General features: G+C 38.5%; 1 protein-coding gene across 11 annotated transcripts; it reads left to right on the top strand.

Annotated features, from left to right (window-relative positions):
* Nucleotides 1-4611: 4611 nt before the first annotated feature.
* On the top strand, nucleotides 4612-110804 carry KTN1 (kinectin 1). 11 transcript variants are annotated; one of them, XM_056133190.1, is made up of 44 exons: nucleotides 4612-4743; nucleotides 28259-28811; nucleotides 31757-31894; nucleotides 33662-33832; nucleotides 35692-35822; nucleotides 39173-39289; nucleotides 40290-40430; nucleotides 42282-42388; nucleotides 43963-44095; nucleotides 46150-46237; nucleotides 51107-51273; nucleotides 53072-53140; nucleotides 55260-55297; nucleotides 55927-56017; nucleotides 56544-56612; nucleotides 57989-58026; nucleotides 58164-58245; nucleotides 58908-58976; nucleotides 65898-65932; nucleotides 66330-66420; nucleotides 67754-67822; nucleotides 68690-68727; nucleotides 69529-69619; nucleotides 69770-69838; nucleotides 70939-70976; nucleotides 72729-72819; nucleotides 72898-72966; nucleotides 73525-73562; nucleotides 76192-76282; nucleotides 78998-79060; nucleotides 80974-81011; nucleotides 83471-83561; nucleotides 85960-86046; nucleotides 90593-90682; nucleotides 93030-93110; nucleotides 93907-93996; nucleotides 94099-94191; nucleotides 95274-95345; nucleotides 95744-95827; nucleotides 95997-96080; nucleotides 98990-99073; nucleotides 104995-105087; nucleotides 106830-106950; nucleotides 110349-110804. In XM_056133190.1, exons 2-43 carry the CDS (start codon nucleotides 28289-28291, stop codon nucleotides 106932-106934), a joined length of 4047 nt encoding a protein of 1348 aa, XP_055989165.1. In that variant the 5' UTR covers nucleotides 4612-4743; nucleotides 28259-28288; the 3' UTR covers nucleotides 106935-106950; nucleotides 110349-110804. The 11 variants fall into 11 exon arrangements, with proteins under 11 accessions (XP_055989165.1, XP_055989171.1, XP_055989167.1 ...); XM_056133196.1 differs by lacking the exon at nucleotides 31757-31894; XM_056133192.1 differs by lacking the exon at nucleotides 69770-69838.
* The last annotated feature ends 14696 nt before the right edge of the window (nucleotides 110805-125500 follow it).

The raw sequence follows: 125500 nt of genomic DNA, 5'->3' as shown, positions 1-125500 counted from the left end.
TGTGGGTCATACCCTACTGTGCTCAGGACTTACTTCTGGTTCTGTGCTCTGGGATCACTTCTGGTGGGACTTGGAGAACCATGTGTGGTGTTGGGGATCAAACCTGGATCAGCCAAATGCAAGGCAAACCCTCTACCCACTGTATTGTTGCTCTGGCCCCAGTATTTTAAATTTATACAGAAAATGTACAATTAAAAATATGCCCAAGAGCCCAGTTGATGGTTCAGTGAAAAAAGCGCTGCCTGCCAAGCTGAAGCTCTACTCAGATCCCCAGTGCCCCTTGCATGTGAGTGGTCCTGAAAGCTCAGAAATGTTTGGACTTCATTGTGCTGCAGCCAAGTGTGGGCAAACATGGCAAAGAAAGTGTGCAGCTCCTGACAAGCACTGTTAACTAAATATTGGACAAACACTGTGGTCAGGAGGGAAATCCCCAGGGAACATGTGTGCCCATACCCTGAGTAAAAGTGTGTGTACATTACATACTCTCACTGTACTTAAGCACAATGAATGCTATTCCTCATTTTCCCATTTAATGTATAGTCATTGGATAGTCGTGTTTGTTTTGGGGGAATTTAATAGGCTAAGTGGAAACATTTTTCTGCTTAAGAGTAAGAGTCACAGCTATTTCGGAGTGTAATAAAATTCTTCTACTGCTCTATTACTGCATTTGTTTAACGCATGAAAACCATCCAAAATCATCACAATACATTATTTTAGGCTTATAATTCTATGGGGATTCTATGGTGTCAGAGATTCAGGTATGACCTGGGTGTTGATTCTTTTGCATTGCAGTACTTATTAGGATAATTGGTGATTTTTAGCTTGTGATGTGGCTGATCAGGGGTTCTGGAAAGCATCATTTATCTTGTGGCATCTTGGTGGAGACAGTTGGAAGACTGAGCTCACTGGGTCTGTCTTTTTCCAGCAGCAGTTCTAGGGTCTTTCTGTTTGACTTGGACTGCTCTCATGACTAGACTTGCACAAGGACTCATGGAGACAGCTTCTGTCAGTGATTTCTCATAGCCTGGGCCTGCTACTTCAGGCAAAATTAATCAGAGCAGCTAGAGTTCTCTTAGCCTGATGAAGGGAAAACAGAACCTCTAAACCCCACCCCTTGCAAAGACTCAGAAATAATCTGTAGTCACCTTTAATATGGTTTGTGTGTGTGTGTTGTTGCTGTTGTTTTTGTTGTTATTTTTGTTTTTGAGCCACACTTTGTAATGATCAGGGGCTGGCTCTACACTCAGGAATCACTCCTAGCAGTTCTTTGGGGACCATATGGGATGCTGGGAATTGAACCCGGGTTGGCTGGGTTCAAGGCAAGCACCTTGTCCAATACTATTTCTCCAGTCCCTAATCTGTTTTTTTTTTTTTTGTAAAGGACGTTGCTTTATTTATTTATTTATTTATTTATTTTTTGCTTTTTGGGTCATACCCAGCAATGCACAGGGTTACTCCTGGTTCATGTACTCAGGAATTACTCCTGGCCGTGTTTGGGGGACCATATGTGTTGCTGGGAATCGAACCTGGGTCAGGCTGCATGCAAGGCAAATGCCCTACTCGCTGTGCTATCACTCCAGTTCCTCTAATCTGTTTTTTAAAGCACTTGAATGCCATGAACTTGTCAAAGGGGAAAAATGCAGGCCTCTTTTAAACAGTTTTTTGTACCAAATACTAGGTAGAACTGCTGGTTGTTTCTATATCTGCCTATACATATATTTCTATGCATTTCCCTACTCCATTACTTGGATTGAGAAGTTAGATCTGCAGTCTTCTCTTTTCTTTCAGTCCTGTGAACTGCTTCCATTATACAGTAGTATCTCCTATTCCTGATCTGGTGAAATAAGGATGTATTCTATTACCTAGGTATTTCTCAGATCTTTACATAACCCATCACTTGTGTCTAGTCTTTCCTAGACACAAGAGCAGTCAGTTTTCTTTATCTATTGGAGAAATGTATACACTGTTTTTTAAAATGTTTACGGGGGGGGGCAGGGAGAGACATACACAGAGAGAGAGACACACACACACACCGAGAGGGAGAGGGAGAAAGAGAGAGTTGTTACAGGTTAAAAGTCAGAGATAGTTTCCAGTATTAAAAGGGAGGGAGTAAGGGATCACAGGAAGGAGGGAGAGACAGAGCTAGGGGTAACCCCTAAGCATAGCCAGGTATGACCCAGAAAAGTCTAGATAAATAAATATTAAAAAAATACTTAGTGATTTGGTCTTAATTCCTAATGGGTAATTATATAATATTTCTAGTAATTTTTTTGGTTTGGTGTGAATAAACAAAAAATCTTACAAAGAAGGGAGCATCCAATCAGTTCCCTTTCCAAAAGTGTAGGACCAGTGGATACATTTATGCTTCGAAAAAATTATCCCTGACTATTAATGAAGCACTAGGACGTTTAGAGAAAACACGACTCTAGACTCCACTTATTATGGGCTGGAGCAATAGCACAGTGGGTAGGGCATTTGCCTTGCATGAGGCCGACCCAGGTTCGATTCCTCCGCCCTTCTCAGAGAGCCTGGCAAGCTACCGAGAGTATCTAGCCTGCATGGCAAAGCCTGGCAAGTTCCTCGTGACGTATTTGATATGCCAAAAACAGAAACAACAAGTCTCACAAGTTGTTGTGAGACGTTACTGGTGCCCGCTTGAGATTCCACTTGTCTTATTTAAAGGTATATCTAAACATCACTGTCTTTAAAATGACAGTGGTTTTCTATTGGTTAGGAAAATGACATTTTATTCTCTCTCTCTCTCTCTCTCTCTCTCTCTCTCTTCACTTTTTGGGTCACTTCGGGCGATGCACAGGGGTTATTCCTGGCTCATGCACTCAGGAATTACCCCTGGCAGTGCTCGGGGGACCATATGGGATGCTGAGAATCTAACCTGGGTCAGCCGCTTGCTAGGCAAACGCCCTACCCACTGTGCTATCACTCCAGCCCCTTTATTCTCATTTAAAACATGCATTAGTAGAAGTAATTAGAGGAAATAAAATAGGTGTAAACTCATCAAGAGGTCTCTCTTTTGTAAAAAAAAAAATTCCCCTGTAGTTTAGGTAACATGGTTACAATAGTGTTGATACTATGGTTTTGCAAAGGTAGGACTTTAGCTTCACGCCACCAAAGTATCCATGCTCCTTCACCATACCATTGTTTTCTTATAGCACCTTCTTTTTCTCTCCTGATACTTTGTCTGGGTTTGGTAATCTCAGTTTTGTAATCCAAGGCCAAGGGTGTGTCATCATTTGATCCTGTGTATTCCTTTCTGTGTACTTATAATGGAGTTTTTAAACGCCAGTATGTATACATACATGTATCTACATATAGATAGATAGATAGATGGATGGATAGATACATCCCCTCCTTGAATTAAGGAACTCAGGGCTTTACTTTTTAAAACACCTGGATTCTCTGTTACACAAAATACCCATGAAGCAGAATGCTTTGAGGGCATTGGGGCCATAGAGGGGCTGTTCAACTCTGCTGGGAAGGGAGAAAAGGAGGTTAAGACAGAACACCTGGGGGAGCACGGCGGCTGAAGCGTTCTTCGCACGTCAGGCTATCACAAACTCTTGCGTTTTCATTTACACTTTGGTGGTGCTCTACAAAACGTAGACAGACGTCAGTCCATCTAAAGGGGATTCTTCGCGGGGGTAGGAACTGATCTGCTCCTGTCCCCTTTTATTAGGATCTGGGAAGCAAAATCTCATTTTGCGTGTCTAAAGGCGTCGGGATCATTTTGTAGTCTCAGATTTGAAAAGAACGTGGAGTGCTTTATTTTTGTATCGGTGCTGTGCACCGTCTGGGAGTGATTGATTCCTGCAGGGGACTGAAAAACCAGCCCATTTCACTTTGCCAGAGGACCTAAAGAGACAGCTACCATCCCTTTGAAGCAACCAACGCACCAGTTAGCAGGGGTTCTGGCCGGGGACTCCGCAGCCAAGTCCACTTATTTACTCCGGCTTTCGAGGAGAGCCGCTAGACACCACGGCTTCATCATCTCTGCACACAGTTTATTTGGGTCAGTTTAAAATATCTCGCTCTGTGGGTAGTTAGGATTGCCCGTAGGAGAGAATTCAGAAACGCTGGAGATAGAGTAACGGAGGATTTTTCACCTTCCAGGGATTTATGGGTAAAAAAAAAAAAAGAAAGAAAAATCTGGGACAGGCTGGGTGAAATCGAGTACGATTACTTTGCAGTTAAAAAAAAAATAACCCAACCCTAAACCATCCAGCGTTGCCGGGTCGGGGACGGGAGGGAGGATGCTGACTTGGGAGGGCCTGCTAGGACCGAAGCAACGGAGAGCGAAGGAGAAAGGAGAGCGGAAGCCAACGAAGAAAGCGAATTCCGCTAAATCCTCCGAGCCCCGAGCTCCCCTGCTTTCTCCGCAAGCCGCCGCGAGCCTTCTTCTCCGGGAGGAAACCCGGGGATTCCCAAACCACAGGACGCTGGGGTTGAGCGGCGCGCGCGGGCGTGCGGGCGCGAGCGCTCGGAGGCCGAGGCGGCGGCGCCTGTCCCTTTAAGGGGACGGTCTCCGGGTACCGCCGGCCCAGACGCCGGGACGTGCCGGGGGCCGCCCCGCCCCGAAGCCGCCCGTTTCCTGCCGGGCGGCGCGGCGGCACCTGAGCTATTGCGGCGGCGGTGGTGGTGGCGGCGGCGGCGGCGGCGCCTGGGAGCGAGCTGTGGTGTCCGCGCCGCCTGGTCTTCCCGGTCGGTCTCCCGCCGCGGCCACGCAGGGTAAGGGCGGGCAGGCCACGCCGAGCCCTGGTGCGGGCCGCGGGGACCGCGGCCGGGGAGGGCGGCGCTGGCCGAGCCTCCGGGGGGATGGGGGAGGAGGGCCGCGCCGGGTTGGGGGGCGCGGCCGCGGGGTCCCCCCCCCTCGCCGGGACACCTCGCTCCGCGGCCGTCCTCGGGATAGGCCTCGGCTCCTTGGTGGCCGCGGCCGGGCCCCTCCCCGGGCCCCGACGCCCGAGCGGCGAGCGGGCTCCGAGGGGGCCGCCCAGGCCTCACCTCGCCGCCTGGGGCCCGACCCTAGCTCGGCCGCGGCGCCTCGGAGCGCGGCCGGGGACTCCCTCGGGGACGTCTCCTGAGGGCGAGGACGGCCCGAGCGGGCCCGGGGGTGACCGGGGCGCCTATTTTTAGCCGGGGCCTGAGGGCCCCCGGGAAGAAAAGGCGGATTACCGCCGGCTCGGCCCGGTGGACGGCGGCGCCGGCGTCCCTGAGGCGGAGCGGGGGCCACGCGTACGCCATGCTGGAATTCCAGCCCCCGCCGCTCGCCGCCGCGACCCCGGCCGCCGCGGGCCGGGGAAGCCGCGGCGGGAGAGAGTGTGGAGAAGGCGGCGGCTGCGGCGGCGGCGGGGCCCCGGGCGCGGGCAAGTTCGCCCGTCGGTGCGCCGAGGGGTGTGTCCTGCGATCCTCCCCCTCCCTCCACCGCACCCCGACTCTCCCACCCCGACCCGCTTCTTCTGCCATCGGGAGACTTTTTCTTCTTTCTTTTCTTTTCGTTTCTTCTTCTTCTTTTTTTTTTTTTTAAATGTTTTCGGTGTTGGGGCAGCGGGCAGTCTGGAAAAAAGTCGTCGGGTGCCGTGCAGTGGGTCGTGGCGCGGCGCGTGCGACCCCGAGCGACCCCTAGGGTCGCTGAAAGAGCTTCCGGCGGGTTCTTCATCGCCGCCGCGGCCGCTTCTGCCGTGGAACCCGAGCTCTTGGCTTGGAGCGGGAAAGCGTGGCGTAATCGGTAGAAGAGACACAGCTTTAAAAAGCGGCTGTAGGGTTTTTTTTTTCTTTTTGCCGGGGGTGGGGTGGGGTTTGAGATGCCTTGTGGAAAGCCTTGAGAAATTTCCGACGCCCTTGGCCTGTTGGAGAGAAACACTATTGGGGAGAATGGTCTTTGGCTAGGGATTGACTGCAAGTTCGAGGTTTTTTTTTTTCTTTTCCGAAATTAGCCGGTGGCGTGTTGCCCTCTCCTGCGCTTACCCTGCATTTGCTGTGGGATGGTCCCGAGAACCACACTGGAGGACTCTGGGGTTGATCTTTGCTTTGGGAGAGATAAGCCTTGCCATAGGTTGCCACATTTCATTTTGAGCCCATTCCCCCTCCCCCGGCCCCCCTCCACGCGGAGGGTGCTCAGGGGCTAAACTCTTGGCGCTCTGCTCAGGGGTCATTCCTGAGGGAGCTCTGGGGATCATCGTATCCTCCTGTGCTTGGGTCAAACCCTCTTCGAAGCTAGCGCCTTAGCCCCTTGTAGACCGTGAATGTCCTTGGCATTCATATTTAATGTTTTCTCCCCTCTCTCGCTTAGCGACTTAAGAGATGAGTGGGCTCCTTTGGTAGCATCATAGAAAAATTAGCCTCTCACAGTGACAGACTTTGAAATGTCTCTTCAGTTTTCATCATCAGCCGTCCACAGTAGCTCTATCAAGCGTTCTTGGAGAATGCGGTGTTCTGTTTACCTTTGGGAGACTTACACTGAACCTTCATTGGAACAAAGCCTAAGGAGAACATTTCTTTTTAAAAGAAAAATTTTTTTGCATGTTCATTTTTATTGAGGTACTGGCATTTATAATACTTTCAATTGCACGTTTCCTGGATACCTCATTCCAGCACCACACCCATCACCAGAGAGCCCGCCACTCTCTACCACTGCCCCGCACAGCCCCTCCCAGCCCCTCCCAGCCACCTCCCATGTGTTGTAGACTGCATCTCCAGTTCTGATGACAATTTGCTATTCCTTTACATGGGAAGACAGTTTATTACTATGTGAAGCCTTTAAAAATGATGAAGTTATTGATTATCAGTTTAACTGGAATGACTCAGGGTTAACATTATGAATAAAACGTTTATGAATAAACTTCATGATGTTCCTTTTCTCTCTATCTTAATTCTTAATGTCAGTAATCTCATCTGATGCAAGTGTTTTCTTGGTTTTCTTACCTCAGACTTCCTCCTAGTTACTAGATTTTAATCTGCTTTTAGTAAGGAGATCATCTTAATAAATAGATGTTGAGTTAATAAGGCCTTTCTAAGAGGCCTAAGAAGTGGAAGCTTTTCTGAGGCTTAACTTTTAAAGGACTTGTGTTTAGTTTGTTACTGTTGGTAAGTTTGTAAGTAGAGTTTTACATGAAATATATGAAAGGCATTTTTAATTTCCAGGCTTTTAATAGCAGAGGAAAATTTTGTTGGTTGTTTTTGCTTTGTGTGCAGCCATTCCGGCTGAGCTGGGTTCGATTCCTCCGCTCCTCTCGGAGAGCCCGGCAAGCCACCGAGAGTATCTCGCCCACACGGCAAAGCCTGGCAAGCTACCTGTGACGTATTCAATATGCCAAACACAGTAACAGCAAGTCTCAAAATAGAGACGTTACTGGGCCCGCTCAAGCAAATCGATGAACAATAGGAGAATAGTGACAGTGACAGTGCTTTGCAAGAACATTTAAATATTTGAGAATAACATAAGCTGTGTCTGTGTACTGTTATTATTTTAAAGGTAAGTTCAGAGAACTTCAGAAACTATATTTTTGGTCATTTATGGGTAGTTTTATTTTTTTTTAGTTGTTTTGAACATAACTTTGAAATTTCTGATCTTAGAATGTAACATATCTGATAATCATCGGGAAAACACTTATTTAGATAAGAATATAAGCTACTTTTTCTATGAACAGAAAATTGAACAGAAGAGAAGGCCTAAGGGAGCTTGGTTAATTTTATCTGAGCTCTAGAAAAAGAAAAATAATGACAAGTTGTAACTGTGTACCAGACTATTAAACTGGTTATAACTAAATATAAAATTATTAAATTAGTATTTTTGGCTTTTTAAGACTTAAAAGTGGTAGACATGATTTTTTGGTTAAAGAGATAAAATGGGGCTGGAGAGATAATACAGTGAGTAGGGTGCTTACCTTGCACACAGCTCATCTATATTCCATCCCTGGCACCTCATATTGCTTTCCATGCCTCTCCAGGAGTGATCCCTGAGTGCAGAATCAGGAGTAAGTTCTGAACACTAGGTATTGTGCACTTCGAGAGAGAGAGAGAGAGAGAGAGAGAGAGAGAGAGAGAGAATGAATTTGGTCTTTTACCTGTCTCCTTAGCTGCTGTAAACTGATTTTAAGAATTTTAAACCTGAACTAAAATCTTGTCTCAGCAAGTGATTTGTGTACTATATTATACCAGGGACCATCTGACCCCCTGTCGGCTCCCAACATATTTCAAGGGTGAAAATCTTATAAATGGGGGCTACACCATGACACTGGGGACCAACTGGTAGGATGAGATTCCACAGGAAGGAAACAAGGTTGGAAGGATACAAGGGTCAAGGTGGAAAATCACTCATTTATATAGACTCTTCCAGAACATTGCCTTTTGGGTTTCTTTCCTTACTTTGCTCATTCTGACTTTCTGACTTTTACTTGAAATGTGCAGTCGTTGGCTCATTTTTCTTTTTATAATCCTTTTGTGATCTCAACAAGTATTATGGCTTTAAATATCTATAAGCTGAAGGCTTCTGTATTTATATCACCAGCCTAGGAAGAGTCTTGCACTCCAGACAACCTGTTCTGCATTTCCACTTGGATGTGAATCAACACATTCATGCCTTAATTAAACCACTTTCAACAGTGGGCTGCGAGTGCTAGTGTGTTAAACTATACTTTCACGTTCCTCTAATCCTGCCACAGGTACAGCCGTACTCTGATTAATTTGAAAGCAGGCTCCAATAAATATCAAAAAATGTTGGGAGTCATCTGAGACGTATCTTGGAACTATGTTAACCAAATCAACATAGCAACCACATGATAGTGTCTCTCCCTCTTCTCTTTCCCTTTTCTCTCTCTTTGCTTTTTGGACCACACCTGGCTCTGCTCCTCGTTGTTGGTTGCTCCTTTGGGTGCTCAGGGGAAAGTGCAGTGCCAGGTATTGAATCTGAGCCATATGCTCAGCTCTTTAAACATCACTTTCTCCTCAGTACCCTTCAAAGACTTGTAAAAGCCATGTTCTTTATGGCCTAGAAGCGCTTACAGAGTTTGGAGACTCCATCTTTCCCTGTTCACCCATACCTTTCTAAATTTTTTCCCCTGTGTATTTCTAACTTCCAGCCCCACTGTCTCTGGGTCTTTTATGCAGGCTGTTCCTCCTCCCCAGATTACTGTTGCCCTAAGATATCTGCATGGTTGGCTCCTTTGATTCTTAGTCATTTTCAAATTTTTGTTTTTCAAGTATTTTTTAGAAAGGTTTGCTTTACTATTTTATGTAAAGTTAATTGTACTACCCTGCTTATGACTCCTGTACTCTGGTATATTTTTTTTTCTGTAGCAGTAATTTTGTTGGTCTAGTCTCTCTTCTCTCCTTTATTATAATGTAACCTATCTTTGGTTAGGGCTTTCTGTCTTTGTTTTGAATTCTGTGGATTTCGTCTGGATCATCAGAGGTACTCAATAAAGCCTTTTTTTTTTGTTTTTTTTTGGCTTTTGGCGGTCACACTTGGTGATACTCAGGTGTCACTCCTGGCTCTGTACTCAGGAATTACTCTTGGTGTTGCTCAGAGAACTATATGGGATACCAGGGGTTGAACCCCGGTCAGCTGTGGGCAAGGCAGATACTCTACCTTCTGTATTATTGCTCTAGACCCTAAAGATTTCTTTATTGCAAGTGAATTGAATCCTCACCTGGCAGTTGGTCCTTCCTATAATGGATACTTCAGTGGGGTTTTGAATTTACTCCTTTCCTAGGAACATCAGGGAGCAGAAGAGAAGTGGCACAAAGCCTTCTCCCATTTCTGGAGGGAGGAATATATAAAGAGTGTAGTAGAGATCCCATGTTACCCACCCCATGTGATTTGGATCAGTGCTTAGATATAATTTAAAAAGTGTTAAAAGTACAAACTCTGCAGTTTAAATGTTCATTTTAACTTTAAAGAGCTTTACTTTCCTTTTGGTTGGTTTTCGGGTGGCACTTGGTGGTGCTCAGCTCTTACTCCTGACTCTGCACCAGGGATCGCTCCTGGGCTGATTTTGGGGAGACCATATGTGATGCTGGGGATTGAATAAAGGTTGGCCGTGTGCAAGGCAAGGGCCTTATCTGCTGTACTATCACTGTGGCCCCTCCTACTTTTTTATTATTTTTTTTCATACAGTATCAAACTCTTACCTTTGAGTTGGGGGGAGGTCTTCTGATTTTTTCCTATAACTAGGACCCCAAAAGCCTTTCCTATGATTTCTAGTATTGGCTTCTTAAAGGTGGAATGAAAATGTAGGTATTTTAAGGCAAACCATAATGCTAAGCAAAGGGGGATGGGGGAGAGGGAGGGAGGGAGTGAAGAGACTTTGGTTGATGGATGGGGTAGGGAAACTGGAGTTATTGGTGGTGGGAAATGTACACTGGTGGAGGGATGGGTGTCTGAACATTGTAAGACTGAAACCAGAGCATGAACAGCTTTGTAACTGTATCTCATAGTGACTCAATTTAAAAAAAAAAAGTGGGCACTGGGAATTCATTCTAAGTATAATCCTTCTAGGTTTTTCTAAACCATTAGGGTCTTGTACAAGATTTAGTTTAACAAGTTTTTATAGAAATAGTTTAGCTTTTGTTTTTATTTGCACATTTAATGTGTTTATAGAAGTGAGTATGATATAATTGAGAATGATAACTAAAAGTATTAGCTTTCTGTACATACCACCCATATATTTTTCCAAGAATATCAGTTAATGTGGTGACATAGATTCTTAAGATATTTTCCATATTGGATAAAATTCATAGGAACTATAAGATCCTAGCTGCCAAGCATTAGTAGTGCACTATGTCATTTATCCACATTTACTTTTTAAATTTTTTTTGGGGGGGACACACTTGGCTTTGGTCAAGGCACCTTGTAGAATGTGTGATGTGTGTGTATCTCCCACATAGATAACAGAATCTGCTTTTTAAAGAAATGTTGGAAACTCAGAATTGGAGTATTTTGCAGGTTTTGAGTTATTACATCCATAATATTTTGGTTAATAATTAAGACAGAGGTTTGTTTTCAGTGAAACTCAGTAACCATGGTCTTGACAGATTCATCCTGAAAGCAGGATATATGGTAGAACTGTCTCAGAACTGCCTTGAATATTTGGGATTTAACATTCTACAGTAGTAGGAGTCAATTTCAAAAGAACAAAATACAATAGACTGGTTAAGCATATAGATCTTGGATTTATAGTTCTTTGCTCAGGGATAGGGTGCGGGGAATTGAGTCTTACCAAAGCTTGCTGCACGGCAAGCGCCCTTCTCCATCTCTGACTTCATCTCTGGGACCACTTCTCTGGCCCCACACATCTAAACTTTTTGACTAACATTATATAGTTACTGGGCCCACTCCAACAAATGGATGAACAACAGAAGGACAGTGCTACAGTGCTACATGGTTACTTATCAGAATATATAATTTCAGTAATTGTGTTACCAAGAGAACTAATATTTTACTACATTGTCACTGTAAAATGTGGGAACATTATTGTTCTTAGGAATGAGTCATTTGAGTAGCCAAGGAAATGGTTTGGTTTGCTGTAATAAAGGAAGTCAGTGGTTAGGAGTTTCAAGAAAAGGGCTTAAGATTTACTTTTGAGGATAAAAATGGAGAACAAAATTAAAAAGATCAATTTTGTGGATGTTCTGTGTGCCAGTTGCTTTTGTTGATTAATATACAAGCATTGTGATGGAAGTATGTACAAAAATTTAGTGATTAGATTTGCTTGCTCGAGTGGGCCCAGTAACGTCTCCATTGGAGACTTTGTTGTTACTGTGTCTGGCATATCGAATACTCTCGGTAGCTTGCCGGGCTCTCCGAGAGGGGCGGAGGAATCGAACTCGGGTCGGCCATGTTGGCCGCTTGTAAGGCGAACGCCCGCTGGAGCGATAGCACAGCGGGTAGGGCGTTCACCTTACAAGCGGCCAACATGGCCGACCCGAGTTCGATTCCTCCCCCCCTCTCGGAGAGCCCGGCAAGCTACCGAGAGTATTGGATATGCCAGACACAGTAACAACAAAGTCTCCAATGGAGACGTTACTGGGCCCACTCGAGCAAATCGACGATCAACGGGAGGGCCTTTACTTTACTTACTAGATTTGCTTAATTCTTGTTATCTCTGAAATAAATTTGAACATGGTAAGCTGTACATTAAAAACTCCCTTGTTGGGCCTGGAGTGATAGCACAGTGGGTAGGGCGTTTGCCTTGCACACAGCTAATATGGCCCACCCGCGTTTGATTCCTTTGCCCCTCTTGGAGAGCCCCTGCAAGCTTCCGAGAGTTATCTCGCCTGCAGGGCAAAGCCTGGCAAGCTATCGGTGGTGTATCCATATGCCAAACACAGTAACAAGTCTCACAATGTTACTTGGCCTGCTCGAGCAAATTGATGAACAACGGGAGGACAGTGACAGTGAAATCATGTTCTAAGAAAGAGGAACATGAAAATGTATATATTTATTGTACATATTAAAATGGAAGAGCTAAATTAAATCTAAAAAGTGATGGATAATTAGGGAGCAAAGAAAGTGTAGGAGAGTTCAGGACTATAAGCTGTGCTTTGAATTTTACTTTCCTTTTAGGTACTTTGGAGCCATGTAAATACATAATTGAAGTTTTAAATGAAACAAATGAATCATATGTATCTACTTGGTGGACACCTGGATAAAATTCTGTCAAGTAACTTTCACTTGGTAACTTGCAGATTGGAGAGATAGCTCAAAGGGCTGAGCACATACTTTGCATGCAGGAGGCCCTGGTTAGATTCTGGCATTGCACAATCCAGAGCATGGAGCCACTAATAGCCCTGAGCATTGTTGGGTGTAGCCTGAACCCATGCCCCTGTGGCCCCCCCCCCAAAAAAAAAACCCCTCCCCAAACCCAAACAGAAACAAGGTAGCTTTCTTGTATATCTCACTGAAATATAGACTCTGGGAAGATAGTGGGGAAAAACAAAACTAAACATGGCAGAAAGAAAAATATGAACTATCATAGTAATTTTGGTAGTAATGTATTTTTATTTTAGTAACTGTAATGTGCAGATCATGGACTAAAACAGTGACAGATTATGTTGGAATTGTTCAAAGCTGAAATTTTTAGCATTGTTCATATCATTGAAAGTGATAAGATTTTATGTCGGTGAAATGAAATAAAAACTGTTTAGTACTAAATTTGAATAGAAGCATCTGTATGCACTCATGCAGGTGATAATTTAGCTTCTTAAAAATATTATGGCCTTATTGACTAAAAAGTCTTAGAAACAAATGACAAACCCACTAGTAAGAGGCACTCCTTGTATGCAGACTGTGGATTTTAAGAGCCTTTTTATAATAAAAAAAAATAACTTGCATTCATAGTTAGCATTTTTTAAACCTCAGGGTAAAATTGTATAAAATGAACTTATATATGAAGTATTTCTATATTTGAATAATATATGAACAAAGATGGGCTTAAAAATGCACTTAGTGGATTGTTTCTTTGGGTTAAGAATTTGAGCACTGCTTAACTGGGTACAGTGATTCAGGGTTTCACAAAACAAACCTAACAGTAATTGAGTATTGTCAGAACAGTCCATGAGTCATCCTGAGTAAGATGATTTGTTCAGGGGTCAGAGAGATAGTACAGCAGCTTGCCTTGTATGGGACTGATCCAGGTTCAGTCCCTGTCATCACTTAAGGTTTCCCCAAACCTTCCCTGGAGTAAGTCCTGAATATTGGTAGGTGTGATCTCATCTCCCAATCTTCCCATCCCATTGGCAAAAGGAACAGTTTTGAACTATATATTGTCAATATAGTAACAAATTGAAGTCAGTAAAATGTGTTTAAATCTATGAGTTCATAAGGACACAGCGGTATTTTAAAAATCTTTTAATTAGTTGCTGTTGGGCCGACTCATTTTGACAGCTGATAGAGGAGAAAGCATTAATCCTACTTTTCTATGATTTGTGTTTTAGGGTAACCTAATAGTTCTTATCTGTTTATTTATTTTTTCTTTTTTGGGATGGGGGAGGTGTTGGACACACCTGGCAGTGCTCAAAGCTTAGTCCTGGCTCTGCTCAGAGATCAGTCCTCAGGGATCAGTCCTATTGGGAGACCAAATGGGTTGTTGGGGATTGAACCTGGGTCAGCCACATGCATGGCAAGGTCCCTAACCACTGTACTGTTGCTCTGGCCCCTAACCTAGTTTCTAACAACGTTTCTAACAGAAGATTCTGTAGATGTTTTCTATGTGGTAAAGAAGGAATGATGAACTTAGAATGTCTTCTATTGAATGTCTGGGCAAAGATACTAATAACTGCTAGTATCACAAAGAGACAGCAGAAGATTGATACATAATTTTAGAAGTGTGCTGTGCTTCCTATTTCTTTTACACAAGTTGTAACTGTAAATCAGCTGTCCTTTAATTGTGAAACTCTTAGGACCATTTCTTAGTATTTCCACCCCCAAATTCATTTGAGGATGATAAAAGAGGTTAAGAATTAAGCACATCAAACAGAATAATTGAAAGATATTTAAACGGAGTTAGAAATATGAATAGGGGCTGGCGAGAGAGCAAGCGGGTAGGGCGCCTGCCTTGCACATGGCAGACCTGGGTTGAATTCCCAGGATCCCGTATGGTCCCCCGAGCACCACAAGGACTAATTCCTGAGTACATAAGCCAGGAGTAACACCCGTGCAATGCCGGGTATGACCCAAAACAAACAAAATAAGATACAAATAAACACTTGATATTTGATATCAAGGAGTTGTAATTTTTTTTTTTTTTTTTTTTTGCTTTTTTGGATCACACCCGGCAATGCACAGGGGTTACTCCTGGCTTTGCACTCAGGAATTACTCCTGGCGGGGGGCCATATAGGATGTTGAGAATTAAACCCGGGTCAGCCATGTGCAAGGCAAATGCCCTATCCACTGTACTATTACTCCAGCCCCAAGGAGTTGTAAATTTAAAATTTGCAGTGTCTGGATAGTTTGTCCTTCTCCCTCCTTAGAACATCTATAAAGCTATATAGTTCAGGTAATATACTTTTGTAGCCTGATTATTTTGCCATATTCCCTTTTTCTTCCTTACCTTTACCTGTTTCCTTCTGTTCAATCCTTGGCACCACCTTACAAGATGTGCAAATATTTTTTTGTTCTGTTGCTATTACTTTGCCTGTCAAAGCTGAATTTCTGATCTTTACCTGTTTCAGAGCCAGTATCCATTCATTTCATTTCCCCTTATGTGTCTCCATTGTAGTTAAGGATTAATTTTTAAATTTTCATTGCATTTCTGACTCATTGAGATCTTTAAGTCATCTCATTGTTCACTTTTTATGTTTCATCACTTTTTAAATGTTTGGGAAAGAAGCTTTCTTATTGGGAGGCTTCATTTTCACTTATTCTGCATGTGCTGGTTCAGTGGTCTGTTCCTTTTCTTTGCTCAAATCTGCTCTGAATCTTGTTGGGTATTTCTTTTTTTGCTTTTTGGGTCACACCCGGTGATGCACAGGATGCCCTATCCACTGTACTCAGGAATTACTCCTGGCGGTGCTCAGGGGACCATATGGGATGCTGGGAATCAAACCTAGGTTGGCTGCGTGCAAGGCAAACTCCCTACCCGCTGTGCTATTGCTCCAGCCCCTAACCTGATCTTAAAATTACTATCAATTAAAATCTTTGTCCTTCAATTGTGATTATTGGTCCTGTTGATTTTATTCATCCTGCTTTTCTTTAGTTTACTTTGGTTACAGGTATTGCTTGCTAGTCCAACTCAAGATGAAAAATTTTCCTTTTTGAGGTAGGACTGCTATCCTATGCTGCCAAACTATTGTTGATTGTTATATCATGTTTGAAAAGCATAAATATATATTTTTGGATGTCTTGAAGTCATTCTTGAAAACCCTGCTGCCTAGGGAGAAGTCATTACATAAATAAATTTTTATTAATTTCATTGAGGAATTAGTTAATTGCATATGTTCGATCATACACAGTTTTCACATAGGAAAGTGTTAACCTAGCAATCAAGAGATATTTATGTAAGTATAAACAACAGCTTGAGAGTGAGAATAATGTGATAAAATGAAGGCATATTATACTTATGGACAAAGAGAAAATTATTGTGGTTGGTGGGTGTATGTGGATTAAGTTCTTCGGAAAGTCTGTAACATTTTCTTTTGTATGTGTGTGTGAAGCAAGATAATTTTTATTGAAGAAAACTCAAGATGTGAGGGGTAGGCAGAAAAAAAATGAAGAGAATATGTGTAAGCTTTGAGAGAGCAAATAAGCAAGGAGCAAGCAAGATATGTGTTCAAGGGTGGACACTGGCTTGAAGAGAAAGCCTCTGTATTATTTCCTTTACAAGTTTAAACCATTTTGGAATTCAGAGTTTTATTACATTCAGTTTGCTCTTAATGATCAAATTGTGGCACAGTAGAGTTACTTTAGAGGAATAAAGGCCAGGCACAAGTCCTTTAGGTACTGAGAAAACAGATTGAGATTGAAAAGATAAAGAAGTGTCAGAAATACAGTTCTGCATCTCTTGTGTGGCATATGTACATATAGTAAAATGGTCTAGGTTCATTTGAACTTGTGTGGTTGAGAGTACCTAAGATTATATGGAAATAAGAGATTTATTTTCATAAGCCTAGTTGGAAACCTTACGTTGAGGTGTGCTTTTGATTAATTTGTTGGTATTTTGCTTTTCTTGTCTTACCACACCTGGTAATTTGGAGTCTTTTTTTTGTCTTTGGTTCACACTCAGTGACACCTAGGGATCTCTCCTGGTGGGCTCAGAGGACTGTTTGGGGTGCTAGGGATCACTACCTACTGTTTGGAGTCTTTGTAGAGTATGTTTGTTGTATGTGTGTTTAAGTGAACACACATTGTATGAAAACTGCATTTCAAGAGATATAAATGAAATAATATGCTGTTCTTCCTTACCTGAACTAGTCACTAAAGTTCCTGCTAGGGAATTGAAACATTTTTGTAACAAAGGGGGAAAGATGCTTATGAAATAATTTGTTGAGGCCCTTTGTTCTCAATTTTGAATTATCCTTCACTGTAACATAAACTGGTAAGCTTGTCTTATCATTATCCATGTAATTGATTAAAATGTTAATGAGGTCAGGCAAAGAACTAAGTCCTTTGATACATGATTAAGGTATTCTCTAAATCATTAATTGGCAACTTTGTGATATAGGCCTTTAAATGTTCATCCATATTCAATACTTATTTTTGCTTCCAAGGATGAATAGCTTGTCAAGTGGTTACCAAAGGTGTGTTTTTTAGTACGTACTCGGTTTTCCTGATCTAGTAAGGAAGCCTTTCACTTAAAAGGGGGACATTGGGATATGACCGGTCTATAATGAATGACTTTTTGGAATGTTGTTTCTGTGTTTTTCTTTCAGCAAAGTAGGGGGACTGGGCCTCACCTTGCTGTGCTCATGACTTACTCCTGACTGTTCTGTGCACAGGGGACCATATGTGGTACTGGTTATTAAATTGGGGTCACCTACATGCAGGACAAAAACCTTACTATCTCTTCAGTCCAATAGAGAATGATTTTTGATGCTTTAAAATTTTTAGTGGCATTGTCTAGGTTTACCAGTAGTGAATTTGCCATTTAGCTTGTCGGCCTTTGGCTGTTTTTAGCATATGACAGCTTTCACATAAACAAAAACCTCCCAAACTTTAGGCATCTTGTAATAATGGAAAAAACAGATGTCTTTTGTGGATTTTTGGAATGTAGGATTGTGGCAGTTGTGTACTGTCTCTGTCTTTGTATGGGTCTTGAGCTTGGTTAAACATGGTTTCTAAGCACAAAGCGTGGAAGCGCCATACGATAGGAGCACTGTTTTTGTCTGTATTTAAATTTTTTGCTCAGCTTTATAGATAAAGTTGAAATTGTCTTAAGTTTAAATTGTGTGATAATTTGTTATAGTATTTATTGCAAGGTAAAGGGAAAGGCCCTCCCGTTGATCGTCGATTTGCTCGAGCGGGCCCAGTAACGTCTCCATTGGAGACTTTGTTGTTACTGTGTCTGGCATATCGAATACTCTCGGTAGCTTGCCGGGCTCTCCGAGAGGGGCGGAGGAATCGAACTCGGGTCGGCCATGTTGGCCGCTTGTAAGGCGAACGCCCTACCCGGAGCAATAGCACAGTAACAACAAAGTCTCCAATGGAGACGTTACTGGGCCCGCTCGAGCAAATCGACGATCAACGGGAGGGCCTTTACCTTTTTTACCTTACCTTATTTATTGCAAAGTGATTATAATAGTAAGTTGAGTTAATATGGATCATCTTAAGTAGTTAAGATTTTTCTTTTTGATGTTGAAACAACTTTAAGATTTACTCTTGTGTTTTGGGACCATTCCTGGTAGGCTTTCTCTGGGGTCAGGGAACCATATATAGTGCCTTGGAGTAAATCCAGGTCAGTTGCAGGTCAGACTTCTTAACCTCTCTACTATCTTTTTAGCCTTAAGATTGACTCTTAGCTATCATATTTCACTACATAATCATTGCAAATTTATAGCCTTATTTTGGGCAGAAAAGTGGGTGAGACTTGCAGTTAAAAAATTTTTGCCAGTACTACTTAAAAGTCATTTATTATTACATTGTTACTGGTGTTGGAAATAAAGTGTGTTGCATGTGTTGACCCTGGTTTGATCCCTGGTACTACATATGATCTCTTGGGTACTATGGGGATTGATCCTTAAACTGTCATGAGTAGCCTGTGAATATTGCAGAGTGTGACCAAGAAACCCAAAGAGAAAAACAGAAAAAAACTTTTTTTAAAATTAGGATGCACAGAGTAATTGTAAATATATGTTAAAATTGAATAGTCGAAATTAAAGCATAGCATGTCTTTTTTGATAATTTTGTTTTTGGTGACAGCATATTTCTAGACTGAAAAAAAGTTAATGCATTAGACGTTATTTATTATAGGTGATATATTACACTTGAAATTTTTCTACTGTGATGTGAAGTACAGACTTAAAAACTTTAATCTTCTGTGCCTGGGGATTTGTGCTACTGTAATTGGCTTTGTTATCTGATGTGTTGTGCTCTGTGCCACTCTTCTAGAAAGTTTTCACTTTGTCACTGTCAGAATGTATCATCTTAAAATACATCTAGTGCCTTCCAAATTTTGACCTTTTTAATTGTTTTATTGTCTTTTAAAATTTAAACTGTAATTTGCAAAGTTGCTCATAATACAGTTGTTGCAAGCATTCAGTGTTGTAACACCAATCCCACAATGTGACTTTTCCTCCAGTGTTCCCAGTTTTGGTACCTGTCTTCCACTTTCCCCCAACCTGCCCCATTTGCAGTCACAAAAATGTACATATTACTTACAAAATGGCGAATGAAATTACCACATAATAGATTGATAAAAGAGGATTTGTGATAATTATTATATCTCACATTGGCGTCACAAAAATGACGAGGACTTACTGAGCTGATTGTACCAGCTGGTTGGTGCTTTGTTGTTGGTTTCACTCATTGAGCATGGTAGTTTTCTATGCAGCTTTCCCATGAAAATTGTAGTGCTCCTACTGGGCTATTGGTACTGTGAAATTTGGAGATGTAGTGCAGTCACACATGTAGCTGTGTGCTCAGGGAGCTGTGGAGCTGGGACAAATTGTGCTTGATGAATTGATGAGGTTCATTGATAGAGCTGGGCTGTTGAATACTGGAGCATGTCAGGTGTTGGTGGGGGGCTGCTGGACCTTCTGGCATTGAGGTGAATCTGCCCTCCTCCATTTCGAGAAGGCCCCAGAGTTTTAGCCCAAACCCCATCTATTTGGGATAATTCATCGGCTTGGTGCCTTTTTGAGTAACTTTGTTCTTTTGCTGACTGTTTAATGTAGTAGTAGATCTCAACTCTTCCCTGTCCCCCACTGCCTTGTTTTTTGGGCCACACCCTGAGGTGCTCAGGATTTACTCCTGGCTCTGCACTCAGTCCTCAGGGGACTATATGGGATTCATATGCCAGGGATTTAATCTGAGTCAGCTATGCTCAATGCAAGTGCTATTATTCCAGCCCCTTAGCTCTTTCTTTTCTTTTTTACTCTTTGGGTTATACCTGCTGTGCTCAGGGTTTGCTTCTGGCTTTGTGCTCAGGGATCACTCCTGGCAGGGAATGAGTGTCCATACCTTGTTCACTTTTATCAAATCCATATTCCTTGCAACTGTCAGTCTGTTTCTAAGAGTTGCAATTTTAGTTTCCACATATAATTGAAATTGTACAGTATTTAATATCTTTGCATTTTCACAACATAATGTCCTCAATTTTCATGTTATTGCAGATGTTATGCTTTCCTTTTTTTGATAGCTAAGACTCCTTTTATATTAATATGAATGTACATAGATGCTTATGTAGACACATCACATTTCTTTATCCTTTCATTGGTTGGTGGGTAGTAAGCATTATTTATTTATTTTTTGTTTTGCTTTTTTTGGGCCACACCCAGCAATCCTCAGGAGTTACTCCTGGCTCTGTACCCAGGAATTATTCCTGATGATGTATGGGAGACCATATGGGATGCTGGGGATTGAACCCAGTTTGGTCACATGCAAGGCGAGCACTCTATCCACTGTGCTATAATTCTGGCCCTTAGGCTGTTTTTTTTTTAATTGGCTTTTATAAATATTGCTGCCAGGAGCAAGGAGGTGGCAGATAACCTCTTTGGGATAGTGAGTTCATTTCCTTTGGGTATATTTCTATAAGTGGGATTGCTGGATCATATGATACTTCTGTTTTTAGTTTTTGAAAACTCTCCCTACTATTTTCCACAGTGACTATACCCATCAGCCCTGTACAAGGGATTCCTTTCTCCACATCCTAGTCAGCACTACTTGCCTTTTTGATAACTTTATAACAGGTGATATTTCATTATTATTTTGAGTTGCAATTTCCTAATGATTAACTGGGCACTTTTTTCAAATACCTATTTTTATTTATATATCTTCTGTAAATGTTGAGTTAGGTCCTTGCTTGTTTTTTTGTTTTTGTTTTTGTTTTTGTGTTTGGGCCACACCCATCTATGCTCAGGAATCACTTCTGACAGCCAGTGCTGTGGGTGGGGGGTATAAGTGATACCAGGGATCAATCTGCAGCATATAGGACCGGTACTTTTAACCCCTTTCTCTCTGGCCCTCTTCACTCATTACTTCAAATTAGATTTTTTGGGGGCTATCGATGGATGCTCAGGCTGTTTTTATTACTTGATTTTTACAAAGAAAGTTGCAATGAACAAGGGGTTGCTAGATGACCTTTTTTTGGGTAATGATTTCATATGAATTTCACTATATTGCTTCATTGATCAAAAAGTCATACATTTAAAATAAGAATTAAAATTTAGTTGTTATAACAATAAAAAATGAAATGTACTTTTGAAGTTCAAATGTAGACTGAAGAATAGATTGTCAAATCTTAGGGAAACAATCAGATGTTTATATTACTGTGCACTTGACTGTAAAACATTAGAAAGTTGTTGTTTGCTTATTTTGGGGCCATACATAGTAGTGCTTAGGGCTTACTCTTGGCAAGGCTCTAGGGACTAACTGGGGTGTTGGGGATAGAATCTGTGTTGGCCACATGCAAGGCAAATGCTGTACCCGCTGTACCATCCTCGGTTCCATTATGATGAAGTTTCGTCTGAACTTTATAGAAAGATTGCTTACAAGCTCCGAACACTGTAATTGAGATGCTAGAAAGAGAAAATGATTTGTTAGCATTTTCCCCACTGATTTCGCTAAAAGTTTTTTTCAGGAAAAATAGGTCAGCTATAAACACTAATATATGATGTTATATATAATTTGGAAATTTGAATATGTTGGAAATTTTCAATTGTTATTCTGGAGGGAAGGATTTGTTTACAAAAGCCACCTTCTAGATTATTGAATTAGCAGTTTTGTTTCTTAGACAAATTAGTAAGACTTTATTACTTCTGAAAACAATATTACAACGATGTTTTGTTGGGTCTAGAATTCTGTATTAATCATTATTGTATCAATGTAGATTGTTATTTTATTATGCTTTGTATTTCACTGAGTTGTGTGTCTAATTTTATTTCTTTGTGTTAATTTTTTGTTACTTTTAGTACTTTATTTGAGCTATAGTTATACTAATATATTTAGATGTTTCTTTTTATTCTGTTAAATTTATTATGAACTGGAAGATTAATATCTTAAATGATTCCAAGCACAAAAATGTGTAAGTCTGCAACTGTACCTTATGATGTCTCACTATTAAAAATTTTTTTAATAAAAAAAATATCTCTGATGGTTTAAAAAAATATCTTAAATGATTTTTGAAATTCTTAACCATCTCCTCACTGACTTTCTTAGTTCCTTTCCTTCTTCAAATCCCTTTTGACTTACAGAACCTTTTCATTCTTGCTTCAGTTTAATTTTTCCTTTCATAGTTTCCCTAAAATGTTCTGTGTATTGCTTTGCCAGTTTTATGTTTATCTTTCTTTAATTGTGTATAATTATCATTCCATTGAGTTTTTAGTGTCTGTGTATATGCTTAGTGTGTGGGTGCATACAAGTTATATATTCTTCATCTTTTCTCTAATTCTTTCTAGGTGTGTGACTTGGTCTGTTTGCTTTTTTTGTGGGGGAGTAATTGTAAGTTCACCTTCAGGAGGAATATATCTGCAAATGCTGAGCTGTGCATACTGTATTAGATAGAAGGAAATTTTTATAGATGACCTAAGAGCCATTTTGGGTGGTGTTTGTGTGTGTGTGTGTGTGTGTGTGTGTGTGTGTGTGTGTGGAGCAGTTGTGGGGTGATCTGGATTGGCAGAGACTACATATATATATTTTATAATATAATAAGTATATATTTCAGAACTGTGGTTATAAAATAATTCTTTTGTCTATCTTTTGTAGCAAAAAGCAGTTAAACATTTTTTTGTGTGTTCTGAACCAGGGAATTTATTTTCTACTACATGCTCTTTGTTGAAGGTTTGAAAAGTCTGTCTTACGTACCTGTCATATTTCACTTACCAGACTTGTAGCCCTGTGTTTCCTATCTTAGCATTAAAAACCATTAACATGTTTCAATTCTTAATTGATTTTTTCCCTTTCTTCAGGAATTACCTAAGTTTTGGAAATTAGAAATTCCTATTTCCAAGCAATAATGTTTAAAAAATATATTTGTGTATTTATATATTACAGGAACAGTATATGGCATATTTGAGTTGAGGGTAGTAGGGCCACTTCTGGTGCTGCTCAGAGATCTTTTGCTACTTGAACCTAAACCCTGGGGGTTCAACTAGCAGCAAAGTGCTCCCTTCATGTATCATGTGTGTGTGTGTGTGTGTGTGTGTGTGTGTAACTTGTCTTAAAATTACATTCACGCAGTGAATTTCCTTATAACCATTCTGAAGGTTATAAGGTGAAATTACCAGAAGAAAAGAACAAGTAACCAGAAGTCACCTTGGAGTAACTGGTTTCTGATTGTCTTTTCATGAGTTTTCTAAGTGTTTATACTCGTGTCTGACACATAAAAGGAGTTTTTAGTCTGTGCTGTTCTTCCCCTCCACAGGCTGGGGATTGCACCTAGGGTGTCACATAGGCAACACAACTGCTACATTGCTGAACTATATATCCCTAGACCTCTGCAGTGTGCTTTATACATAACTTTTTTTTTAAATGTACTTCTACACATGAAACTATTACAAGATTAGTTTTTCATGCCAGGCATGTGGTTCCATCTAGTTTTATGAAGTTAGATTGCTAAAGTTATTGGAGAACCTGCTTTGTATATCTTTTGTATTTGTGTGATATATCTGCAGAATAAACTACCAGCAAAGGAATGCTTGTATTAAAGGAAAAAAAAATATGTTTGGTTAGAGACAGAAAGTTTCATATATTGTGAAATGTTACTTAAGTGGAGAAATTATTTTATTACTTATCTCTGGCATTAGTTGGTTTTATTTCAGATAGGGGCAGTAGTATTTTAGAATGGGCATTGCTGAAATAATTTAAGGGTGTGTTAGTGGTGAGTCATAGAAATAACTATGTGTTGTGGTTTAAAAGAAGAATTTGTACCATGGTTTTGAGATTTCACTGTTGTATGTAAAGTTAATTTTAGAAAAGCTGTTGTTAGCGGAGATCCCATGTCATGGAACTTGGTGCTTTCATTTTTAAGATTATCTTGCCTTTTGGTTGCTTTGAATGATCACTGAACACAGAGCATAATTAAGCCCAGAGAACCACTGTGTGTTGCCCAGTTCCCCCCCCACCCCCCCATACCAGGGGGGAAAATACAAGTCACTTTTATTTGGTTTTTAACATGAATATTATACAAAATATTTTTTCTTTTTTTTAACTGAAGCATCGTGAGATACAGTCACAAAACTTTCATGATTTTCAGTCATAAAATGATCAAACACCCGTCCCTCTACCAGTGTACATTTTCCACCAACAATATCACCAATATCCTTCTCACCAAATCTACTCCACCCCACCCCCTGCCTCTGTGGCAGATAATTTCCTCCTTTCTGTCTACTTTTGGGCATTATGGTTTGCAATACAAAGACTGAGGCCACTATGACAAACAGTATTTTTTATAGGAATATTATTGTTTGGAATCTAAATATCTCAGTCAGGGGCCCAAGTGATAGTATAGCAGGTAGGGAGGGCACTTGCCCTGCACATAACTGGCCAGGTTTCAGTTCCCGGCACCACATATGGTCCCCCGAGCCTTTCCAGATGAGATTCCCGAGCTCAGAGCCAGGAGTAAGCCCTGAGTACTGCTGGGTGCAGTCTAAAACAATTATATTTTAGCTGAAAGTATGGTTTTGATGAGGTATATAATACCAGCTCAGCTCAGATCTGGATAATCAGATTATGCCTTATTTTTTCTCTTTCTTATGTGTTACTTTAATTAATCTGAGTATATTGAACTTACATATTCTTGGAATAAGTCCCATTTGGTTATGTATTATTGCAGGTCTTTGCATCTCTACATTTATGTTCTGTATAAATATTGTCTGTATTATGCTTTTTTAAAAAACTGATGTCTGTCAGCTTTTGGTAATAGGGTAATACTGGCCTCACGTAAACTATTTGGAAGAATTCTGTTTCTTCAAATAAAGACATGAGAAGGATAGCCTGTAAATTCTCTTTAAACTTTGGTAAAATGCATTAATAAACCCATTTGGACTTATACCCTTGTTTAGGGGAAGTATTTTGATTAATTCAGGTTTTTCTTTTTTTTCCTATTTTAGTATTGGGAGATTAAATTATTCTAAGAATTTCTTTTAGGTTCTGTTTAGGGCATTAAGTTGTTCAGAGTAATCTCCTTTCCCCCCCATTTTTTATAATTTTATTTATTGAATCACCGTGAGAGCAGGTACGAAGCTTTCAGATTTAAGTCTTGGTCATACTATGAAGCACCGTAACTTCACCAGTGCCCATTCTCTACCACCAAAAACCCCAGTATGTTCCCATCCTGCACCCTTCCCCTACCTGTGGGCAGATGATTTCCAAATCACTCTCTCTATACTTTGATCACATTCAACATTTCCACACCACACCCACCATTATTATTTGAGATTTTACCCCAACACTCAGATCTGCCAAAAAGGCAACAGTAGACAATTTGTTTTCTATTGCTGGTCATGAATAATATATGATGTCACACGGTTGCAGTAGTGGCTGCGCAATTTTGAAATTCCGAAATTTTAACAATTAAATCTGAAGAGATTTCCTGCCAAAACCTGCTAGGTTCCGAGATCTGTTCCTGAGTCTGGGATCATGGCCATTAAGCAGCTTGATCAGGAGCCAGAGAGGCCTTTTGTGGGAGGCAACTCGCGGTCTTGTTGGGTTGGAGAGGAAAGGGCCGGCTCCATCTCCATCCCATGAGGCCCCGCGTGTCTTGTCACTGTGGGCCCAAACCCTGACTGTCCAATGGTCTCTGGCGGATGGCGGCCACCAAGCCGCCAAGGGGGAGCAGGCCAAGGCACAAAACCTATTCCCATCTGGGGTGGCCCAGAGCCGGTAACCTACTGCGTGGCCCACACGCATTTCTGCCAAAAGCCGTTGGATTTCAAGATTTGTTTCTGAGACTCTGGGATCATGGCTGTTAAGTAGCTTGATCGAGGGCCAGAGAGGCCGTTTGTGGGTGGCGACTCAGGGTCTCGTTGGGAAGGGGAGGAAAGGGCCGGCTCCATCCCCATCCCATGAGACCCCGTGTGTCTCATCACTGCGGACCCAAACCTCACTGTCCAATGGCCTTTGGAAGATCGTGGCCACCAGGCTGCCAAGGGGGTGCAGGCAGAGGGGCAGCACCCTTTCCCCACTGGGGTGGCCTGATGATAGTAACCTACTGTGTGGTCCACATGCATTTCTGCCAAAAGCTGCTGGGTTTCAAGATTTGTTTCTGATTCCCTGGGATCATGGCCGTTAAGCAGCTTGATCAGGAGCCAGAGAGGCCGTTTGTGGGTGGCGACTCAGGGTCTCATTGTGACGGAGAGGAAAGGGCTGGCTCCAACCCCATCCTGTGAGGCCCTACCTGTCTCATCACTGTGGACCCAAACCTGACTGTACCGTAGCCTCTGGAGGATGATGGCCACCGGGCCGCCAGGGGGAACAGGCCAAGGCACAAAACCTATTCCCACCTGGGGTGGCCCAGGACTAGTAGCCTACTATGGGGACTGGACGCATTTCTGCCAAAAGCCACTGGGTTCCAAGATTTGTTTCTGAGTCTCTGGGATCATGACTGTTAAGCAATTCAATCAGGAACCAGAGAGGCCATGCCTTCAATTATATAGCTGAGCCGGAGGTGGTTTGTGGGTGTGTCTCCCACATACCTAACTTTTGGCTGTTTACTTTTTGGTAAACTTTGCCCAGGGTTTTGGGGTCTGGCCAAAGGCACAGCAGCAATTTTGGGGTATCTGGAAGTCTGAAGGCACCATCAGACTGCTGATGCATTCGCCTCACAGGTAGAGATTAACCTGCTGGCAGCACCATACCCCCTCAGAGTAATCTCTTGTGATGTCTTGTATTTCTGTAATATCAGTTGTAACTTTACCCTTTTAATTTCTGATCCTGTTAGACTTTTTTTTTTGTTTTTTCTAAGTTAAGCTAAGGGTTTGTAAATTTTGTTTTTTCCAAAGAGCTCTTCATTTCATTAATCTTTTGTAATGCCTTTTAAATTTCTATTTTGTATTTCCACTTTAGTTTTTATTTCCTTCCTCTGATAGCGTTCTGTTTATTTATCTCCTTATTTATTTATTTTTATCTACCTAAGATGTGATGATGTTTGAGCCTTTTCTTATTGACCTTATTGACTGATATAAGTCTGTATAGATGTGATCTTCTCTTGAGTGCTGCTTTTGCTCTCTGTCCCATATGTTTTGATAGCACATGTTTTCAGTCTCATTTGTTTCCAGGACTTTTTTCTGCTTTGATTTCTTTCTTGATCTAAAGTTGTATAGGTATTAGATTAACAGTTATAAATCAAGGAAAGTTGATACTCTACTGTATGTACACTATAGGAATGATGGTGATACACAGTATAGGAATGATGGTGATGTTTTGGAAGTGCAACTTGTTTGTGGTAAGGGGAATCTAGAAAAAATTTGAGAAAATACCTAATTTCTAATTTAATGTCAAAATTACATCTTATGCTTTGATTTTTGCCTTCTTAAATTCCCTATGTTCCACCACATCATGAAATGCTAAAATCACTGGAATGAAGGGATTAGTAAATTTGTGAAAAGACTCAACTCCAAGTGAAGACATGAATGACTTCTCCACCTCTTCTTTTCTTTTTTTTTCTTCTTTTGGCCGCAAGAGTGGTATGTTTCCATGTATTACTCATATCAGGATCCTTTCATGTGATTTTAAAAATAGAAGGACATAGCATAATCACTATTTCTAGTTCCCATACACTTGAGTGTGTGTGTATGTGTGTGTGTATAGATTTGGTTTTTGGATCACAACCGAATGTTGCTCAGTGCTAAGCTTGAGCTGTGGCTCTATGCTCCGGGATCACTTTTGGCAGGGCTCGGGGACCAAGTGGGGTGCTGGGGATTGAACCTGAGTCTGCTGTGTGCAAAGAAGTGCCCCACCTGTTGTACTCTATATCTGATCGTACTCTACGCTGTACTCTATATCTGACTCCTATATTTGAGTTACAGTAGACAGAATAATCAAGTATATGATTTTAAAGCAATTAATCTGGCTCTCTAAGATTCAGATGTCATTTGGAAAAGCAGAAATATTGTGTATTTTGTGAGACTGAGTGTGCTTTTTTTTTTCACATGTAGGTTTTTTAGGATCACAGTAAGAAGAACACCATGGAATTTTATGAGTCAACATATTTTATTGTCCTTATTCCTTCTATAGTTATTACAGTGATTTTTCTATTCTTCTGGCTTTTTATGAAAGAAACATTATATGATGAAGTTCTTGCAAAACAGAAGAGAGAACAAAAACTTATTCCCACCAAAACAGATAAGAAGAAAGCAGAAAAGAAAAAGAATAAAAAGAAAGAAATTCAGAATGGGAACCTCCATGAATCTGATTCAGAGACTGTACCCCGGGACTTTAAATTATCTGATGCCCTGGCTATAGAAGATGAGCAAGTTGTACCTGTTCCACTGAATGTGGTTGAAACTTCAAGTAGTATCAGAGAACGAAAGAAGAAGGAAAAGAAACACAAACTTGTACCAGAAGAACAAGTTAGCAAAGAAAGTGATCTATCAAAGATTATAGGCAAAAAAGTAGAACCTGTCCCAGTTACTACACAGCCAACACCCCCTACTGAAGCAGTTGCCTCAAAGAAGAAATCAGGGCAGAAGAAGTCTAAAAATGGAAGCGGTATTGTAAATTATTCAACTTTATTGTGTCATGTATTTGTTTTAAGTACAGCATTAGAAGTTCAGAGACTGTGCCTGTAATCAGTTATGGATAGAAAATGTTAAATACTCAGTCTGATTTTGTTATTTTCTTTTGGAACACACCAGAGGGTACTCAGGGTTCACTCTTTGCAGTGTTTGAGGGACCTGGTGAACCCAGGCTTTCTGTGTGCAAGCATGACCTCAGCCCATTGAGCTCATTGGCTCAATTCTTAGCCTGAAATTGAGAATGTATTTTTCATTGTGTTTGCTTTCATTAATACTAAAATGTTGGTCAACACCTTTGTTTTGTTTATTGGCCACATCCAACCAACAGTGCTCAGGGATCACTTCTGGTGAAAAGGGGACCATTTGTGGTGCTGGGGGTCATAGCTGGGTTGGCCACATGCAGTGCAAGTGTCATACTTGCTGCACTGTCTCTCTGACCTGATTGCTGCTGACTCCTTCTTCGAGATGTGGGCAGTTAGAAATTATTTTTCACCTGTTCTGCATTTCCTAAATTTTGTAATTTTACTTTTTATTTTTTTTGGTTTTGGGCCACATGTGGCTGTGGGTGGCTCAGGGCTTACTTGTGGCTCTGTGCTCAAAGATCACTCCTGGAGGGCTCAGGGGACCATGTGTAATGTTGCGGATTGATCCTGGGTCAGCCATGTGCAACGCAAGTGCCCTACCTGCTTTCCTTGTTCTGTGTTTTTAGGAATCAGAGTAGTAATTATCCAGTTGAAAATTAGCATTTTCAGCCCAAAGAAACACAATACAAACATAGATACTAATTTACTACAAAGTCAGTGATTTTTCTATAGACTTATCATTCTTTCGTTTTTTGGACCACACCTGGTGGTGCACAGGACGTAGTTCTGGCCTTGCGCTCAGGGATCACTAGGCGGCTCTTGGAGCCAGATGATATGCTGGGGATCAAATTAAGGCTGTCTGTGTACAAGGCAAATGCCCTACCCCCTGTGCTGTTACTCTAGTCCCTAGACTATCATTCTTTCATGTGTACTTACCAAGTGGAAAATACAGAAAAAAAAAGTGGTGTTACAATAATTACTATTACAGAATAGCATTTATAGCCAAACTTCACATATTTACATTTTAATTTATATATTATGGAAATATTAAATATATGAAATAACTTACTGAAATGTCTAAGGACTTGAGGCTGAAGTGATAGCACAGTGGGTAGGGCGTTTGCCTTGCACGTGACGAACCTGGGTTCGATTCCCAGATCTCATATGGCCTCCCGAGCACTTCTGGGAGTAATTTCTGCGCGCATGAGCTAGGAGTAACCCCTGTGCGTCGCCGGGTGTGACCCAAAAAAGCAAAATAAAACAAAACAAAAAATCTAAGGACTTGTGAATAATGCACTTAGAATTACATTTTTCAACCAATACTTTATAATATCCCTGATGAGAATTACAGATACAACCCATGATTGTTTTAGTTTCTATTTTGTTGTTGATGTTTTTGATTTTGGGCCACATTTGGCTGTGTGCAGGGTTTTCTCTTGACTGCACTCAGGTATCACATTCCTGGCAGTCTCAAGGGATAATATGAGGCTCCTGGGATCGAACCTGGGTTGGCTGTGTGCAAGGCAAGCATTCTACTTTCTTCACTGTTGTTCTGGCCTTGGATTTATTTTGTAAAAAACTGGTATTTGTGTTATGCTATGCATTATACTACGTACTGAAACTATAGAGATTAGTACTTCAGTTTCAGGATGGTAGCATCTATACAAACAAAAAAGATTATTATGATACAAAAAATTCCAATAATTTAGATTTAGAAATACCATGCTTCTTATGGACATGTGTGGATTCTACTAGCTAGTTGTTTTGGTGTCTGGAGAAGGGTAGATAGGGTTTATACCAGAGAGAGGTAGAAACAAAAAGGAAGGACATGATAAATGGTGTGGTGGTGACAAAACTGCAAACAGTTTGCTCTGTATGAAAGAACTTCTCTGCACCATTAAGTTACTGTATCTTTTAGAGTTAAAATATTTGCTTTTAGCTGTGATCAAACCTGATCATGGTACTAGAGAAATAAGAGTAAGCACACCTCATTTTAGTGGGGGGTGAGGGAAGGGTCATGTAAAGCAACGGTAAAATGCGACTAAGTAAGATACCTACAAATAATAGATGTATAAGAAGTCAGAGCAGTTACTATTTGGGGAAACTAAGGGTGAGTAACTTCACAGAGGAGGCAGCATCTGAGCCAAATCTTCTAGTAAGAATAACTACCCAGCAAATAGTGGATTATTTCATTCAACATCAGAGTATTACATGAAGAGGCCCAGAGGCACAAGAGTATGGTGTTTTATTGAATGATGAAATTGAGGTCAGGGGGATGGTAGGTAGGAAATGAAGCTGAAAAGATGCACTGGTTAAATCATGGTTTTCATTACACAGTGCTAAGGAGCTGAGCTGTTAGCTTCAGTATATTAGCCATTGTTGAAGGTTATCAACCAGGTTTATATCTTAGGCAGATATACATTTTCAAGTGTGACTGAAAAATGGAATATAAAAGAAGGAGCATGTGCTAAAAGACTTTTTTGTTTGGTTGTTTGCTTGATGGTGATCAAGGGCTGCTCCTGGTGACTCTTTTGCTCAGGAGTCACTCCTAGTGGTACTTGGGAGACTATATGCAGTGCTGGGGATCCAGCCAGGGTCTGTGGCATGCAAGGCAAGCATCTTAACCCCTACATTTTCTCTCCAGCCCTTGAAGTCATCTTAGTAATGTTTAAAATCAATTGTGTAGTAGAGGTTGGATGCTAAGTTGTTGGTGAGAGAATTACATATCAGAATCTAAAATTGTATTGTTAATTCCCAGGTAAATTGTGATTTATAATAGTTTTATATTTTTTTGTAAGTTCATTGTTTGATAGGATATTTTTTATTTTTAATAAAGATGATCAGGATAAAAAGGTGGAAACTCATATGGCCCCTTCGAAAAAGCAAGATACATTACCCCTCCTTCAAGAGATTAAACAAGAAAGTGGATCAGGAAAGAAGAAAGTTTCAACAAAGAAGCAAAAGACAGAAAATGGTAGATTGTGTAGAATGTATTTTATAGATGCTAATTTGATGGGGTGGGGGAGGTATTGTTTCAGCCATACTCAGTGGTACTTCCTAATGCAACCCTGACTCTGTACTCAGAGATTGCTCCTGGCAGTACTCAGGACCATATATGGTACCAGGAATCAAAACTAGATTGAGTACTTTCAAGGCAAACACTTTGACCCCTGTACTATCTTTCTAACCCCTATAAGTTCTAATTCCAGAGAAGTACAATAGCCACAAGGACTTCAGGAACTTTACATGCTTTTTAAATTCCCAATTTGATATGTACTATTAACAACTGTAATCTAGTCTAAATCCAGGGTTTTCTTTTGTCTTTGGCTTTATAGTGGATTAGCCCATGAGAGTAGATGGTGTTTATGTGAAATTTAAAAAAGATAAAACACATTCTCTTAATTCAGTTTTTAAAGTAATTTAAATCGCATACAAACTATTCTAAGTTCCTAAACTGTTTGTATTTCTATATATCATTTAAAAATTATGCTTGATGCTTTTAATTTATTATTATATTCTCAAGTATTAACATAATCTGTATAATTGGAAACATCTAAAAGTGAAGTAGCAATTTTCGCATGTTCAGGATTGTTTAGGAGAAAAACTTAGGTATGTGTGTGGCAAAGCAAAAAAGAGTGCTAAGATATTGTTGAGAGAGTTATATATCAGAATTTTAGCTGTGAATTTGATGTAGATGAAATAATTTTCAAGCAATATTAGGTTGTGGTATCAATTACTGGTAGAAAGTAAAAATGGAAAGAGAAATGAAATCCTTATAGTTTCTCCCAAATTATGACATCAAGCAGTCAGGTATAAGAAATATATTACTGAAAAATACTGGTGAGATTTAAAGAATCTGACATGCACTAAAGTTTTTCTTGAAAGGTAGGAAGCGCCTGGAGCACAACTGGCTCTGACCCTCCTGACTGTGGCAGCCTTTTGAATTATTTGGCTCATGCAGCATTCTATTGTGAACCCCTGAACATCGAACAGTTTAGCTGTTTGCCCTATTATTACTGGCAGTGACCTCCAGACCCCCTGAGTACTGCTTGTGAGGACCTCCCCTTACACCACTGTACCGCCAACCCCCAAAGTCAAAAGAAATATAGGGATTTCCATATGAGTATAGAAATTTGAAATTTGTGTCTAACCAACAGACATCAAACTTTAGAGTTCTTTTCATTAAAATTAAAAATGTGGTATGGAAGTTTCCTTCTCTCCTTTAACGTAATTCTGGAAGTTTTAACTCAGAGTAGCAAGATGTGCCAAAGAAATTAGAAGTATAACTGAGAAATGGGAAGATACCTGCATGAACCTTGACTTATTTTTGTAACTAACAAGAAAGGAACTCAGTGTAAAACCATCTACTACTTTATAGCAATAATTTAGTTAAGTATAACATAAAGACAAATTTATAGTTTTTCTTGAGCCCTAAAATTAAATGTGGATGAATTTTTATGTTAAAACAGAAAAGAAATGACCTCTAAACAGTGTATAAGAAGAAATTTTCAAAGGAAATATAAACACTTTAAATGATTTAAATAATTTACTTTAAAGTTAATATTGATCTCATACTGCTTTAAAATGTGTTTTACATGATAAAATAGGAATTTAAAACCAAATAGATGTGGTATTAGAAATTTGAGAATAGTGACACTTATTATTAAATTTGTATGCATACATGTTTTAAAGTACAATTGTGAAAAGTTTTAATTATGGTTTTCTTGAACTTAAATTGTAGTGTTGGTTGATGAACCCCTTATTCATGCAACTACTTATATTCCTCTGATGGATAATGCTGACTCAAATCCTGTGATGGATAAGAGAGAGGTTATTGAACTGATTAAACCTGACCAAGTAGAAGGAATTCAGAAAACGGGGACTAAAAAACCGAAGACTGAAACCGACAAAGGTACTTACTGTACAGAGTGCTGCAATCTATTGTATTACAAAAACACGTTTTGAGTTCTGGTAGAATTTGGTACATTTTCTCTCAGAACAATGAATTGCAAAAGGCCATTTTTGTACTATTTTGTAGTAAGAATTTATTTGTAGTTTTCTAGTTCAGTTTTCTTAATTTGGTTGATGTGATCTCTGAAATTTAACTTACCTGAGGTTTCATAACTTTTTGTTGTCAGCTGATCTTTTCCAATTTTCTGCTTTCTCCTCTTATGGCTTTGTCTTTTTTTTTTCTTCATGTTGTTTATTTTTAGGTCTCACCTGACTGTGCTCAGGGTTTACTCCTCACTGCTTGTAGGGATCTCTTCTAGTTGGGGCTCAGGTGACCGTATGAGATGCCAAGAATTGAATCCAAGTTGGCTGTGTGCCCTACCCATTGTAGTGCGCTACCCATTTACACCCCCCCCTTCCAACCCCTTGAAATTAGGCTTTATTTGCTTATTTATATTTTTAGAGGAGTTTTAAGTTCACAGCAAAATGGGAAGTGCAGAGTTTTTCCATATACCACTTCTCTCCACCATCTACTTAAATTTTTTTTTTTTTTTTGCTATTGTTCCACACTCAGTGGTGCTCAGGGCTTACTCCTGGCTTTGCACTCAGGGATCGATCCTGGTGGTGCTCACGGTGCCATACGGAGTACCTGGTTCACTACGTTCAAGGTAAATACTGTACCTGCTGTGCTATTGCTCTGGCATCTGCATTTAAAAATTTTAAAAGTAGCTGAAGTTGTAAAATCTCCAGCTCCTTTGGATTTACTTTTTTTTTTTTTTAATTTTTTTTTTTTGGTACTACACCTGGTGGTGTTCACTAGCTTACTCCTCACCCTATGCTGAAGGATTATTCCTGGTAGGGTTAGGGGCTGGAGCAATAGCACAGCGGGTAGGGCGTTTGCCTTGCATGAGACTGACTGGGTTCAATTCCTCCATCCCTCTTGGAGAGCCAGGTAGGAGAGCCAGGTAAGCTACTGAGAGTATCCCGCCCACACAGCAAAGCCTGGCAAGCTCCCTGTGGTGTATTTGATATGCCAAAAACAGTAACGACAAGTCTCACAATGGAGAATTACTGGTGCCCACTTGAGCGAATCGATGAACAATGGGAGGACAGTGCATTGGACAGGGTTAGGGGCACCAGATATAGTGCTTGGGATCAGGATCAGACCCTGGGCTCCTTTGGATTTAATGAGTTCTTTTAAGAGGAAATTGGTGCTTAATATGAGAGCCCTGGGGGAATTGTTGAGCTAGGTCCATCATGAGATATTCCCTGCATTGATTTTTTTTTTTTTTGGTTTGTTTTGGGGACACTCCCAATGGTGTTCAGGGCTTATTTCAGGTTCTGTGGTCCGGGATCATTTCTAGCATGGGCAGGCACAACACTGCATGTACTTGCTCTTTTCCCTAGATGCACAGATTTAAAAAAAAAATGTCAGTGTTGCTTGTATGCATGTGATCTTTGTGAAATTAGATTTTGTTTTATACCTTAACTGATTTTCTCACCTACAAAGTATGGTTTATATGTCACAGTATAAAAGTTAAATAAGAACATTTGTGAGCATGCTTATGTATAGTAGAGACTAGCATATATTAGACTTTCAGATGATCATGAAAAAGTGAGGGCATGTTGGTGCTTTCATACTTTGGCTTGAGCAAAATTTTAATACAGTTTCATGTTAAAGATTTATGTGATAAAACAATTTTCTCTCTTGATTTTGTTATTTGACCTGAAACGTAAGTTCTTGGTTCTGACCTTTACTGAAGTTAATTTCTTGGATCTTTTAAATCCTAATCTGCCCTATCCCTCCCTTTTTTTTTAAAGAAAATGCAGAAGTGAAATTTAAAGATTTTCTTCTGTCCTTGAAAACTATGATGTTTTCTGAAGATGAGGCACTTTGTGTCATAGACCTGCTGAAGGAGAAATCTGGTGTGATACAGGATGCTTTAAAAAAGGTGAATATGTTTTGTTTATGGGCCTATTTTGAAGTATTGATCAGTTTGCTATGGAATACTTCTGTAGTGAACTAAACTATTACTGAGTTTAGCCTTTCACTCCAAAGCACGTAGTCACACTTGAAAGTTCTAAAATACAGAAATTATTTAATTTTTCCCATACTAATCATACTTCTGTAGTTAGGCCTGAGCCATTTGGTGTTTTGGGTAAAATGAATATTTTCTAACTTTTAACTAAGATGATTTATATAGCTTTAAGTTTGTCAGTTGGCTAAATACAGTGTTCCTTTAAAAAAAATTTTTTTTTTTTTGAGTTTGGGCTACATCTTCTAGTTCTCAGAGGTTACTCCTGGCTCCTGGCAGTGCCTGGGGAACCAAGTGGAATGCTGGGGAGCTGATTTGGGTTGGCCATATGCAAGGCAAACATCCTACCCGCTGTACTATCTCTCCAGCCCCTTAAATTTTTTTTTTTAAAAAGATTTGGACCAGACCTGGCAGTTTTACAGAGTAGGCTTACCCCTGGTTATGTGTTTAGGGATCATTCCTGATGGGGCTTAGGGGATCGTATGTGATGCAGGGATCAAACCGAAGACCGAATCTGCAGCATTCAGAGCAATTGCCCTGCTCTCTGTACCTGACTTCTTTATGATTTGTATTTCGGCACTAAAAATTGTTCTTGGTTTATTTTTACTTTCATCTCTATCTTTATAACTCTAGTAGTATGCCATTCTGTTAGCTGTTTCTAATTGGATTTGTAAGCTCATTTTTCATCTCACTTTGTGGTCTTTTCGCTTAGCTTTTTCTAAGAGCTATATTTTTTGCTCTTGTATTTTAGAATTCAGTGGTATATTAGACTTGATTAATTATTGCCACATCTGACTCTGCTCAATGCTTATTCCTGACTCTGAACTCAGGATCACTCTTGACAGGTCCTGGGGGATCATATGTAAAAAAATTCTGACTTCTCTTTTAATGAATGTGTTTCTTTTGGGTCAGCTATGTGCCTGGAGATTGATAAAAGTCAAGCGGCCAAGTGTATAATATCTGAGAGTTGTCAGGGAAGGCCCTGGCCCTGTGTTGGGGTGGGGACATCTTGGGCTGCTCCCCCAGTTGGGGTGGCCCATGCCATGGGGTAGACAGAGGAGGAAACGAGGGCCAACAGGGTTGATTGATTAATTACCGTTTATTCCATTCTCCCCACGTGCCTGTTACAGACTCTCTGAGCCCCCCATTCTAGTCTCACACTGCTCCTCATTCCTGTCTCCTCCTGTCTCTCCCGCTCATCTCTCTGCACTCCATCTCACAGCCCGGACTCTCTCTCTCCATGTGCTTGCTCCATGTGCTGTATTCTTCTACATTTTTCTCTCTCTGTCCCCCTTGCTAGTCTCTCCGCACTCTATCTTGCTGCCCTGCTCTCTCTCTCTCATCTCTCCCCTAACTCTCTCTCCCATTCCCCAGCACTGGGGGCAGATACTACACAAGAAAGCCCTTCCTGATGGCCCATCAGTCTCAAGGGCTGAAACACCACCTAGGGGTGTTCCTCTTCTCCTTAGTCCAACAACTTAATTAACATCTTGATTAACATCTTAATTCTATTTCTTAATATTAGTTATTTTATATGGACACAGTAAGAGATACATTGAGGTTTGTAGGGTGGCTCTCCTGGGAACATGTTGCCACAGACTCAGACTACAGTGCTCAGGCCGGATTAATTATTTCTAACCCTAGCAGGGTCTGAATCTAGTTAATACTATTTGGATCATGCCAGAATTTGTCCATGATCATGTTCTTAACTTATAGTTATGCATTATTGAACTTTGGCCAGGCCCACTTTGATACCAGGGTAGCACATAGCTCACCGCTTGCCCTGGGTCCATCCAGTCCTTCGTCAGGACCCTGCTTTTGGGGTTCTAGGAAGTAAGGGCAACTGAGACTTAAAGTCAAGAGAACAGATGCCCAGGAGGTAAATATCATTGAGAGTCAATTAACTCCCAAGTTACAAAAGCATAGCATTTACTGTCTTCTCATGCCCACCCATACAAAAAGGACTTTGCTCTGAATTAACTATGCAAAGGACTTAAGTAGAAGAGAAAAACAATATTTACAAATCAACGGAGCACAAAGAAAGACATTACAAATAAACACAAAGGAATGGGAGCACTGCGATGGGAGTAACCTAATAAACCTAAGCTCCCTGTGGCAAGGCAGAAAGGACAAACCAATGTTATCCTATGGCCTAGTACCATGATTAACTGATGTTCTCTCTAGACTTTATGTAAATTGAGTTATCTTAGTCTTTTTTATCTTAAGGTAAAATATTACACTTAGGCAGTCTCTCTGTTTCTGCTGCTTCGACTTGCTGCTGCTCTCTGAGTGAAATGTTTGTGTGATTTCTTCTTCATTTCTCTTTTACTTCTTGAGCCCTTCAAAGAAATGTACTGTCTTCTGCATTGCTGATGTCAAGGAGGATACCATCCATTGGTTTTACCTTTCAGTATGTGCCTGTTGAGTTTAGAGGACTACAGATTCATGACACCTTTAGAGTGTTGGGTATATTCTGACTGTGGTGTCAAGTGCCTATGTTAATCCAACACTACTTTTGGCAGTATTTCTTGATACTGATTTCATATCACTCTTTGACCTTTTATAAGGAGGGGGGAAGATTGTTGTCTTGACTTTAAAATCAGGAGTCTTCTTTGCAAAACACAGTACCCAAAAGAAGAGAGAAGAACAAGGGGGAATGCCCTGCCACAGAGGCAGGATGGGATGGGGGGATGGGGAGTGGGAGGGATGCTGGGACCCGTGATGATGGAGGATGGGCACTGGTGGAGGGATGGGTACTTGATCATTGTATAACTGAAACCCAAGCACAAAAATTTATAAGTTTATAACTGTACCTCATGGTGTTTCACTTATAAAAATATAAAAATTAAAAAAAATAATAATAAAAAAAGAAAAAATCAGAAGTCTTACAGTTTCTTATAAAAAAATCTGTTTCTTGAGATGTAATCCTCTGGATGGACCATAATATATAGTAATAGTTACTTTTATGAATCTTATTTTATATTTTTATTTGCTTGGGTGTGGTGGTAGGGGGCTGAGGATACTCTTGGTGCTTCTTGGCTAAGTGTGAGATAGTTCAGTGCAAAGGCCTAAGAATGCAGTGCTACTCAGTCTTTCCAGTGCTGGGGGTGCACTTTGGTGGTGCTGGGGGCTACTAGCACCAAGTCTGCACCTAGTGTTGTCTTGGACTGTGTGATGCTAGAGATCTGAGTACACATGCATCCTCTAAATACTGTCTTGCTTTGTTAGCACTTCCTGATTATTTTTTATTCTTCTTTCAATCATAGTCAAATAAAGGAGAATTGATGACTCTTGTACATCAACTTCAAGAAAAAGATAAATTACTTGCTGTTGTGAAGGAAGATGCCACTGCAGCAAAGGACCGGTGTAAGCAATTAACTCAGGTGAAGACAGTTTTCTATTGAAGAGATAGGCTTTCTTAATCAGTAGCAACAAAAGATTTAAAAACGATAATTTCTGATTTAGTGATTTGTGTAATCCATTTTATCCAGAAAATTTTTCTTTTAGAAGTTGGTACTAGTTGGGAATGTCTCTTTCATATTTGTAGATTTTGCAGTTGAACTATAACTTTAAAATATTTTTTATTGATATACTAATTTTAGAATAACAAGACGTTTGGATATTGAGACATAACAGATTAAGTTGGATCTAATTTAGAATTATTCAAACAAAAGTTATGTTCCAGTTCAAATCCGTTTACAGATAGATATGAATTTTGTCCCATATTGTCTTATGAGGGTTCCCAAGAGTCATCCCCGAGCAGACTAGTTTGGTCCCAACAAAACCAAAACAGAACAAAACAAAATGTTCTAATCAAGTTAGACTATAGATTTATTCTAGGGTCAATACTTCATCTCTTAGAAAAGATGCAGAAGATGGTAAAAAAAAAATAAGACTTTAACCTTGTTCTTTTGTTTTTGGGTCATACCTGGTGGTGCTCAGGGACTTCTCCTGGCTTGGGGTCACTACTGGTAGTACTTTGGGGGAGGTGCGGTGCTATGGTTCGAATCTGAATCTCTTGCATGTAAAGCAAGCACTCCAACTTGTTTAGTTATCTCCCCTGCACCTGATCTTGCAAGTTCTTATTTCAGAATTCATGACTCTATTGACATTATTTTGCTGGTGTTAAAAAAATATGTTCCTAATATACTTTTACGGTGCTTTCTTTTGGTTTTTGACCATATCCGGAGATGCACAGTGGTTACCACTGATTCTGCACTCAGGAATTACTCCTGGCAGTGCTCAGGGAACTATATGGTATGCCGAGGATCAAGCTCAGTTACCTGTGTGCAAGATAAATACCCAAACTACTGCACTGTCGGTGCGGCCCCCTCTTGTGGTACTTTTTACATAAGTTTTTCTTTTTCTGGTGTACTCTTCTAGGAGATGATGACTGAGAAAGAAAGAAGCAATGTGGTTATAGCAAGGATGAAAGATCGAATTGGAACATTAGAAAAGGAACACAATGTATTTCAGAACAAAATGCATGTTAGTTATCAAGAAACTCAACAGATGCAGATGAAGGTATATTATCTTTCCTTTTGGGGGGAGGGAGAAGAGTTTGAGGTCACACCTGACTGTGTTCAGGGATTGCTTTTGATTGTGCCCAGAGATCATATGAGGTGCTGGGGATTGAACTGGGGTAAGCTGCATGTAAAGCCAGTGCTTAAACCCTATAATATTTCCCCCACTTGAGATCTTTTCTTCTTGCTACTTCCTGTGATTAAAAAAATAAATAAAATTAGTCTGGTATTGAGAATAAACTGTATTCAGGTTATTCTTTAATTTGAGTATATGTAGAGGCTAGAGTTAGGAATCCATGTTTCTGAGAAATAGAAACAAGTAATTTTTTTTAATTGTGTAAATTCACTAAGTTATTACTGAGATTTTTCCGTACTAAATTGAGTCATAGCCTTACAGAAATAAAGGACTCTTTTTTTTTTTTTTCTGGCTTTTGGGTCACACCCGGCAATGCTCAGGGGTTCCTCCTCTCTCTGCTCTCAGGAATTACTCCTGGCTGTGCTCAAGGGACCATATGGAATGCCAGGGATTGAACCCTGGTTGGCCATGTATAAGGCGAATGCCCTACCCGCTGAACTATTGCTCCAGCCCCTGGACTCTAATTTTGTTGTTGTTGTTGTTCTTTGTTTTGTTTTTTGGGCTATACCTGGTGATGCTCAGGAGTTACTCCTGGCTCTGCACTTATGAGTTACTCTTGGAGGTGCTTAGGAGACCATATCAGGTGCTGGGGATTGAACCTGGGTCGGCTGTGTGGAAGGCTAGTGCCCTACCCTCTGTACTATACAGCCCCAAGGATTCTGCAATTCTTATGTAAAAGATAAGATTCCAAAATAACTTAGCAAGTTCATTTTTATGTAATGAAGTTATTATGTATTTATGACCTGATTTGTAACAGTGTAACTGTTGAGCACAATTGTAGTTGTTACAGCTTTTGATTACTAAACATTTTCATTGAAAATATCCCTTACAGGACTGGAGCTATCATACAGCGGGTAGGGCGTTTGCCTTGTAAGCGGCTGACCTGAGTTGAATCCCCAGCATCTCATATGATCTCCAAGCACTGTCAGGTGTATTTCTTGAGTTCAAAGCCAGAAGTAACCCGTGAGCATTGCTGGGTGTGACCCAAAAAAGCAAAAAACAAAGCAAACTCATCCCCCCCCCCTCCAATATCCCATACATGGGTTGGGGGGGAGGTGCAGGGAGATGGCTTACTAAACTGAATCTTTGATTGTTTTGCATTTGGGAAACCTGAACACAGCAGGAGTTGCCTTGGTGCACCACTGATTGTCACCTCAAAACAGAAAAATTGACATTTTAGGATAGAATAGACATATTCTGGGATAAGGACATGCTTAACTAAGTACTTAGGAGTCTGTTGATAGGATAGGAAAGAAGTTCCAAATCATCTTGTAGTTCTTAAAATTCATTATTGTATTGTACTTTTATTTAAAATAGGCAAGTATTATCTACTTACTATTTTAATAAGTGTTTTGTTTTGGAGCTATACCAATGTGCTCAGGGCTTACGCCTGGCTCTGCACTCAGGGATCACTCCTGATGGGTTCAGAGGACCATGTGGGGTGATGAGGATTGAATCCAGTCAGCTCTATGCCAGGCAAATTTCCTACCACGGTACTACCTTTCTGTCCCCGAGTATCTATCTATTTTTGAATGCTGTTGCAGCATTATATATGTTTATCACTACGAAAATGCAACATCCTGGAAATTTGTTTGAGAAGAATGGGCCAATCATTGTCTTGATGCTCTTTTATTCTCATTATAAAGTTTCTTTGTGAAGTTAAAATGGGACTCTGGCAGTCTTTGTTTTTTAAATCTCATGAGCATATAATTTTAGTTTCAGCAACTTCGTGAGCAGATGGAGGCAGAGATAGCGCACTTGAAGCAGGAAAATGGCATACTGAGAGATGCTGTCAGCAACACTACAAACCAGCTAGAAAGCAAGTATGTTTCTAATTGATTGCCACTGTATTTTCCTTGAATGATGGTTTACTTTTTTGACTGATTAAAATAGTGTTAGATGGCAATTATATGGACTTTCATTTTTCACATTTGTTTCCAAAATGAGTTAATTTTTAAAAACTTATTTTTTGCTGCATGAAAAATTTCTTCAGCAAAAGTATGTGATAAATGCTAGTACTACCACTGATACAGTTTCCAATTTTCATTTATCTCTTTTAACTGTAGCTCTGAAACCTCACTATTCTGAACCATAGGTTAGTTAGAAAATAAACAGAAAAGCATCTGTATATTCTTGGTCCATCCCTTGTAGAAGATTATAATTCAGTGACTCTAGAATTAATAGTTCATGAATGCACTAATTGAGTGACACATTCCTCGTGATAGTGATGTTGTTGGCTCTGGATTATACGTTGGCAAACAGTATCCTAGAGAAAATAATTAGTGTACTTACATAGGATAAGTACTCTCACTGATTTTAATTTCAGAATACCAGTATAATGAATGCTCCATGTTAAAGGTGTGGTCATCCACTTTTGTTACTTGGTGTTTAGTGGTTTTGGATTTTGTGTAATAATTAGAACTGTTCAGAAATTATACTCAAACTTCATTTAAAAAAATTTAAGGTTTTTGTGAAATTGAATCACTGTGAGATAGTTACATAGTTATTTATGATTGGGTTTCAGTCATACAGTATTGCAACGCCTGTCTTTTACCATTGTACATTTCCCACTACTAGTATCCCCAGTTCCCTCCCCCACTCTATCTCCTCTGCCCCCCACCAGCCTGACTTTATGGCAGATATCTAACCCCCATTCTCTCTTTCCTCCACCCCCCCTTAAGCATTATGATTTGCAGTACAGACAACCGAAAGGTTATCTTGTATATCACTTCCTTTCAGCACTCAGTTCTTGTCCAAAGTGATCATTTCTAACTATCATTGTCATAGTGGTTGCTTCTCTGTCCTAACTGCCCTTCCTCCAACTTGGGGCAAGCTTCCAGTCATAGATCAGTCCTAGCCTTCATCAAACTTCATTTTTCTTTTTATTATTATTTTTTGATAATTGGGCCATGCCCGACTATGCTCCAGACTTACTCCTGGCTCTGCTCTTGGGGATCACTCCTGGTAGTGCTTGAAAAACATTGGGGTGCTGCGGATTTAACCTTGGTCAGCCACATGCAAGGCAGGCATCCTACATACTGTTCTCTCTTTGACCTCTCAAACTTTATTTCTAGTTCTCATATAAAGCATTGATTTTCTGTTAACTGTGAGTGGATTTTTGTTTTTGTACTACACAGTTAGTGCTAAAGGGCTGTTTTTTTTTTTTATTCTTAGATCTGTGCTCATGAGAATCCCTGGTGGTACTCAGGATACCATATATCATTCCAGGGGTTCATACTGGGGTTGGTGGGATGTAAGGCAAGATCGTTAACCCCCTTGCTGTCTATCTCTCTTACCTTGTAAGTGAAATTATTCACTCAGCAAAACTTAGATAGGGTATTTTATTCGTGTACCTGTGTTTGTAACAACAGAAAGTTTCAAATTCTTTTGTTTTTAGGCAGTCTGCAGAACTAAATAAACTTCGTCAGGATTATGGTAGGCTGGTGAATGAGCTGACTGAGAAAACAGGAAAGCTACAGCAAGAAGAAGTACAAAAGAAAAATGCTGAGCAAGCAGTTACTCAATTGAAGGTGATATATTCCCATCTTTAGTATTTTATTAGTTCAGTGTCTCTAAGTGTAGATAGTAGTTTTTTACTGGGGTCACATCACCTTTGTGAACTTCCAAGATAGTTCCAAGGTGACCACAGGGGAAAATCACATGGGGAGGGGGAGACCCGAGACTAGAGGTGACCAGTAGATGGTGGGGGAGGGGGAAAGAGGTGGGGAAGCCACATAGAGGGGAAGGAAAAACAAGGTCAAGATCAGAAGCAGGGTATAGTTGAAAAGGGTTGAGAATCACAGGTTTATAGGTTTGAGAATTGTAGTTTGAGGATTAGTGAACTGGTGATATAAAGGCTCTGCCTATATAGATGGGCTGGAGCGATAGCACAGCGGATAAGGGTATTTGCCTTGCATGTGGCCGACCTGGTTCAATTCCTCTGCCCCTGTTGGAGAGCCTGGAAAGCTACCGAGAGTATCTCGCCCGCACTGCAAAGCCTGGCAAGCTACCCGTGATGTATTTGATATGCCAAACACAGTAACAACAAGTCTCACAATGGAGATGTTACTGGGCCCGCAAATCGAAGACCAACGGGAGGACAGTGCTACAGTGCTACAGTGCCTGTATAGACATGTATTTCTTAAGAGAATTGAGAATATGTTTGAATTCAAAGTTAAAGACTGAATTCAAAAGAATAAGAATTTAAAGATAGGAAAAATGAAATTTGTCTTATAATTGGCACTTAAATCTATATATGTATTATAAAGATCATGTAGTTAAGATGATCCGTATCATTTATAATTTGACTATCCATAAGTTCAGCAAATTCTTCTTTCTTGAAATATATATACATGCATATATTATTTTTGATTGTTTTTTTGCTTTAGTACAAGAGCAAGTAATGCTCCAGTATCGTTTACTTGAGGCATAATATACAGATTTTATTTATACAGTTTTTATTTATATGTGCTGTGAAGCTAGCACAAATGTCACAATTTTTTAAAAAAATTTACTTATTTATTTTTCTATTTTGGGTCACACCCGTCATTGCACAGGGGTTACTTACTCCTGGCTCATGTACTCAGGAATTACTCCTGCGGTGCTCCAGGGACCATATGGGATGCTGGGAATTGAACCTGGGTCGGCCGTGTGCAAGGCAAATGCCCTTTCCGCTGTGCTATCACTCCATTCCCCAAATGTCATAATTTTTTTAATTACAGAATTGTCCTTGGGCATTGTTTGGTGTGCTTAATACTTTGAAAGAGGTGGAACATATTTATTTCTGTATTCTTTTTTCTATTGCTTGCACTTCATAGCACATGCACATTGAGTAGAGTGTGGTGTTCCTCCTTGTTGGGGAGAGGATTCATTCAATTAAGTATATCAGATTCTTAACTAGATCATTAATACAGTCTTGATTCCGTTGTTAATATATCATTGTGATTCTAGTTCAGTTCCAGAATAGTTAGGGATAATAAGACTGAGAATAATGGAATGTAAAAATAGTTTTAATTTTTGTTCTCTTGAATTTTTTTGTTTTAAAAAATTTAAAACAAATTTTTTTTTAAAATTTGGGGGGGGAGATGTAATTGTTCTTTTATTTAATATTTGTCTTGATGGTAAATTAATTGCTAGTATTGTATAAGGAGATTTGTTCTATCTGGATAAGTAAGTTGCACCAAAAATTATAATTGTAATAAAATTGTACTGTACCTCAATTTCACATTGCATACTTAAGTTTAAGTAATACCTTCACTGTTGAAAGCTTCTTAGCTAAAGAAATATTTAATGGGAAACAGATTTTATCTAACTAACATGTATGTAAGTTGGATCTGCATACATGGTAGTAGCTATGTTGATAAAGGAGAAATAATTGAGTTTCTGAAATAATCACCAGTCTGTAAATTCTTCATATTGAAGTATAATGATTGTGACTGATAATACTATCTACGTACATTATTAGGTTGGGCCTAACTGTCTATCTTATAAAAATACAGAGATAATGTTTCAGAATAAGCGGTTTTTTAATACAAGAGTATGCTTTTATTGAAATTTTGTTTTTATGCTGATGTATCTTCTTCAGGTTCAATTACAAGAAGCTGAGAGGAGGTGGGAAGAAATCCAGAGCTATATCAGGAAGAGAACAGCAGAGCATGATGCAGCACAACAAGGTAAGGGGAAGAGGTATTCATGTAACTTTAGATTTCATATTCTAGGTAAAATTTTCTCTCCTGTCTGTGTAAAAAATATATAACTTGGCATTTTGCTTATAGTTTAATAAAAATAAATCTTATATTTTCTAGAGTTCCTTTATTGCTCAGGGTTTTAAAAATAGGCTGTATCCCTGCTTTGTATGAAACATCAAATTGCAGGTAAAATTGTGGTTCATGATAAGATAATGGGAACCTATTTATGGTTTCTTTAGGTTAATTTCCTTTTTTTCTTCTTTGTGGTCACACCCGGTGATGCTCAGGGGTTACTCCTGGCTCTGCATTCAGGAATTACTCCTGGCGTTGCTAGGGGGACTATATGGGATGCTGGGAATCGAACCTGGGTTGGCTGCATGCAAGGCAAATGGCCTACCCGCTGTGCTATCGCTTCAGCTGCTAGGTATTTTCTTTGATTCTTTAATCAATGCATTTTGTTTTTGTTCCTGTGGAAGAAAACTCCCTTTGTATGTTGTGAGGAGAAAAACAGCAAGAACATTAATATTTCAAGTAGTTGACGTAAAACAGCCTACTTAAATGCAGATACATTCTATTTTTAATTGAATGAGTTGATAATTCTGTTTCAGAAGTTTATTGTATTGCAATATATATGTATATTTTTATATCCCATTATTTCTATCTTTATCCCCCTAGTGAGGTTGTAAGCCAGTTAGTAATAGTGAAGATCAGTAGAATGAATCATGCAGAGTTGTAACACGTTGACCTTTGGTTTCCTCTGATTTTTACCTTTTCTTTTGTTTGGTATTTAGCTTTGGTCCAGTATTTAAGTATACCTTAATTTAGGAGTACTGCTATTTATTCAGCCACTGATTAGCTGATTGAATTGGGCATGAACTCCACCTTACTTTTTTTTTCATAATCTTATTTATTTTTTTTCTTATATTTATTGAATTACTGTGGGAAAAGTTACAAAGCTTTTAGGTTTAAGTCTCAGGCATACAATGATCAAACACCTTTCCCTTCACCTGTACTCATTTTTCACCACCAAGAACCCCAATATACCCCCCTCTCACCCCTCCCAATGCCTGTGAGGCAGATGATTTCTACTTAACTCTTCTCTACATTGATTACATTCATTATTTCGACAAAAGATGCACCATTATGGTTTAGAATTTCCCCCCCCCCCAACAATCAGAATTGCTGAAAGAGCATTGTGAAATACTTCGTTTTCTATAGCTTGTTATGAGAATCATATAATGTTGTGCGGCTGCGATAGCAGCTGCATGATTTTGGATTTCTGCAAAGAGCCAGAAAATTACGAGATTGGTTTCTGTGCGTCTGGTGTTATGGCTGTGCCGGAGAGCCGCTCGTAGGGGGCAACTCGTGACCTCAGTAGGGCGTGAAGGACGAGCCGGTACTGTCCCCCTTCCCATAGACTGCAGTCGCCCCATCACCTATAAGCTTTCCTATGAGGTGGTGGCCACTTTGCTGCTGGTGGGGAAGAAGGCGGAAGGGAGTAACACCCTTTCCCTGCTGGGGAGGCATGGCACTATAGTTAACGCCTGGTCCATTTGTTTTTCTGCCACAAGCTGCCAGACTCTGGATAAGTCCTTTTGCCTCTGGATCCATGGCCGTGCCGGAGAGCCACTCATGGGGGGCAACTTGCAACCTCGGTAGGGTGTGAAGGACGAGCCAGTACTGCCTCCCTTCCCATGAGACTGCAGTTGCCCCATCACTGCTGGCTCATACCTGGCTTTCCAATAAGCTGTGAGGCGGCGGCCATCTTGTATGCGGTCCAGATGCATTTCTGCCAAAAGCCGCTGGATTTCAAGAGATGTTTCTGAGTCTCTGGGATCATGGCCGTTAATTAACTTGATCAGGAGCCAGAGAGGCCGTTTGTAGGCAGCAACACGGGGTCTCCTTGGGACGGGGAGGAAAGGGGTGGTTCCAGCCCCTTCTGGTGAGGCCCTGCGTGTCTCGTCACTGCAGGCCCAAACCTGACTGTCCAGTGGCTTCTGGAGGATGGCGGTCACCGGGCCGCCAGGGGGAACAGGCCAAGGCACGAAACCTATTCTCACCTGGAGTGGCCCAGCTCCAGTAACCTACTGCAGGAACAGGACGCATTTCTGCCAAAAGCCTTTGGGTTCCGAGATTCATTTCTGAGTCTCTGGGATCATGGCCTTTAAGCAGTTCGATCAGGAACCAGAGAGGCCATGCCTCCAGTTATATAGCTGAGCTGGAGGTGGTTTGTGGGTGTGTCTCATACCTAACTTTTGACTGTTTACCTTCTTGGGGTCTGGCCAAAGGCACAGCAGCAATTTTGGGGTATCTGAAAGTCTGACGGTGCCATCAGGCTGCTGATGCACTCGCCTCACAGGTACAGATTGACCCCTTGAAGTTCTTTTTATGTGTAAAGTTTGTATTTATGTTAAGATACATTGGTTTATTTTATAAATTAATATTTTATCAGCAAAGCATATATGGTTTTTGTCATAAGAATTATACAGATTATAGTTATATGTAGTTGGCCATTGTAACTAAATAGTAAAACCTCACTCTGGCCAGAAGTTCATCTGTGGACTTTCTATAATAGAAAGTGAAGACTTAACAGTCTCACATTATTCCACCCACTCTTCATTCATTCTCAGTTTATGGTTATGAATATGTTCTGAATATATCAACAGTCATTGTTTATATAATTAAGATATGTAGCAGTGTGCTGATATAAATAGTAAAACTGCAACTCTCTCTCTACAACGATAAATAATTTTATATAGCTAATTAATCACCATGTTTTTGATTTGCTTGGTATTTGTTTAAAATTATACCTATGGTTAGATTCCCTTTTTTCCTCTTCCAGCTTTCAACATATTAGATGTAGAAAGCACGGTAGCACTGTTTTCCCATTGTTAATCGATTTGCTCGAGTGGGCCCAGTAATGTCTCCATTGTGAGGCTTGTTACTGTGTTCGGCATATCGAATACATCATGGGTAGCTTGCCAGGCTCTGTCGTGCGGGCAAGATACTCTCGGTAGCTTGCCGGGCTCTCCGAGAGGGTCAGAAGAATCAGTCGGCCAGGTCAGCTACGTGCAAGGCAAAGACCCTACCCTCCAGCCCATGTTAGAAAAGTACGTATTTTTCTACTTAAAAAAAACAAACAAACCAAAAAACCCCTAATTCTCCCCCTCCCCCCTTTTGTACTTGTTTTCTTGGTTGAATAAATAGGTGACTTTTTGGTTGTGTTTTCTGAGTTCTGTGAGACAGTGCCATCTTACTTTATTTACTTCCTCATTCAAAGATAACATCTTTGAGTAGCTTCGTGGCCATACATACACCTTTAAGTACTTTTATTGCAGCTTTGTGTATATAAAAGTATCTTTATGCTTTCTGTCTCCATGTTTTATTGGTGGTTTTACTGGATGTAGAATTTTAAGTTGGAAGTATCTTTTCCTGCAGAATTTTTTCCCCTTCTTTTGGTAAGAAATAATGCTAATCCTAAATACTACCATTATATTTCAAGAGTTATTTTTTGAGTTCCATTCTGTTATGATTTGCATGGAGGTGACTTCTTAAAACATAATATCCATGTATTTGTGACTGTGCTGTCTGTCTCTACCCTACACACAAAGTACCCCTCGCCCCCCCCCCCCCCCCCAGTATAATCTTTCCTTGGTTGTAATCCTTCCGCATCTTTTTTGGATTTGTTTATTTTATGGGGAATAGACATAATGTGCAAATTTTCTTCATATCTGGTATCTCTTTTTCCTAAGCCTTTCTCCATTGGAATACTTCTTTCTTCTTGCTCTGTACCAGTGTAGCAATTATTTCTGTTTATTTGTTTTCATTGATTCTTTGAAGTCTCCTAAGCAGTCCCCAGATGTTTTGGGTGGGGGCTGCCCTCTGGTGACTCTTGATCCTCATGGCCTAGAGTCTAAAGATGTGCTACTGCTCAGGCTGTGCAATACTGAGTATTACGTGGGCCTCTCTGATGTGGCTCTGGGGCCTCCACACCTACCCATGTTTGGTGACCTTTAGGGCTGCATATGGAGATGCTCAGGGGATCAGTATATTGTGTGGGGTATCAAATTGTATGGGGTAGGCTGCTTGCTAGACTTGAGCCTTCATACCTCATATAGTCTCTCTGGTTTCTTAATTTTTTTATGATTTGAAATCATTTATTTTCTATTGCATCAAAGAAAACTGAGACTTTAGTTGCATTGCTTGCACATAGATTTGATGGTAGTGTGACAGAGATTTTTTTTGCTTTGTTGTAGTTCCAGAGATTCCAAATGTTAGAAACACTGGTATTATACTCAGCCACTTGAGATGATGCTAAGGATTAAATTTTGGTCTTACCAGCCTCATGCTTGTAAAATAGGTGTCATTGAGCAATTCCTCAGTTCCCAGAAGAAATTTTACTTCATCTTAAACCAAGATAATTGTAGCCCCTAGTGTCTCTCTCTTTTTTTTTTTTTGCTTCTCAGGGGAGTATGGGAAATTTCACTCACTGAAGTATCATTGGGAAGATAATGCTTTCAAGAAATGATAGTTGTTTTGTTGAATGCTTATGTATTAATATTCACTTGATGCATTTATTTTGTGCAAAATGAACCCTGAATCTATTTCTTCATATAGAGAAAACACAATCTCTGATCTTGAAAAGTGTACGCTGGGTAAGGAGATGAATTAGTAGGTATAGAGGGCTCATGATTAGTATGTGGTTAAATGGTAGGAATAGACTACTTTCGTATGCAGGAGAGAAAATTAGAGAAGATATTTTAAACAGGATTTTAGAGGAGATAATACCAAAAATAAAGATGTAGTAGTAATGAGCAAAGGAAGACTTTCATAAAATGCATTGCTTTGTTACAGATCTACAGAGTAAATTTGTGGCCAAAGAAAGTGAAGTACAATCTTTACATAGTAAGCTTACAGATACCTTGGTATCAAAACAGCAATTGGAACAAAGACTAATGCAGTTGATGGAATCAGAAAAGAAAAGGGTGAACAAAGAAGAGTCTCTCCAAATGCAAGTGCAGGTATATAATTTTTTTTTTTAATGGTGGACATTATTTGGTTGTGTGTGTAGATGAGAAAGTGTACCTTATCCTAAATCTGGATTGGTAAAAAGTACTGACTTAATCTTTGAGCAGTGTCAGCTTTATGCTGTGTTTGAATAGTACCTGAAAATATTTTTCCCAGTTTAAGCACTTCATAGAAATTTCACCTGAACAACCTGCCGTCAGCACTCATCAATACACTGACTGGGCTCTTCACGTGCTACCTGTCTAAATGCAAGGTTCCGTCCCAGTGCAAGACCAGCAGGGCTGTACTATTGTACAAGAAGGGAGACATCCATGACATTGGCAACTATCGCCCGATCTGCCTATTGTCTATCATCTGCAAGCTGTTCATTCGAGTCATCCTGAATAGGATTGGCAGAACACAAGATGAACAACCATGCGAGCAAGCCGGGTTCCGCAAAGGATTCAGCACCATCGACCATATCCACATGATAACCAAGCTCATTGAGGTTTCTCAGGAGTTCAAGATGCCGCTCTGTCTAACATTCATTGATTTAAAGAAGGCCTTTGATTCTGTTGAGACGGAAGCGGTCATTGAAGCCCTAGCCAATCAGGGCATTCAAGCCCAATACATCAGGATCCTCCGTGAGCTGTATTGCGGATTCACTACCAGGATCTCACCATTCTACAAAGAAGTGATCGTTGATGTCAAGAGAGGGGTGCGGCAGGGTGATACCATTTCACCGAAACTCTTCAGTGCCACCCTCGAGAACATCATGCGACGACTGGAATGGGAAGGAATGGGAATGAAGATAGATGGTCAGCAACTACACTACCTCTGCTTTGTGATGACATTGTTCTAATAACACCAAACATTAGCCAAGCGCCACAAATGCTGGCCAACTTTGACCGTGAGTGTGGAAAGGTAGGACTACAGCTGAATCTTACGAAGACAATGTTTATGAGAAACAGCCTAGTTCCTGACGCTCCATTCGCTTTCAATGGAACGACCATCTCCGAATGCAACAGTTATGTGTACCTAGGTCGAGAAGTCAACATGACAAATGACCTGACACCTGAGTTGTCCAGGATTGGAAGAGAGTCGCTTGGAACGCCTTCAGGGGTGTCGAAGAAATAGCTAAGAGGACGAAGAACCTCCAGCTCCGGGCACATCTCTTTGATTCCACTGTTCTTCCTGCATTAACATACGCCTCAGAGACCTGGGCCCTACGCAAACAAGATGAGAACACTATTCGGGTCTCCCAAAGAGGATTTGAAAGAGCTATGCTTGGAGTATCACGTTTCACTCAAATGAGAAAAAGAATCTGGAGTTCCAACCTCCAGGGATGCTGTCTCAAGGCGTCAAAAATCAGATGGGCTGGACACGTAATGAGATTTGGAGACAACCACCGCTCTGTTAGAGCCACTACTGACTGGATTCCATGGGATGTCAAATGACCATGTGGCCGCCCTCCTACCAAGTGGTCAGACTTCTTCATCAAGATCCTGAACGATCGGTTTGAGGCTCTTCGTGTTCCTAGAACGCACAGACGCCATTGGGCTACACTAGCACGTGACAGGGACAAATGGAGATGTTACTGGCGCCTGCTCGAGCAAATCAACGAAGTCAAGTGATCAAGTGATAGAAATTTCACAACATACTCTTTATCTTACAGAGTTAACCATTTTTTAAAATGATGCTTTTGCAATACAAGAGAGACTTATTCATGTACATTCATGTACAGTGTTGTGTTAATAGTATCCTCTTCTCCTCACACCCCTCTTTTTATTTATTTATTTATTTTTTTAAAAGGATGTTTTGGAGCAGAATGAGGCTTTGAAAGCTCAAATTCAGCAATTCCATTCCCAGATAGCAGCCCAGGTAATGGTGCTTACTTACTGCTTATCATTACTAATAGCTTCCTAGGCATTTAAGTAATCATCTTAGTGCTTACTGAATGCCATGTACTGGGTTTGTAGTTGAGTAGCTTGTCACTGAATGAACAGTGATGATTCTGAGTAGAAAGCCCAATCTAATAAATTGGGAGGTAATGCCTATAGTTTTTGCTACAAAATAGGAGGATAAGACCAGATAGTGTCAAGACTAGTTATTTATATTTTGAAAACTGTTTCACTAAGTATTTTTTAGCTGTATTGAAAAGCCTTATAAGCCTTTAAGTGGTTGCAGTATGTAAGTAAACCAACCCTCTCAGACTGTATATGCAAAAGAATCATTTGGAAATGTTACTTCAATTTAGTGAAAGGCAAATCCAAATCCAAAGTTTTGTAAGTGGTAGGAAAAACTGCCATTCACGTAATAATCAGCATTATTATGTAACATATATATCTGTATTTGTTCATTAGTTGTAAATAATTTAAAAAATGGTAAAAAGAAGCTTCAAGGAGTGCTTTTGTCCAGAATATATTGTCAGTTTAAGTTTCAGTTCTTCAACTTTAAAATTCTAAAAATTATGGCAAAAAGTCTCAGTTTAGAAAACCTTAGGACCAAAGAGATAGGTCAGTGGGCTGGAGCACATGCTTTGATGCAGGTGCCCTGGGTTTAATTCCGTGCAGTGCACAGTTGCCTGAGCACTCAGCCTAAAGCTGAACCAAATGTATGGCACCAAACCAAAAAAATTTGAAACATGACTTTTTCGTGTACAACATAGTTTTAATATTGAAAACTTAAAAGGTTCATGCAAGTTCAAACTCATATGGAAAGAAGCCCAGAGATACTGTCCACAGAACAGCCATTGTGCAAAAGGTGTTGGGGGAGAGGGGACCTTGAGAGAGTGGTGATGGGTTGTTGATACTTTGGAGGTGGGGGTGGTGAAGTAGCATTGTAAGTATTGAACAGTAATATTAAAGCTTATTAAATAAGTTACCTCAATAAGAAAATAAAAAATCAACTATCATTGCTTTCTTGGTAGAAATTATAGCCTGAAATTGGGGAAAATTACTAATAAGAAAGAACATTTATGGTTGTGTATTTAAATTATCACATTAAGTTTAATTGAAATTTTGTTTTGTTTTGGAGAATGTATAACATTCCTTTTTTTTTTTGCTCTTTGGGTCACACCCAGAGATGCACAAGGGTTACTCCTGGCTCTGCACTCAGGAATTACTCCTGGTGGTGCTCGGGGGACCATATAGGATGCTGGGAATTGAACCTAGGTGGAATGCATGCAAGGCAAACACCCTACCCGGTGTGCTATTGCTCCAGCCCCGAACATACTCCTTTTGTATTGTTTTATGGTGCCAAACCTGATTGTGCTCAGGGCTTGCTCCTGACTCTGCACTTGAAAATCACTCTTGGCAGAGCTTGGAGAAACCATATAGAGTGTGGGGATTGAACCTAGGTCATCCACTGCCAGGCAGCTGTCCTACCCACTGTCCTATGTCTCCAGTGCTTGGGTTGAGAAATTATCAGCTGAATGAGTAGCTCTAGAAAATTTATCAGGAATTAAATACTCAAAGTACTATACCTCTTACTTTTGTTTTGGGGTGATACTTGGCAGTGCTCAAACATTCTGTTATCTTGGTACTCACTCCTGACACTCAGGGATAGAACTTGAGCTTCCTTACATGCACTCCAGTCCTTTGAGCTGTCTCTCAATGTAGGTATTACTGCAGGCCTGTAATCTTAATTATGAACTGTATTATTTCATTATTGAGAGCTGTTACTAAGGAAACACTGATGAAAATCTTTGCTGCTTTTGTGACTCCCCCCTCCCCCCTGTATATTTGTTACATATCAGTTACATATTTCCAAGCCCATTAATTAATTTTATTTAAAACATCTTACTAGTAATTATTTACTAATTAGTTACTGTTGATCAGAGTTGCTTTCAAAGTATTTATTGAACATACTGTGGGTTTGGTACCATCTTAATTTTATATGCATTCATTTAAAAAACATTTTTAAAGTTTTTGTGAGGATGGTTATACAGCTTTTAAATTTTCTCTTAAATGCTTTTATGTGGACACTGTTTTTTTTCCAGACTTCGGCTTCAGTTTTAGCAGAAGAATTACATAAAGTGTAAGTTTTCCTTTCTGTACTTTATAGTTATTTAGTCACCACTAACTGATACCTGTTAGACACAACACTTAAAATTAACTATTTATTTTAACTTGTTCAGAAATACTTTCAAGAAGATTTGGAGCAATCCCCCACCTATCTCCCTCCCTGCTCAGTGAGTTGGGTCCTAAACATACTACACATTTTGTGTTTCTATGTCTTCCTCATAGAAAGATGGGGTAAACTTTCAAGTCATTTGAACTTCAGTAATTGTATGTAAGAGATCATAGTGATTTGAGATTAGTGGCAGTAAATTAGTTTTTGTGTTTAATAAGTAGTTCTAGCTACTCTTAACCATAAGGTGATATGTCCAAAGCATGATTTTGAGTTTCTTTTATATTGTGTAATCACCTGAAATCCAATAATGGCATTGCAGCCTTATTAGTATAAACAAATTATTTGGCATTGAGTTTTAAAATAAGAGTATGCACCTTAAGGAGCTGTACTAGTGTGTATGACATCTGTTACTAAACTCAAGTGTCTGTAGAAGAAATGGAAAGTATAGTTATTTGAGAAAGATAAGACGTTCAATTTTTTAATTTGTGACTTCTAAATGTTAATTGAATGTAAAAATGTATTTCCTGTTAAAGGATTGCTGAAAAGGATAAACAGATAAAACAGACTGAGGATTCTTTAGCAAACGAACATGATCATTTGACAAGTAAAGAGGAGGAACTTAAGGTACAGTAGTCTCTACAAATGACAGCAGTGTTTCTTTTTCTTTTTCTTTTTTTCCCTTCTCTTTGGGTCATACTCAGCAATGCACATGGGTTACTCCTGGCTCATGCACTCAGGAATTATTCCTGGCAGTCCTCGAGGGACCATATGGGATGCTGGGAATTGAACCCGGGTTGGCCGCTTGCAAGGCAAACACCCTACCCGCTATGCTATCGCTCCAGACCCCAACAGCAGTGTTTTAAAGGAACTGAATTATTTTCAATTTTATAATTAGTACAGGTAACAAAAGAATGGAAAATTCATTCAAAAATAGAATTTGTTTGGGCGGTGTTTATCTCCTCATATACAAAATCTCTTTTAGATCTCAAAAAAGAAGAGTTACGAGGCTTTTATTAATATAATAAATAAAACTTGGTAACCTGAAATAATTGCAATTTGAGCCCTTTGCATTGGTGGAAAAGATGCTTTGAAAACTTAAAAGTGTAAATTATATTTAATATTTCTAATACTGTTTTTCTTCTTAATTTAGGACATACAGAATATGAATTTCTTACTAAAAGCTGAAGTACAAAAATTACAGGCCCTTGCGAATGAACAGGTAGATATTTATTGCATTTTAACACTGACTCAGAATTTAAAAAAATTTTTTCTATTGAATATTTGTGAAATAGACCATTACAAAACTGTTCATAATTGGGTTTCAATCATAGAATATTACAACACCCATCCCTTCACCAGTGTACGTTTCCCACCACCAATGTCCCCAGTTTCTCCCCAACCATCTCCCAAATCCTCCCTCACTCTTCCAGCCCCAGGCTGCTTCTATGGCAGGCACTTTTTTCTTTTTCTCCTTTTGTGCATTATGGTTTGCAATAAAGGTACTAAGAAGTCATTGTATTTGTTCAGGAAGTTCAGTATTTTTATTGGGAAGGTAAGACCGGAGTAGCTTTTTTAACTGGGTGGCAGCTTTGGGATATGGACATGACTGCCAAGGCTTCCAAAAAATGCCTGGAGTTTAGGGGAGGTGGCCCATCCTGATCCCGAGAAAGCCTGGAGATTTCAGTCACAAAACTCACATGCCCGAATTTTCAGCAAATGATAATTTTGTGAGGTCTGTCCTGAAATGATGGAGTCTGGCTGGGGGACATGGGACGATTTTGGATTGTGACTGCTGTGGGATCTGCTTGAGTGGGCACCAGGCTGATCCGCTCTCCTCCAGTTTACCCCCGTGAACCTTGCAGGGGTCTGAGATTTAACTGTGGCTTTTGATCTCTTTCAAGATTTATTTGTGGGTCTCGGAAGCATGGCCAATAAATGAGCTTGCATAGCTGAACTGGAGGTGATTTGTGGGTGTGACTCCCACATACCTAAATTTTGGTCGTTTTTATTTCTCGGGAAACTTGGTACTGAGTTATTGGGGTCTGGTCAGAGGTACAGTGGCAATTTTGGGGTATCAGGAAACCTGAAGGCACCATAAGGTTGTTACTGCACTTGCCCTGAGGGTACAGGTTGACCTGCTGACAGCACCTTTTCAGAATTTTGGTTTGAATATTTTTCTTGGTAGTGTAAGCCTTATTTTTATTCATATAGATGGTAATTATGATGGTTAGTTATGTTTGACTATATGATTGTTGAAAGTCTCATTTTGAATACAAATCTCACAGTTCACATAGGCATTATTCTTTATATCTTGCAGTTAGTGTTTGATCCAATTGATTACTTTTGAAGTAAAGTAAACATTTAAAATACTTAAAATGTGCTGATATGTTTTAATTTCTATTTAATCAAAAGAGATAGCCTCCACTAGAATAAGAATTGAGGTTAATGTGAGAAGTGCAAAATATTGGATGGTGAAAGTATTACAGAATTTAATGATAATGCTCTCATGTTATTCCGCATATAGGAAATGTAACTTTTAAAAATTTAAATGTGAAAGAATAGTTTCTGAAATGATTTAATTCTCATTCTAAACAGGCTGCGGCAGCACATGAACTGGAAAAAATGCAAAAAAGGTAATTAAAGTACTATACTAAACTCAAACATTTATATATAATTGCACAGAATATTGCTGCTTGTATCTGATTGTTTTGCATAAATTTATAAAAATGTTCTGCACATATGAAGGATTTTGATTGACTTTTTCTTGTAGTGTTCATGTTAAGGATGATAAAATAAGATTACTTGAAGAGAAGCTACAATGTGAAATTTCAAAAAAAATGGAAGAATTTAAGGTATGTGATTAGACTTGTCAACACAGTTTTGTCAGGGCTATCTTGTATAGTTTTCAGTTGAAGTGAATCTAGAAATGTTTTCTACATGTAATCACTCTGAAACTCTAGATAGTTTTTACAAATAGTGAATTTTATTAGACATTTTGCCTAGAATATAATAATATATCCGTTCTTATAATGAACTTGAGAATTTTGCTCCATCCTTTCTCTACGGATTAGGTATCTTATGATGGTTTTGTTTCCCATGTTGATATAGTACTAGTTTCTGGTCATGGCTGTCAGCATGAGCATTTCAAAACACTGTGCAGTCTCTGCATGTAATAAGATTTGCATTTTTTCCTTTTTTTTTCTTTAAAAATAGGAATCATATTTGGTTCTCACTTGTTCAAGCAGGGATTCCAAGAAACCACTGGCAGAAACTGAAAAATCACAATTTAAGTATAGTGTTAATGTTGTTTTGGATTAATACAAAACTGAATTAGGGGACTCAATTGTAACTTTTTACAGGTCTTTGTACATAGGCTGTAGACATGTATTCTGAAATACTGTTAAATATGAAGCTACTTGAAATTTGCATTCTCTTGTCAGTCTAGGTTTTTTTTTTTTTGAGCGCTTTTAAAATAAAACTGTAAATTGAAATTCTTTTTTGCACTTTTTTTCAGATTCTGAATGACCAAAATAAAACATTACGATTAGAAGTTCAGAAACTACAGGCTCTTGTTTCTGAACAGGTAAGACCTCATGAATTACAATGCAGAAATAACCACCATATAGTGAGATCTCTTTCTTCTTAAGTAGCAACTAATTTAGAGAAATTTTGCTTAAGCTGGAAAGGGAATACTAGAAAGATCTGGTGGGTGGTGAGAGGGAAGGTATATACTAACCTTGAGTATGATTAGGGAGTGCTTCCTGTTTGCTTGAAGAAGGTAGATTTCTAGAGGGATCATGAGCGATTTTTTTCCTTGTAAAGGGGATAGTAAGTAGAGTTTGGTAACCTCTGCCTTACAGAAGATAACAGTAATAATATGTTTATAAGCACTTAAAGATATTCCATTCTACAATGGAATATATGTAAAAAACCTAATTTTTATACACTTTGAAAATTCTTAGCAAAATTAAAAAAAAAAAATCACTTTTTGATTTTTCTGAGGTAGCATGGTTTCCTAAATAGGAGAATGGCTTTGAAACCAACTATCAGCTTTAAAAGAGTAAAGTTGAGCAAACATTTTTCATTAATAGCCTTTCACATTGAGGCTATATTTTACATGTCATGAACTGCTAAATGCGAGAAGTTTATATACAGTGCATAGCCTAATATTTTGCCTGTGGTAGGTATATGAAACCATGATTCTGTTAGATTATTTTTCTACTTCATTTTTTAAAATCTTACTGCCATTGCTCTTTGTTCATTATTTATAGCAAGCCAAAAAACTACAGCAATCTGAAAATAACATGGGTCCATAAACTGGAATCCCGGTGATGTCCGTTCTATGATTATTTCTAAGTGTTGCTTTTATTTTGTTATTTGCAACTCTTCAAATTCCATTTTTACATCTTGATTTTTTAAATGACACATTAGAAGGTCTATGTTTTCTCTAATACTGTTAAATTTAGGGCTTGGGGTGGGTTATATGCAGTGGTGCTCAGGGGCTACTCATTTCTCTGTGCTCAAAATCCCTCCTGGTGCTGAGGTTTTGGGGTCAGCTACATGCAAGGGAAGCACCTTAACACTTTATATTGTCTCTCTGGCCCTAGGAAATATATTTTTTGGTGGGGAGTGCACATCCAGCATTTGTTCAGGGCTTACTCCTGCCTTTGTGCTCAGGGATCATGCCTGGGCTTGGGGGAGAGACCATACGAGGCGCCGGGGATTGAATCCATATTGGTCATGGCAAACACCCTACTAGCTGTACTGTCATTCCAGCCCCAAAGGGATATAAACCTTTGTTAGCTAAAAAAACATGTTACTGTAAATGATAGTTATTTTTTAAGCAGACATATGAATTTTTTAAATTAAAAAATTCTCATTTGGGGTCAGAGTGATAGTAGAGTGGGTAGGGTGTTTGCTTTGCACACGGCTGACCTGGGTTTGATCCCTGGTATCCCATGTGTTCCTCCAAGCACTGTCAGGAGTAATTCCTCAGTGCAGAGCCAGGAGGAACCCCTGAGCATCGCTGGGTGTGAACCCCCCCCCCCAAAAAAAAAATTCACATGTATATAGGTATTAAGTAGTGTACAAAGTTGTGCTTCTGAAAGTATTTTGTTGACATTTGTTAATTTATCAAGAAGGAATCTAATTTTTTTTTCTCTTAAGGAATCTAATTTTTTTCTCTTAACTAAATTTTCTGCATAGTACTTGCAAACCTGACAGAGAAGATAGCACCGAGCAGAATTTAGTGCAGATAATATTCCTTTATAATCCTAAAATGTTCTTTGTTTTATTCTTAAATCTTAATTTTCCTGGTCATGATATAGCTATTATAAGAGATACAATATTTTATTAATGTTAAAGATTTCCCTTGCCCCTCATTCTAGTCTGTAATCTGGATGTATCTGATTATAATTGAATCAGCAGCTATTTAAAAGTGTTAAATGCTAGTTGTAAGATACAAGAGTGATGATGTGAATTTAAAAAGTATGTTTTTGTTCCCTCTTTCTTTCTCTTGTTTTGGCACCATGCTTGGTTCAGAGATCACTCCGGGGGGTTCTCAGAGGACCATATTTTGTGCCAGGGATGAATCCCGAGTTAGTTGCATGCGGGGCAAGCGCCTTACCCCTGTACTATTTCTTCAAAATGTATATTGCAATATATAAAGTTTTGAACTTTCTAAAATTATTTCATGGGGGTGAAAAAAGATTCCTTTGAATTTGCCCTAGAATTCCAGTATTAAAGGTGCTGGTAATTTATTTAGCGTCAACTAGAGAATTGTTCTGCACTGGAAATGATACTATCATTATTCAAAAGTAGAACCACAAGCGTTAGGGGTCTTCTTTTCAGTAAAAATAATGTGATGCCTTGGGACCAGAATACTAGTACAGCAGGTAGGGTGCTTACCTTGTACATTGCAGACCGGGGTCCCCACATGACATCCCTGAGCACCATTGGGTGTGGTCCGAAGACAAAAATAACAAAAATGATACATGATGCTAAGGCTTGTCATTCAAGAGCCAGAGAGATAGTACAGCAGCTGATAAGGTGCTTTCCTTGCATGCAGCCTACTTTGGTTCAATCCCTGGCATCCCGAATGATCCCCTGAGCACCTCCAGGAGTGATTCTTTTGTTTTTGTTTTTGTTTTTGTTTTTGTTTTTCTTCTTTGGGCCACACCTGGCAGTGCTCAGGGGATCACTCTTGGCTCTGCACTCAGGAATTAATCCTGGTGGACTCGGGGACCATATGGGATGCCAGGGATTGAACCTGGGGTGGCTGCATGCAAGGCAAACACCTGCCCCACTGTAGTATCACTCCAGCCCCCAGGAGTGATTCTTGAGTGCAGAGCCAAGAGTAGTTACACCTCAGTATTGCCAGATATGACCCAATCCCCTCCTCCTGCACCCCCTGCCTCTACTAAAAGCTTGTTATTCAAGTATCTTATGTAAAGTGTGCTATCACCTTAGACATCCCGATCATATTAAATTTTTTTTATCTTCCTTACTAAATTATCTTCCTTGCTAAATCAGTATTTTTTGTGGGGAGGAGTGGGGTAGGGGTGGGCACAGTTGTGCTCAGGGGTCACTCCTGTCAGTCTTCTGTGGTGCAGGGGATTGATACCCAGGTTAGCTGCATGCAAGATAACTTTTTTACTCACTGGACTATTTCTCTGGCTACTGAATCAGCTTTTATTTACTATAAAGCTTACTTTTATACCTTTTTTACTTTTTTGGGTCACACCTGGTGATCTTCAGGGGTTACTCCTGGCTCTGTACTCAGGAATTACTCCTGGTGGTGCTGGGAACCATATAGGATGCCAGGGATCGAACCCGGGTGGGCTGCATGCAAGGCAAATGCCCTACCTCTTGTACTATTGCTCCAACACCTTATAAAGTTTACTTTTGATTGACTATTCTGTTAAAGTAACTTATAGCGTGAAGAGGATTTACTAATAGAGTAATTTTTTATGGAAAATCACAACAAGATTTTATAACTACATTTAAAAAAAATGTAGCTAAGGAGGAAGATACAGTTTGGTGTTTTGTGTTTTTGTTTTGGGGCCATATCCGTTGGTGTTCAGGCAGGGGTTATTCCTGCCTCTGCACTCAGTAATTACTCCTTGGAGATGCACGGGAGACTGTATGGGATGTCGGGGATCAAACCCAGGTCAGCTGTGTGCGAGTCAAGAGCCCTACCGAGTACTATCTTTCCAGCTCTGGGAAATACAATTTGATCCTAATTTATTTGGATCATTGTTTTATAATTCTTAGAATTTTTTTGTTGTTGTTCTGAAAGCTCATTTTCCTCTCATAGTCTAGGAAGCATATGATGTCAGGATTTGGTTGCAGATACGACTTTATTTCTCTTACATTGGTAGGCCTAAGGATTTTTTCTGGGGGGGGAGGGAATCATACTCAGAGATGTACAGGACTTACTCCTGGCTCATGCACTCAGGAATTACTCCTGGCGGTGCTTGGGGGACCATATGGGATGCTGGGAATTGAAACTGGGTCAGCCGTGTGGAAGGCAAACGCCCTACCTGCAGTGCTATTGCTCCAGCCCCAGCCTTTTTAAAAAAACATTTTCCTGGCCATTTTACTTGCTGTTGCTGGTGAAAAAAGTAATGAAGATGATTATAATTTTGATATTTTCATTTCCAGTTTTCTTTAACCCCTTCCTACCCAACAGTCAGAATTCCAAGTGACAGTTGAGGATGAACAGTTTAGTTATGTAAGAAAAACTTCAGTTCTTTGGCACTATGGCTTTTTAGCTTAAGGAAATACTGAAACTGAGACCAGTCATGGTGCCAAATTGTTGTTTCTTGAGATGCAGGAAGCAGAAAAATAACAGAGACAGGGTAAGGTAACGATTTAAACATTAAAGAAGGGAAGACTCCATTTAGATATAGACCAATACACAAATATATTACTAATATCTCATTAGAATAAAATAAAACTTTATTCGGGGTGTTTCCTTAGGTTTTCTAGTTTCTAGAATATGCAAATTTCTAGATAGAGTTTGCAAATCAGTTGTCTTTTTTTTTTTTTTTTTTTTTTTTTGCTTTTTGGGTCACACCTGGTGATGCATAGGGGTTACTTCTGGCTCATGCACTCAGGAATTACTCCTGGTGGTGCTCAGGGGACCATATGGGATGCTGGAAATCGAACTCAGGTGGGCCATGTGTAAGGCAAACGCCCTTCCTGCTGTGCTATCGCTCCAGCCCTGCAAATTAGTTTTAATATCTCATTTAGAGTAAAATGAAACTTTTGGGGGAGGTTTTCTGAAGTGCCCCGTCCCATTAAGCATCATGAATTTTTTTTCATTTAGCAAAGGAGCAGCATGTTTTTCTTAATATTTTTAAGATTCACTGATCAGGATTTCCAAATAAAAGTAATGGAAGTGGGAAATTTCTTTTTGTCCTGCTAAACTGTTTGTATTTTATTGAATAGAATTCTTGGTGGAAGAGGTGTTTTGAAAATCAGCAAGGAAGGAGATTGTAGTATATTACATATAGAACCAAAAATGTTGGATAAATACTACATTCTGTCAGTTTTGTGCAGTTGAGTAGTTGTAATTAACCAGTAGTACTTATTAAACTAACCTTGTTAAATTTATCAACTCTGTTGTTATTATGCTACTTACTGAGTTTTCAAGAATGAATGAACTTTGGTTTCCACCCATAGTAAGATAGGGTTCCTAACCCTGACCTGATTTTGAAAAATAGCCATAAATTTGTCAGAGAACCAAGGAGCAATCAGATAGAGGAGATGCAATGTTTAAAAATCATGACAGTATATGGTACAATAGACATCCACTACTTATTGATACGTTGTATAAGTGCCAAATATAAGATATAAATCATGGAGAAAGATTTGTTAGGACTTAATCATGAAGAATTTGATTTGTTGAGAAGGAACCATGAACTGGATTTAATTTGTGGACAAGGCTTTTTGCTAGGATGAATAGACATTATGGTGAGGTGTTTGAATTATTGGGTGAGAACTAAGTTGTATTAATTTTTTTGAAAGAGGACTTTAATGTATTTCATAGTTGATACCTGATTTGGTGTACTTTTTGACAGATCTATCTCCTTTCTGATAGGAAGATTTCATCCCATAGAGAACTTCTCCTTCTATTCCTCTATGCCTAGTCTTAGAAATAAGGCAGGGAAAATAATAAGAATATTGCAGTATTTGAAATACATAAAGTAAGGGGCCTAATCTAAACACCAAAATGAAGGGGGTTAATTTAGGTTTATTTTCCCTCTAGAATTTTTTTTCTTTCTTTTTTATTTTTGTTGGGCCATACCCAGCCATGCTCAGGTCTTACTTTTGGCTCACAGATTCTCCTGGTGGACTCAGGGGTTCATATGGGGTTCTGGAGATCAGGTCAGCTGTGAACCTGGCAAATATCTTGTGCACTGTCCTGTCACTCCAGCCCCTAATTTAAGAAGTATTTCTTAATACTTGAATTTGGCAAGAAAAATGAATAGTTTTAGGAAAGGGCTTAATAAAAATTGGGTAGGGGGTGGATAGGCAATTTAGGAGAAAGCAGATAAAAAAAAATACAGACCAAGGGGACAATCTCAAAACCTGCTTTGTCAGACTGTTCTAGCTTTATGAATGCCTGAAATGGTCAAGGGGGAAACCCTGCCTTTGGACTCGCAATAATTATTACACTGGGGACTTGGCCTACAGAATGGTAGGAACTAATTGAAAATGAGGGTTATCTTTCTTTTCATATTTTAAAGGAGTGGTTTTCAACCTTTTAAAACCTGCAGACCCGTGATTGGAAACCATTTAAAAAGTTTTACAAGAAGAATGTGTTCCTACCTTGCTTTTGTAATTTGCACAAGCAAATCACAGTGTTTAAAAATACTCTGTCTTTGTTGGGTAGTGGTTTTATATTATCTACTTGTTAAAATTGTGTTGAGTTCTAACAGGATTTGTGCACTTGCCTACATTTAAAAATAATTTACTAAAAAAAAAAAGAAAAAAAGACAGACTGTAAAGTCCTCCCCCTCCCCCCCAAATTTGAATTGCTTAAAAAAAATGTAAAGCAGAGTCTAGAAAGATCACTAATTGGTCAGAGATGTCAATCTTATAAACACAAACACCCAAGTTTAAACCTGCATTACGCATTATGCGATCTCCCTCTCTCCCCATCCCTGCCCTCACTCCTTAATGTGATCTGGTGGCCTCCAGCTTGTCCAAAACGAGTTGGTGGCTAAGCACTGGGAATTAGGATTTTTTAAGAAAAACTGTTCATAAGATATCAACTTGTTTTGTTATCTTTTCTGAATCTTTAGTAGTTCTCTTCTGTCTCGTTTTCTGAATTAAATCTTTAATTATTAACAGTCTTCAAACATTTCCCTAAATTTTTGATTAATTTTAATAGATCATCATTATAAATTGATAATACTTTTTAAAAAGTTTACTTATAATCTAGTTTTTATTCCAAAAAATTAGTAAATTAATTTTTGTTATTTTTAAAAAATTTTAGCCTAATAAAGATGTTGTGGAACAGATGGAGAAATGGTAAGAGATTACGATTTCTTGTATTTTAATGATTAATTTCTACCAAATTTGACATAACATATTTGTTAAATGCTACATTAATCTAAATTTTTAATTCTCTTTATATTTCATAATGGAAGAGAATGGTATGCTATTGGTTTTTATTTGGCATTACTTTAGATTTGTGAATGTCATGTGGCAATGATTTATTTGTATTTAATGCATGTAAGCATGCATGATTTGAACACATTTTATTGGTAGAGTGAACTGGATTAAATTATTTTCAGAAATTTCTAATTTCTAAGGTATTAAAAGTTCATAAGGAATAATGGGCACAAGAATTGATTCATGTAAAATATTGAAACATATTATAGTTTACTTTGAAAATAGTTTATATACTTTAAATCTACAATTTCAGCATTCAAGAGAAAGACGAGAAGTTGAAGACAGTTGAAGAATTACTTGAAACTGGTCTTATTCAGGTGGCCAATAAAGAAGAGGAACTGAATGTAAGAAATTCTCACATGTGTTTTTCTTGTATTTTTCAGTAAATATGAAGAGATTTCACTGTAATTCATGTAAGATTTTTTAATGTCTTTTGAAGTTAATGATACTAGTATTTTAAAACATTTTTGAAGAACTTCATGGCAGAATTGAAGTACTAGAAGGATGAGCTTGAGCTTGAGCATTCTCAGCTCAAGTTTGGGAGATATCCCCAGCTTTTCCATTACAGAAAAAGTAGTTATCCGCATTTCATGAGTTCATGTAATGTAATTTTTCATTAAAGTTAGGATTTTATTAGATATCAGAAGTCCTTTGCTTTATGTAGCTTTTATTGCCTTAACAAAGTAATCCATCATTACTTTTTTGGTGTGTTTTTCTCAAATCCATTTATGCCCAAATTATAACTAAAGGATTATAAGTGTATTTCTTAAGTTCATGAGAGTGTATAGGAGGGTAATTCAGTTCTGTTTTATGATCAACTTAACTTACTTGATTAGAATCGGATTATTAGAAAAGTTAACGGTATCATTTGTACTTATAGAGAGATGACTTGACAAATGGCATATATACTATGGGGTTTTGAGGTCATGGAAATAAGAGTACAAATAGATGTGGGGATAATTGAATTTAAAATCTGCTTGACTAAAGTACAACACCATAAAGGAAAGAGAGAGCAAAAGGGAATGCCCTGCTACAGAGGCGGGGTGGGATGGGGTCGGGGACGGGATGGGGGGTGGGAGGGCTACTGGGATCTTTGGTGGTGGAGGGATGGGTACTTGATCATTGTATAACTGAAACCCAAGCACAAAAGTTTGTAAATCTACAACTGTGCCTCATGGTGTTTCACTAATAAAAAAAAAATCTGCTTGACTAGGTATAGAAGTTACAGAATTGTAAACATAATGAAAAAGTGAGATATCTGGGCCTTCTAGGGCGGTGGTCTTTGACCATCTGTCCATAGACCAGTGCCAGTCTGCAAGTGTTAGAAACTATTGGACTGCTGCCTTCATTGAAACTGCGATCTGTGGATTAGTGTGCAGGACAGGTGCTGGTCTGCAGGTATAAAAAGTTGAAGAGGGGCCAGATAGTTCAGCAGGTAAGGTGCTTGCTTCGCATGCACCGGTATCCCTTAAGGTCCCCTGAGTGAGATCCCTGAGTTAAAAGCCAGGCGTAATCCCTAAGTATTCCTGGGTGAGGCTGCAAAACAAAAAGGTTGAAGAATGTTTTAAAGTGGAATAGAAATCAGCTGAAGATAAACACTCTAGATATATTTTGAAAGCCCTCCTTCTTTGGGGAGGTCCAGGAACTAAACGTATATTCTGTTTTATGTTTAAAAAGGCAATCAGAACAGAAAATTCTTCTCTTACCAAAGAAGTTCAAGACTTAAAGGCTAAGCAAAATGACCAGGTAATGTACCTAACTAATAGATCATATACTCTTTTAAATACAATAAACACATCATTGACTTTCCAATGTAGAGAATCTGTTGTTTGTGGCAAAAGTGATAGTACAATGGGCAGGGAAGTCCTGAAAATCTGTAATTTTTTCCCCTCCCTTTTTCTAAGTATAAATTTTCAGGTATAGTTTTAATCTGTGAATGAGTAAATGATATGTTACATTTAATAAGTAATGATTTAATAAGAGGCTCTGATTTATTGAATACTGTTTGGCAGGTATTGGGGAGAGTATTCTGCATAGTAAAGCTACAAAGATATTTTGAATGTACAAATACAAAAGTCTCAAATAGCAAAAGAAGCTAAAATAGAAAGTAGGCAATTCCTAGTTTTCTCTTTGACTAGAATTGTTAATTCAGTAATTTTAATGCTTATTTACTACTGTTTTGCTTTGAACTTACGTTTAAATAGCTTTAAAAGCTGCTTGCTTTTGTGACAAGGAGTTAGCTTAAAGTGCTCTAGTGCCTGTCAAACATACGCTTGGCCCTAATTGCACAGCCTTCTAAGCACTACTGGATGTTGCTCTTGTGGGGTATTGCTGCGTTTTTTGCACTGAATTGTTAAGTCTGTAGAGCTAAGCCTTGTCTCTTTGGGAACGGACCCTGGACCCTCCGAGTGGTGCTTGGAGGCCCAAAGTGGGCGGGTGGGGGGGGTGGGAAGCTGCTTTTAAAAGCTGCTTTCTGTGCTTTAATAATTATGATGGTTTTAAAACTTAGAAAGTTAGGGTTTACTTTTCACATTTTTATCATGGTATAGTGGAAAAGGATAACATACTTTGTATTTCTATTTCTGACCCACAATGATAACGTCTTATTTACAGGTTTCCTTTGCATCTCTAGTTGAAGAACTGAAGAAAGCGTGAGTGATGACTTTATTAAATGGGTTTTTCTCTTTTGGTTCATTAATCTTGGTTCTTGTAATTCTTGGTATTTTGCTGTTGGGGCAGCTGTTATGTTACTTTAACTGTAGTTATTTTTTATTTTTTTATCAATGGGATGAGATGTTAGCTACATTTCCCCAAATGCATCTGTTATTTTCTTAAGTAAAGAATTGATTTTTCTGTTTCTGTAGTAGAAATTATTGATGGTTATATTGTATAGAGAGATCAGTTCCTTGCATATATCTTCTTGGATGTCCATAAAGTTAGATTCAGAAATTTAAAGTCGAGGAGCTAAGGTGAGAGGAACTTGATTTCTGTCTCCCTGGTGTTCCTCAAGGTGCAAATCTTTTATCCGTGTATTGTGTTTTTTGACGAGTGTGGGCTGGGGAGGTGTGTGCACACACCTGATGATGCTCAGGGGTTATTCTTGGCTCTGTACTCAGGAGTTATTCCTAGTGGTGCTTGGGGGACCTTTATGGGATGTTGGAGATAGAATCCAGGTCGGATTTATCATGCAAGTCAAGTACCCTCCCCACTGTACTATCTTTTCAGCCCTTATCTATGTACTATGAAGCATTTTACCATCTTCTCTTTGTGGGCTGTAAGATGAATTTCTTATTTACAGATATGTTTACAAATACATTTCTGTGACGTATGTTGCTTTACTTTAAATGGAAGGAGTTGATTTGAAGAACCTTTACATGATTTGGTGCTATTTTATATTTTAGTTGGTTTTGTCTTGATAATTTATATTCAAATTAATACTATGTTTCTTTAAGGATCCATGAAAAAGATGGAAAGATCAAATCTGTGGAAGAACTTCTAGAAGCTGAACTGCTCAAAGTTGCTAATAAAGAAAAAACTATTCAGGTATTGGGAGAGAGTAAACTGGAGTTTTTGTTTTTTGTTTATCAGCCTTAGTGGAAACCATTTATTTTCATGTGTTTGTCTTTACATTGCATTTTTAAGTCAATTTCTGTGTTTCCATTGTCCAATCTTGTCTGTTTTGTCATTGTCAAGGATTTGAAACAGGAAATAGAGACTCTAAAAGAAGAAATAGGAAATGTCCAGCTTGAAAAGGCTCAACAGGTAAAAATCTCAGAGCCATGGCATGATAGATTTGTTAGTGTATTTGTATTGATGAGCTATTTTGGTTTTTTTCTTATTACTCAGAAAAAAACTTCCGGTAGTAGTGTGCTGCAAGTATATTGGATTATGTGCTTTTTTTTCACTTTGCCTGATTTGAGAAAATGTTTTTGATATTTTAATTCATGTATCTTTCTACTATTAGATCCTTTTCTATAAAATTTTTTTCTTTTTGCATTAGTATTTATTTTAGTTTGCCCACTTAAAATACTTTGGTAAATCTTTTTAAACCCTTACCTTAATCTGCATGGACTTAAATATTTTGCTATAGGATATTAGTTGCTCAGTCTTTGCCTATAGAACAAAATACTAATTTCATTGGGTAATTTCTGAGTAGATGTGGTTTTGGAAATAGATAGGTTTTAGATAATCTGAAAAGACCTCATTGAGAAAATGATAACATTGCATGGAAGAAATGATTCATTTATTCATCCAACAGATTCAATGTTAAGTATTTATTGAGTTCCTCCTACTTGTCAAAGCACTAAGCTAGTAATTGTAGATAATGTGTTGAACGAAACAGGGTATGATGAAAAAAATCATACTCCTCTAATATAGATTGAGAGTTCAGGAAAGTCTCCTCCCGAGGAACTGTCATCTAAGCCAAATCTGAAGGGACTATGAGAAGACATTGGGGGAATAAAAGGTACTGTTGAACTACGTATGATAAGAAAAAGAGATTAAAGAAGGACAATGTAGAGTACTGTTGAGTAATTGGCTTTGAAGATGGGATGAAAAGTTCTGATATAGTAGGGGGAGGTATGTGGACAGTTAATATTCTAATTTTCACAATTAGAATGAATATCACATTTAGACTTGTTCATACCTGTCTTCCTTGCCACCCTACCCTCTTCCCTTCCCCACATCTATTTTTAATTTTTCTTATTAATGAAACTGGATTCTGGGTAGGTGAAACAAGTCTTTTTATCAGCTTGGTGTAAATAATTTATCTGGGAATTTTGTAATTTGAGGTATATACGTTTTAATGTTTATCACAAAGGTAATTTGAATGAATTAACTTTCTTTGCTTTTTTCTATTTCAGTTATCTATCACTTCTCAAGTTCAGGAACTGCAGAATTTGTAAGTAACATTTTTCTTTATTATTTCCTTTCTACAAGTTAGATGTAATTATAATGAAAACCTTAGAATTTTGTTTGTTTTTTGGGTTTTTAAATTTTTGGTTTTGGAGCCACACCTGGTTGTGCTTAGAGCTTACATCTGACTCTGCATGCAGGAGTCACCCTGATGGTTATATTTCCAGAACCCTAAGAGGTACCAGGTATTAAACCTAGGTCAGCCATGTGCAAGGCAAGTGCCTTACTTACCTGCTTTTTTATCCATCCAGTCCTGAAAGTCCAAGCTTTTAAAATTTTCTCAAGTAGTATTTTATTTTATTTTTATATATATTTTTTGTTTTGGAGGCCACACCCGGCTGTGCTCAGGGTTTTCCCTGGGTTTCCTCTCAGACCGATGGGCTCAAACAAACATATGGAGTGCCAGGGCTCCAATCCGAGTTGGCTATGCACAAGGCAAGAGACTTACTATTGTAAAATCTCTCTGGCCCCTCAAGCGGTATTTTACTTATTTTTTATTGAATCACTAAGATACAGTTACAAAGCTTTCATTATTGAGTTTCAGTTACACAATGATTGAACACCCTTCCCTCCACCAGTGTATATTTCCCACCTCCAGTGTCCCCAGTATCTCTCCCACCACCCCTACCCCCTCCCTTTAAGTCAAGCACTTTCCTTTTTACTCACTCTGTCTACTTTTGGGCATTATGGTTTGCAGTATGTATACTGAGAGGCCATCATGTTTGGTCCTTTGTCTGCTTTCAGCACACATCTCCCTCCTGAGTGATCCCTACTACCATCGTTTCCCAACTGCCATTCTCCCCCAGCTGATGGGCCGGCTTCCAACTGTGGAGCAGTCCTCCTAGCTCTTGTCTCTACTGTCCTTGGGTATTAGTCTTGTACTATGTTATTTTATATTGCACAAATGAGTGCAGCCTTTCTATGTCTGTTCCTCTCTTTCTGACTCATTTCACTTAGTGTGATATTCTCCATGTCCATCCACTTATAGGCAAATTTCATGACTTCATCTTTCTTAACAGCTGTGTAGTATTTCATTGTGTAGATGTACCATAGATTTCTTTAACCAGTCATCTGTTCTCGGGCACTTGAGTTGTTTCCAGATTCTATGAACAGTGCTGTAGTAAACATACAAGTGCAGATGTCATTTCTACTGTGCTTTTTTACACCCTTGGGTTATATTTCCAGAAGTCAAGCAGTATTTCAGAGTTCCTTTTTTTTTCTTTTTTTCTTTTTTCTTTTTTGGGTCACACCTGGCAGTGTTCAGGGGTTATCTTAAATTTTTAGATTTGATTTACAGAATTTTTTGGATGAGATTAGTGGTAGAATAGGAAGTCTTTTTTTTAAAGTTACTATAGTCTGAATGTTATGTTTAACATATTTCTTGTCACCTTTTTAGTGGCGGCTTAAAAACTAGTAATTTTTAAACTATACAAAGCAATCGTAATAAGCTGTTTAAGTTTGCTAGTACTGACCTAAAATAGGTTAATATGGAGAGTGAGTACCGCTACCATAATATCTAGGGCTCTAGTTATAGGAGAAGTGGATTTGTATAATTACGTGGTATTTCTTAGTTTGTCATATGCGAACTTTACTGGATCCTTATACTTAAAATAGTTGTGTTTTTTTTTTAACTTTATCTTAATAAAAATGTTTGAGTAAAACAAAATAATTCTTTCTAGTATTTTTATCTTGTGTTTTCATGCAACATTTCCATTGATAGTTATTTGTTCATTGCCAGATTAAAAGGAAAGGAGCAACAGATGAACACCATGAAGGGTGTTCTAGAAGAAAAGGAAAAAGAGCTAGCGACTAGAGGAAAATGGTTACAGGTGAGAGATTTAAAAACAGAAATAAGCATTTTTTTTAACCTTTACTTTTCTGTTCACTTCATACCTATTCTTTTTCAGGATCTTCAAGAAGAAAATGAATCTTTGAAAGCTCATGTTCAAGAGGTAGCACAATATAACTCGAAAGAGGTATGTATTAAATGTATTAGCATTATAGACACATGTAATTCTAATATATGTTACATAGGAATGAGAAATTTTTATCTTACTGTCCTACTAGCTAGTTAATATTTTCTCTAAGTTTTTTAACCCTAGAAATGATGGCTATACCATCACTTGTAATCACTTGTCATCCCGTTGTTCATTGATTTGCTCAAGCAGGCGCCAGTAATGTCTCCATTTGTTCCTCTTGCGTGCTAGTGTAGCCCAATGGCTATACCATAGCTTTGTTTATAATATTGTAAATTAACTTTTATTTCTATTAAATCTATTATTGCCTGATTTGTCAATCTTGGCTTCTCTATCCTTTATTAGATTAAAAAAAGTGTCTTCTGTATTTAATTGCTGTATTGCTGATCATTTAAGAAATGCACATTAAAATTATGTTAAGTAAATCATTTTTGCTTTATGACTTTTCTTAAATTTATCCACATATTTATATTGTTATATTTTATTGTTGATTATAGTTAGCAATATATATATTGTGATACCTGATGTTAGAATGAAAATATGAAATCTGTTTCTTAGGCATCTTCTCTATCACGATTTGAAGAACTTGAGACTGTGTAAGTATATTTCTGGCCAGCATTTTCAAGAGTGACTTCTCATTGCTTTCCAGAATATTTTTTAACGTTATGATTAGCTTTCCTATTAAAGTAAGAACAGGGTCAAATGAGGTAAGTCCCTGGTGTAATAAAATAGAGAAACTTTTAAGTATTTTCAAATATTTGGACACTGTCCTTTTCAAGTACTTCAGATTAATTTTCTGAAATGTGCTTTGTGTGAATAATAATTGATTTAAATTTTTTTTTAAGTACATTAGGAGAATTTAAGTCCCAGTATTTGAAAGAATAATATCTGAATCAAAGAAATTGTTAACCATAATCTTAATAATATTGATTTTATAATTCCATAAAAACAATTTCCTCATTCAGGAAATAATATCTGTTGTCTTACCTGGCTGTGCTCAATAATAAAATAGGTCAGCAGAGGAGATGTCATCTTTTTCATTCTACAAAATCTTTTGTCCTGTGAAGACTGTTGTCTTTTATTTTTATTCTTTTATTTTTATTAAGATACTATGATTTACAAAGTTGTTTCAGGTATACAATGTATCAACACCATTCCTGCCACCAGTGTATCCTTCCCTCAGTCATTGTCCCCAGACTCCCTTCCACCCGCCAGTCTGAACCCTTTGGCTGTCAGGCATATAGCATTTATTTCATTTTGCTTACTCCAGCAAAATTTAAAGGTTGATTATCTGTTGTCCTTAGCTATATATATCAGTCTAGTGTGAAAAGATGTGTATCTGGGCTTTGTCTTTTTACGCTGTTTATTATTAAAGGTTTAATTGGTGGCTATCAGGTTTTTTTTTTTCCCTAATTTTTAAGTAACTCTTTGAAAATATGCCTTTAAAAGACATTGAGTGTATTGATTAAATTATTTTTCTGATAACAAAGCTAATGTTACTATTGTTAATAGTAAGATTGCTCATTTGTTTATTTTATGGGTATATGTGTAACTGTGAAGTTGCTCTTTTCATGTTTGCTAAAAGAATTCTTAAGATATATATATATATATTTGTGACCTATTTTTTAATAGATATATGTATCATTAAAGTACATGATTTCACATTTATTTTTTACCTCATACATTTAAATTAATAGAATTGGGTACATTTTTTAGGGTTTCAAAATTTTGAGTAAAATCTAGAGTTCTTATATATTCTCCCTCACCCATTTCCTTAATATATACCCTTATAATACACCCCTTGTGTATTATAGTCTATTTTACAGTGGAATATTACGATAGAAGAATATTACAACTAGAAGAATCATTATCAGTACATTACTAACTTAAGTCCATAGTAGTTTCCATCAAGGTTCACTCTTTGTTTTATGTCATTTTTGTGGTGGTTGTGCTATTTTTGTTTTGTACATTTTTAAAGAATGCGTTATGCCATGCATTCATGATAATAGTATAAAAATAGTTTCACTGTCCTAACTAGAGTTTTGTCCACTTTTATTTCTCCCCAGCTTCCTCCCCTTCATCTCCATGGCAGCCTTTGCCTTTTTTTTTTTAACCCTTTTGGTGGGGGAATGGGGAGCACACTCCTGATGGTACACTCCTGATGGTTTAGTTTTGAACTTTGGCTAGTGATGTGGTATTGTTCCAGCATAACCATACTGGGGGCCATCAGGACTATATTTGGTGGACCCTGGGAGAAATGAAGCAGGTGGTGATAGCAAAGCATGCATTTCTTTCTATCCCTAGAGCTCTTTCCTTGGATTCCTAATCTCTTTATTGTTTTCATAATTTTGCCTTTTCTAGAATTTCATGTTGTTGAATCTTGTTATGTATGATTTTACAGATTAGTGTCTTTCACTTAGCATTATGTATTTAAGGTTTACCCTTTTCACTCTTTAACCACACTTTTTATATATGTTCTTTTGTTATTTTTTATATAGACCTGTAAGCATTACAATTTTAGATTATGGTATGATAGAACCTATTATTTCATCTCTGGCACTGGGAATACTGAAATGGCAAAATTAGTCCTTGCTCTAAGGAATTAATTAGGCAGCTAATTTTAATACTGTTAAGTGTTATACTAGAGGTCTGTTGATTGTATGACTAGGGCACTTAGTATTCACTTGGACTAGATGTGAAAAGATTTATTGCTATGTTGGGCAAGAAAGAACCATATTAAATTTTATATAACAGATCTCCAGCCCCAGAGTTAGGTATACTTTCCAGTGACTACTATATGGCTAGAATTGTCAAGAGTAAAATGGTAGTTCAAGTGCTAAGTTTTATTATGAGTTGAAATATAGTTTGCTCTTTTTTTAGGTTTTTCTTCCTTAACATTACTTAAGAAATGTTAAGCTGGACATGTGGCTTAATAAAAGATCAAACCCAAATCCTTCCTGTGTAAAGCATGCACAGGAAGGATTTGGGTTTGATCCCTGGCACCAGGGGTGCCACTGGAGAGATACATTGAATATGAAAATAAATGGTAGATTTTAGTAGAATGTACTTGATTTTGGATTAAAGTTTTATGGAAATAATTGTCTTTTCAAACATTTTAAGTTGGAAGGGAAGCGCGTTTTTGTTACCTTTTTTCTCATGGATGATTTTAGACTAGTTATATTTTAATGCTCATAATTAAAACTAAAACCTTTATGAAAATTCCAGGCTGAAAGAAAAGGAAAAGGAAATGAAGAGAGTAGAATCAATACTAAAAGAGAGGGAGAGTGATCTTTCTAGCAAAGCAAAGCTGTTACAGGTGAATATGTTTATTTGAAATTTTTATGTGAATTACTGTCTTTACTGTCATAACCCAGTTTACCCATAACAATTATGTGTGTATATATATATTTTTCTTTTTGACATTTACATCTTTTGACAAAGTACCCACACATAAGGTATCTATATACTGTGTGTGTGTGTGTTTTGTTGTTGTTGTTTTTTTTCGTTTTTGATCATACCTGGTGTTGCACAGGGGTTTCTCCTGGCTCATGCACTCAAGAATTACTCTTGGTGGTGCTTGGGGAACCATATGGGATGATGGGAATCGAATCCGGGTTGGCTGCATGCAAGACAAACGCCCTGCCTTCTGTGCTATTGCTCCAACCCCCATGTATACTGGTATTTTAGACACGCTTCGTACTTTGCTCTCTACCAAGCTTCTATTTGCAATATGTTTGAGGTTTTTTTCATTGAAGCACATTTTTGGCATATGTCTCCTAATGGCTTCATAGTATTCTGTTAAATGGTTATATCATCATTATATCGTTAATCCCAGTGTACTGTTTAGTTATGATTTCTGGTACAATAGTTTTCTACAGTGGGTGTCCTTGTGTACACATAAAAGAGTTTTTTCCTAGTGTGTCTGTTTTAAACTTCTGGAAGTGAATATATTCTTCAGAAGTGTTTTGATTGGGTTTTTTTTTTGAGAGAGAGAATTAAAATAGAAAATTATTTTAATTAAAATAGAAAAAATAGAGAATTAAAATAAAAAATTTAATAGAAAATTGTATCTCTTCACCTGCATTAGAAGAAGTCATAGAACAGTGATTTTAGTGATTGCAAGTTTGTCGATGCCTCATTATTGTCTCTTAATATTTTCCACATTGTCTTCTGAGTTGACGTTCTCTAGAAACATTTTGCATAATAAAAGTTAACCTTTTGGAGTTGGAAACATGGTACAGTGAGTGAGGCATTTGCCTTGCTCAGATTTTACCCAGGTTCAATCCAGCTTCCCATATAGGGCCTCTGAGTCTGTCAGGAATGATCCCTGAGCTCAGAGCTAGAAGAAAATTAGTCTTCTATTATAATGGGAGGTGGTTTGTTAATTTCATTCCTTTAACTGTATTTCCCACCCCAGATTAATTGGGAAATTTCATAACATTTCATATTCTCAGATACCAGTTTCTGAGTTTTTTAAATTTTATTTTTTTCTCATTTTACTTTTTATTTTTAAGTGAATCACCATGAGTACAATTACAGGCTTACAAATTTTTGTGCTTACCTCCAGCAGTGCCCATTCTCCACCCCCACCTTACACCCTGCGAGGGGCCCCCCCCTCCCCCCCCCCCCACCTCTGTGGCAGGGCATTCCCTTTTGCTCTCTCTCTCCTTTTGGGTATTGTGGTTTGCAATATAGGCATTGAGTGGCCATCATGTTCGGTCTATAGTCTACTTTCAGCTCGCATCTCCCATCCCGAGTGGGCCTTCCCAGCACCCTTTATTTAGTGGTCCCTTCTCTGTATCAGTTTCTGAGTTTTAAAAGAGACTTAGAAAGAAAGGTTTCTTTTGCTCTATGATCACACTAATAGTTAAAATTTTCTTTTCTTTACAACTTTTTTTTTTTTGGTTTTGTTTCATTCACACGTACTTTCACTATCCTCCCGGTGTTCATTGATTTGCTCCAGCGGGCCCAGTAACTTCTCCATTGTGACAGTTGTTACTGTGTTTGGCATATTGAATACATCATGGGTAGCTTGCCATGCTTTGCTGTGCAGACAAAATACCCTCGGTAGCTTGCCGAGCTCCCTGGGAGTGGCGGAGGAATCGAACTCGGGTTGGCCATGTTGGATGCTTCCAAGGCAAACGCCCTGCCCACTGTGCTATCGCTCCAGCCCATTCACATGTAATTGTTATTATATATAATATATATATATATATATACACACACACACACATATATATATAATGTCACTTTTATTCTTTAATAAAAGAGGGCTAGGGCTGGAGAAGTTTGACCTGGTTCGGCCCCTGGTATGGTGCCTTTAGCACAGTGGGGGGTGGCACAAAAGCAAAAATAAATAAATGAAAATTAAGACCTAGCCACTTTCCTTAATTACTACTGCTACTACTGTATAGTCATGTTTGTTTATATTTAACCTTCTCTGGAGAAGGTTTTTGTTGTTAAGCTGGTCAAACGATGCTACTGTATTTAGTTAGGAATGTCCTACATAAAATGTCCCCAAAGTAGACTAACCTCTATACCAAAGAAATAATTAGACTGTTAACCAAAGCCTTCCCCACTGATTCGAAAAGCCACAGTGAGCAGAACCTTGTTTTTTTTTGGCAGGAGAGGGGTGTGGACTGGGGTTTGGGCCACATCTGACAGTACTAACTACTACTCAGGGCTTACTCCTGGTTCTACTTAGGGATCACTCCTATTAAGAGTACCATATGTGGTACATTGAATCCAGGTCAGCTTCATGCAATCAAGTGCCCTGCCCACTGTACTAGCTCTCTTGACTCCTTGTGCATAATTCTTATTGGTCCTTGTGTCTGGAGCATATTTTGTGTCACTGGGATATTCCAACCTCCATTTCAGCACTAAATAATTGTTCTCATTTCATAATGTATGTTAATGTAAGGATTATATATATCCTTAAAATGGTTATTTTAGAATTTTCGTGGCTTGTATATTTTAAGAGATTAGATGGAAAATAAAATCTGTAGATTTTGATGTTTATTTGTTTAAATAGGTGGTACAAGAGGAAAACAAATTGTTTAAATCCCAAATTGAGCAGTTTAAGCAACAAAAACAGGTAGGTACTTTTATATAACTTACTTTGTGGTAGCAAATGATACAACCTTTGACTAAATATGTTTGTCATTTTGGCCTTTTTATCAGTAATAAATTATGTATTTAGCAAGTTTCTTGAAAAAATCAGAGGAATTTAGTATATATTCAAGACAAAATACAATTTAAGAAAATTATTTCTTCTAGTTTTTAAACTGTGCACAAATCCCCTTTTCCAACTCTGATTTTTTATTTCTGTATCTTTTGAGATCCTCTGGATCAGTGCTTTTCAACTGAGGACCCAGTGGTCCCCTTTTGTTCCCCCAGTATATTCCAGGTGGACTGCAGGTGAAAAATCACATAAATGGAACTATAAAGTGTGTGTGTCGGGGGGGGGGGGGCAAATTAGGTTAGAAGGGGGCCAAGCGTTCAGAAATGCAGCTCTAGGATGCTTTTTAGCAAACCCGTTAAAATCCTATAAAAATAATTTTAAAATCCTGTTAAGCATATGTATATACCCTACCTCCCTTTTACATAGACAAAGCATTAATATGAGTGAGAAACTAAGATGTATATGATTCATTGTAAGTAATAGTGTAACCACAATTTAAAATACTTTGAAAGAAATAATTTTACTTGGTGAAAAAGAAAATTTTTTTAAATCCCTTAGATTATTTTATGGTTGTTTATGAATAAGGTAGCAAGTGTTCTGAGAAATGTAAATTCTTAGGGGTCTTAATAATGAGAGACTTAGGGGCTGGAGCTATAGCACAGTAGGTAGGGCATTTGCCTTGCACACGGCCGACCCAGGTTCGATTCCCAGCATCCCATATGAGTATATGAACCAGGAATAACTCCTGTGCATTGCTGTGTGTGACCCAAAAATGCAAAAAAAAAAAAAAATAATGAGAGACTTATAATTCAGGAGATTAATTGTAGTCATCAAGAAATATATATTATATGTAAGAGCTGTGTTCTTATTATGTAAAGTTTGTTACATGCAAGTCAGTTAATTTTTTCCCAATTAATCAAAATATTTGTTTCATAAATCTGTTTCACATTTCTTAATTTTTTTTTTTAATTTTTGTAGACAGTTTAGTCAAATATGAATTGTATAGTATGGAAACAATATTAGAAATGCTCTGCACAGAAGAGAACATTGATTCTTGTTAAAATTTTGTGATATTTTTTGGGGCCTCATGGCATGGGGGGTGGAGTTGGCCCTGCTCCCCGCCCTGACAAGGCCCCGATTGCCACCCACGAATGCCTCCTCTGGCTCCTGAACGACCATGATCCCAGAGGCACACAAACCAATCTCAGAACCCAGCAGCTTTTTGGCAGTAATCCCCGTCTAGACTTATTACTAAAATATCAGAAATCCAAAATCACGTGGCCACAATAGTGGCCGCATGACATCATATGCTCTTCATAATCAGTAATAGAAAACAAATTATCTAATGATGTCATTTTGGCAGGTCTGAATGTTGGGAAAATTCCAAATAATAATGGTGGGTTTTTTGTCATAATATTGAATGTGATCAACGTAGAGAGAGAGTAAAGTGAAAATCTGCCACACTCGCAGGGGGAGGGCTGGGATGGGGGGTATAGTGGGGTTCTTGGTAGTGGAAAATGTGTACCGGTGAAGGGATGGGTGTTTGATCATTGTATGACTGACCGAGACTTAAATTGAAAGGTTTTGTGACTGTTCTCATGGTGATTCAATTTAAAAAATAATAATAATAATAAAACTTTGTGATATTTAACAGTCTATATTCTATAAATGTTTACAGTTTTTATTAAAATTACTTGGTGGGTGTATAGAATATACAGTACTTTTACCTTGGGTGTTGTCTTTATTTATGTAAAAAGTTTCCATTTTTTGAAATCTGATAGAAAGTTGTTTTTTTTTTTTGAAATAACATGTAGCCTTTTTAATAGGTATCTTCTTTTCCCCCTCATGAAGAACTGTTAAATGTGTAAGTAGTAATTTTGTTTTATAATTTTAGAAGTAGTAATTTATTTGAAAAATAGTTCTCAGATGAGGGGCTGGAGTGATAGCACAGCGGGTAGGGCACTTGCCTTGCACACGGCCGACCCGGGTTCGATTCTCAGCATCCCGTATGGTCCCTTCCGTGCACTACCAGGAGTAATTCCTGAGTACAGAGCCAGGAGTAACCCCTGAGCATCGCTGGGCATGACCCAAAAAGCAAAAAAAAAAAAAAAAGTCTCAGATGAGCAATTTAATGTAACTGCAAACAGTCACTGATCTATTTGGATATATTGAACTGTAGATCAGTGGAATTTGCTTATACCTTTGACTAAGCTAATGTACACTTTCATAGTTTGGAGGGAGATTTTGACTTGTTTTTTGTGAGGGTGGCTAAAGAAAGCATCTAATCAAATGAAACAATGCTTTAAAGGCAGTTGAGTTGTTTTCTCTCTGTTGTGGGATTGAACAGTGAAATATCTCTGGTATCATGGATTGTTGGTTCCTTTAAGGAAACTTTTTAGAGCTGGAGTGATAGAATGGAGGGTAGGGCATTTGCCTTGCACACAGCCGACCTGGGTTAGATTCCCAGCTTCCCATATGATCCCCTGAGCACTACCAGGAGTAATTCCTGAGTGCAGAGCCAGGAGTAACCCCTGTGCATTGCTGGATGTGACCCCAAAAGCCAAAAATAAATAAGAAAATTTAAAAAAACACTATTATAAGTCATGGTACCTAAAATTTAAAAAAAAAAGACTTTTTAATAAAACATTTCACATCGTTGACTTGTGGTTTTAAGTATACAAGATCCTAAGTATACATTTAAGTATCTTGATACCTTCAGGTACTAGGTTTGAACACATTTAAATGTCAGCTGCATTAAGTATATTCAGTAATAATAGTCATTTAAATATCTTACTTATAAAAGTTTGCTGGGTTTATTGTTCAACATCAAATTGGGTTGTTTGTGTAGTGCTTCTTAACATTTTTTTCCAGGTGTGACCCTCTTTTAATCTGAGAAATGTTTACTTAATATACCCGCAGTATAGGTATATGAGTAGTATACAAGTCAAGCATTCATTGATAATCACAAATTTATTTTAAAACAAAACATACTTTTTTTTTTCCTTAACTACTCCCTGTTTCATTCTGATAAGGGTCCCCATCTGAGGTTTTGATTCACTAGTTTAAGAAGCTAGGGTATAGATAGTTTTTCTTAAAATGGGTGTTAATGCCTCTTGGAGGGAATATGGGCATATCTTGGGGGGAGGGGCACTAGTAGCCTGGGTTATAATTAGTTGGGAGGTACTTCCTGTTTCTTCAGGTACTTCAAGGAGATACATTTCCACTGAGACACTGAAAAAATTTTTTTCCTTGAAAAGAGGGTAGTAAGCTAAGTAAATTTGGGAACTTGTGACATAAGGGTCAACAAATTTATTTTGGTTGCCTGGGATAGTAAATCGAATAGTAAATATTTTAGGTTTTATGAGCCACATTGGATTCTACATACACACACAAACACACACATACATGTATTTATACATATGTGTGCGTGTATATATACACATAATTTATATATAAATATACATATATATGTGTGTGAGGCAAAATAGTTTCAGTAAAAGAGATTTACTTAGGAAATGTGAGGTGAGAGAGAAACATATTTGGGGGAGAACATAGGCTTCTTCTGAAGAGAAAAGCTGTACTTTAAAAATACAGAGTCAGGGGGCTGGAGTGGTAGTATAGTGGATAGGATTCTTGCCTTGCGTATATACCTGACCCATGTTTGGTGTCTAGCAGTCTGTATGTTTAGTGTTGTCAGGAGTTATCATTTAGTGCAGAGACATGAATAAACCCTGAGCACTGCTGGATGCATCCCCACCCCCACCCCCCGAGACAAAATTAGGTTTTTGCTCCAAGATAGTACAAAAATAGATTATGGGTCAGGTCCAGAGCCTGACCCAGTTTTCCAATCCTTTATGTTATCTGTGTATAATATTATGGAGTCTTATTCTTTGTAATTTTACTTTCTACCCAGATTGCTCTCACAGTGTTCTCAAAATGTTTAGTTGTGAATCTTTGACAATGCATTGTGCATTCATGGGAAATTAATTCATTAAAGCGAGAAAGTATGATTCACAAGATTATCATAAAAACGATAACCCCTACCTCATATTTATGTCATATTGTAATTTAGCCATTTAAAGAAAGTCATGCTGATTTTATTACCTTCTGAAAGCAAATATAAAGGAATGCTGCTTTGGTCACTTTCATTCTTCTGAAAGTAGTTGTATCACTGACCTAAATTCTAAAGACAAGAAAATATCATAACGGTGGTTAAGCTTAAAGAATTTATCCATTAAGTTAATGAATTTTTCTAAGTACCATTTGTTCACTAAATGTTTATGTTTTACCTTAACGTATTCTATGTATTGTCTTCTGGTTTAGAATTTCAGAAAGAGAGAAAAAAATAACAGGTCTCCAGAATGAGTTAGATTCTTTGAAGGATGCTGTTGAACACCAGAGGAAGAAAAACAATGTAAGCCAAATCTTTCTCAGAATTGAAGATTTTGTTTTTATTCACTGGAATATCAAGGTTGAAAAAAAAATTTTTTTTTTAAATCTACGTTTACTTTAGATTTCTCCATCATCCTAAGAAACAGTAGTGCTTCATTTGTAAAATTTTGTTCTGGTATTTAGAGGTGGTCATTTTATTAGCAGATTAAAAAATGAATAATGAAAGGACCAGTTTGTTTACTTCTTATCATTTCAAATATTGGAGCTAATTATACTTCAGGTTTTTTTTTTTGCTAAACATATAATTAACTTTCTGTGAATTTACATTTAGAAAGTTACTCTTTCAGCTCAGTATTTTAAGTGAAAGTATTTTGTCTTACTTTAATAGGAATAACGAAGGCATTACAAAGATACAAGTATAAGATAGTAACAAAGGAGTACTAATATTTGTTTATTTATTTGTTTAAAGGAGTACTAGTATTTAAACCCAGTATTTTTAGTAACTTAATGCATTTTCAGTAAATCATTTTCAGTCATCTGGAATCTCCTTTTCTCCCTCCAACTACACATATTACTAGTATTTAAACTTACTAATACAATGAAAAGTATCATAAAGAAGCCCATTCTGTTCAAAATGTAATACACTGACATAATGTTAGAAATATAGTTACTGTGTATTGGTTCTCTGCCCAAATTTAGTACCTGACTAATGTGTAAGTAAAATATATATTATATATTAATCAGAGAAACTTGAAGCAGTATGGAAGGTGGGTGGTCAGAATGATGGGAGGCAGGAAATAGTAGTTTGTTGGATCTGGAAGTACTACAGTAGGCTGTAAACTCCAGTGGATTGGCCATTTGATCATCAGGTGCTTGCCTCAAATAGGGAGGAATCTCTCTTTTTTTAAACTAAATGCCAGTTCAGATCTTGGTGTTTTAAGTATTTTGCGAGTAATTTGCTCACTTTTATGATAGAATGAGAAGGGATAGTGCCCTGAGAAATATAAATCCCAATAACTTTACTGAACAGATCAAGGAATTAGATATTTTTCTTAAATTTCCTCTGACCAGAAAGTGACACCTATAAGTAAAATCCTAAAGAAAGAATTCTTAAAAGTAAAAGTTATGATGGTTCAGACTTGAGCAAGGCTAAAAATGTTACTGAATTCTAAGGTGATATTTTATAGGTATTGTATAAGGTTTTAAAAATTAACATTTTGTATTATTCATTTAATAAGTTGACATTTCCTACATTCCTGAGTTTGTCAAAATTAGGCATGTGAATTGTATTTTGCGTGTTTGTATAATATGACTAATAGCATTGCTTGAGCATCCCAAATTGAATTTCCCAATATATTGCTAGCATTTAATCAGGTTTTAATGAGTGTTCTGAGATAGGAGAGGACAGTAAGGTAGTCTTATACAACAGCAGCAGCTTAGAGGCATTGAGTATGTGGAAATAGCCCAGATGCTGGAGGCCAGCAGATTGGGGTATCAGTCTACTCTAGTTCAGGCACTTCATTGTCTTTGTATACTTGGCCAATTTTTTTTCGTTCAGTGCTGTGATTTCCTCAACTGTATAGTGGGAATAAATACTTCTTAGGGTTATTGTTGTGAGAGTTTATATGAAATACCAAATACAGTGTTTGGCATAAAAATCAGCATTTATAAATGTTAATTATTGACTTAACTTTTCTTTTTTTATGCTTAGATGTCTAATTGTGAAGAATGATTGAAATATAGTAGATTTTCTTGTTTCTGTTAATTAAATGGTGTTAAAAATCTTAGAGCTCAGGTTCCAATGATCTCTTTCTCTTCTAAGAAAATGTAATGTATTTTTTAGCTTTCAGCTTTCCACCTTGCCTCAGTCAAGGAGCTTGTGCCAGGTGTCTTATGGCATACAAATTTGACTATGCTAAGAAAGATTTAGAACTGGAATAAATTATTATGTCATTCCTAGGTAGACAAAATGTGATTAATTTAAAATGTAATTTTAGGAAAAAATATTGTGCATCCCTGGATAGTCCCACAAGTGATACTGGGCCTTATTTAAAAATCAGATATAAATCTTGCTGCCTCTGTCCTTAATCCTCTAATATTTGATATATCTAAAATCATATTTGTAATCTTGGTTTGTGTGTTTACTTTTGAATGTTTTCTTCTTTTTCATTTGTGCACAGCAGCTCTTTAAAACTGATATATTTGGTGGTTGTACTAAAACACTGGGAAGTGCGCATCTTTGTTTTCTCATTCAGACTTTTTAACATTGCTTTTTTATTTTTTGCTAATATACATATTTCCCATTGAAATAATTTTGCAGTATCCAGCATTTAAATGCAGTGCAAAATACTGATGAAGTTAAAAAGCAAAAATCTTTCAATTATGGATAAACTGAAATCATTCTTTCTAAAAATGATTAGGACCTTCGGGAGAAAAACTGGGAAGCAATGGAAGCATTGGCATCAACTGAAAAAATGCTGCAGGACAAAGTGAACAAGACTTCCAAGGTTGTAACTCCTAGAAACAATCCACTGAACAGATAAAAATCTGCAGCTTCTCTTAAAATCAAACTAAGGCATTTAATTTTACTGCAATTTAAATATAAAATTCTCCTTATCATCCACATTTATCATCTCTGTCATCTCTTGCTTTATTCATCGACTTCTTGAAGCTTTAATTTGGGGCATGCTGATTTGTTGTGGTTACCTGATTGTTTGGGCTTTGATAATTATTGCTTTAAGCTGAAGCATCTTTAAAGACCTATGCCACGTTTGTCAACTCTTAGCAGAGTGCCTGTTGAGTTAGTTAAGAGCATTGAAGAAAATTCTGAACTAATAACAAAACACAAAAAACCTTTCAAATACCTAGGAGATAGCTCTGAATAATGAGTTCCCTTAGGATTTTGGGGGAGCACACCCCCAAAATTGAGACTTAGTTGAAAATAGTCTTAGGAAGTTTCAGGAAGGTATCAGTTGTGGGTATATGTTATTGAAGATAGTTCCTTAGAAGAGGTAGTTACTAAAATTAAACTTTAGATTTTGAAACAGCTGAACAGTAATGAAGCATGTGTTGTGATTAGTAGAGGGTGCTTATGAAAGGGATGATTCTCCTCACCAGTGTTGTGCAGAGTACTCTTGAAACGTCTATTCTCTTGTTTTAAAAATGGTGAGAATATTCTGAATTCAAGTTGTTCTGTGGGTTTGAGATCTCTGATGAATTGTGATTAAAAATTATTTTTGAAGACAGTTCTGTCAGGTATTTTGAAAACTTCCACCAAGAATAAATGTGAAACAAGGGTGTTGAATTTTACATGGCTTAATAAATTTATTAACTGTATGATTAAGTTCAGCATTTTGTATGCTGAAATAATCTATTGAATTTTAAGTACAAGTGTTAGTGATATCTGAAGGACTTTTCTTTTTAGCAAAACTGGGTTTTTATTTTTTAAAAAAAGCACTACTGAATATATACTTGTGTAGTTACAATTCCTTTAGTTATAGATCTAGATTTGTATTACACATCTATTCATCTGTCTCTGATTCTCAATAAAACCTACATTTCAGATAGCTGGCAGATACTGACTGAGACTAGAGAAATAATACGGAATAGGAATAGAAAAATCTAGGTCAAGTAGGACCTATATTTTTGTGTGAGTGGTTTCAGTTTTGGCAGCAGTAATATTTCTGGTTGTGTCTATAACTTTATTTTTTGCTCTTAAGAGTTAGCTACCTTATAGTTTTTATTTTGTCAATAACGATATGTAGGAAGTGCTAATTTCTTTATAATGTTATTTTAGCACGAATAAGCTCCATCAGAAGCATTCCTACATGTTATGATTCCAAAGGAAAGATAGAATTTATGGTGTGTGTGCGTGCGTGTGTGCTGGGAATTGAACCTAGGGCCTAGCACATGCATGGCAAGTAATCTACCAGTAACTTACTCCTATATGTTATGATTCCAAAGGAAAGTTAGAATTTATTGTGGGGGAGGGGCGGGGTGTGCGTGCGTGTGTGTGTGTGTGTGTATGTGCTGGGAATTGAACCTAGGGCCTTGCACATGCAAGGCAAGTAATCTACCAGTAACTTACACCCCTGGCTAGAATTGATGATGATTATTAAGAATTTGGCCATATTCCAAAATTTATCAAGTGCTTCATAATTTTCGGTAGACTTTAACCTTATGTGTAACTGAGAATGATATACAACTTTTCCAGGATTATTTATACTTTGGGAAGGGGGAACACATGTGGTATTGCTCAGGGCCACTTCTGTGGTGCTAGGGAATTGAATACAGATCAGCTATTTGGAGGGTGGGCCCCTTATCCTTGTACACTTTCTTCAACCCCTTCAGGATTTTTAAAGGTAGTCAATATTCTCTTTTGTTTGTTTAGGGACCACACCTGGTAGGTGCTCAGGGATTGTTTTGCAGTGCAAGAGATCCAGGCCCCCACATCCAAAACCCTTTGAGTTCTCTCTTTTCCCCTAAAGTAGTATTCTGAGGAAGGGCTACTATAAATGATAGGTTCACATGAAAGATATTTAACATATCTTATGCTTAACGTTAGTAAGGGCATTATAGTAATGTGATTTTCAATATTAGATCTTTTTCAGGTTTTTAAGGTGAAATTGGAAAATGGTTATCTATAGCCACATTATGTCAGATAAAAACTTTGTATATAAATTGTTAGTATAAAATTAAGAGTAACTTTTCATTTTTGTACATCTTGATTACAGATTAGACACTTATTTTCTTCAGAATCTGTTTCCGTTGGAAGGAACTGTCATGATGTTTATTTCATCTTACTGATTTTTAAAGTAAATTGCTCTACCACTTTATGACCAGATGCTCAATATAATCTCTTAATTATAAAGTAGTAGTTATTTTACATGAATGGGTATATCTTATTTTGTGTGGTTAGATGGCTTTTGAAAGATTTTGAAGTCTGACCACTAAAGGAACTTTTGTGTTTGTATGTAATATGAATTGTGTTGCCTTGGATAGTTGGTTTAAATAGGTTTTTATGATTGATTTTAGATAGGTTTTTAGATTGGTTTTAGACAAGTTTTTGAAGTTTGGCCACTAAAGTAATTTCACTCTTTGTATACAATATGAATTGTATAGCTTGTCATTATGTAACAATATATTTTTCTGGGGATAGATGTTGGGTCATATCTGGCTGCATTCAGGACTTGCTGCTGGCTCTGTGCTCAGGGTTCACTGCTAGAGATGTGGGTAGAGACCGCTTGTGCTAGGGAACAAACTGGGGTCAGTTTCATGCAAGGCACACACTTTATCGTCTGTACTGCCTCTCTGGCTCCCTTAATTTTAGGTTTTTATGTTCCTAGATTTAAAAAATTTGAAGTGTGTGTATCTTAAATCTGTGATTTGAAAAAAATGGTTTAAGAATGGTGGTGGTGGTAGGGAAATAGGATGAGATCTTGCTGTAGTGTGTTTACATTGTCACAATTGAAGTTTACAATATCTTTTTGAATGTCAGCAAGGGTAGGGGGCAGGCAGGTTAAATTTTGGGTCTTATTGGCAGGGCTCAAGGGCTTCCTCCTGGCCTTTTGCTCAGAAATCACTCCTGTCAGGGATTGTGAGATGTGGTGCTGGAGATTGTACCCAGTTTGAGTGCATGCAAGGCAAAGCACCTTACCTGCTGTACTCTCCTGCTCCACAAGTATTTTGAGGTATTGCACTTGGTTTTATTTAGTTTTGCAGTTTATAGACTTCATTTTTTAAAGTCTTGTAGAGATAAGTTTGGCTCATCGATTTTTACTTTGCATGTTATCATTAACCTAATTTTGACCAATCGTGCGTGGTTTTTGAGTTAATAATTTCTGTTCATTAAATTTGGATTTAAACTCACTGAATTTAGAGATGTAGTTTTTTCTTTAAATTTATACTTGACAGAGTCTATACCAGTGTCAGAATTAGTCTTCCTAATAGGAACTAAAGGAGCGCAATAAGTTTTGAAACTATTATTATATCGTTATGTATAATTTTTAGTATATAATTAGTTATAAGATTGACATTAATAGCACAAATACTAATTTTAGTATATTGGTGGTGCAAAATGCCATCAGTTTTTCTGTCTCCCTTTTTCTTTATTTTCAGTTTATTACTTTTCATGATTTAGAAACTTATTTAAATAGCTTCACCTGCTCTTGAAATTAAATATATAAACTCTGCCATCTTTTTATTTATTTATTTATTTATTTACTTAAAGACCCATGATTTACAAAGTTATTGATAGATGAGTCTTAGGCATCTAATACTCCAACATCAATCCCATTGCCATTGTCAGTTTTTGTTCACTGGTGTTCCTGTGCTTGTTCCCTCTTACTCCACCTCACCAAACACATTTCAGAGTTTGGTGGTTGTGAACTCTGCCATCTTAATCACATGGCATTTCATAGTTACTTGTGATGCATTTTTGGCAGACTTGCTAGTCTATAAGCCTCAGTTGCTCAGATAAATATATATATTTTTGCATGTAGTTTAAACTGTAGCCGAAAGGAGCAATTTTAAGACAAGTAAACTCGAGGGTACATGTACGTTTTAGCTATAGAACTGTTAGCTGTTGAAAGGTAGATGATCTAGAAAGGTAGATGACTTAGGGGTTTTTGGTTTTGGTTTTTGGCTTTGTTATTTGGTTAACCTGATGGTACTTCCTGGCTCTGGGATGCCTCCTGGTGGTGCTCAGAGGACCATATGTGGCGATAGGAATCAAACCACTGATAGGCCAGTGTCTTACCCACTTATTGTACTGTCTTTTGGCAGCCCAATAACTTGGCTTATTGTCAGATATTGCCCTTACTTAATGCATTTTTAAACTCATTTGTTATAATATTTTGTATATTTTTTTTCTTGTGGAAGCATTTTGACATTTTAAAATGAGAAATTTTAACATGTAAATATTTGTCAGTATTAAAATAATTTTAAAAATAAGACTTTTGCCTCCCTTCAAATTCAAAAGATCATAGCTTTTTAATTTTAATTTTTAAATTTTATAAAAATCTCATGTTTGACTTGCTCTATCTTCTGCTTTAGGAAAGTCAACAACACGTGGAAGCTGTTGAGTTGGAAGCTAAAGAAGTTCTCAAAAAATTATTTCCCAAGGTGTCTGTTCCATCTAATTTGGTAAGATTAATTTGTTATTCTTATTAGACAGGGCATCTTTATAATTATTTAATGGAGTGAATAAGCAGTATTTGCATGTTATAGTTGGATTTGATAGTATTACATATAGTGGGCTAATTTCTTAAACGTTACTTGAATTTTTAAATGTTTTTTAATTACCTGAAGTCATTAGTTTAGTTACAGACATTCATTATTTCAACACCAATCTCACTTCCATTGCACCTTCCAAAACCATTATTTCCAATTTTCCCAACCACCCCTTGAGCCTGCCACCATAGAAGGCTCTCAATAATTTATTTTTCATTGCTTGTTAAAAATAGTTTGTTAAAAGGATGACCAAAGAAAATTAGCGAAGATTGTTTTATCTCACCATCGAGACATTAATCCCTTATATAAGAAATTACTAAGATGTTGTTAAAGATTACATCTTCTGTGTTTATATTTTGTTAATTGCGGTTGGTTGCCTTCTACATTATCTCACATCCAATCTGATATGCTGCTCCTGGTTTATCAGTGTTACAGAGTTTGAGAAGTCATGCAGCTGAAATATTAGCCACATGTTCCAGGTCTCCAAAATTTTTAACGGGCTGATACAGCTAGAGTTAAGTTCTTAACTGACTGGCAGCTTTGGGCCAAGTTTGTGACTGCCAGGCAGCGGGAGGTCGCCCATCCTCGACCTTGTGAAAGCTGGAGATTTTAGTCACAAAGCCTGTATACCTGAGATTTTCAACAAATTAGTTTCTGGATGAGGTTCATATGACCAGTGGGGTCCAGACGGGAGCATGGAGGTGATGGGGGGTGGGGGCGGGCATCAAGTTCTTAAATTTTTAATGTATGGTGTTTGTGATTAGTTAAGATCAAGAACTTGGTAATTAGAGAATTAGTTCAAAACTTATTTGTGTTCATTCACCTGATAATTTTGTTCAGCTGGTAATCTTTAAAACATGAGATAGATGATAATACTTATATTGAAAAGAAATTTCAGTGGCTAATAAGCCGGTATTTAATGATTTAAAGTAGAAGTTAACTTTCAAGTGATTTTGTTGTGGTGGTGGTGGTTTTGGGGGCGATCCCTGGTTGTGCTCAGGAATCGTGTGCTATTGCTCTGGCCTGAAGAAATAAATTTTCTCCATGGCACTTAGAGATTCACATTTTAGGTTTTTAAAGACTTGAAGGATATGACTATTTATCTAACAGTGAAGCAGTTAATCTTAGTAATTACTGTTAATCTTAGTAATAAGAGAATAAAAATTATCAGATACAAATGGACTTTAGTGTGTAGAATAAGAATTTAAAACTGGAGCCGAAGAGATACTGCAGGGATTAAGTTGCATACTTGCCTTTTTCACAGTTGATTTCTGGCACCAAAACTGCCAGTTGTGAATCCTGAGCATCATTGCATTTGTCTCCAAATGTGTGTGTGTGCGTGTGTGTGTGTGTGTGTGTGTGTGTGTGTATGTATATATATACATATATATGTTGGTTTTTCCTTTGCTAAACAAACCAGCATAGGAGAGAACTAAACTATAGACTTCAAGCAACATATCATATTGAACTGACTCTTTTGTTTGTTTGTTGTGTTTTGTGCCACCCCTGTGTACCCTCAATTTTGAAGAACTGGTTTACTTGGAACAAAGTTTTGAAAAGTTGTTTTAGATTTTTAGTATTTTAAAGATACTTTAAAGATACTTTTGGGGGTTGGTTTTGGGCCATATCTAGTGGTACTCAGGAGTTATTCAAGACTCTGCGCTTAGGAATTACTCTTGGTGTTGTTCCAGGATATGGAATTCCAGGGATCAAATTCGGGCCAGCTTCTTGCAAAGCAAATGCTTTACCTGCTGTACTATTGCTCTTGCCGTCGAAAAGAAATTATTAATTCTGCTCCTTACAAGTAGTTGAGAATGACTTCAGCTCATATACCTAAAATTTCTCAATTCAATCACAAATAATCATGATTCAGAGTAAATATTTTCACTTTGGTGGTAACCGATAATGTATTTTTTTTTTGTCTTATGTATTTATGGTTTTTTAGCCAAACCCAGCAGAGCAGAGGACTTACTCCTGACTCTGCAGTGAGAGATCACTCTCAGCGGGGCTCTGGAGACCATACAGAGTGCCAGGGATCGAACCCTGTGGGCCATTTATCATGCAAGTGCCTTGCCCTCTATACCATCTTTCTCCAGCCCTACAGACTGGATTATATGTAACTTATGCAATAGCTATATTCTTTTTTGAAATTTCCAGAGAATTAGTATTGCTATAGATTTCTAATTATAAAATTTTGTTACATAATTTTCAGACTTTGTTTGATGCTTCTGGAAATGGAATATTTTTACTTTTTTCACAGACTTATAGTGAATGGTTACATGGATTTGAAAAGAAAGCGAAAGAATGTGTCGCTGAATCTTCAGGTTCAGAGAAAGTTAAGGTTAGTTCAAAAGTACCTGTATTTTAACCAAACATAGAAAAAAAGTAAATTAAAATTTGCCTTTAAGAGCTTAAGAAAGATAAATGATTTGTGCATAGTAATTATCTTCAAAGAAAATATGAAAAGCCGATTTCTTTTTGTGCAAATTTTGGTGTAATTGCTTCCTTGCATTTCTATACAAAGCTGGTGCATATAATTTATGTACTAAGCTAGTGTTTGCCCTTTAACTTTGTATCTTAAGCATTTCTAAAACAGTAGTTGTCCCTTACACTCTCTTTAGCTTAAATTTAAAAAGTAATGATCAACCAGTATGGGTAGTAGAAATTGGCTGGTTTGCTAAAGCATCTTCAGATTGATTGTCAGAGTGTTAGAGACTAAATGACTAAAATTTGGAAGAGTTGCATTCTTTGTATCTGCAGTACATGAATAAAATTCAGCCGTGTGGGGTCTGGAGCATGGGAGGGGTTGTGTGTATGTGTGTGTTAAAAGCACCATGGTCTTAATTCACTTTAATTTTTCCACCTGGCTAAGGAAGTCAGGCGTCTTTGTTATACAGCTGTGTAATCTATTTTCCTGTAGACTTTTTTTTTTAAAAAAAGAAAAAAGATCAAGAAGTTCTTTGAACTTCATTACTACTTAAGATTGGAAAGTATTGTTAGATAATTTTATACAAAATGTTTATTTTGTGCATTATAAATAGAGACATCATTTGTTATACTGCTAAACACTTAACAAATTGAAAGCATGGCTGTCTAGGGAAAAGATTGGAAATTTTTTTTAATTTCATTTTTTGCAGATTTTAGAGCACAAGTTGAAAGAAGCTGATGAAATGCACACATTGTTACAGCTAGAATGTGAAAAATACAAATCCGTCCTTGCAGAAACAGTAGGAAATGACTTTTAGTCTACCTTTTTTTCTTAATTTTTACTTCTTAGTGTCCTATTTGCTTGACATCAAACATGAATTTTGCAAAACTTTTGTCTGTAGGAGGGAATTTTACAGAAACTACAGAGAAGTGTGGAGCAAGAAGAAAATAAATGGAAAGTTAAGGTTGATGAATCACAGAAGACTATTAAACAGGTTTGTTTGTTTTTTTGTTTATTTTAAAGGCTTTGGGATAATACACATACACACACACACACACACACACACACACACGCACCTTGTATGTGGCAGATCCAGATTTCGTCTTCAGAACCCTGAGCCCTGCCAGGAGTGAATTCTGAGTACAGAGTCAGAAACAGGCCCTGAGCACCATTGATGGTGGTGATGGTGAAGGCGGTGGCTTGAGTAGTGGTTCTCAACTGTAGATCCTGCCTATCAACATCACTTGAAACTTATTTGAAGTGCTCATTCTTGGACCCTAATCTAAGACTTGCTGAATCTGAATTTGATGGTGCCAGCAATCTGTTTTAAAGCACCTTCAAGTGATTCTGATGCATATCCAGTTTAGACTCATTTGGTTTAGATAACAACTAAGGGTACAGAATAAAAGTGCTTTGAAATATAAAATTACTGTGTGATAATTAAAAGAATTTGGAGTTTAAGATGTTTTCAAATATTGTTGTGTAATCTTCCATTCATGGGATGTGAATGTTACTGTGTAGTGTTAATTTTTCTTTCATTTTATTGGGTCTAGTTGAGTTCCCTCTGTTGTTCCTTGTTTTCTTAGGCCAACTATTATGAATTTAGGGTTGTTTATGGTATTCTTTGTTAATGCATTTGGTGGTTAAGTTGATTGGTTTTCAGTAAATTGTTTAAAAATTTTTAAAAATATCTAGGTGTTTAATGTACTAATATATAAATATATTGGAGAGAAGTAGGTTTTGAGTGCAACCTAAAAGTCAAGTGTGGGGGCTGCAGTGATAGCACAGCAGGTTAGGGCATTTGTCTGGCATGTGGCCGACCCGGGTTTGATTCCCAGCATCGCATATGGTCACCAGGGATAATTCCTGAGTGCATGAGCCAGGAGTAACTCCTGTGCATCGCCCGGTGTCACCCAAAAAGCAAAAAAAAAAAAAAAAGTAAGTGTGACTTAATTTTTAGTATTTAGTGTTTGTAATTCAGTTTGGCTTTAAATAAGATTCATTTAAAATTTTCTAAAGTGTAACAGAAACCTATAGTTCATGTATTTGTCATGTAATTGTTTCTTATAATTTTAGATGCAGTTGTCATTCACATCTTCAGAACAAGAGCTTGAGCGCTTAAGAAAAGAAAATAAAGATATTGAAAATGTAGGTTATTTCATTGTTTGATTTGTATTCTATAGACTCAATTTTAGTCCTTTGTTTTTGACCCACATCTGGCTCTGCTCAGGGCTTACTCCTAGCCTAGGGCTCAGGAATCACTCCTGCTGGTGCCTGGGGGACCTTTTGGGATACCAGGGATCAAACTTAGGTCAACTACTTGCAAGGCAAGTGCCCTACCTGCTATATTATCTTTCTAGCCCAAGACTCAGTTTTGGTCTAAAGATTTGTACCAAATTTTTAAATTTTCTTTCACTTGATGATGAAGTTGTAATGTTGTTAAAAATATCTTGAATTGTATCTGAGCAAAATTAACTTTTTAATGTGGGAAGTATTATAAAATAAAATCTTCAAATATGTTTAACTTTTTCTTATTTTGTTATTAGCTGAGAAGAGAACGAGAGCATTTGGAAATGGAACTAGAGAAGGCAGAAATTGAACGATCTACCTATGTTACAGAAGTCAGAGAGGTACTTACAAAATTTTTTTTTAATTCAAATTTTCTTCTTCTCAATTCAAATTAATTTTACAACAGTGATAGCATATTTCAGTATAAGTTGTTGTACCAGAACTTCGGAGTAACGTACAAACATGGGCTATCTTAAGGAGATCAATCTTAAACTCTAAACTTCATTGCAGCTGAAAGATCTGTTGACTGAATTGCAGAAAAAACTTGATGATTCATATTCTGAAGCAGTAAGACAGAATGAAGAGCTAAATTTGGTAAGAAGCTTGTTCACTGGGTATCAAATAGGCTCTGAAAACACTTGTGTTGAAATGTGGAAAAACCATCCAAACTTTTTCTCTTTGCTAACATCTTTAGCCTGGCATATTTAAAGTTTAAGGTACTCTTCATATTTTGATGATTCCTAAGATGATCTTTCTTTTCTTCAGTCTTAAGATGGTCTTTCTTTTCTTAGCTCCTAACAATGGCATGTTTGGCTTTGCAACTCTTTTTCCAAAAAGTTTTCTGTTTTATAAAACCTATTTTCTTGAGTAGCATTATTTTTTGTAAATAAAAAAATGAAACAGATTGTGAAGATTCTCATCTCAGAATATTCTACTTGGGGGTGCTGGAGCAGGAGCACAGCAGATAGTGCGTTTGCCTTGCACAAGGGTGACCTGGGTTCGAATCCCAGCATCCCATATGGTCCCTTGAGCACTGCCAGAAGTAATTCCTGAGCGCATAGCCAAGAGTAACCCCTGAGCATCGCAGGGAGTGACCCAAAAACAAACAAACAAACAGAATATTCTACTTGGTTTTTTTAATTTTATTATCCAGATTTAAAAAAATTAAAATTTTATTAGCCAGGTTTAATTTTTAATCTGGAAGGAGATTATTAAAATTTAATAATACCTCTTCATTTAGGAGCAGTAATTCAGTCCAACATCTTATTTTAATAGTCTTTCTTTAGATTGTATGTAAGAAAAAGCCTTTGAAATTCTTTATTGCCAACAGCATTAATTAAAATATTATTCTAAAACTGGAGACTTCAAGATAATTAAAGTCAGAATCTGCTAAATGTCTTACAGCAACCTATGTAGCCACTTCTAGTTCCATTCTTAAAGTTGATTTACACTGATTATGATAAGCTTAGTTGTAGGATAAACATAGATACTAATTTTGTGCTTCAAACAGTAATATGTCTATATTTCTAAGACTGTAAAATTCTGATAACATTTAAAACAGTACCTGATTAAAGTCCAAGAACATTATAGTAAGTTTCATTTTTACCACGTTAACTGCCCAATTTGCAGTTATCCATTTTTTTGGTTGTTGTTGTTTTTATCCTTTTTTTTGTTGGTTTGTTTTGGGGCCATACCTAGCTATGCTCAGAGCCTTCTCTTGGCTCTGTGCTCAGGGATGATTCCTGGCAGGGCTTGGAGGACCATACATATGTGTGCCAGGGTTTGAACGAGGGCAGCAGCTTGTAAGACAAGTGCCTTAACCCCAGTATTCCCTCTCCAGTCCTGGAGTTTTATTAGCACTGCTGTATATAACAAAATTTCTTGATAGATTCCATTTGTGATGGTTTTTTGTGAATAACAGTCATTTATGGGAATTAGACTTCCAGAAATTTTCAAAGAGATTGATGAGTCCTACACAAACACATATATCCCTATTTTTAAAAATAAAACTTGTTCTTAATTTAACCTTAGTTGAATTCATTCTTACTGCAACTTAAGACTAGCTTATATGAGGCTAGAACAATAGTACAGGGGGTAGAGCGTTTACCTTGTACGCAGCAGACCTGGATTTGATTCCCAGCATCCCATATGGTCCCCTGAGCACCACCAGGAATAATTCCTGAGTGTGATCCAGGAGTAACCCCTGTGCATCACCAGGTGTGACCCAAAAAAAGCCCCCCCCCCAAAAAAAACCTATTAGGTTATGAATGTTTATTATACGTGCGGATCGGAACTTGATTAAGCATATACTTCAGCTATAAATCTTATTCTACGAGACTTTTTTTAAAAATAATTTCTAGATATAATTGATGGATATATTACTTTAATTTTGGTGGTTGATGGCTGACCCCAAAAGTAGTGTCACACCAACAAATGCAAGGTTTAATTTCAGACTGGTGTTTCCTTTGTAATTTTTGCTATTCAATTTTATGAGGCTATTTTGACTAGTATTTGTTTTTTGCCTTGAATTTGTACTCTTTATTTCAGTCTTTGATTCCTTAGAATAGCTTTTACAACATTTAAGATAAATAATCTTGTTTGCTCTTTGTATGATTTGCTCAAGAAATAACATCTTTGATGTATTAAAGTTAAGAGAAAAAAAATTGAAGGTTTGGTTACTTAAATAGAGTTCAGTGAAGTTACTATCCAATATTAATTTTCCAAATAGATCTTCCCCTGCTGATTTTCCCTCCAGTTTCACATGTTACTATCTTCTTTCCCCTTTTGGGTTTCTAAAACTTTTTGGAATGTTATGCCCCATGGGCAGGAGACGAAAAAAGTTAAATTGAGTTTTTAACAACAGTTATTATTTGTCAATGTAACTAATTTTCCTTATTCATGTTTAAGTGGGAGAGAGATACTATAATGTTGATACTAGACTTTTATAAAGCTTTATCACTATTGTGCCAGGTTGGTTATTGAGTTTACTTGGTGGTGGAAATAGGCCAGTCTAATCTTAAGCAGATTTTTTTAGTGAAGACTTCAGGGTTTATGAACATTTACATCTTTAAGGTTTTTATCTTATTGGATTTGTTATCATCAGTGTCTTAAAATACTAGACAATTGATCCTTCTTATTGAAACATGAAGTGAGAAAGTCTTTAAAAATGAATTTGTAAAAGTTCTGACCACTTAACTTTTAACTTGGGGTGACTTAAGAACAAAGGCACTTTTCTGATGTTTGATGGTTTGTTTTTACATTTGCATTTTCCACTCTAAACTCACGTTCTTTTCTATAGCTTTTCTTATGTTTACCTTTACAGATGGGAAAACTCCACTGCTTAGCTCTTCTATACATCTGGTGCAGCATATTGGCTAATCCACTGTGCATAATAACTGTTAGTGATTCCATTCTTTCTCATCCATTCTTTGATCCTTGAGGTCTCGGTATAATTAATGAAGTTTACAAATTCAGTTAATTGTTTTGTTCCTTTATTTTTACAGTTAAAGAGACAGTTAAATGAAACACTCACAAAACTTAGAACTGAACAAAGTGAAAGACAGAAAGTAGCTGGTGACCTGCATAAGGTAAGACACTGCTTGTTTTGAAGATGTCACATTGTGCTGTGTAGTGTTGTGTCCTTAATCTTTCATTCTGGGCTTGTTCTTTTGCATTATACTAATTTATTTCTAAATTTAAACTGTTACACAACTGGCATTAAAATTTCTTTAATAACATTCATAATAATTTATTGTATTCACTATTCCAACACCAATCCCACCACCTTTCCACCATAATACTTTTCCACCACCATTATTTCGAATTTTTTTCCACCACCACCCAAGTCTGCCTCAAAAGCATGTCCTAAACAATTTATTTTGTATGGCTTATTATGAATAATGCGGTAAAATTGATCCAAGAAAGTTTCCTTAGAAGAAAATGTGTGAACATTGTTGTATCTCACCCTAGAACCATTAAGCCCAAGCTTGTATAAGAAATTTTTAACATATTGTTACATGTTGAGCCTTGTGTACTAGTATTTATTTATTTTTGGATTGAGATCCATTGCATTCTACCTTAACCTATTAAATGTAATCGCTGCTCTTGGTACATCGGTGGAGTAGAGTATAAAATCTCACGCCAACGTGCACTTTAGGGACTCTAAAATTTCAAATGGGGCAATAAACTGGAAATGACTAGAACCTCTGTAGCTTGTATCTCTTTTCCGATATTTGTGAGTCTTTGAATCATGGCCATTAATGAGGTAATATGGAGCTGGAGGCAATTTGTGGTGGGCTCCAGAAAAGACAGAGAAATTGGGGGGAGGTTGCCATTCCCAACTCCGCAGGAGCATGAAATTTCAGTCACAAAAGCCGCATATTTGGGTTTTTCACCACATTCATTCTCATGTGTGAGGGGCTCGTCCTGAGCCTATGGAGAGCCGTGAGCTGTGAGCTGTGAGCGTGGTGGCAGTTGGGTTCTGGAGGTTTTCCACAATTGGCATTTTGGAGCTGAACTTTTTTACTTGGTTTACTGTAGTTCTTAATTTACTTCATTATTTCTTCAGTTTTATATAAAATACATTGTTCTGGGAAAAGAGTTGATATACCACACAATTTAACACATTGATGCCAGCATAAATTATGCCAGCAGCTCATACTAGGATGTAGCTTAATTAACACAGATTTGCAGCATAGGCATCACTGTGCTAAGGAGCTAGCAGAAGAACAAGTAATAAAACCAAAGTCAGTAGAAGAAAGGAAATAATAAAAGTTAAAGCAGAAATAAAATAAGAAAATAGTATAAAAATTCAGTGAAGCCATGGACTCGTTCTTTAAATGAATAAATGAAATTGACAAATCAATGCCAATAGGAACAGAAAAGCATGGGTAAAATTACACAGATAAAAAGAATTATAAATGATCACCTTATGCCACTTAATTGGAGAGCCTAGAAGAAACGGACATTTTCATCAGCCTCCCAAGTCTGAATCTGAAGGTAATAGAAAACCTCTAACAGACCAATTTCTAGCAAGGAAAGAAATTTAAAGATAGTAATTGAAAGACTCCCCCAGAACAAAAGACCAAGTCCAGATGGATTTACTAGTGAATTTTATTAAATCTTCAGAGAAGACTTATTAGCTATTCTCCTCAAATCTTCAAAAAATCTTTAGAGATAGGAATTTCTTCCAAATAGATTTTGTGAATCTACCTTCAAATCAAAACCTGATACCAAAAGGATAAAATAATACTTGATAAAAGGAAGGAAGAAGATCCTGAAAAGTGCAGAGAAAGCTTTTGACAAGGTTCAGTATTAATATGTTTATAATTAAAAGCTTTCGATATAATAGGGCTAGAGGAATTTACCTCAGCATATTACAGCCATAAGCAACAGATCCATAGCTAACATGATACTCAATAGTGTAAAAGTGAAGACTTTCCTTTAAGATAAAACAAGGATTCCCACTTCACCTCTATTCATTATAATAATGGAAGTCCTGGTCATAGAAGTTAGGCAAGTAAAAGGAAAAAGAAAAGGAATTTCAGTTGGAAAAGAACTACCACAATTTGTAGATTTCATGATAATATACATAAAAAAATCCTAAACACTCCATCAAGAACTATTTAGCAATAATAGTAAACCTCACAGAAAGGAAGCAGGTTGCAAAATCAATATAAATTTGATGCATTTTTTATGCAGACAACAAGCTAGAAGAGAAAAAACATTTAAATTCAATTTACAATTAAATTTTTTAAAGTACCTAGAAATCTGCTTAACAGAGAAGATTATACATTGAAAACTATAATCACTATTAAAAAAAACATAAGAAAATGGAAAGATCCCCATCTTATGAATTGGAAGAATTAAATATTGTTAAAATTACCATCTTACCCAAAGCATTAAATAGATTCAGTTCCTATAAAAAGCCCATTTCTTAACAAAAATAAAAATGGAACAAAAATAAAATTTATGTGTAAGAATAAATTGGAGGAAGAAAACATCTTCAACAAATGGTGTTGGGAAAACTGGTGAGCCACATGCTAAGAAATAATATTGGACCACTCTAAAACATTAAAAGGGCATTATCTCAGTAGCATCCCAGTAGTCATAGAAGTCAGCAACCCAAAAATCAACCTCCTCAAATATGAGAACCGAAGAGAGACCTTCTCCAAAGAAGATAAATAAGTGTTAAAGAAGCACTTGAGAAAAATTTCATCATCACTGAGTATCAGGGTAATGCAAATCAAAGTGATAGGAGGTGGAAGAAATAACAAACTCTGATTCACAATTGGTAACTTCTTCAGCCTCTATGGAAATGGCGTGGCTGTTACTCAAATAATTAAAAATAGAGCTATCACTTACTTTAGCTATTTCACTTATATCTATCTCAAGAGCACAAAAGCACTGATTCAGAGAATCATGCACAGTGTGGTACTGTTTACAAAAGCCAAGGTTTTAAACAAAGCAAGCATGTAGTGAAGGATGGTGAGTAAAGATGTATATATACACAGTGGAATACTGTTCTGTTACAACAAAAATAAAATCTTAACTTTATGTTGTAACATAAATTATATAATCCACTGTTTGAAAACGTGTTAAGAAAGGCAGTGAGGAATGAGGAAGGAAAACACTGGCTGAGTTTACTCATATGGTATATAAAGAAACAAGATAATTGAATAGATAATGTTAGTAAAAATAAACCTTTAGCATCTGAAGATAAACCTAAAGTTCTGGGCCAGAGAGAATGGAAAAGGTCCTGTGGACAGTGATTGTGATCTCTATTGACACTTTAGAGGTTAGGTACTGTTTGTTAACATTGTTATCTGAATAATTACTCATCACTATTCTAAAAGTAAAATTAATTTAGTTTGGGGATTATTGTTTATAATTGTTATGCAAAAATGTAGAAATCCAGAATTACTTTGTTATTATTGCCAGTTAATAAAATGTCTTATTATTGCCAGTTAATAAAATTAATAAAATTGCCAGTTAATAAAATTATTGCCAGTTAATGGCTGGAGCGATAGCACAGCGGTAGGGCATTTGCCTTGCACGCAGCCAACATGGCTGACCCGAGTTCGATTCCTCCGCCCCTGTCGGAGAGCCCGGCAAGCTACCGAGAGTATTCGATATGCCAGACACAGTAACAACAAAGTCTCCAATGGAGATGAACTACGGGAGGGCCTTTACCTTTTACCTTTAATAAAATGTCTTATTGAGAACTTTCAGAGTTCAAATTTTGGTACATTATCAAGGCTAAGTATGCTCTTTGATAAAAAATTACCTGGATTTTTAATATGATTTCTGAATCAAGGTAGAAAACATGCAGTTTTAGGGCCAAAGAGAGTAATTCCTGATTTCAGAGCTGGGTGTGCATGAGACACATATTTAGTCTTGCAATTTAGTGTACACAGTTTCAGCCTTGCTTTTTAGTGTGTATACACACAGTTTTAGCCTTGGAACCTTGTGTCTGAGTAGTTTAAGGATTATAGAGATGTGCAAAGACATGCATGGTTATGCCATATTATTTATGATAGCAAAAAGTGGAAAAAATAGGTGGCAGTATATTGTATTTGTTTACTAGAAATACGATGCAATGCTTTATTGACTTTTTTTTTATATATATTTACTGACATAAAAAATGTAGCAAATTGCTTGGTAATACAATCAAGTATATTTAAAATGCAAAGAAGAGGGATTTAGATTTGGGATCAGCAACCCTCCAAAATTGTTTTATGATTTGTATGCCACATACATTTCTTTTTTTACATTGGTTTACTCCCCACATACCTTATTTAAGACTCCATGTACAAAAGTAAGATCTAAGTGGATTAAAGACCTCAACATCAGACCGGAATCTATAAGATACATTGAGGAAAATGTTGGCAAAACCCTTCATGACATAGAAGCTAATAGTGTCTTCAAAGATGTCACATCGCTGGCCAAGCAAGTGAAAACAGAGATAGATAAATGGGACTATCTTAAACTAAGAAGCTTCTGCACCTCAAAAGAAACAGTGACCAAAATACAAAGACAGTCAACTGAATGGGAAAGGATATTCGCCAACTACACATCTGATAAGGGGTTAATTTCAAGGATATACAAAATACTGGTTCAACTCCACAAAAAGAAAACATTCAACCCCATCAAAAAATGGGGAGATGAAATGAATAGAAACTTTGACAAAGAAGAAATCCGAATGGCTAAAAGACACATGAGAAAATGTTCCACATCATTAATCATCAGGGAGATGCAGATCAAAACCACAATGAGGTATCACCTCACACCACAGAGACTGGCCCATATCCACAAGAACAAAAGCAACCAGTGCTGGCACGGATGTGGTGAGAAAGGGACACTCCTTCACTGTTGGTGGGAATGCCGACTGGTTCAGCCCTTCTGGAAAGCAGTATGGATGATTCTCAAAAAACTAGAAATTGAGCTCCCATTTGACCCAGCAATACCACTCCTGGGAATATATCCCAGAGAGGCAAAAAAGTATAGCCGAAGTGACATCTGCAATTGTCTGTTTATTGCAGCACTCTTTACAATAGCCAGAATCTGGAAAAAACCTGAGTGCCCGAGAACAGATGACTGGTTGAAGAAACTCTGGCACATTTACACAATGGAGTACTATGTAGCTGTTAGGAAAGACGAAGTCATGAAGTTTACATACAAGTGGTACTACATGGAAAGTATCATGTTAAGCGAAATGACTCAGAAAGAAAGGGATAGACATAGAAAGATTGCATTCATCTGGGGAACATAAAGTAACAAAATAGGAAACTAACACCCAAGTATGGCAGAGATTAGTACCAGGAATTTTACTCAATGACCCGGAGGACAACCACACATGTTAGGGGAAGGGGGAGCTCAGAAAGAGAAGGGAACACCAAATAAAGGGTGTTGGGAGGATCCGCCCATGATGGGAGAGCATGCTGAGGGTAGACTGTCGACCAAGCATGATTGCCATGCAATGCCTCTTTTGCTGACCATGGCACTCAAAAGGAGAGAGAGGGAAATGCCCTGCCACAGAGGCAGGGTGGGATAGGGGCTGGGGGAGGGGGAGGGGATGCTGGGATCCGAGGTGGTGGGAAATGCGCACTGGTGGAGGGATGGGTGTTTGATCATTGTATAATCGAAACCCAAGCACAAAAATGTGTAAGTCTACAACTGTACCTCATGGTGCCTCACTATTAAAAAATAAATAAATAAATAAATAAAATAAAAATGTAAAAGCCATTCTTAGCTGTGACTGTCACCAGTGTTAGCTGATTCTTAATCTAGACTAAGTTAAAATAAATACCAGCTATAGTTATTACTCTTATAGGAGGCTGTTTTTATTTTGGAGGGAAAAAAAGAGTAGGTTGACTTTATATTATGTTTTGAAAAAAACAATGGTCTTTTGCAAAGAAGGTAAGATTGTGTTTGTTCATTCTTGCATATATTTCTTTATTAGATGTCTTACTTAAAATAGCTGTAATAATACATATTTCTTTCCTTGTAGGCTCAACAGTCACTGGATCTTATCCAGTCAAAAATAGTCAAAGCTGCTGGAGACACTACTGTTATTGAGAATAGTGATGTTTGCCCTGAAATGGTATGCATTTTTCAAGCTCCAGACTTATATGCTAATTACCTGATAAATAAAGTGAAGAATTTAAAATATGTGAGCTAAGTCTTTGACTTAAAAAATGTCATTGTGATGTGCTTTCATCGTTTATAATGCATTCTTAGTGAAGATTTTGTTTTTTGAGCCACACTTGCCTGATGTTGCTCAGGAGTCATTCCTGGCCCATGATTGGGGGGGACCTGTGGTAGTAGGGATCAAACCCCACCCTCCTACATGGAAAGCATGTGCTTTGGCCTGTTGAGCTTCTCTCCAGCTCTTATATCTGTCTTACTCCTTAATAAATGATCTATCCTGGAGAATGTTCCATGTGCATTAGATAAAAAGAACGGGCTGTATATGTCCCTTACATCCTCAAAAAGTGCCATTAGTCCCACCTCTTCTGGTTCTTCATTTAGTGCTCTTATGTCTTTACTGACATTCTGTTTAGTCGATCTATACAGTGGACAGGAGGGTATTGAAGATTCTCACCACTACTGTTGTGTTTCCTTCCATCCGTTTGTTTCTTTAGGTTTATTAGCAAAAACATAAGCTTTGCTGATCCTACATTTATTGTGTATACGTTAAAGTTAATACTTATTGATCTATTATTCCCTTAACCAATATGTGTATGCCTAACTCTTAATTACTTTCTTTATATTGAATACTGTGTGGTCTGATACAAGTATGGCTGCCCTAGTTTTTTTTGCTGTACTATTGGCTTTTATGATTGTTTTCCATTCTTTTACTCTGAGTCTGCGTCTATGCTGTAATTTCAATTATTTTCTGAAAGTAGCAAATGTTCGTATTTTGTTTTCTGATCCATCCTGCCACTGCCTTTTGACGGGAGAGTTGAGTACATTGACATTTAAGGATATTATTGATATAAAGGTCTAAGTTGCCATTTCCTGTTTAGGGTTGTTGCTTCTACAATTGGCTATTTGGTTTATAAAAGTGGCCTTTCAGTTCATTCAGGGCTAGTTTGATTATCACAAATGTTGCCAGCTTTTGTTTGTCTGAGAATGTTTTTATTTGTCCCACCTAAATGAGAGCTTTACAGGGTAGTGGACTCATTATGTTGAAAGTTCCTTTGAGTAATTTGAATATATCGTTCCATTCTTCTAGCCTGTACCATTCATATGGGAGATCCATTATGATTCTTATTTCCCTTATATTTAAGGCTTTTCTAATTTTGGCTGCTTTATGAAGTTTGTCTCTCCAGGTGGCAAATTTTGCTTATTTTGTGTCAGTATTGTTCTGTTTGAGTCCATTGAGCAGGGAATTTTTCAGCTTTTATATCTTCCACTACTCTTTTTTTTTTTCCCTTTCCCTTTTTCCTCACCTTCTGATATTTCTAAAATTTGGAGGTCTTCTTTTCTTTGTTCATTAAGTACCTTACATTTTCTTCCATTCTATTGTTTCTTTTCTTTTTAACTTCCTTAACCAATGTTGGCCTGTATTTTGTCTTCAAATTCATGTATACAGTTCTCCCCTTGTGATTCTGCTGCTATGGCTTGCTGGTATTACTGGTATGTTCTTTGTTTTCTTTTTTTTTTTCTATAAAGTGAAATGTTGACTTGTTATTGAAGACCATACATAGTTCCTTAGCAGTGAAACACTTTTACTTTCATGTTTCCTTTAATGTTTGTGTTTAGAAGGCTAAATTTTCTGTTTTTGTTGCAAGTGACTTTTCTTTGTGGTTCTTAGAATTTTCATCTTTCATTTCTTTTTAGGAGTCTTCTGAGAAGGAGACAATGTCTATAAGTCTAAATCAGACTGTTAAACAATTACAGCAGTTGCTTCAGGAAGTAAACCAACAACTCACAAAGGAGAAATAACACTAACAGAGTTCAGGTAAGAATAACTCTGTGACACTTAACCGTGCATGTATGTATGTTTACTATAAATAGAGAAAATCTCATTGTCCTGAAGGAAATACTCCCATTTATTTCCCTCAAAACTTCCAAATGACAGCTTTAAATTTCATAAAGTTTCATTTTATCTTGTATTTCCTCTTGTACATACTTTGGTTTACAATTTGGAAGGGGATAAAACTTTTTGCCACTTTAAGAATGACTTAACTAACACAGCTATGAGTATATTAGTATATTCTTCTTTGAAGCTGCTGTAATCTAATCATGGTTTCCTGTAGGTCAGCAGCCTGTGCAGCCTTCATAGGCTGCATCTTATCAGCTCATCCTTGATTGACTCTTCCCTGTCAGAACCCTTCCTTAAAACTCTGATCATATGAAAGCCTACCGATGGGTATCCTAGAAAAGTCTGATGAATCACCAAATTGATTCTTACATGGTGATTCTCTGACCTGTTTTAGCATTCCCTTCTCTTTAAATAGTATTTAAAGTCTCCTGTCAGCAAAAATAGTTATACTTCAGCCTAATATTTTGGTTTGTTTGTTTTGGGACCATATTAAACAGTGTTCAGGGGTTACTCCTAGCTTTGTAGTCGAGGGTCCCTACAGCCTTACAGTGCTGGGTTCTAACCAGGCATCGCACATGCAAGGTGTGAGCTCCAACCTTTTGAGTTTTTTCTTCAGCCTGTTTACCTTATTGTTTAGCTTTGGGGGCCACATCTGGCATTCCTTAACTTATGCTGCTGGCTTTGTGTTCAGGGGAACATAAGTAGTTCCAGGATCTAACTGAAGTTTGCCATTTGCAAGGCAAGTGCCTAAACCCCTGTACTATCTCTCTAGTACCTATTTGTTAATTTTTCCTCTTGGTAAGATCACTTCTTAGTTGCCTAGAGTTAAACTTCTGTCACATTATCATCTTTCCTAACTTAGACAAGAAACTTGATTCTTGCTTCTTGTCTTAATCCTTCCCCTCTTCACATCCTCCTCTTTTCACATGTTTTCTTTTGTTAAAAAAATTTGTTCAAACATCTTATTTTCTTTTACTTCAGATTATGGCCCTAATTTTCTTTACATCACTATTTCACAGTGATTTTTAAAATAAACTATTTTCAGAATTTCTTAATCCAGTCATTTGTTCTTTGGGCAAATGTGTTGTTTCCTGAGCTTGACTATTATGAATAGTATTGCAATGAACATAGAATGCAAATACCTTTTCAAATTGTTTTTGCACTTTGGGAGGTCAATGCCAAGAAAGGAATAGCTGAATTATAAATGGAAGCTCTATTCTTAATATTTAGAGAAATTTCCATGATGTTTTCTATAAAATCTCAACCAAACAACATTCCCACAACAGTGGATGAACATTCCTTTTTCACCAAATCCTGCCAGTGCTATTTTCTTTCAGTCTCCCCTCTCCCCCTTTGGGTCATACTTGGTGATGCTCAGGGTTACCCCTGGCTCAGCACTAAGGAATTACTCATGGCAGTGCTCAGGGGATCATATTGGATGCTGGGAATCGAACCTGGATCAACTGCGTGCAAGGCAAAAGTCCTACCCTCTGTGCTATCACTCCAGCCCCGCTTTCAGTCTTTATGTATGACACTTTCACTGCTGTGAGATGATACCTCATTTCCAGTTTGATTTGCATTTGCTTGATGATATGATGAAGAACACTTAATACTGACCATCTGTATATCTTCTTTGAGTTAGTGTTCATTAGCTCCTCTCTTCAATTTTTGGTGGAGTTGGGTTTTTTGTTGTTGTTGTTTTCTCATAGCTCTTTACACTTTTTAAATGTGTATTACCCTAAGAGTTTTATCATCAATCATCAGTTTTTCTCAGTATAGCCTTGATGCTCTTAAGGTTTTAATGGTGCCAGAGATTGAACTCAGGGTCTCATACATGCAAGGCTTTTACAGTGAACCATATCTCCAGTACCCTCTCTTGTACTTGTTTAAAAGTACTGAGTTGGAAAGATAATAAAGTGTGTAAGTGCTTGCCTTGCATGTGCAGCGGATCTGGGTTCAATTTCTGGCATCTAGTATTGTCCCCCCGAGCACTCCCAAACCAAAAATAAATAAAAGTAATTAATGTTCAAGGCCAGAGATATAGTACAGTGGGTAAAACATATGTTTTACACTTGGCCAACCCAGAATCTATCCCCCACACCCTATGTGGTCTCCTTCAGCATCACCGGGAGTGATTCCTGAGTTAGCAGTATGCCCTGAAAACCACCAGGTATGACTGATGTTGATGGTGGTGGTAATAAAAGTAAACCAGAGCCAGAAAGAGTAAAGGGACTGAGATGCTTGCCTCGCACTCAAAACATTGTTGAACCCTGGCATATGTTCCTGAGTACTTAGCGGTGCTCAGAGCTTATTCTGGTTCTGTGCTCAGGGATCACTCCTGGTAGGCTCAGATGATCATATAGTGTGCCAGGGATAGAGCCCAGATCGGCCATGTGTAAGGCAAACACCCTCCCCCTTGTACTATTCCTCCAGCCCTGAGAAGTGCCAATTTCAGCTTCTCTTTATTGTTAGTATTTTAGCTTTGTATTTTTTAAAAAATAGGGTTCTAAAAATAGACTCACAATATTGTTTGCTTTTTTTAAAAATTTTTTATAAATTTATTTATTGAATCACAGTGAGAGCAGTCACAAAGCTTTTGAGTTTAAGTCTCGGTCATACAATGATGAAACACCCGTCCCTTCACCAGTGCACATTTTCCACTACCAAAAACCCCAGTATACCCCTCACATCCCACACCCTCCCCCTACCTGTGTAGCAGATGATTTCCACATTACTCTCTCTCTCTCTATTTTGATTACATTCATTCGATGCCAGACCTACCATTATTATTTGGGGTTTTACCTCAACACTCAGATCTGCTAAAAAGACAACATTAGACAATTTGTCTTCTATTGCTGATTATGCAGCTGTGCAGTTTTGGAATTCTGAAATCTTAATAATTAAATCTGGAGGGATTTCTGCCAAAAGCCACTGGGTTCCGGGATTTGTTTCTGAGTATCTGGGATCAAGGCTTAAGCAGCTTGTTGAGTACCCAGAGGGCCCGTTTGTGGGTGATGATGTGGTATCTCGTTGGGGCCCCAATATTGTTTTCTTATAGTAAAATTCCCTCCTTTTTTTTTTTTTGGTGTTACTGTTCACATTATAAAGTCCACTTTAAAACATTTTTTTCATAATAATTCTGAACAGAAAACCTTTTCTCTTTTTTTTAATGTCATAAATATTAATATCTTTGATTCTAGTTGAAAAGGCCTTGCTAAACCAAATAAAACTTGTATTTTTGGTATTTTACACATGTATTTTGATTGATTGCCTTTTGTTGCTTTGCTTAAATTTTTTTTTTCTTATCTTTACAGAATGAAGTAATTGGCAAACTATTCGAAGATAACAGAAGGCATTGTATTATATTTTGCCAAATTAAAGCCTTATTTATGTTTTCACCCTTTCTACTTTGTCAGAAACACTGAACAGTTTTGTCTTTTCTAATCCTTGTTAGACTACTGATTTAAAGAGAAAAAACAACTCTGTAGACACCTTCAGAGTTTAGTTTTATAATAAAAACTGTTTGAATAATTAGACCTTTACATTCCTGAAGATAAACATGTAATCTTTTATCTTATTTTGCTCAATAAAATTGTTCAGAAGATCAAAAGTGGTAAAGACAATGTAAAATATAACATTTTAATACTGACGTTGTACACTGTTTTAACATTTTGAGGAGTAACTGCCTCTGACTTCAACTCAAGAAAACACTTTTTTGTTGCTAATGTAATCAGTTTTTGTAATGGCGTCAAATAAAGGGATGATACTTATTCAAACTTGTTTTAATTTTTATTGAACTCAACACTTCATTAGTACTACAGAGCAATATTATTTATAATGCATTATTATTTGTAAACTTAGAATATGATAAGATAGGTGTTATTTCCTATTTGGGGCTTTTTGTTGATTTGTTTTGGGAGTCACCCCCTACTGTGCTCAGGGACCATGTGGTTCCAGGGACGGACCAATGCCTCCAATATGCAAGCAGGCACTGCACCCTATCTCCTTGTAAATGTATGTAGGAGTTCTGGGGCCAAAATTTGGGAGCTTACTGGCCTGTTGTTTTTCCCGATAATTTTTTAGTTATACTGGACAACTCTATCACTACCTTTTTGGGTTTGATGTTTTGTTTCATATGGTTTTTATGGTTTTAATATTACTTTCTTTGCATTTATTTTTTCATACTTTATTTCATACTTTAGAAACTACATTAAAATGCCTTTTCAGTTCTTTTTTTTTGGGGGGGTGGGCCACACCTGGCGATGCACAGGGGTTACTCCCGGCTCTGCACTCAGGAGTTACTCATGGCAGTACTCAGGGGATCATATGGGATGCTGGGAATCGGACCCGGGTTGGTTGTGTGCAAGGCAAAATGCCCTATTCGCTGTGCTATTATTCCAGCCCTACCTTTTCAGTTCTTGTTTAATTCATCTTAGGCTGGTGTTCTCCAAACTTCTCATAGCTTTGATTTGTTAGGGACATTGCTGTCTTTGTTGTTAACTAGGAGGAAGTGACTACACACATAATATAGAAAAACAGTTCCATACATTAAAAATAGGGGGGAAAAGTGGTAAGAGTGTTTTTTTTTTTGTTTGTTGTTTTTAATTTTTGGATTTTGGGTCACACCAGGCACTATTTAGGGCTTGCTCCTGACTCTGCACTCAGAGATTTTTCCTAGCATGCTTGGAGGATCATATGGGTGCCATGGACCAGATGGGGGTTGGCTATATCCAGGGAAAGCACACTACCCACTATACTATCATTATGACTCTGGCCCCATAAAGATCTTTTAAATGAGGAAACTGCAGTAAACATGGGGAAAGAGTGTTCCAAGTGGCCACTTCAGGCAGCACTGGACTCAGTGGGGAAGAAACAAGGATGCTTCCCTGGGCCGCACGCACATTTGGCTTCCTTTAGCAGCCACATAAATGCTCTGGGTGGGAAGGGCTTATCACATTTTGTGGCTGACTGAGCATCTGTTCTTAGGTCCAGTGGCTACCTGCCTGGCCAGCACATTTATCCAGTGTAAGAGGGTGCTGGCTCCTGCTCCTGTTTTCCTCCAGATCTTGGACCAGAACCACAGGAATATGAATATGGTGTTCAATTCGTCCACACCCAATTCCTATATCTCCCACAGCAGGAAGTGTCCAGCAGAGCTTAAGGATGTGCTCCATGTACAGCAGTTTCCCAAACATGGCATGTGAGATCTCTCCTAAGAGGCCCAAACTTGGTTAATGGGTCTGTACGGTAGAAGTGTCATCCCATAATCCCTTAGCCAGCCAGGATTCCAGGGCTGGGCAAGCTGATCTAGCCAAAGATGACCATATACAGCAGGTGGTAGTGAGCCCAGTAGTCTATTGCCACTCACTGATTGACCACAGGAAGAAGCACTGAATTCTTACACTGTCTCCAAAGCCTCATCTGTGTGACATTGCTTGTCTCTGTATTATCCTATAGCTGCTTTATGAGGCTTGTTGAGGTGAGGGCCCCTTAAAGTTTCATTCCATAGTGATGCATATCATCTGAAATGCCTGACAGGCTGAGACCATTGGTGCAGTCAGTTGTGCTGTCCATACTGAAATCCACTCTGCCAGGAGACTCTTGAGCCCCCAACTGTTGATCAGTTCTGTTGCTCAGTCTCTAGAATTGGTCCAGACACTTCCCAGGATGGGCTCCAAATACACAATATATATTTCATTCCCTTCTCATGATTGTCTCACATCGATTTGTATACAACTCATTCTCAGAATTGGCTACACATCTGCTCCCCTTTCCAGGACTAACGTCTAGAAAGTAGAAATTTCACTAAGCAACCAGACAAACCATTAAAATACTCCTCAAGACTAACTCTTAAGTGAGTCTCTGGAGGCCTTCAGGTTATTGGTCTGCCCAGTGTACTCTTAATAAGCTTACTTTGCTCTTACTTAAACTGTCTCAAATTCTTTTACCACCCCAGTGGGTCTCGGTTCAAGCTCCTCTTGCCTTCATACAATGTACATTCTTTGAACTCAAGTTGTGACTCAGTAATAGAACACTTGGCTTACATAGTGAGGTTATAGCTTTGATCTCTGACCCTGCAAAATAATAAGGTTGGTGGGTGAGGGAGGTTATCCAAAAGGTGGAGTGCATGCCTATACCAGAATTTCTGGATTCAATCCCCCACTCCCTAGGGTCCCCTGAGCATCACAGGATGTCACCCTCAAACAAAATGTTCAAATGAAATTTGTGGCTCGCTCAGCATATTAAAAGTCAACAAAACCTATACTTGCTAAGGGTCCTGAGTATACTTAGGGGAGAATTTGGGGATGGCCACAGTTCTGAGGAACCCTCAAGGCTGACCAGCTCTTGTGACCCAAGTCTGGTACAACACAGTTTGGTCATAGGACAGGCCATTCTGGACAATCCAGGTAAAAGGGGAAATAGCAGTATTGTATGTGTTTGGGGGACTGAGGGATGAAGGGTTTGAGTGAAGGTTGTTCAGTGTTCATGGGAACTTGTAGCCAGCCAGTATGCAGTGACAGTGGGCTGGTTGACTAATTCCCATGAAACCCACCAGGAGTGTAAAGAACAATAGTAACCAGCTGACTGGCCTTGAAGAACATGTATGGCTGAGCTGCTGTACTCAATTCTTTTCTGTCTGCCCTTTGGGTTGCGGTTACCTTTTTCCCGTTTTGATGCACTTGAGAAGACAGTATTGAAGTTGATAGACACCTAGAAGTGGCAACAGACTCTTGGGTCTTGCTCTTCCCTGCCCTCAACTTTTTTTGTTGTTGCTTTTTAATTTTGGGGGTCACACCCAGAAGTGCTCAGGGTTTACTACTGGTGAGACTCAGGGGATCGTGTTTAGTGCTTGGATTGATTGGGGACAGCTATAAGCAAGTGCCATAACCTCTGTCATATTTCTCTGGTCTCCTGCCTTTTAATTCAATGAAAAGTGCTCACTCGGCCCTTAGTTAAGGAGGTATAGAGGAAATGGGTTTCTGCCTTTCTCTGGAATCCTGCTGAGGAGATCCCCTTTACTCCATGGCAAGTTCCTTGCCCTTTTCCCTCCTTTCCATTCCCTTAAAATAATTTTCTGAATTTGGCCATTTTGTGTTATCTCCTGTTTTCAATCCTGGCTGCTTGAAGACAAGAACCTGAGTGCCCTGTAACAACACAACAAAACAAAAGAATATTTATGTAGAGTTGCGTGAGTTGCTGAGGAACCCAAACTAACCGCGAGCAACCAAGTGAATATTGCTGTTTCCAAGTAAAAGCTTTGTTCCACAGCCCATCCCTGTGACCCAAGAATATTTCAACGTATCAAAATAAAAAATGAGAAGTAGTATTAAATCGCCAGGGCCCAACAGCTGAAGACCTCCAGGCCCCAACCAAGGCCTTACTGGGGCCACTCTCCACACACTTGGATAAGCCTCAGACATAACAGAACTGGCAGAGGAACCCAGGTGTGTGGGACCCGGGGCTGAGATCTCCAAGCCTGCACGGTTTGGGACTGGACCTGTCAGTAGCTAGACAGTTACACCCTCCAACTGCCGTGTAACCCCAACAACGGCCAGGATCCAGAGATTATCACAACAAGCTCCCGGGAGTGCACAAGGCAGAGTCTCCTACCCTGTGTCTGACTATCCTCGCCAGGGCCCAACAGCTGAAGACCTCCAGGCCCCAACCAAGGCCTTACTGGGGCCACTCTCCACACACTTGGATAAGCCTCAGACATAACAGAACTGGCAGAGGAACCCAGGTGTGTGGGACCCGGGGCTGAGATCTCCAAGCCTACACGGTTTGGGACTGGACCTGTCAGTAGCTAGACAGTTACACCCTCCAACTGCCGTGTAACCCCAACAACGGCCAGGATCCAGAGATTATCACAATAAGCTCCTGGGAGCGCACGGCCGCATTTGCGGCCGCGCGACTATTTATTTACTTTTCTCTAAGTTTTCAGGGTACCTTAAATATCCAACCTGCACGGCAGAGCCTGGCAAGCTATCCGTGGTCTATGCCAAATAGACCAAATTGATATGCCAAATCCAGTAATAAATGGATCTCATTTCCCTTCCCTGAATATGCAGAGTCGAGAAGGATATGGAAGGAGAGGCTGATAAAACACCAAGGCAGACATAGGCTGCCAAAACGCAGAAAAACAAAAATGATTGTCTGTACTTTTAATGCTCGTACGCTGGCATCTGCTGCATCCATTGAAGACCTTATGGTACAAGCGCGAAAGATCAAGTATGACATCATTGGTCTGACTGAAACGAGAAGACATCAATCCCATCATGCTGTTTTCGACACTGGAGAAGAACTGTTCCTTGGAACATGTGATAACAGAGGCGTCGGTGGTGTTGGTATCCTTGTCAACACAAACTTAGTCACGAGCATTGATTCATTTGAATGCCTAACAACCCGAATCGGACGATTACACTTGAATAAAAATGGCTCACTACCGGCAGTTTCTATCTTTGTTGTCTATGCACCAACATCCAGTTATGGTGAAAGAGAAACTGAGAAATTCTACATGGAGCTGGAGAAGTTCTATAAAGAAGATCACACCTTCTACAAGATCATTGTCGGTGATTTTAATGCCAAGATAGGACCAAGAAGATCAGTCGATGAACTCCACATCGGAACCCATGGCCTGGAATGGAACGAACAGGGTGACAGACTGAGTTCATCATGTCAACCAAAACCTTCCATGGTAACTCACAATTCCAAAAGGCTGAATCTAAACGTTGGACATGGGAGTCTCCCGATGGACGGTTCCACAATGAAATAGACCACATCATATTCAATCGGCGGTTTTGCCTAACCGATGTTGCTGTTGTCCCAAAATTCCAAACAGGATCAGACCACCGTCTTCTTCGTGCAAAATTCTACCTCACAGAACGAGGAGAAAAGAATGCAAGGTTTAAGAAGAGGACTCCCAGAACAACCGCCAACTGGGAGCTCTTTGGCTCTATTGTGGCAACATGGGAAGATGCCGTCATTGACAACATTGATGAGGAATACGATTGAATGATTCAGCACCTCCATGATTGTGCAAAGAATGCCAAGAGAGAGATAACCACAAAAAACCGTCTTTCTTCGAACACTCTTGAACTTATTCGCCAACGTGGCTTGGCACATGCCTCAGGCAACCACAAGCGAACATCCGAACTGGCAAAACAGTGCAGAGAAGCCATCAAGGATGACCTCAAAAACAGGAGAGCAGCAGTATTGGTAGATGCAGCAGAAGCTGGGAAAAACATTCGTAATGCCCGCCTGTCCTTCACCAACTACAAAACCAAGATGACTGCCCTCGGACATCATGATGGATCTATCACATCTTCCAGAAGGGCAATGGAGAAGATTATTCATGACTTCTACTCAGATCTCTTTAATAGCCACATCCACTTGCCCAAATACCACATACCACATGATGGATTTGTCGTTCCCAATGTTCTCCCTTCCAAAATCCAACATGCCATCTCGTCGGTAAAGAAACAAAGAGCACCTGGCCCAGACAAGATCAGACCTGAACACCTGAAGAACTTACCATCAGTACTCATCAATACATTGGCTCGACTCTTCACACGCTACCTGTCTGAATGCAAGGTTCCATCCCAATGGAAAACCAGCAGGACTGTACTACTATACAAGAAAGGAGACATCCACAACATTGGCAACTATCGCCCAATCTGCCTATTGTCTGTCATCTACAAACTATTCACTCGAGTCATCCTAAATAGGATTAGCAGAACACTAGATGAAGGACAACCATGTGAACAAGCCGGATTCCGAAAAGGATTCAGTACCATCGACTATATCCACACAATAACCAAGCTCATTGAGGTATCTCGGGAGTTCAAGATGCCGCTCTGTCTAACGTTCATTGATTTAAAGAAGGCCTTTGATTCTGTTGAGATGGAAGCGGTCATGGAAGCCCTAGCCAATAGGGCGTACAAACTCAATACATCAGGATCCTTCGTGAGCTCTATTGCGGATTCACTACCAAGATCTCACCATTCTACAAAGAAGTAATCATCCATATCAAGAGAGGGGTTCGGCAGGGTGATACCATTTCACCAAAACTCTTCAGTGCCACCCTCGAGAACATCATGCGACGACTAGAATGGGAAAGCATGGGAGTGAAGATAGATGGTCAGCAACTACACCACCTCCGCTTTGCTGATGACATCGTTCTAATAACACCAAACATCAGCCAAGCGGCACAAATGCTGGCCGACTTTGACCGTGAGTGTGGAAAGGTAGGACTACCGCTGAATCTTACGAAGACAATGTTTATGAGAAACAGCCTTGTTCCTGACGCTCCATTCGCTCTCAACGGAACCACCATCTCCGAATGCAACAGTTATATATACCTAGGTCGAGAAATCAACATGATGAATGACCTGGCACCTGAGTTGCGCAGGAGGAAGAGAGCGGCTTGGAATGCCTTCAAGAGCATTGAAGAAATAACTAAAAGGACAAAGAACCTCCAGCTACGAGCACATCTCTTTGATTCCACTATTCTTCCTGCATTAACATATGCCTCAGAGACCTGGACCCTACGAAAACAGGATGAGAACGCTATTCGGGTCTCTCAAAGAGGAATCGAAAGAACTATGCTTGGAATATCTCGATTCACTCAAATGAGAGATAGAATCCGGAGTTCTGATCTTCGTCAACGCTCAAGAATCAGGGACGCTGTCTCATTTGCCAAGACATCAAAAATCAGATGGGCTGGACACGTAATGAGGTTTACAGACAACCGCTGGACTAGAGCCATTACTGATTGGATTCCACGGGACATCAAAAGATCACGTGGACGCCCACCTATAAGATGGTCAGACTTCTTCGTCAAGACCCTAAATGATCGGTTTGAGGCTCTGCATGTTCCTAGAACAAACAGATACCATTGGGCTACGCTAGCACGCAACCGGGATGAATGGAGACGTTACTGGCACCCGCTCGAATAAATCGATGAATAACGGGGATTAAGTGATTAAGTGATTAAGTATTAAATCACATTCCCCCCACCCCCAGTGTTATTAATGCCGTACTTCTGACCTCCAGAACTGAAAGAATAAAACTGTTTTAAGGCACCAAGTTTGTGGTAGTTTATGGTAGTTTATTGTAGCAATAGGAAGCTAATATAGTCAGTGCTACAGTTTCCAGTCCTCTGCTTCCTGGATGGATGGTCCATAGGGCCGTACTCCCCCTTCCCACCGCACACCCTCTCCCGCCCCCCCCCCCCCCCAGACCAGCCCCACCCAGGGCAGCCATGCATGGAATGTTTCTCTTCAACCTGGGGTGCCTCACACCATTTCCAAAGAGATTGACTTTCAGTAAGTCTCCCTTTCCTTGTCTTTGTAAAAGTTTAATTATACTTGTCCTATTTTAGGCACTTTTGGCCTCATAGTATTCTTATTTTGCCCCACCCCTCCTTTTTTTTTCAAATGACAGAAACACACAAGTCGGAAATTAGAGCTTCCAGGAGAACCACTGGTTCTGGTCTTGTACTTTTCTTAAGTCTTGACTTTGGTTTTAGGAGCAGATTTTATTGATTTTATTATTGGAGGCAACACTTGGTGGAGCTCAGGTTTTACTCCTAGTGCTGTGCCCAGGGACTACTGGTAGTTCTTGAGGTACCATATGGGATGCCAGAGACACATACTAGGCACCTTACCCACTGTACTATCTCTCTGGCCCCATCTACATGTTTAGAGGAGAATTGTTTCCATGTCTTTTTCTTTTCCATGTAGTGTCTTCTTCAAGGAGAATCTCTTGGCAGATGAGCCCTGCCATTCTTTTATTCATTTTCTTTTTTTAAAAAAAATTTATTTTATAAATTATTTTATTTTAATTTAATTTAATTTTATTTGTTTGCAATGATTTATTATAGTCAATATTCTAACACCAACCCCACAACCATTAACACCTTCCCACCATCATTATTTTCAATTTTCCCAACCACCACCCAAGCCTGCCCCAGTAGCAGGCCCTAAATATTTTGTATTGCTTGTTATGAATAATTCGCTAAAAATAATCAAAAGGATTTCCTTAAAGGAAAGTGTGTGAAGATGGTTGTATCTTATCCTGAGGCAATTAAGCCCGTGTATAGGAAATTACTAACACGTTACAGGTTAAGCCTTTTGTGTTAATATTTTCTTAATTGAGATAGGTTACCTTTTACTTTATATCCCATCTAATGTTGTATACTACTTCAAGTATATCAGTAGAGTCTGAGACGTTGAGTAGCCATGCATATGGCCACATGCTCCAGGAATTCTAAACTTTTGTATGGAGTGATACAGCTGAGTTAACTTTTTAACTAGATTGTGTATCTGGGGTCTGGGCTTGGGTGGGCGGTGGGCTCACCTGCCCTCCTCTAGGGTGCCCTGGATGAGACTCAGCCTGGCGTTGGGTCTGGAGGTATCTCTGCCAATTCTTTTTTCTTTTTTGTGTTTGGGCCACACCCTATGGTGCTTGGGGCCTAGTCTTTGCTGCATGATTCCTCAGGAGATAAATTCTCCTGCCTGTCTTCCTTTGAGCTGGGGCATCAGGTTTTGCTTTCTTTAAACTTGAAGGTCCCTATTCATGCCAGATAGTTTTTTCACTGGCTTTTGACTGGACCTTCTTAATCACCCTGTCTGTTCAATAACTTGCCTCAACATGCCTCGTCATGAAGATCTTGGGCCTTAGTCAACCTTCATTGTCATCAGAGAAGTCAGTTCCTTATGCCTTATAAACTCTCTTTTCCCCTCTCCTCTACCCTTCCCTCTCCCCATCCCACTTCCCCCCACCCCATACATATACATACCCCCACCCTTTACTGGTGGTTTCTCTGAAGAACCCTAAGGAACACATGTATAAATCCCCTGCAGATATATGCCAACAAGTAATGGCAAAAAAAGCAATTACCTTGCCTTAAAATGTACTAGAGAAGCCATATTTACAGTTGCATGTAGACTTGAACAAATAGTTATTTTTTACATTTATGATCAAGAGCTTGGGTTCCAGGAAAGGGACATATGCTTGGTGCTTCACTCTTGTACTTTGATCTCTAGACATTAACCACTTCACTCTCCCCTCCTCCCCCCCACAACTCAATCCACTTCACCCTCCCTCCACCATTCAATGTCAGTCCCATGAATGCTCTAATGGGGGCTTCAAAGGTTGCTTCCCAGCTTGGAGGCTCCAGTTTCCCCAGGGCAGGGAGGAGTATGTACATCCCACAGAAAAGGTAAAGGTAAAAGGTAAAGGCCCTCCCGTTGATCGTCGATTTGCTCGAGCGGGCCCAGTAACGTCTCCATTGGAGACTTTGTTGTTACTGTGTCTGGCATATCGAATACTCTCGGTAGCTTGCCGGGCTCTCCGAGAGGGGCGGAGGAATCGAACTTGGGTCGGCCATGTTGACCGCTTGTGAGGCGAACGCCGTACCCGCTGTGCTATCGCTCCAGCCCCCCACAGAAAAGAATCTGCCTCAAATACAAAAACGAAAGGCCTTTCATCTAGCCACATAGGCTAAGGTTGTTTAGCAAGAAGACATCGGAAGTTAGTATCAGAGTCTGCCTGCTTTAGACTGTTTATCTTCCACTGGAATGACAGTAACAATCCTGGTTCACCTTATTAAATGATTGCCATGTTTTGACAGCTGGCTAAGTACTTTAAGTGTATCTCACATCATTGAACTTTCATATGAAATGAAGCCAGTTCTATTATTATCTTATTGTAGAGACAAGAAAAGTGAAATTCAGAGATTCATTGACCAGAAACCCAGAAACACATCAATATTTCCCACAGGTTATGTGACATGGAGTTGGGCTTCTAGGTTCCATTCCAGGGGGTTGGGGTAGGGTGTAATTTAGCCTCTTCTTTCCACTGACTTCATCCAGATGAAGAAAGAGCCCCCCAGTTCGAGAGTGTGGTGCTCCCCCACCCCCGAACTCAGTTGCTGTCAATGTGCTGAGGTGGGATGAGGTGGGCCACTAATGCTTTAACCAAGCTCTTCCTGGTCTGCAGGTACCTTCTTTCTACGTGACAGTCGGCACCTGCTACATTTACTGCCTGTGTGCTTAGATCACTTCGAGGTAACCAGGCATTGATTTCAAATCCTTGTGTGTTTCTCAAGGAGAGTGTAAGTGACCTAGACTTTGAGAGCCGCCTCCTTTGCACTTGCTCTGCAGGCATTTAGCACTGTCAGGATCAAAATGAAGGATAAGCCCGTGTTCTGCATCTCACAAAACCTGGCATGCAGAAGGTGTGTAATCACCATGCGACTAGGAATCCCATGACTTTCTCTCACTGCCTGTGTTTGATGGTTCATGCATTTTCCCCACCCAGGACTGCCTATACCATGGGCGGACGAAAGAGGAAACGAGGGCTAGGCTGGTTGGTGATCGGTTGCCATTTATTCCATTCTCCTCACGCACCTGTTCCAATCTCACTAAGCCCCTCATTCCCGTCCTCTTGTCTCCATCACTTGTCTCTCCGAGCTCTGATGCATGGCCTTGATCTCTCTCCTTGTCTCTTCCAACCTCAGCATTGGGGGTAGCAACCACAACCAGGTCCTGTAGCATAATTAACATATGAAAGCCCTCCACTCAAGGGCAAAATACCACCTACAGTGTGTTTCTCCTTTCCTTAGTCCAATAACTTGATTAACATCTTAATTAACAGCTTAATTCTACTTCTTAATATTGGTTATTTTGTATGGACACAGTAAGAAATACATTAAGCTTATAGGGTGGCTCTCCCAGGGACATCTCGCTATAGATCTCAGACTACAGTGATCAGGCCAGATTAATCTTCCCTAACCCTAGCAGGGTCCTAATCTAATTGTTACTTTTTGGATCATGACAGAACTTGTCAATGACCATGCTCTTAACTTATAGTTAAGTATTATGGCGCTTTGGCCTGGCCCATTTCATGTCAGAGTAGCTCTCAGCTTGCCCTGGGTCCATCCAGTCCCTTGTCGGGATCCTGCTTTTGGCGTGCTAGGAAGTAAGGGCAACTGAGGCTTAAGTCAAGAGAACAGATGCCCAGGAGTAAATATTATTTGCAATCAATTAGCTCCCAAGTTACAAAAGCATAGCATGAACTGTCTTCCTGTGTCTATCCAAAAAGGATATTGCTCTAAAGTAACTTTGCAAAGGACTTAGGAGAAGAGAAAAGCAATATTTACAAATTAACAGAGTCTGATTAGGGTATACAGGTAATTGACTGGTTGCGGAAGCAGAGCAGAAAAAAAAGAGGTTATAGATAAACAAAGGAATGGCGGTGCCTCAGGAACACTGTGTATGGGTGCAACCCAATAATCCTAAACTCCCTGTGGCAAGGCAGAAAGGACAAACCAATGTTATTCTACAGAAGGCACTGAGGACTCAGTTCTTCCAAAGCTTGAGCTCTAACTCCATGGGCTCTCTAACTCTAACTCCTGCCTCCACTGGCAGCAACCATGGAAGCATCTTGAGTATTGTTTGGGAAGAAGTGTGAGAGCTCTTGCCTTCAATCTACAGGCAGGAGCAAAACTGTGAAAATAGGAGGCACCATGTCTGGAGCCCAGTTCTGCCCACTTCTGTCCATCCATGGTGTGGGTTTATACAGGGCCCACTGGAGACTTTGAAGTAGTGAAGCCCTAATGAAGCCTCTTGCTTACCCTTATCCTTTCTGGGCGCACGGCAGGAAACTTTACCACAGCTTGGCTCTGTGGCCAATGTCCTACCTCCCGGAATACAAATTAAAAAAAAATTTTTTTTTTTGAGTGGTGGGGAGTGATACTGCTCAGGGGTTCTCCTGGCTCTCCACTGAAGAATCACTCCTGGCAGTGCCCAAGGGACCACATGGGATGTTGGGGATCAAACCTGGGATGGTGGTGTGCAAGGCAAGCATCTTACTGCACTTTCACTTTGACCTCTGGAGCACAGATTTTGCCAAGTGTCCTTGGCAACTCAAGAAAACCGTCTATGCCTCAGGGCCTCAGAGTCAGAAAACATCAGGGTTAGTCTGAGCCCAGAGTTCCCTCCTTTCTTTCTTCCACACTTGTTTTGAGAGTCTGTTGACTCTCAAAACCTGCCCTGAGACTCCCTCTGGATGCAGACACAGAGCCTGTGCCTTTGAGGAGGGAGTTCCAGGTGACCCGGTTGTGCCAGTGGTGTTTGCTCAGGACCAGGCTGTTAGCTCTACTCTCTGACAACTGCTCAGCCCAGGTGTCAAGCTATTTCAGGGAGCTGACTATAGGAATTACTTCCTACCCCTCCCAGGAAAATCTCATAAGCCTGTAATTGCTTTAAGCCTGTGTGTGCGTACATATGTGCTTGTGCACTCTATAAACTTGTTCAGTGATAATAAGTCTGCTTCAGTCTTAAAGAGCCCCTGCAGGATATTAGTGCTCTTCCTCATGCCCACTGGCTGGGTCTTTCTTACCAACCAGGGGATGGGTCTCTAAGAGGAGAGTCTGTGCTAACAGCATCTGGGTCTGAACCTGCTTTGGGGGTTGTGCGTGGTTTCCTGGGGGCCTGGGATAGACAGATATGCTCATGGGAACTGGAAGAAGCAGTCGGAAAGGACATTCTGCTTACGGGCTTGCCTAGGACTCTGGGATTGAGACTGTCAAAGCTTTCTGCAACTTTACTGATCTTCTCTTTCTTTAGAACATTTTAAAAAAGGCTCTCTGAAGTTAGAGAAAGCTAAAAGAGACTGGTCTGAGGCTGGTATGGGGAGGGTGTGACAATCCCTTCCTGGGAGAAACTGGCCCCTGGTCAAGAGGAAACAATCTTAAGAGCACTCTGCATTGATCAGAGGGATCAGCCTCTGGTTGTCAGTACTGGTTGGTGATCACTACACAGCAGAACCTATTTCCTCTAGCTTCTTTGTTCTTCATCATCATACCAAAACACATCCTGTTATTTTTATCTGCTGCTTTCAGAGTCATCCGTGTATGTTCCTTGTATGTTTCTCAATCCCACAGGTTCATCAGCCCTCATGAAAAATGACTACAGTATGTCTAAGCTGTGATGTCACTCTACCATTCTGGGCAGATCCTTACCATGCCCAGCTTCCTATCCTTGAAGCTGTTCTTCAGCATGCACTGGTGGGCATCCTTTCTTGCTTGTTTCACTGTGAATAACTTAAAGCTCCTCTGTTCTAGTCAGTTTGTTTTTATGGTTTTTTGTTGTTGTTGTTTTGGTTCTCAGGGCTCACTCCAGACCCTGCACTCAGGGTTTACTTCTGGAGGGGCTTGAGGGACCATGTGGGGATCTGGGGATCAAACCCTGTTCGATCCACATACAAGGGAAGTGTTGTACCTGCTGTACTATCTATCCAGACCATCCTGTGCTTTTTAGAGCATGACATGACCAAAGTTGAGGGAAGACTGATGCTCCTTCAGAAGCCAATTGGGTGGTCGATCATAATTCAGACTTCAAAGTCAGAAACAGCTGATAAGAGAAAGAAAACTTGAACAAAATAAAGGAGATTTGAGTAGTTAGGACATGTTTTTAGCTTGTTCCAAGAAAAAAGACATTCTTCCTCACAGGGTTAGAAACCAGAAAAGGGTTTCTAAATGCAAGTGAAAGCCTTTCGTGATAATGTTGGTGGCAACCACAGCAGCAGCAGCAATTGCCCCCAAATCTTTACACATCTTTCCATTGAGTGGCTGGTTTCATGAGACGATGGAGTCCGTATTGCATCTCTCTGAGACATGCAGGCTCAGTCTCACACTTGCAACTCTGGACTCTCACCATTGAAGCCATGAGCTGGAAATCCCAAGGGGGTTTCCCATGTCTGGTGCCACCCCCTCAGTTCTTCCTCTAGTTCTGATGGTGAGGCATTGTAGTGGTCAGTGTTAGAGGCTTTGGGGTGGCGTGAAGCCACCCTGACTGTTTCTCAGTGCCTGGCAGGGTAGAGATTACATGACTGAGGGTACATGGAGATTAGTGCAATATTATTTAGATGAAAAGCATCATTATTGTTATTATCATGGGTCATTGGATTTTTTAATTTACCAGTGAATTCTTGGTGTACCTCACCTATCCAAGCACTAGGGGGAGGCAAGAGACAATGCATATAAGCAAACTAAGTCTGAAGAAATGTGAGAAGAAATGTGAATTTTCCTTTTAAACGATGCTCAGGGATTTAAACCAGAAAACCCAAGGTCCGTCTGAGGGACTGGCTGCCATTATCACTCCAGTTGGAACTTGTGGTTTCGTGGAAGTGTTTCCATGAAGGTGTCTCAGTCTCTCCTGAATATTTTGAAATGTGGGTGTTGCCCAACAAATTATTCAGGAAGAAACTAAGGATGAAATATTGCTCTTCTTGTTTTCTGGCTTCTTGTCTTTTGTTTCCTCTGGGATCATTTCTCTTCTCACCGAAATTCAGTTTTTCCTTTATTTACTTAATTTCGTTTGGCTGCAGACTGCTGGTTGATTCGAGGCAGAGCTCATAAGGCCTGCTCCTGGTTTTTCCCTTCCCTTTTCTGTTCTGCTGT

The sequence above is a fragment of the Sorex fumeus genome, unplaced genomic scaffold (genome assembly GCF_029834395.1).
Source record: "Sorex fumeus unplaced genomic scaffold, SorFum_2.1 ptg000098l, whole genome shotgun sequence".
In the NCBI taxonomy this organism is placed as follows: Eukaryota; Metazoa; Chordata; class Mammalia; order Eulipotyphla; family Soricidae; genus Sorex; species Sorex fumeus.
Note: the sequence above shows the minus strand (reverse complement) of the source record. Positions and strands in the feature narration are given on the sequence as shown.

Excerpts from the sequence above, each read along its gene's own strand:
- KTN1 (XM_056133190.1), top strand. The coding sequence starts at position 28,289 with ATGGAATTTTATGAGTCAACATATTTTATTGTCCTTATTCCTTCTATA. Across the intron at positions 56,613-57,988 it reads AGGCCCTTGCGAATGAACAG|GCTGCGGCAGCACATGAACT; the intron begins GTAGATATTTAT and ends CATTCTAAACAG. Across the intron at positions 72,820-72,897 it reads CTAGAGGAAAATGGTTACAG|GATCTTCAAGAAGAAAATGA; the intron begins GTGAGAGATTTA and ends ATTCTTTTTCAG.